The sequence below is a fragment of the Sphaeramia orbicularis genome, chromosome 3, assembly GCF_902148855.1.
Source record: "Sphaeramia orbicularis chromosome 3, fSphaOr1.1, whole genome shotgun sequence".
NCBI classification, from domain to species: Eukaryota; Metazoa; Chordata; class Actinopteri; order Kurtiformes; family Apogonidae; genus Sphaeramia; species Sphaeramia orbicularis.
In genome coordinates this window covers 7,898,123-8,042,301 of record NC_043959.1, presented here as the reverse complement: position 1 = coordinate 8,042,301, position 144,179 = coordinate 7,898,123, and the positions used below count along the sequence as shown (strand labels likewise).

General features: G+C 38.2%; 3 protein-coding genes across 13 annotated transcripts in view; 1 reads left to right on the top strand and 2 right to left on the bottom strand.

Moving 5' to 3' along the window:
• LOC115417102 (circadian-associated transcriptional repressor-like) overlaps positions 1-23,661 on the top strand; it is a 30,316-nt gene extending 6,655 nt beyond the window's left edge. Inside the window, exons 4-6 of the mRNA XM_030131083.1 lie at positions 6,187-6,265; positions 20,890-20,998; positions 21,784-23,661. Coding sequence (XP_029986943.1) covers positions 6,187-6,265; positions 20,890-20,998; positions 21,784-22,170 — 575 coding nt within the window. The 3' untranslated portion in view covers positions 22,171-23,661. The remainder of the gene's footprint in view (positions 1-6,186; positions 6,266-20,889; positions 20,999-21,783) is intronic.
• A 4,280-nt stretch (positions 23,662-27,941) lies between these two features.
• Positions 27,942-120,726, bottom strand: herc1 (HECT and RLD domain containing E3 ubiquitin protein ligase family member 1). 11 transcript variants are annotated; one of them, XM_030161557.1, is made up of 79 exons: positions 120,408-120,726; positions 115,396-116,369; positions 114,430-114,525; positions 114,140-114,334; positions 111,668-111,979; positions 111,257-111,353; positions 110,636-110,779; positions 110,231-110,358; positions 109,910-110,054; positions 108,242-108,413; positions 106,676-106,810; positions 106,342-106,507; positions 105,735-105,860; positions 102,874-103,095; positions 100,706-100,858; positions 100,054-100,186; positions 99,677-99,868; positions 98,940-99,167; positions 98,303-98,476; positions 96,764-96,878; positions 96,524-96,644; positions 96,147-96,318; positions 94,991-95,342; positions 93,987-94,107; positions 93,811-93,862; positions 91,650-91,921; positions 91,019-91,234; positions 90,752-90,872; positions 88,420-88,657; positions 88,129-88,301; positions 87,874-88,029; positions 87,211-87,317; positions 85,971-86,081; positions 82,805-82,975; positions 82,486-82,725; positions 80,503-80,586; positions 79,435-79,994; positions 77,851-78,466; positions 75,950-76,223; positions 73,665-73,875; positions 73,381-73,547; positions 72,038-72,154; positions 71,137-71,392; positions 70,696-70,817; positions 70,368-70,600; positions 68,728-68,996; positions 68,462-68,514; positions 68,164-68,364; positions 67,657-67,831; positions 66,874-67,141; positions 65,967-66,180; positions 64,580-64,839; positions 64,363-64,490; positions 63,453-63,589; positions 62,746-62,946; positions 61,452-61,582; positions 61,117-61,334; positions 59,596-59,716; positions 59,017-59,163; positions 58,680-58,781; positions 58,406-58,579; positions 56,891-57,190; positions 56,704-56,769; positions 56,438-56,563; positions 53,807-53,945; positions 52,531-52,712; positions 52,176-52,331; positions 51,847-51,969; positions 51,632-51,734; positions 51,285-51,454; positions 49,134-49,272; positions 46,036-46,205; positions 44,671-44,840; positions 43,571-43,736; positions 43,406-43,482; positions 41,078-41,330; positions 36,484-36,636; positions 34,086-34,391; positions 27,942-28,660 (listed from the first exon to the last, which is right to left on the bottom strand). In XM_030161557.1, the coding sequence occupies exons 2-79, from the start codon at positions 116,341-116,343 to the stop codon at positions 28,475-28,477; spliced, it is 14,928 nt and encodes a 4,975-aa protein (XP_030017417.1). In that variant the 5' UTR covers positions 116,344-116,369; positions 120,408-120,726; the 3' UTR covers positions 27,942-28,474. The 11 variants fall into 11 exon arrangements, with proteins under 11 accessions (XP_030017417.1, XP_030017465.1, XP_030017461.1 ...); XM_030161605.1 differs by having other exon boundaries at positions 64,580-64,788; XM_030161601.1 differs by having other exon boundaries at positions 68,773-68,996.
• Positions 120,727-127,739: 7,013 nt separating this feature from the next.
• Positions 127,740-141,258, bottom strand: dapk2a (death-associated protein kinase 2a). The gene is made up of 9 exons (XM_030161734.1): positions 141,134-141,258; positions 140,817-140,932; positions 136,061-136,282; positions 134,918-135,056; positions 132,115-132,244; positions 131,962-132,037; positions 131,705-131,857; positions 131,565-131,610; positions 127,740-128,656 (listed from the first exon to the last, which is right to left on the bottom strand). The coding sequence occupies exons 2-9, from the start codon at positions 140,876-140,878 to the stop codon at positions 128,000-128,002; spliced, it is 1,485 nt and encodes a 494-aa protein (XP_030017594.1). The 5' UTR covers positions 140,879-140,932; positions 141,134-141,258; the 3' UTR covers positions 127,740-127,999.
• Positions 141,259-144,179: the final 2,921 nt, after the last annotated feature.

Sequence of the window (144,179 nt, the reverse complement as noted above, 5' to 3'; positions counted from 1 at the left end):
GCATCACACGCCTAAACATAGACACTTGAATGTAGAACGGCAGGGTTATAATTCTGAACAGACCTGAGAATATTTTTGACCTGCAGTGATGTCAGCTGATTGATCAGCCTGTGTGTTGGTGAATGGACACACTGATTTATCACAGGAACATCAGTATGAGCCAGATGACTGACGTCGACTGTCAGCAGATAAACTGACACCACCAGTGGCAGTGGCCAGTGTGTGTCTGCTGTGTTATATAAAAGCTTGTTGTATACATTTGTGTGTTTGACTCTGTTCTCTTACAAACATGGTGAAACAAGCCTGAAAGGCTCCATCATATTTAAGTTATTTTTAATGAAGATCCCTTTGTTTCGTTGGTACAAAATGGGGAACAAATAACAACAATAACTTTATTTTATTAGTCTTCTGTATACTCATTGGCCTTGAATTTACATCTACATTTGTATACAATTTGAAGAAAATATAGTCATGCAGTAAAAAAAATATTAAAAATAGAACCAGTTCTATCCCAAAGCTAAAATTTTGTGCACAACATCTTGAAACATTTATGAAGACATGGTAAAAATTTCCAAATTTTCATTAACTGGCCACATGGTAATTTGGGTGCTCAAATAAAGAGTATTTCTGTGAAAAATTGAAATCGACCCATTTTATTCATTGCTTCATAGAAACACTTTTCATTGAAATGTCGTCTTTTTTCAGTATATTGTTGCATCTTGACCATAAGAATCCATGCAAAAAAAATATTAGGTCTCTGCATTCATCCATTATGGCACAGTGCAAGCCTGAAGAGAGAGGACATTTGGAAGAATTAGCCTTTTCACCTGATTTCAAAGCCTCATGAACCAAACATGAAGGCACCTACAATTATTTTGATGCAAAATATGGTCTTTTCAGGGGGATTTCACCCAGGACAGTAAGTTTCAGCAGTGTGGCTTGAATACATAAGGAGATATAGCTCCTCAAAGTTGGCCAAAAAGCAAATTTGCAGAATTAAAAAAAAAAACATTTATTTTCAAAGGGCTGTATCTCCTAAACTATTACAGATATGACATTAAAATTTTGGATGTGTTCGTTTATCTGGTAGGTGAACAAGTGTGAATTTTTTCAGAATTTTCTGAGCGAGTCATGTGGGGACCATTGGTTGAATTGCCATGGAATGACCCACCTGCTGTGTTCATTTTTTTAAATTGACTGAAACAAATACATTTGGTCCCTAAAAACAGGACAGAGGGGCTAAAAATTCAAACCAGATGTAGACTAATGTTAAGAAGCAGGTTTGGAAGCACTTTGGGTCTATTTTAAACATAAATATTTGCTGAGATAAAAGAGAAACTGTTTTTCAGTGTCATACCAGACATTCCAGTTAATATTTATACCTAATGCACCACCTTTTCATTATATGTAGCTGTGATATTATTCAGAAAATTATTTCAATTATGGAAACAAAATGCTCAGAAAGTGCCTGTGCATTTATAAAGTATAGCCTACGTACTAGTCGGTATATATGTTAAACAATAATGTGTAATGTTTGCCTGATTTGTTTAGTGATTAAAGGACCTTTCTCTACATACATCTTGGTTTGTTTGAAGTGACTGCATCTGAATGTCCAGAACAGACCACTAAATCAGACTCACTGAATATTACCGCGCTTAAACAAAAAAGGATCAAAGGCCTCACGAATCATTTAACATCCTTTTAAAACTGCTTCAGAGATGAAAGACCGCATCAAAGCAGTCGATTGTGCTCGGATAGAAGCTTAAGACCAGCTGTCCTGCACACAAAAGATATAGGCTCATTTTGGTGCTGAAGTTGTAAATTAAACCGACCATGTTTTTCTGTACTTTACAGAGATTCTGTTTCTATTCAGTGTTTCACGTTGAAACACAGTAGTGGGTATCCATGAAGTTTCATAATTATTCATCTCCTCTCCACGCTGTTAAAACATCACAGAAGTGTAGGGTTTTGCATTTGACATTGCTGACATCTCTTTTGTTTTCACATCTCTTCTCATGTTTGCATGTTACCACCACATGGAGATGAGTGGAATAATGTCACTAGCAACATTTCCTGTTTCCAGGTCTTTTCTGTTCATTTCTGTGTATTCAGTCGCCTGCAGTACTGTGTCTGTGAATCCATAAAATAATGTACATCCATTTACATGTGATGAGGAAGTGGATGAAGCTGATAAGTGAAGATACAATTCTCAAATGAATCAGAAAACACTAAGTTTGATACTAACCAGTGTTACACCTCACATTGACTAACTAACATTAGTCCCACTGCATCTGCCAAACCAGATCTTTATTGATTATCCTGAAATAGAATAAGGCTGTTATTATACAGGGGTTCCATAAAGTCTCTTTACAATTTAACAAATGTATTACAAAAGCAAATGAATAGACAAACCTGTGGAAATTATTACAAAATGAGAAGTAGATATTGAAGGTTTTTGCCTCATTTAATCCCCTCTATATGGACACCATTAGTTGTACAAAGCACATCCAGACGCTACTGGATTAGTTTCCATGTTGGCTGTATCATAGCCTCATCAGTGATCTTTTACTTCAGGTCGTTGACGTCCTGTATCTTTGTTCGATACACAATATCTTTTACATAACCCCATAGAAAGAAATCCAGGTCAGTGGTATCTGGTGAAGGAGGTGTCCAGAGGATTGGAGCATCCCTTCCAAATCCACCGATTTGGAAATGTTTGATTTAGGAACCCACCAACATGCAGTCCCCAATGTGGTGGTACACCATCTACCTGGAACATGATAGTTGGTTGAAGGTCATCCAGTTGTGATGACACATATTCAGTCAAAAGGTCAAGGTAAACACGCAAAATGGACCAATGATTGGATTGTACATGATCCCACAATGTAATTAAAAACTTTGATAACCACTGAGTACATAGACCTAATCTGAATAACATGTCTTATCAATTGCTTTTGTAATTATTTTTTTTTAAATTGTAAAGAGACTTTGTGGACACCCATACATAAATATTTATGTAATAAGGGTTTTACACATCTTCATTTTTCATATTTCATTTTCCTTTTTATTTGTTTGTCTAGTTCAGGGGAAGGTAAATGAAGTAAAAATGTATTTAGCTTGATTCCATTTAGGGGAGGGGCACAGCTGAGTGGTGTACCGCTGTGAACAGAATCGGAGCTTCATAAAGCTCTGTCATTATTTTAAATAAGTGAATTTAGCCCCTTCTGACCCTTGACTCATGTCAGACTTTATAAGTGGTTTAATAAAAGTGTGTATTAGTGTTCACACCTCCACCCCTAGTAAAACAACCCCCTAATGGTGTTAACACTAAGGCTGCACACCTCAGACATTCAAAGTAAAGCACAAAAATACAGATGCACTCCAGGGTGGTATGTCCTGTCTCATTGTTTATCGCAACACAGATATGTGTAATGTAGGAACAACAGTTTATTACCACATATCCTGTCCTCTTTAATCTGTCAGAAAGCTAACACTGCATTACCTAAATCTGTCCATAAATGTTAACTAAATGAACCAGGCTTGCACATTAAGCTTAGTAGCTGAAATAGCTGAAAAGGAACTAAAACAAGTTCCCTGAAACATAGAATATGTACATATGTAATAAAAACGTACATATAACATTCACTAAACCTGGTGGATGAAGGGATCTGAGGAGTTTAAGGACAGGAGGCAGATTTCAAACGTTTACTAGCGTCATTTACAGTAACTTTCTTATTTTTTACTCCTAAGTGAAAATTTTAAGCACTGCGTATTATGATTTACATGTGGCTGTGTATTTGTTTTGGCCCTGTTGCTACAGATAAACTCTTAGTGGTTTAGATGACTAATTTTATTACAATAGATATGTTGATGTCTCCTCCAGATAAAATGTTCAAATTAGAAGTGAGTCAAAGTTATTGGCTGCATCTAAAACAAGATGTTGTACATCAACAGAGAAATTAGACAATGTGCAGGAAATGCAGTGACATTCTCTTATCAGGGTTTTTGTCATTTAGGTTTAAATAAATATTTTCATTTATATGTTTTACACAGATGTACTGGATTAAAATGACACAATGAGGACAGTTACTTACCAAGAAGGGAAATACATGAAACGATTAATGTATTTTATTATACTTTAAACACTAGCACTATAAAAACTCATCATTTTTATTCGTTTACCTAGTGCTATGTTACACTTCAGTACATTTTATGTGTCATAAAGTTCTGCCAGATTTGACTCTTTTCATAAGATGTATTCACTGTAATAACTTTTACTCACTGTTGTTTGTGTGAACTTTTTCAGTTGTGTAGAGTAAGTCTGGCTGTTAGAACAAAACTAGACCCTACCCTCTTAAACTCTGCTTCAAAGCTTCATCCCCCAGAAAACACATTTGTGGAGACTCCGGTAGGGGTGGTTTTATCTACTCTTTCAGGTTTTTGATCACATATTTCCATAAAAGTAACAGCAACAGTGAGTACTTATTACTGAGACAAGACAGTAAAAATATACTCGATTCTAAAATAAGACTAAAATCTTGGGAAAAAAAATGGTGTTGAGACCAGCTTTAGAACCAAGACTAATCTCCAGAACTACACCAGTAAATGCAGAGGGTTTGGAGTTCACAGCAGATCCATCAGTACGTGGTCACTAAACTGAATTCTCCATTTTTAAAGACCAATATAATAACAACAGCTTGGAGCTGGAAAAACCTAATATCATCTCTGGTCGTTTCCCTAAAGTACTCTAACTCTGACTATAAAAATACATTATGCATAACTGAAATTATCAGTTAATTAGAACCCAGAAGACTAGTGACTTGAACATCAGGCCATGAAAACCAAACTATATGAATTTAGCATCATTGAACATAACTCGAACTCCAAATTTTAGTCAGTAAAACTGACACTGAAGAGTAAACTGAGTGTAAAAAGTCTGTCTTTACAGATGGTGTTGTCCCTCAACCTCAGTATTCCCAGCTCTGACACCTGATTTTATTGGCACCAAGGTCTTTAAGGACATAAAAAACTTTGTCATTGCAGTTTCCCACAACACATATCAATAGTAAGATGTCCTATTGGTAATTAACCATCATTAATCCATCTGCCTCCACTAAGCACCATGTTAACCCTTTAAGCACCAAAGTAGCAATATTGCGATACTAATGTAACGTAACTGAATGAAACTGACCAACGCTCTAGATTAAGTTACCAAATCTTGTTACTTTACCTCCCACCATTAAATGGCGGACATGTACCCCTTCAATTCTAACATCATTTTAGGGCATGTTTCTATTCAAAGTGAAGAAGAAAATCCAGTTTGAAAAGTGGGTCCTGAGCTGGTTTAGTAAGTAAAGTTCATTTAGTTTTAGTTTGGATAGATAAGGACAGATTTGGCTGCTCTGCTGCTTGGCTAAACAGCTTCTAAAACGTACTGCATTTTACTTTCTACTAATGTTTAAGTTCATTTATCGTAAGGATAATATAACAAAAAAACAAAAACACCAAGAAAACTTCCATATAAATATGTTCAGAGTTCAATTGTACTAAAAGTTATGCAATCCAATACAGCCGCTGCCATGTGACATCACAGTATGCAAATTAGATGAGCTAAATAGAATAAAAAATAAAAAATAGACATAAAATATGAATAGACACAATATTTATGATATTAACACTATGTATTACCTATGAAAACAGTATGTATATCTATTTAAGAGTATGAATATCTATGAACTCAAGTCTATATAAAAATAGTGCATTCATATTTTGATAAAAATTTAATAAATATTCCATTGTTATTGCAGAACAGAAGATTATTGCACGACTTATTGCACATAATTCACATTTTGCAGGGTTATTGCACATTATTGGAAGTGTTTGTGTGAGGATACTTCTTAGTATATTTGGGTTATTTAATTATATTTAGCAAAGTTGTAGATGAATTGAGAGATAGATGATGGAAGTAAAGGAAGAGTGGTTCTAATGATCTTCTGTGTGTTTTTAAGTGACGTGTAGAGCTGCAGTTGTTTGTGTTGTGTTTGTTGTAGCTGAGGCTTCAGAGGTTGGGGCTGATGAGCGCTGCAGAGGTCATAATTGGTAACATGGTTCTACAGTAGGAGCTGAACAGCCACGTGCCTCTGCTCCTCATGCTCAGTGCTGATCTGTCTCCCTTTTCTCCTGCAGGTCTCAGCAGTTTCCAGGAGAGCGTCGCAATGGACCGTATCCAGAGAATAATGGGAGTCCTTCAGAATCCAAACATGGGGTAAATACTTTCAGAATAAATCACTACTGCACGGCCACAAAAGCCCCTGCTCTCTTCTTCCCGTTGTTTTGACCCTTCGCTGTTCCTGGTGATCCTGGTTATGGGTGGATTATTCCCACATGAATGTTACAGTTACACAGAAATAAGTACATTTACTCACTGAGTACGGTACATAAGTTCATCGTAGTGTTTCTACTGCACTGTCCTACATTTATGACAGTTTGGCTGGTCCTCCTGTAGAGCTTCAACCGTGACTAGACAGAAAGTAGAGCAAAAGACCAACCCTGTTAAAGCAGGTAGAGCGGTTTTACACTACTGTTACTTAGGTGATGAATACTTCCACCACCATAGGTCACTACTGATAACTATCGATCATGACAGGAGTTTTTTCTTCCTTTTAAGCCACAGGCTGGAGGTAAACAGGGTTGTTTTCACTCCATCTGTGTGTGACTGTAAGATACATCAGTCTTTATGAAACTTTAGTTTTATATTGACGTAACAAATGTCTGAAACCCTATATTGTTTCTTGCCTGTAGCTTCAGAATTGACAAATTGGTCTTTTGCCATGTAAAGCTATGTTCTTGATACAAAGAGCACCTCCCAGAACCGTTCCAGTGTAAGGACCCTCAGTGGGTGGAACTCCTTTATCTCATACATGTTTATGTGATTGTGTTGTGGAATACTGGGTGAATGCTGTGGCTTTGGTAAACCAACCGAACTGGCTTATAATTGCTGGGGTCGTGAGTAGCATCGTCGTGCGTGCACGCAGGTACAATAGCAACTACTGTTGTACATCACAACATTATAAATCAATAAATCACTTGGCACATACTCTCCCCCCGCTCACGGATTGAGGTCTGTGAATAGGGGTGGGGGGGTGGGGTTGCATATCGTCTGGCACGTCACCCCCACCCCGTGGTTGCAAATTAGTTTTCGGGGGGCAGCAGGTAGTCAATGATAAGGTGAGGAGAGCTCACTTTTACTTTCTCACAGCTTCATCTTCAGAGCTATATAACCCACCATGTCCTCGTCATAGGTCCGTCGTGTTACATTTAGATAAATTTGGGGAGGGGGGCATATCGTCCAGCAGATAGTACCCCCCCACCACCACACACACACACTTTTTATTCCGTTAGTGAGGTGTGGTTCACAAAAGGTTGAGAGACCCTGTCTTAAATAAAAGCTGATTTTTAGTAGCTGAAGTGTTTTGTTTTGTTTTGCTTTGGGTTTTTTTTGTTTTTTTTTTAAATATAAGCAGCTCAGCATTATTATTGTGTAATTTGTGTCACTGATTATCGCTCAGGGTCATAGAACTCAGACTAAAATGTTAACTCTGTACTGATCAGGATGTGTGTTACAATAAAACAACAGAAAAACTTGCAAATGAGTCTCACATTATCACACATACCAAGTTACACTACCTCATTTCCTCAAATAAAAACCTGGAGTCAATTACAAGCCGGGTCTCTAATAATACCCAATGTCAACGCGAACAAATAAAAGGCGGTTCTCAATTACAGGCCTGGTCTGAAATAATACGGATAAACGTCTGTCATGTAATGAGCTGCCAGTTAAGAACAATGTTCACTTCAACAACTTTAATTTAAGACATTCAATAACATCATCCAACTAGTGCCAACACTTTGTTGTATTAGATCACTCACCTGAAGTGTCATTTTCCAGTTTCAGTCACTTCAGGTGTGTGTCCTACTTTTTCAGCGAGACTGTCTTTTGTAGAAACTTTGAAATGCAACAGGAACACGACGACTAGAGACAACAGATTAAATGGATTTTATCCACTGAAATGACAATGAGCTTTTAGTTTATAAAGGTTAGGGAAGTGTTTATGTTGTAGAAAAGCACAATGTAGGACTTTTAACATCACAAAACATGAGTGCATCACTAATTATGTCCATTTCTACTTAGTAAAGAGAGGAAATAAAGGCCTAAGAAACACCAGCCTCCTTCAAATAAAGGCCTGATTCTTTCAACAGCTGAAGTAAATAAACACCTCGGTTAAGGAGATTATTCCGTATATGACAGACTCTGGTGCCATATAAACAGCTCATTGTGGATATTAAGAATTCTACTTTTTTCGAATAGTGCATGTGGAATATGCTGATATTATTCCAGATTTATGAGGATTCTGTGGACATGTATACAGCACATTCAGAATATGAATCACATTAGTGGGTTTTACCACAGCCTCCTGTTTACACTCAGATGGGATTAAGACAAAGATCCTCTCTGACAAAGATAGAAGCTCAGAAGAAAAAGCCACATTTGTGGCTGGAAGTCGAAAACACCTCGTTTTAAACATTATGAAAGGGGATATCAGTGGGTTTTTGGATGTGAACAAATACTGAAAAGCCTTTTCAAGACGTAGTTTGAGTGAATGACAGAAGGAGGCTGAGTTCACACCAGGACCTTCTTTAACCCATAAAAACCCAGTGGTACTTTTGTGGCAGTTCCAAAATATTATTTTCCTCTATATTTAAGTCTTCTTAATTTATCACTATTTATTATAACATTATCCTCTTCATTTTGCATTTTTTTTCAGTGTAAATCAGGTATTTTCCTATATTTAATTTACTGATCATATAGATGTTCATAAAAGCTCAGATAAAATTTGGGGGTTAAAAATCAGAAATGGAGAAAACTGAAGAAAAACCGGCATTTGCAGTGAAATCAATCATTAACTGAACATAAACCCAGTGTGTCCATCCACTGTCATTGATCCAACTCCATGGGTTTTACTGGTGAATCAATGTTGTAGAAGATGATGATGTTCCCACGTTCACTCCTCTGAACGCCTCTGAACATCCAAATGGGTCATATCTGATGACCATGAAAAGATGACAAACTGTATTTTACACCAATTATTTACATGTAGTGATAGTTTTAGGGGTTCAGACATTATTAAATATTTTAGATCGGTAGATGGTTTTGGTCGTCGGTGGCTTTTTGGGTCTTTATGGGTTAAATGAACTATATGAAGAGCAGGATTAGTCCATATCCATGTAAAGAGCTTACTGGCAAGTTTGATGTTTATCAGAATGTGAGCAAAAAGCCGAATATTTAGTTCTTGTACATGTCATCTTTGATAACATCGTGGTAACTTCTTGCTACATTAGCCATTAGCTCATAGAACTGAAACGTACACAAATTGTGTGACTAGAATAACTCACCAACAACCACAATGATCTTTATGACACGTGATAATTCACTCAGTGAATATGTAAATGTAATTAATTACATTTTGATGTATCCAGCTTAAGAATGAACAAAAATGGCATGCTAAAAACGTTGACAGCGTCACTAGAGGTTTTTTCAACAAATTTGTAATTGTGAGATCCAAGATTAGTTCTGTAAGGTTTCCATCTAAAATGTGGTCTCACTGGTGATTAAGCCTTTATGTGTAAGTAACATATGGATTTATGCTATTTCTTTTCTTTTTTATTGTGTATGTTTTTATTGTATCCTATGGACCTAGTTTTTTGTGTCCGTAATAAAGCTTGAATGTAAGAACATAACCAAACAATACCTCCTGTGATGGATTCATCAAACTTCAAAACTAATCACCGTTTATAGAATAATTACCAAAGTGAAACAATTAAATGAATAATAATTGTAGACATCTATGACATGATACAGTGGACCTTCAACTCTTATCTACAGAACATCCTCAGATATTAGGCTTTCAGAAGATGTTCAGAGGACAGTTCATGCTGGTGTTAATCTCTCATAGAAGCGTAAAAACAATCTTGTATCTGTACTGGTTTAACAAAGTGGTCAGTTTGTTTTGACTCAGTTGTCAATAACTTGATTTACTAATGTAAAACTTTATTGTGTTCAGTGATTTTTTTGTTCTTTCTCACGTCATATTTTCTTCCTGGACTTTGTGCGACCTCCAGTAACGTCGCACAGTTGAAATATGACTTGGACTTCAAACAGGCTGAATACACAAATGTTACACAAGTGTTTCCATCTGGCAGCAAATATCATTTTAAGAGCTCAGTGTAATCTGTGATGCCAGATGGGTGGAGCTTGTATTGTGAAAAAAGCGCACAATGAGCACTGTGAAGTGTGCTCAACAATCACAGGAAGGCTTTCTAAGGTCAGTTTGATACAATTTGTAGTGATTTACAACCTACTTGACTCTATCAAAGCTTTACACACTCAGTTTGCTTCACAGTTTACTCAGATCTCCAGGGAGACGTAAAACCTCAACTGGAGCTTGTAAGATCTGAAATTTAATTAACCTCCTCACATTCCCTTTAATGTTTCTGACTAATTTCATTTAGTTTTTTCACATATAAATGCCCACACTTTAACTACAGTATGTGCTTCACTACTGTGAAATGGCAATATTAGTCCATTTGTGTGTTCGGAAATTAGAAATAAAAGGCCTGACTCTGACTTCAGATAGAGGTCTGGCACCCTCTGTACTGGAGGTCAATAAAAGTCCTGGACACTAGTTAAGGAAATACTATATTACAGTTCTTCTCCACTGGTTTGGTTCATTTCTGGAAACAGAATTTATATTCTCAAAATAACATGGACAAACCTCCAAACACCTGGCAATTGTTCGCAACAGAATTGAATTTCTCATTCATTTCATCAAATTGTAAATGTCTTAGTGTGTGTCTCAATGTCTCAGTAGATTTATGCAAATGATTAAGTCCAGTTTGTGTACATTCAGCACAATTCTCAAGTGAATAGATTTTGTTGATCTAAACTGATTGTTCATTCTCAGTCTAATGGTAGTTCTCTCCAAAATATATCAGCATCTTTTTATTGTATAAGTCATCAAATGCAAAATAGTCTGTTCAGTTGTCAAAATTAGTCAAGAAAATAATACGACAGTGGCCTGGAGAGGGAGGTTGAGGACAGTGACCAGTGAAGAAATGTTAGTTGAAAAAGTTTCATTTACAGCACTGTAGGCTACATATAATTTTCCTTGTTTTTTTGTTTATGTGTTTATTACAGTATATTGTGCTGTATTTTTTTTTACTCTAATGTATGTAAGTTACTTTATGTGTGTGTGAATTGAAATGGTTAAAGTTTCCTTGCTAGCATGAGTGCAATGTGTGATGTCAAATCTACTCTTACGGTAAAATCCTGTTTTTTGTTTTTTTTTTCAGTTTTATACACAACTAGTGCGTTGACCTATGGGAATCCACAGGTTCTAGATGTGGTGATTTTTATGCTGTTGTGTATTTGTGCATGCTGTACCACATTTGTCCAGCAGTCACCGCCAAAGTGTTCTGGTCATAGCAACATGACTGTAAGGCTGTTGTATTCCAAAATTACTAATATCTCCCAAAATATTGGTCCTACCAACTTGCCGTTTTTACTAGTCTTTTCTTTGACCAAAAATACGTAAGTATGATAAACCGCAGCAGTCAGCTCTTTCCAGATTTTGTGTGAATTCCCAGACACACATACACGCACACAGAGGCCACTTGGCTTTTATGTATAGATTGTATTCTCTTAGCAGGACAAAAGAAACTAGTGCTGTAACCATTGTCAATGAAGGACTGGGCTCAGACTGAGAGGTGAACATGAGGGACATTTCAGTGTTCCTCTGCCATAGTGACCAATCATCTAAACATTTGGACTGGCTGTGCTTACACAACGCCAAAGGGACGATGCATTTTGGGGGCACTGAATATTTATATGAGAAAGGAATTGAGTTTTGACACGAGTGAACCGTTTTGGGACAGATATGAGCTTTTGTAGGTGAACCATTGTGTTGTGCTGAACCATCCAGGTTATTTTGGCAAAAGCAACACGAGTCTGGTCTGTTTCAAGAAATGAGCCAAAGCAATTGAGAAGGATCTTTGCCTTTTTGGTGGCACTGACTAATTATATGGGAAAGGAATTTAGTTTGACGTTCGAGTGAACAGTTTTGGGAGAGATATGAGCTTTTGTAGGTGATATGGGGTGTTGTGCTGAACTGTAAGACTGTTTTGCCAAATGATCTGACAGTTTGGAGAATGCAATTTCTGTTTCGAGAAATAAGCCAAACCAATGGAGAAAAACTGTAATATGTGCTGGAACATAATGACAAATGATAATTTACCACTGGATAAGTTGATTTATTATATTGGTGTTCAGCATCATGTTAGCCAACCTAACTTAAAAACTATTTGTGTTCAAAGTGTTTCAAGACTGACTTGTCCTTAAACAGTATATGTTTATCAGTCATGTGACACAAACTGTTTTATCTAAGGGGCCATGAGCTACTGTGAAGGCGCTTAGTCTGGCGTCGTCTTCATTAGCGATCTTCACCGACAAAACTACTTGTTGAATTCATTTCAAATTTTATATGTAGCTGATATATGCAGGCAGTGTCTATAAAGTCTGTCTACAGTTTTGAGAAATTTTGATTTTTAAATTTCTGATTCATTTTTGAAACCTTAAAAATCTGCCTTTACTTATAATGGTCCATATTTTGATGGCTTATAAAATGGAAATGTTTAGAAATATCAATACAGTTACTATTGAGCACTGATAGGCAGTCATATATGGGCTTTAATTTATTTGTTGAGTTATCCTCTGGTGACAGTACCACCCACTTCTATCTCTAGATCCCCTAACCCTCTATCTCCTGCATCCAGACCACAGGACTGTAACAGAGCGGCAGAACCTGACAACCACACAAATTCAAGTTATTGATCCTTATAGAACATGCCAGTGACATTCAGGGCCATCGGTCCGATTTTTAACTGTTTCACTCATTCTCATGTACATTACCATTATCAGTAAAATGTTCTTTTGTGTTGTATTTTCGGTGGAACTGGAAAAAAACTGTGTTAAAGGTTCAGGATCTAAGATTCGGGGGCTCTTTTGTTCTGTCATTGGCAAATATTTGAATTAAATGACTTGCAGTTGTCCAAGTCAGTGATCACAGCCTTATGTAGTGAAAATCCATTCACTTTCTTCCAAGTTTTTCAGTGCTTCTGTACTCCCAGGACAAAACAGACTCCAACACAAACTTCACATAAGTCCACAGGAACATACTCAATCTTTCCCCCATAAGCACTATGAAGCGTTCTGCACTAGGATTCCCAAAAGCTAAACTAGGTCAAACATGATTTAATCTGTTGGGATCTGAGTTTTCTTTCACTGCAGACTCTAAAAAGGTTCAGTGTTGGCTGATGTTGGAGCGGTCAGACAGACAGCCTCATGTATTTTAGCTGAAGTTATAGTGAAGTCGTTCTACAAGAATTTACTGCTGCGATAACAAACTGTTGGTCTGGCGCGCTGGCTGACCCCCTTTTCTCCAACAAAAACCCACTCATACAGCACATGCAACTTGTACGTTTGACATGTGGCCGGTGAGATGAACAGTTGTGTTTAAAGCAGCGTGTTTGTGGCGGACCACACGTGGAGCTCCATAGCGTAGGTGGTGTCGAGTGTGCCCCAGTAACGTCAGATTCAACACACATACGTCCTGTTGTGTGGCCAAAGCGCTGCAGTCGTCCACTGCCAGGACAAATTGGAGACTTTTTTAGGCTCCAGTGTTTCCAGTTTGGCAGAATGAGTCCATACAGGCAGTAAAACATGGCAGCAAATCCTGAGATGTTGGCAGTCGGAGGTTGTAAAAGCAATGCTAGCTGAGAGATTTCCAGTAATAAAATCGACTCTGCTTGTAAAACAAGAATTATCTGCCTGTACTATAAAAACATATTTAATGCCAACGTCTGTTTTCTAACGAACCCTCACCTGTTTTTCAATCTTAGTTCACCTTTTGTTGCTTACATTGTAATCCAAACACCCTGCTTTGATATGTGTAGTTTTCCATGGATTGAATTCTCCAATATTTTAACCCTGTATAGGTCACTCATACAAATATTCTGAAATTCAAAATTCCAACCTTAGTGTGTTGTTGGAGGACATAACAAGACTTTATTGCTTTTGTGACTTTTTTCCAAATTTTTTATTGTCATGTACACAATCAAGGTCAATGAAGTTACCATATTTGGTTCCTTGCCCGTAAGTGGCAAAAAAATTTTAAAAAATCCAAGATGTATATATATAATAAATACAAGGAAAACAAATGTAATGGGAAAGGAACATGTATTTTAGAACATTACAACAACATTTCTAGACCAATATAAATGATGGCACCTGTCCACATCCATATTCTCCCTTTGAACATCATTCCTTACATTAGTACTATTACTTTATGGTACCTAAACAAAGCAGGTACACTCACAGTTCATGCAGAGATGGACCTTAAAGACCCTGTAGACCACATTGGACCTGAGATTGCAGACTCACTGTCCTCACTGGAACTGTTGCTGTCACTGTCTTGTAATGTGTGCAGAAATTAGTCACTTGCCCGATAACTTGTTTGCATCTCTGTATTTTTGCATCTCAACAAAATATTTTATTGTCTGTCAAGCTGCTGATTATTAAAGTGTCCATGAGTCCTCAGAGTCTTAAAAGGTTTTAAGTAATAATATTTGGTCAATTGAAAGCTCACTAATCTGAGTTTTAGGCGTTAAAATGTCTTAATGTGACATATGACAGGCCTTAAAAATGATTTGGTGTTGATGCTTAGGTGGAGCTTGAACAACTGTGGGTACGAAGGCAGAAATGGAACGTATGAAGCTGTTGAAAAAAGCAATCAGTGAAAACTTGCCATCACGCACAGTAGTTCTGTATTCACATCAGAAAGATTGCTAAAGCCCAGCCCTGGGGTTATGACAGGAATTGGACCTGAAAAATATCAGTTATTGGAGCTACCATGTTGCTTCTGTGTTAACCCTTTAATGGTTAATGGTTAACCCAGTTAATCCTAAAATGGTTCACCTGGGCTTTGTTTTTGTTTTTTTCTTTTTTTTTGACCATAAAATGTTTAGAAAATATGCTCTGAATGAGTCCATTTGCCCTTTTTTCCAGAGCACTTTTTTTCCCAGATCTTTCAAAATCTAGCAGTCATTTCCAATTTACTGCATGTTATAATTCTGCTAAAACAGCTTGCTTACCAGCTTCTAGTACAGGTGTGATTGAAATTACCATAATGACCCAATAAAGCCTGTAAAGTGCAACATCTCAGGTTTCAGAAACTGTTGGAATTTTTTAAATTGAACAAACAGTGAAAGAGTTCCAGCCATCCAAACTGCATACACCAGCAAATGTTTGAAGAATTAGAGAGGCAGTCCCCTGAACATTGTGTCTTCGTTGTACCTTAACGTCTACTCGAAGAAAACCAAACAAACACACATTTGTAAAAATCATCTGTCGGCTTCTTCTTAATTGCTTCGCCACCGCTGACAGCTGTGTTTTCATTTTGTCCACCATGTGAGATTCTCTTAAAGCCTTTAAATCTTATGTAGTAGACATTTTTAAAGAATAAAAAAAAATCTAGCTTTTTTCACAATGGCATAATGGAGAAAATAGAGTTAATAAAGAATTTAAAATAGTTTCTAGTCTTATAAGTGGACACATTCACTAGTATAGATTATTAGATTATTCCACTTATCATTCAAGACCTATTACTCTGTAAAATATTTTTTCCTCAAATTAAATATTTAATTTATTTTTTTAAGATTTAGTATGAAATGTCAGCAACAATTTTTTGGGGAATTTTTAAATCAAATCCAAAATAAAATGTATTGCTTATGATTCAATTTCATGTTCATTATCATTCATTTTAATTTTATCATTTCTATCATCAGTCCACTCGACATTTTGTTATATATTTGTAAAAAACTATAAAATGAGATCTGAATATTATTCATTAACCAGTGTAGACATGTTTAGTGAAGCTCTACTGGAATGCATCACACTGTACAGATGTTTATATTTATCACTGAACCGTGTGTGTGTGTGTGTGTGAGACGTCAAAGTGTGTGTGTTGAAGTACTTGAGTCTGAACTCCATCTCCAGGCTGGGAGCAGTGGGCGGAGCCTGTGTGAGCGCTCCAGGGCTTTACTGCTTTATTTTTATCCTGTGAATGAAACGAGGGCCTTCCCCCGCTGCCACGTGTGGGCTGCACTGTGTGTGTGTGTGTGTGTGTGTGTGTGATGTGTGTGTGTATGTGTGTGTGTGTGTGAGTGCAGCGTCACGGCAGCTCGTCACAGTCACATTTCTCATGTGGAACTGAACATGCTCTGCTTATCTACGTCATGTGACCCCACGTATGTGCTCACGGATCACAGATGCCAGACGGTCAGGAATGCCGCTGCACGCTGATGAGCCCCTCTCAGGCTTTTTATTTATTCAGGCTTTGTGCTGTTTTATGTTGTCCACCAATCAGATCAAGGCAGAGTGCCGAATGTGTTGGCAGAAGCTTTCTGAGGCTTATGTAATGGCCATTGGCGAGACATCCCTAAGCCATCTGAGCTGCAGGGCGGCTCAACCTGACGACTAGACGAAAACTGTGGAACAGTGGAAAAGTCGCAGACACTGTGGTCAGCAGGTGTTTGACCCCCAGGCAACATCTGGAACACATGGTACCACCTGGTCCTATCAGCCGCTCAAGAAAAAAATGGAAACCAGTCTGTATTTTTCAGGGGTCGGGGGTGTGTGTGGAGAGGAAAAATATCCCAGTAGTGACGACTAGAAGGTTTCAACAGTCAGATCCACGCATGAAGTTCCATCTAGATCAAGGGTAGAGCTGCACAATAATATCGTTTGAGCATTGTTATCGCAACGTATGTGTGTGCAACAGTCACATCACACGTCCTGCAATGTAGGAGGCAACATGTTCTCATCTAACTTCAACCTGGGTACCTGACACACTGCACGCAGCGATCTGCATATTTATTTATTTATTTATTTCAAACATGCAAATAAACAAAATAAAACAAATTGAAGCAAATTAAGACAAAAACAAAATAACATTTAAATGAACAGAATCTTTCTTCAAGCACATACAAGTCTGAATTTTGCATGGTCGAAAAGGAGTAGGAAGAAGTATAAACTTATTTAATCCTACCCCTCAAGTGCTTTTACACCTTTATCACTAACCTAATACATGAATCAAACAATACAATTTTCCTAAATTTGGCATCGGACCACAACAAATACATAATGCAGTAGTTGAATTTTACACAACAAAATGTTCATGGCAGTACAGTCATACAAACAGACTCAACAATTCAACAATTGGAGTGAGTCGCTGGTAACAATATTGCAAAATGAGCAATGAACAAGAGAAAATCACCAGAAACTAAGACTTGGCACCAAAAAGAAAAGCAACGTCAGTTATCTTGAATTATTTCATCTACAATAAGGATGGTACTGCAACACGTATTCTGCATCGACAGTGTCTTCCGCCTGTTGCCACAACGAGAGGAAACACAACTAATTAGTTTGACCGTTTACGTCAGCGCCACACAGCTATTATATCCTCCCGAATATTTTTTCATATCACAATGTACAGGGTGGGGAAGCAAAATTTACAATGAACATTTAGTTGTTTTTTCTCAGCAGGCACTACGTCAATTGTTTTGAAACCAAACATATATTGATGTCATAATCATACCTAACACTATTATCCATGCCTTTTCAGAAACTTTTGCCCATATGAGTAATCAGGAAAGCAAACGTCAAAGAGTGTGTGATTTGCTGAATGCACTCGTCACACCAAAGGAGATTTCAAAAATAGCTGGAGTGTCCATAAAGACTGTTTATAATGTAAAGAAGAGAATGACTATGAGCAAAACTATTACGAGAAAGTCTGGAAGATACTATTAAAGAAGAATGCAATACAATGCAAAGAACGCTTTGCAATAATGTAAAGCGCTTTGGGTGTCTAGAAAGGCGCTATATAAATCCAATCCATTATTATTATTATTAAGAATGGGAGAAGTTGTCACCCGAATATTTGAGGAACACTTGCGCAAGTTTCAGGAAGTGTGTGAAGGCAGTTATTGAGAAAGAAGGAGGACACATAGAATAAAAACATTTTCTATTATGTCAATTTTCTTGTGGCAAATAAATTCTCATGACTTTCAATAAACTAATTGGTCATACACTGTCTTTCAATCCCTGCCTCAAAATATTGTAAATTTTGCTTCCCCACCCTGTATATCGCATGGTTAAAAAAATCGTAATGTCATTTTTTTCCAATATCATGCAGCCATAATCAGAGGCGTCAAACTCACATACAGCCCAATTTGATCTGAAATGGGCCTGCCCAGTAAAGTAATATCACAATGACCTATAAATAATAACTATATATTTTTCTTGTTTTAGTGGAAGGTGCAATTTTAACTGTTCTGCCTCAATTTCTCATTTACACATGTGCGTTACAATGTGCAGATCACCGTGGATCTACAAATGCACAAAACATTTTGCAACAGGCAGAATATTGACAAAGTTAAACTTACTTTTCGTAGGAAATTTCAGGTTGTTCGTGGTTTAGATTATTTGCATTTTTTTGTGAAAGGATTGTGTGTAAATGTAAACATTTTCATCATGTCGTTAAGATACCTACAGAAAAACAACGCACTTTGTCCTTTGCTGCCCTTCTGGCTCAACACGCAATCCTTTTTAGGTGGAGGGATGCTTTCCCTCCCACTCACGCACAGTGGTTAGAAGACATTATGTCCTGCTTAAGACTGGAGAAAATTAGATACTCACTACAGCAATCAAATGGGAAATTCCAGAAAGTGTGGGGTCCCTTCCTAAAAACCTTCCAGACCCTGTAAATGCTTGACTTTTAGGTGCAGTTTAACAGTGCTGCTTACTCTGTACTTACTCCTAGCACAGGTTTCTGTCGTGATAGTGATCCTTTATTATTTCTAGTGCACCGGCAATGACTGAGGAGGGATTATTTTATGTACAGTTTGTTGTTTGCTCTGTTTTGCTTCTTTTTTTTTTTTTTTTCTATGGTGCTAGCTGCGTTTATTTTACACCCATGCTTACTTAAGATTTCTTTAATGACCATTCAGCACTGCACTTGTATTATATTGAGAAAACTTCAATAAACAGATCTTGATCAAAAAAAAATTTCCATCATGTAATTGTATTTTTTTCTCCCTAAAACTAAGATAAAACTTGGAGTTGTCATCATTTATAGGTTATTATGCTATTTTACTGGTCTGAGCCACTCGAGGTCAAATTGGGCTGTATGTGACCCCTGAACTAAAATTAAATTTACACTCTTGACTTAATATCTTCAGTGTAATTTTTTCACCTCAAAAATTCATCCCACGGGCTGGATTGGACCCTTTGGTGGGCCGGTTTTGGCCCATGGACCGCATGTTTCACACCCTTGAGCTACATGAACCTAATGCAGCAGGTTTATGTGTGCGATGACTGGTGCACAAAAATATTTCTTGGGCCGATGACATGCACAGTAATAAGAGGTGGGTGGAACCACTGTCATATCACCAAGAGACAAAAGGGACAAAAATAAGTTTGTTTGTTTTTTTTTCCCTGGATTCACTCCAGTTTTTGTTTTATTGTGAACATCTCATAAGCGTTCTGGTCCATCTTTCAATGTTTCCCCCGTTAATCAGATCTGAGGTCAAACAGAAGGTTGACATCTACTGTGTCAGGTTTTGATTGACAGGTCGGTATGACAGCTCGCTTCCTGAGTCACACTTTTAGAGTTTCGCTTATATCATTTTTACCTGAACGACAGCTCTACTGTGGTTAGTAGGTTTCACTTAATGAAATTGTTATGCAATACTTAATTAAGTTTACGGTTTTACCACATCGGTAAGGTGGCATTAGCTCACCCATGAGTCTTTGAATTCCTGCTGCTCCTTTTGTCCAAATATGGTCACCTCCATTCCAAATAGCCAACATGGTTTCGAAACAGCAGTTCAGAAAGCAATGGGTGAAGCCCCAGTTCCTCTGTCTATTTATTATATACAGTCACCCACTCATTTTTGGACTGCCTGTTTATGTTTCGGAAGTTGTCATCTTGGATTTTTGGAACCTGAAGTGATCGTATTTGGACAAAGGTAGCAGATCTGGAGGAATACAAGGAGTAATGTGTGAGCTAATGCTAAGTGACTAAAACGGCAAATGTAATTAAACATCTGAATAACAAAATCAGTTGGTGGTCTTCTTAGTGTAACATTAACCACAGATACTGTTGATTTTCTAGTCACTGTTTTATTCAATGAACAGAAGCTCTGAGAATCTGACTCAGTAGGTGAACAGGCTGTCAATCAAAGCTTTATGTTTGCCCTAAATTCCTAAATTCTGATGAACAGAGGAATGATTTAAAGACACACCACCACAACGCTTATCACAGGGTCTAAGTGAGTTGGACCAGGCTCACCTCTGGAAAAAATGGTGCCTTGAACGAAAAGAAAATGAATTAATGTTGTTGTTTTTTTTTTATCCAACACCTACTGGACGTCAGTGGTATTCCACTTTAACATACTGCACTGGCTTCCACTATTTGTATTTGAAAATGTGAATTAATTTTTTTGCCCCATTTTCTGTATTTCCACAAACTTCTTGACTTTAAGTTAGATCCGTTTCATCTGATGACCTTTATGATCAAAACTTATCAATAAGGTGTCTTTTTATGGAAGGGTTAGCCATGGTGATGTTACATATTTGGATTTTTTGCTAAGGTATGATATCCTGATTATCACTGCCAGCTTCATTGACCTGTTTTTTCTTCTGTTTTTTCTCCTCAGTGGACGATTTCTCAGCATTATTCTGAAAATTGAAGAAATGCTACAGAGTTGGTTCCCTCATATAAAACCAGACCCAACAGACGACAGCACTCCAGCAAAGAAGCAAAAGGTAAATCTGTCAGATGCAGGAATTAGCATTTAAGAATGTCTGTTGTGTTGAGTGAGACAGTCTGAAAGCAGAGGAATGGCAGACAGCGATCAGATTATGTAACAGAGCTGGAAGAGGACAGTGAAGGTATTAATACACTGTGTTTTTATTGGGCTGAGGAGCAGGTTACTGATGCCAACAGACTGTTGGACAAGAACAGCACCAGTCAAAGAATGAGGGGAAAGCATGAATACAGGAATGTGTTCGCTGCCTGAGGAATTTAAAAAAAAACACATGGAAAAAAGCCAGGCAGTTCCACAGAAAACAACTCAGATTTATTTCTCTTAGATTTATAAGATGACTTTGATTTATTGAGTAAGAACAAAGTTCAAAACAAAGGCAAAAATATCACTAATTCAAACCAATACAAATCAGCTGTTTGTGTCTTTTCTGTCTCTAAAGGCCAGAGCATTTGTTCACGTTCCACTATCAAACAAAAAGTCTGTGAACATTCTATGTTCTTCAGTCAGTTCAGCGTCTGCTGAATCCACATTAATGTTTGTCATAAAGATGAGTTCACATCCATCAAGAGCAGAGGGAGAGGAAGTGGTGATTGTCCTACTTCAGCTCTGTTCAATGTTTTACTCCCCTTTGAATTCTGCAGTTAGTGTTTATTGTTTGAGTCAGTCAGTGACAGGACCAGGATGTGTCCACGGTGGATGGTGTCCACGGTGGATGGTGTTCACAGTGGGTGTGTCCACAGTGGATGGTGTCTGATGGACCTTGTGTGCTGTGTTTTCTCGTAGATGCATCCTTGCGGTGCGTCCCCTCCCCCCTCCTCTCTGGTGTCTCAGTGCTCCTCAGAAGACGAGCCCATCCGTTCGTCCTCGTCCTTGTCCACTCGTCTCCGGTGGTTCCACATGTCACCCATCTGTTCCCTGAAAACTCTGGAGTCCACGCCGGCCCCGCCCCCCTCCTGCAGCCAGGAGCTGACCCAGGACAACGCCGTGTCCTCCAGCACCGACTCCCACAGCGGGCTGACACAACGCCATGCCTCTAACAGTCATGTGACCGCGCTGCCCCTGCCCTTTAAGATCAGGTCTCCCTGTCTGGAGAGACTCCTGCAGGCCAAGGAGAGCATCATCACCCCGAGGACTGTGGGAAACAGAGGCGGGCCCAGCTGGCTGTCTTAGCCGCCTGCAGGACTGCGTTTGACACTGTACTGATGTGGGTCAGACCCGGTGAGACCGGATCTACTCAGACCCTGTGTGGCTTCCACAGAGCCGCTCCAGGCTCCAGGCCTTAACGCATGTTTCCAACGTCTTCTCCAGTTTTTTACACGAGCAGCTGAGGTGCACTTTGCTCTGAGTCAGTGAAGGTCAGGAGGAGGCGTGGCTTTGACTCTGACATCACCACTGACTGACGGGGACGTTTTCTTTTAGAATGTTGACGTGGAGTTGTTGCAAATTATGGAAGCAAATCTGTCTCACTAGGCTTTGAAACGTATACCCTCAGTATGTAGCATTTAAAACATCTCAGACAGACGAGGCCTAAATTCTATATGTACGTGACTCGTGTATCGATGTTACATCAGTATTTTCTGAGGCTGTTTGGATTCAGAAAAATCCATTAATTTATTCGCTGTAATGATCATTTATATTTGGTTGCCTCCTGATGATGTCCTATTGCATTTATGAAGCCAAAATAACATTTAATGTTACTTTTGTTTCATGAGAATCAAATGACGTTATGCGAACATACGTCACTAAACATGATGTGAATAAGGGCGTTATTGTTTGTCATCGACTGAACTCTTAGTTAAATTCTCTATGTCTAGTCCAATATATATTTTTGGAGCTTTTATTTTGAAAGGTAAAGGTGGAAGTAGTGGAGCTTTAATGCGTCTATAATGGTTTTGTTTGACTGATGCTCAGCAGCAGAAAATACATACATACTGTACTGTAGATTTTAAATATTTGACAAATTTTATTTTTGCATTGAACTTGTGGAAACACTTTACTGTAAAGGTACAGTTTCAATGCAAAAATCCAACCGAACCCCGGTGAGACAATGACACAGATTCCCTTCCATACAGGTGGACTGTGTGAGTTGGACAGATTTCAGCTTCCAATGAGTCCAAAGGTTGTGACGTCACAGACAGACAGGACCGTACTGAGGTGTGTGAATACGTAGCTCCTCTGAAAACATGGACATGGCTGTAAAACATGAATGAGTGCACATTACGGTTGGTTTGAAAACTATGGAAGCCTCTTTCCACCACATGAAAAAATCCTGTAAATCAAAATATTTGATTGAATCTTTGAACATCCACTTCAAACAAATATCTCATTATTTAAAGAAGTGAAGTCATTGTTTTACAGGATCTTTTTTGCGTCATCGTGGCCGGAAGTTGCTTCTACAGACCCAGCACTTCGACTGTTACCTTGATCTGCTTCTCTTTAGGTTTTGAAGGAGTCCTCTACCTCATACTAACGTCACAGATGAATCACCTCAACATCAGGTTTCATTCCTCAAAACTCATGAATTTTACAGAAGCTGACGAACGCAGCCATTTTAGGCCTCACACCCTATCAACAAAATCTACAAATCAGCTTTAATCTGACCTTCAACTCATTATTATTTAAGTTTTTAAATAATCTGCTTATCATTTTCTTGATTGTATCTAAACTGATGTAACCACTTTGTCAGTTTACTGATTTAACAAAGAGGTTTAATCCATTTTCCATCTTCAGAAGATTCTCCTGAGTTGGTGCAAACTGCCCACATCCACAAAACATTAAAAAACATTTAAGTCTGAAAGTGTTACATATGTATTATCCTTTATGTATCAAAACCCAGCACGAACTTATATACTTAAAGCCAAAAGTCCAGTTTTATGTCGTTCTTAGCTCACCAGCTGATCAGACAATGAGTTACTGTGAAGGCGACGTGTCCGACGTCATCTTCATTAGCAATTTCATCAAACAAAACTACCTGTCGGGTTCATTTAAAAATTTTTTTGCAGCTTCTTTGGTACAATGTCTGCAAAGTTTGTTGAATTTTAAGAAATTTTCAATTTTTGAAACACTAAAAATTAGCCTTTACTTATAATGGGCCGTATTTTGATGGTTTATAAGATGTAAATGGTTAGAGATATAAATATAGTTCCTATTGAGCACTGATAGAAGTCATATATGGACTTTCATTTAATTAGTTGAGTTCTCCTCCAGTGAAAGCACCACCCATTTTTACTGGGAGATTGATCTCCTGCTTAAAGGCTACAGGACTCTAAAAGCAGCAGAACCTGACAACCTCACAAATTCAACTTACCATACTTTCTGGGCTAAAGCGCACCGGAATATAAGCCGCAGGTGTTCATGTTGTGACATGAGATATTTACACAGAAAGATGGTAAACAGAAAGATTATTTAAATATTTATTTCCATACCTTAACTGCTTTTTTCCAAACTGTGCCTGTAACACATCAGTAAAACCCCAGGAACAGGCTGGTTCAAAAACTCAGAAAAGTCATTGATCTGTATCATCATCTTCCTTCTGCTCATTGAAACCACTGCAGTCATCGTCTTCAGTGTTCTTCAGTTGAACAGCCTCAAAGACTCCGTCACACACCTTCTACGTCTCTCCTCCGTTGTTGCTCAATGGCACTTCCATGCTGCAGCTCTATTTCCTTCTTAGACAGACACGTCGATTGCTTTTAACTTAAAAGCTGCACAATACGCATTTCTTCATGTGTTTTCCATGATGAGGGTTTGTGCATGACACGCAAAATGATTGTTAAAAGTTCAGATTAAAACTTCTCCTCTTCATCACTTCTTCCACCTGTCTGTCTCACTTTTGCGCTTCCTGCTAGAGCGCCCCCTGGTGGCCATTAGCCCATAGAAATCTATACTCGAGCTGCATCGCTGTATAAGCCGCAGGGTTCAGAAAAAGTAGCGGCTTATAGTCTGGAAAGTACGGTATTGATTATTAATAGAACATGCTGGTGAGATACAGGGAGATTGGTCATATTTTTGCCTTTTCATCGCAGCTCACGACAAAACTAAATATTTGGTTGTGATGTTCTTTACAAGTCCGCACAAGATTAGTCCAAAACGATGAGACTATGTTCACTGTTATCATCCACAACAGAATTCCTGACCAAAAATGATGAATTACACAAATGTTCAAAAGTAGAAACGTGTAAGCGGTGCAGAATCCAACCCCCACTGAAAGTAGCTGGACATTACTTTATATTCACTGTTTATTGTATGAGAAATTAGTTTTTGTTTTCAGTGGATTAGGGTTAGCTTGTTTCATGTGTTTGTTTAATGTTCAGTTTCTATTATTCAGTGACCTCTACTGGTGAGGTTGCAGATTTCATTCTCTCTCTCCTCGACGGTGGCCACTCATTGAAGTCAACATTTGTTTTGTCTGTTTTTGTTTTTTAATTAAGGTCCACACTTACACTTATAGACAGAAATGCACGTTCACACCAGGTGTAAAATGGATAAAAAAAGAAGCGTTAGTCCGTTCAGGGCTGCAGGGACAACATGGCAGACTCCATCCTGTTGACCAAAACGACTGATTTTTTAAAGGTAATTAAACACTAATGAAAACATAATTGTGAATATTATACAGTATTTATGCTCCAACTTGTGACACATTGAAGTACATAGGTTGTGCGATGGCAGTTTGCACCAATAAACACTTCATATCCGACGAGCTGATGCAACTTTTATTATTTGAAGAAAAACTGAAATGATCCAGTTTACTTGGTGTAATTGCAGCTGTGTTTAAACTATTTGAAGCAGCTGAAGTTGAAACACTGACCACTGGGTTCATTCTGAGGCTGTGAAATGGTTCATCACATTCTCTGTCACGATTTTTGGATGTTGTTCAGGTGCAGTTTCATATTGGACAGAAACGGTTACAGAATGGCTTTATACGGAACTGCAAACTGTGGTTATATTTTCCTCTCGACTACATTGTGTTGACTGTGGGAGCTGATGAAAAACCTGAACCTCCTGTTTCTAAACGTAGGATGTAGTTAAAGGGATGTGTCCTACTTGATGTTAATCAGTTCTAGTCAGAGCTGCAATGACTGAGCAGTTATTCTCATCAGTCTGACTTTCAGACTGGGACTATTTTCTGGTTTCTTTTCCCCTATGACAGTGAACCCGTCTACATACACACCCATACTCCGATCATTATCCGATTTCTGGAGTTATCAGATTATTCAAGTGATCATGGAAACAGGACAGGCTTTATCTGATAATGGCCGAAATCACACACGTTGATTTCTCCCAAGACTCTGATGTCTTCAAACATGTATACAGGTTAATCCAGTGGTTTTTAACCTTGGGGTTGGGACCCCATGTGGGGTTGCCTGGAATTCAAATGGGGTCGTCTGAAATTTCTAGTAATTGATTAAAAGAACAAAAAAAATTACTAATAAAAAATGTTTTAATTCAATATATATGTCATAATTAAAACACCACACACTTTTCCTAATATAAATTAAAAAAGCTGCATTATATACATTATATAGCCTAAATGTCGTCTAAAAATGATGTTTACTTGCAACATTGTATAACAAAATATTACATAATCAAAAACAAATTCATTTTAGCAAAAAAATCTTTCCGTTTTGAATGTCTGGGTTCACCACAAATTTGTGACATTAAAATGGGGTCATAAACCAAAAAAGGTTGGGAACCACTGGGTTAATTGGATTTCTTTCATTTTTTTCTACATCTGCGCATGTGTAAAAAAAAAAAAAAGAATTAACTAAATCAATCTATGTAAATGGAAGTTACACAGTGACAATGTGAGCCGAAGGAAAAGGTAAACAATGAAATGAAGGGAAGAACAGCATCAACATGTGACCTATTTTGTAGTCTTATTAGCTCCTCCCACTTTAGGACAGCTAACGCTGACACCGTAGGCATTGCCATGGTCAACAAGACAAGACCAGATGTTTTGAAGTCTACGTCTTATGTTCTAACTTAATGTACATACTCCGAAATAAATCAAATAATGGACTGAAACATATAAACCAGGGTTTTTCAATTATTGCATTTCTGAAATGCAGGAAACGCGTCACATCTGATTACAGCAGTTATCGGATTACTCCATTTTTGGATTTTTGTGGTCATGTAAACAGGCTCAGTGAAATGTCTCGGTTGGTCAATAATCCAAATATATTCAGGAAAAGAGGTCGTATTTGGCTTTGGGAAACATTTACCTTTTTCTGACCTTTTTAATCATCCCTCCAGGAATTCACCACAATTATTGAGCGACCTTGAAGAACCCACACAAACACTGAGCCTGAGGTCACAAAACTGGCTTGTTCCAAAACCAAGATGGAGACATTTATTTTTAATTTTGTCACGGGTACTGAAAAGAATGGTACTTTATTCTCCTTAGAATTTAAAAAGCTAAATAAAATCATTCACATTTATTTTTTTTGCAAATTTCACTGCAAAAAAAAAAAAAGGAATTTTCACCACAATTTAAAAAAAAAACGTGCTGCTAATTGGGCATTTTAAGCTGCAGAAATCCTAAAAAAAAAAAAAAAAGCCTGTGGGGATTGTTTTACATATAGAAAACAATCAACCAATTAATTGACAGTGAAAATACTGGTCAGCTGCAGCTCTAACTCTTCAGTGTGTGGCTCTGTGGCCTGGTTAACATAAAGGACGTTCAGTCACATTCATTATATTTTCATTCTAAACCAAGAGGAAACTCCAACTTCTCTGTCCGCTGTGTTCAGCTCAGCCCCGTGGAGCTTTTTCCTTTCTGTACAGTTTGTTTTCCACAGTTTCACCTTTACTCCCCCCAAACAATGGCCTTTGTGATATTTTGTACTTCTGAAATAAATGTGATGTCTGCTTTCTGAGAGGAAGCGTTCGACTCTGTCCTTTCTTCTTCCCTTTTAAAGAGCACACACCTCAGCATAGACACATGAATTGTGCAGCATTTATTATTGTTGTTGTTTGTATGCTTTGGGAAACTCGGCATAGGCAATGAAAACAATAAATATGGATATTATGCAAAACATTTTCCTAATGAAGCATTTTACACAATGTACATTTTTTTTTTTTTTTTTTAAACCCACACGCCTCAGCTTCAATATTCTATACACGTTTTTCAAACAAATAAACATACCTCCATGCAGAAACCCTGAAAATGGGATGTGGAGTCATGAAAAAAAAAGCACTAAATGCACTTCTCATGTGGATTGTTGTGTCTTTAAAAACTGCTAATAAACCACCAGGAGAAATGAAAACGCTGAATGTGTTCTGTTTCCGAGTACATAAAATGATGTAAAAAGTGGCCTGTCTGCTGACATTTCCTTCGTCTGATGCGGTGACGACGGTGCATCTGTTTTTGTGTTTTGTTTGTGTGTGAGGCGTTCAGGTGCGACGGTCCGTGTCCGTTTATCTCAGGACTCCATCGTTTTTCTTTACGGTGTGCGTGGGTGTGGAGCCGTCCGTGTCAGTAGTCCGTGTCGGAGCCCTCTGCGTTGTCCACGTTGCGAGACAGCATGTAGTTGTCCATGTCGATGGAGCGGCAGTTGTTGATGGCGTAGCGCAGCCTCTCGGCCATCACGGCCTGGCTGGAGTACGGAGGCAGACGCAGCTGGAAGAAGCAGGTCTGGGAGGTTGGCAGGCTGTCGTACGGCTGCAGGAGGACACAGGACACCCGTTAGTCTGACTGAAAACAAATGGATGCTTAACGTGTATCTGAACTGGTCATTCTTAAAGGGGTCATATTTAGGGCTGTGTATTGGCAAGAACCTGGCGATACAATACAAATCACAATACTAGGATCACGATACGATACATTATGATATATCATGATACTGTTAAAAAGGCAATTTTTTGTTTGTTTCTTTTTAAAAAAATGATTATTTCCTGGAAGAATTGAATTACACCACAAATCTGCACAAATACTAAACACATTTTTATTTGATCGGAACTGGATCTAATGCTATATCACAAAATGTTCCTGTGTTAAAACTGAAATTATGTTTTACAGACATTACAGTTTAAGATTCTGTTGAAATGTTCATATTCTATTAGTTCATAACTAACATCGGAACAGTATTTTAGTTCAGTCCCAACAAAGGAACTACCATCTGCCTCTCAGACAGTAAAAAGTACTTTTAGGATGCTTCAATTAACCACTATTTGATAAAACACTGTTAATAAGATATAAACAATAAAGAAAACAAAAAAAAACAAAAATGAACCTCCGCCATATCTGCATTTGAATAAATACCTAAAAATATCGATACAGTACTTTTTAATATCGATGCAGTATTATGAAATGAAATATCACGATATATTGCAGAACCGATATTTTCTAACAGCCCTGGTCATATTTTGCTAAACCCCCTTTTATTAGTCTTTGGTTCATTTATTTGTGTATTTGGACCCTAATAGTTCATAAAGTTTGAATTTGAACCCTCCAGGTGCTGCAAAGCTATCTTTATATTCATTTTGGCAAAAATTGAGTGGATTTCTACAACCTGTTTTAATTCCTTCTTAATTTGTTATGTTTTATAACTAGTTATGTCACAACATTTGCACATATAAGGTCAAGACTTCCGACAAAGACTTCTCCGAGTACAACATAATTGTTTATCAGCAGCAGCGGTTGTAGTAAAAACTGAAAACAAGTCCATACTTCAAACCGATTACCTAGAATGTTCAGTTGTTGGTTGTATTAATGAACACAAGTGGCTGAATGGGACAGAGCAGTACAGTCAACAACCTGGAAGGGGGTGGGGTCATGTGCATTTAAAGGGCCAGCACTCAAAACCACCTTTTTTCGAATCATTCCTTAGAAATAGGTTTGAAGATGGACCTGTGGAGTTTAATTAATGAAGAATTCAGACCCAAACAGAGCATTTACAGTTCATGTAGACCAGAGGGAAATGTTTTAAAATGAAGAATTCCAATTAAAAAAGCAAAATATTACTCCTTTAAGACACTGATTGTTTTATGTTTTACTTATAATCAAGAGAGGCGCAAATTCAGTTAAAAAAAAAAAAAAAATACCATAAATGCACCACACTGGACCTTTTTACAGGGTTCCTACAGGTTTCTTGCCTTTTTAAGACTAGTTAGAACATAATTTAATGCCCATTTCACAGCCATATTGGCAAAAATGTGTGACTCCTACAGTTTAGGAAAGTGTAAATATTTACTCCAACACCTTGATTCCCACTGTTCCGAGTCATTTCTCACCGGGGGGCTGCAAAGTTAGCGATAACTGGTTCTTAATTTTAATATAAATTGTCGGGTTGGAACAGAGTAGACTAACGTTACTTTCTTTGTCGCTTGGACATTTAACAGACACATTTAAACACAATACAGCGAACAAGTTTATGGCAGCATAACTTAAGACCTTCCATATCAAATTTAATACCTTAAACACTTTTTAAAGCAGAGGTATCAAACATGTGGCCTGGGGACCAAATGCGGCCCTCCAAAGGTTCCAATCTGGCCAGTGGGATGAATTTGCAAAGTGGAAAAATTCCACAGTCAAGGCTGTTGAACTCATTATAGTTCAGGTTCCACAGACAGAACAATATGATCTACAGTGAAATAACAGCATAATAACCTACAAAAAATGATGGCTCCATATTTTCTCCTCAGTTTGATGTGAAAAAAATATTACACTATGCCTATAAATAATGTCAACTTAACATATTTTTCTTTGTTTTAGTGCAAAAATAACATTGAATTATGAAAATATTTACATTTACACACAATCCTGTAACAATAAAATGTGAATAACCTGAACAAATATAAACAACCTGAAATGTCTAAAGAAAATTAAGCACAATTTTAACAATTTTTTGCTTGTTACTAAGTGTTTAGTGTCTTTGTAGATCCGATCCATAATGCACATGTAGAAATAAGCAGCTCAGGCATAATATTGTTAAAATTGTGCTTATTTTTCTTAAGAAATTTCAGTTTTTTGCATCTTTTGTGTTTGGATAGTTTATAAAAGTAAGTGTTTTCATAATTTAATGTTTTTTTTGCACTAAAACAAAGACAAACATTTGGAGTTGTCATTATTTACAGGTTATTATGCTATTATTTGACTGGTCCGACCCACTTGAGATCAGAATTGACTGAATGTGGCCCCTGAAAGAAAATGAGTTTGAGACCTCTGTTTTAAAGGTATCAAATGCAGTTTTGTAAATTCAAGACTTTTTAAGACTCCGCAGGATCCCTGTTTTATTATGTGGATTACAGGCAGAGGCAGAACCTATGGGGAGCAACCATTACCAGCCAGAAGTGACGTACCCATCTATGTTGATTCCAGGTGATCAACTGCGAGTAAACCAGCAGCAGTCAGTGAGCCAGACTGAGTGGAAAACACATGTTCATGCAACTGTAAGCTTTATACTCCACCATTGTCCTAGAGACGTGACCCAGAACTGGCCGATAATGTGTCACCTTAGACTGGACAAACCAATGAGTCTGTATTGTCACTACCAGTGCTGGAACAGCCCGTGAAGGAGGAAACATGTTTCTGACCATGACTGACTGACAGATCAGAGATTTAGTACTGACATGAACTTGACAATGGGCTAAAATGTAAGTTACTGCCAGTATTATATGTGATCTTCTGAAATAGTTAGCAATGAAAGTTCACTACAGGTACCCTATAAGTACAGAGAAAAGAGGAGGCGGCGTGCACAGTAAACGGTTCACTATGGAAAACAGACTATGTTCAGTCAAAACACTTAAACACACCAGATGGTAGACGGACAGTCGACAGTAAAATCGACCTAAAGTCACATCTTCATGTGTATTTGAATCAGTTACATTAAAAACCACAGCATATTTACAGCTCCAGTGCAGGATGGTTTCTTGGTGTCGTTGGGCATAAATTCCATATTTTCCTTTCAGTGTAATGTAACTGAAGTGGTCTGAGAGGAAACTAGACATCTGCTCCTGCTTTTGACTGTTTACAGGCTGTTGAAACTCTACCCTGTAATACTGGTTAATCATTGGTGTTTTCAAAGAGTTAAGGTGGTTAAATATGTCATTAACAGCTTTAATTATGGATCGGTTGCTGTTTAGATTCCGTCACGTGTTGTTCTCACTGATTCAACACAGAAACAACAAGGCAACTATTTTGTGTTTTTCCACAGTGGCATAAAACAGCATTTGATCATCCATCTGTCTTTATATACAGTCTTTTGTTTTGGACTGAGAGGAGAGAGCTGCCTTTTTACCCTCGGCCACATGCAGGGTATTGTCATCAGTTGGTCGTTTGTACGTCCATCCATGTATGTTCAAATATTTTGAAATGCACCAGTGGTTTTTAACCTGGGGGGGGGGGGGGGGTGCAGCAGATAGTCAACAACAATGATAAAGTGAGGGGAGCTCAGTTTTACTTTCTCACAGCTTCATCAACGTCCTCCACATGCAGGTCCATCGTGTTACTTGTACAATTATGTAATGAGGTCTGGATTGAGGTCTGTGAGTGGGGGGCGGGCGTGGGCGCGGGGCATCCAGCACATCGTCCGTCTGTCTGTATGTGCAAAAACTTTGGCGTGGACTGAAGGCCGAGGGTTTTCAAATGCATGCATGTTATGTTTACTCTTTTAACGCCAACCCATAAACAACATAACACTGTCTCATGCTGCTGTGAAAAAAGATGGAGCCTAAATGTCATGTTTTCTGTCATGAGTCGCAGAGTCTGAGACGTTGAAGCTTTACAGATTTTCCAAAGCTTTGAAACAGAACCGAGAAAAGAACGGTTTCCTCCCAGAGTACCTCAACTACAGTACGGTGAAAGGATAAATCATCTACTTTCATCAGATCTCCCATTAAGCTTTAAGAAAATATTAATGTTTATATCTCAAATCATCATGAACAGGATGTAGATGTAGCCATGATGTGTCCCAGTAATTTTGTCCATATAGTTTATAAACATCAATATTTCCTTAAAGTTTAATGAGAGATTTTTCTTCCTAAGTGAGATGTGAAGAAAGTAGATGGTTAGTTGTGGTAGAAAATAATTATTTACAGTCGGAGTACGAAAAATATTTAATAAATTTAGAGGAAGAACATTTAAAATCAAAGTTAATGACAAAATCAATGTTAAGAAAAATTAAGTAAAAAAAACATTTCTGAGGCATTATGGAAGCAAAGATAACAAGTGGTGCCAGGCACAAAAAACCCCGCCCCTCGCACATATTGTAGCTTATTTTGGCATCGATCCAGCTGATCATCATGTCTATGTGTGTGCTGATGTCAGCATATCAATTGCCTCTATATATGTGCCAAGTTTGAAGTAAATTGAGACAAAATTGAGGTTTTTATAGACGTTTGAAATTTTGCTCATTATAAATGGCATAAGAAAAAAAAGACGTAAAAAGTTCATGAAAAATTGGAACGTGGACTTACTTTTCCCAAAATGTAACCACGTCAATTCTGGGTCACTGGTAATCTATAAATCCAATTTGGTATGAATTCAACCAGTAGTTTTACTGCTACAGACATGTGAAATTTCGCCCATTATAAGCAAATGGGAGGGTAGGAGAGGGGTTACAAATTTATAAAAATGTGAACTTTGACCTACTTTTCCCAAAATATAATCAGATCTATTCTGGGTCACTGGCAATCTATAAACCCAATTTAGTATGAATTCAACTAATAGTTTTGCTGCTAGAGTGTTAACGAACAAACAAACAAACCGAACCAAAAAAAATACCTCTTGCCGCCCCTTCAGGGGGCAGGGTAACAATTTAAACCAAACTAACCAATGCAGTGTAATGATATTTATCCCAATATTAAACTATATTATGACATTAGTCGTTATTGTTTGTATCCCAGACCCGTTAGAAAAGAAACACCTGAATTCAACATGTCCCAATACTTTTGTCCATATAGTGTATGTAGGAGTGCAACATTTATGGAATTGTGTGGAATTTGCAGAAACATTGTTTGGGACGATTTCACTGATATTCAGCATCACCACTGAAATAAAAATCACTAATAACTTTGTGATGTCACTGCTGAAGCTCTAATAAAACTAGAATATGAAGCCGTACTCCTGTTCCTCTAAGTGCACTTACCCTGTCCACCTTCATAATCTGAAACCTCTGGGAGATGTCGGCAGTGTTGGCAGGCAGCCGGGAGCGTCCGGACACGAAGCGCATGAAGAGGACTCGCTCCTCGTTGGAGAACTCCTCCAGAGTCTGCCAGAACCACTGCACCAGGGAGTGCTGCTCGTCCACCTCCCGGTAGCGCACCACCTTTTTCAACACGTCGCAGCAGATCTCAGGCATCCCGCACACCATCTGCTCCAGCTGCTTCGCCGTTAGCAGAGACAGCAGCGGAACTGGAACGATCCACGACATGCCTTCACGCACCGCCGCCACCTGAAGATGACCAGCAGGACGAGCAGTCAGATCAAACACTGTCATCATTAATGTTTTTAACCCATAAACATTCAGAGCTACTTTTGTAGAGAATAGATATATATTATTACTATTGATCCCAATCTGGGAAAGTGCAGAGCAGCAACAGCATTAGACACAGAAAAAATAGAACATGAGTAAACTAGAAGTACAAACAGAACTGGGTAAGAAAGCAGGAAAATTTAAAAAGTAAGGTGCAATAATAAACTGTAATGTGCAGGTAAAATGTAATTTTCCAGTAGGATGGAGGTGCATAAATAACAGTAAAGTGTATAATAGAAATAGGTTTAAGACCAGGTTTAAACATCAGCCAGAGGGGAGTTTATTGTAAAGAGTCAGAATATTTAAAAAGCATCACATGTCACATGACGGTAAATGTGACTACTCAGCTTTCCCTAAGTGACACAATTTATTATATTATCCACTGTATTTTATGTTCAGGTTTTTTTTCAGTGTAAATCATGCATTTTCCTATATTTAATTCACTGATCATGTAGATGTTCATAAAAGCTCAGAGTAAATTCAATGGTTATTATATCAAAACAATGAAAACAGAAGAAAAAAGTGATTTTTTTCAGCATAATCCATCATTAACTGAACATAAAGCAAGTGTCTCCATCCACTGTCATTGATCCAATTCCATGGATTTTAATAATAATAATAATAATAATAATAATAATAATAATAATAATGGATTAGATTTCTATAGTGCTTTTTTGGCCACTCAAAGCGCTTTACATTACTGACCCAATATTCAATCGCTCTCACACTCCCCCTCTGGTGGTGGTAAACTACACCTGTATCCACAGCTGCCCTGGGGCAGACTGATAGAAACGTGGCTGCCAATTTGTGCCTACAGCCCCTCCGACCACCACCATTCATACACATTCATACACCAGTGTGAGTGGCACTGGAGGCAAGGAGCATGAAGTGTCTTGTCCAAGGACACAACAGACTAGAGCTGAAACGATGAATCGACTCAAAGTGATTCAAAAAAAATCATTCAACCACAAATCTCCTGAATCAAAGCTTTGTTTCCTTCATTTCTCTGCTGTTAAACATTGGTTCCACTGTTGTGTTTCACACGGACGCTTATTGTGATGCACAAAGAAGCTTCAATTCAGGAAAAGTGCAATAGAATATTTCCCTTCAATCAACTCAAGTCGATTAATTGAATTGGGAATTTTTGCATTTGTTTCAAGCACCTAATCGATTAATCATTTCAGCTCTACAACAGACTGACTAGGACAGAGAGGTATTTGAACAGCTAACCCTTCAGTTATTGGACAACCCACTCTACCACCTGAGCCATGGCCGCCCCAACTGGCTTTTACTAGTGAATCAATGTTGTAGAAGATGACGGTGTTTCCATGTTCACTACAGAGCCTATGAACGTCCAAATGGGTCATATCTGATGACCATGAAAAGATGACAAACTGTATTTTACACCAATTATTTACATATCGATAGGATTAGTGGATCAATTGATATTAAACAGTTTCGATTAGTAGATACTTTTGGTCGATGCCGATTGTTTGGGCCTTTATGGGTGAACAATCTGACATTACATTAAAATTAATACTTAAATGTTTTCTAATAGAACAAATAAGTACAGATTGACACTAACAAATGAAACAGCTTGTACTATGAAAATACGTTTTGCTGGAATTATTTGTGTTGTGATCGACCCAAAACCTTGACAAATACACCTGTAAGCCTAAAATGAGAACACACTGGGTATTTTCTTTCCATCTATGCCAGTGAATGTTCTGTAAAATGCACGTCCACCCTCGTCTACCTTATCTAACTGACTGTACATAAGAGCATATGAAACTGCAGGCAGTGTTACACTGAATTCATCGCTGTAAAAGCTGCTGCTTCTGTGTGCCAGGAGGGATCAGGTGAGCTTTGTTACCCCGAAATTTGAGAGCAGTGAAATGACTGTTGGACTCTCATATCACTTCTGCATCTCCTCTCAGTAACACTCAGAAGAGCCCCGATCTCAAAGGTAAAAGTCTGAGCAGAAACAGAAATGCGTTGAGGACAGTCTTACTTGTCGATCGATTTCATGCAGCCTGTACTCAATAGCTCTCTCCACGTATTCCTTCCTGTTGGAGAACGTCAGAGGGATGCTGTTTCCTCCTGGAATGATTGGCACCATCTTCCCATCTGCACTCTGCCCGACGAACGAATCCAGAGGAATCATCTGAAAATCACACAATCAGCAATCAATATGAAACAAAGCCTTACCAATTCCACACAACCAACTTGCTCTTGCTATTTTTTGCCACGAACATCTCACTCTCCTTAGCAAACGCCATTTTGTACTGGTGTGTGGAGGCCAAAGACTGTGGAGACCACTCTCACAGTTAGGAGGAGGAGCCTATGGTAGCCCGGAGACATGAGAGAGATGAAATTTGATTTGATGATTACCCGTTTTTAAACATAATTTCTTTTTCTTTTAAATCATCCAATTTTGATTTAAAATCGATTCACCATGCAGCCCTACTTCAGTGTGTTACAGTTCATGTTCAATATCCAAAATCTCTTGTTGATGTACATTCTGAGTACCTTATTTAATAAAAACCTGTCAAACTTCAATTCCTCTCTTTGTCTTTCTCTGTTATTCTATCCTGATTTGACACCGAAAACACACGATAAAGCAAAACAATTAAAGAAAAGGAACAAAAGCACATACTCACAGCAGCAGAATTTAGGGGGAGGAGCAACAGCTGAAATTCTCCAAGCTAACACCACTGCTAATTTACCATAAACACTGACCACAGCCTTACTTAGCATGCTAGCTTACAGCCCACTAGACACTGGGTCTTATAATACAAATATCAGTTAACGTCATTAAATATCTGCAGAATAACTCCATAACTACAAGTCACCAACATGTCTCTCACTAAACATTCACCACTTGTATGTGTCTTGAACTGGGAAATTAGCTGTAAGGACAAAGATGTTCTTTTCTACGGTTGAGGTGGACATTTAAAGTAAGTGCTGATGGGGACATTTGCCTTTACATATCCACCCTCAGGTGGCTTTTCCTGGAAGTCCAGGTTGTGTCAGTTCTACATTGATGCTGAATGGTCCCACCCAAAAGAAAAGGCCACATTTCTGGTTGGAAGAAGGAACACACCTACTTCTAAACATTATTAAAGACTTTAACAGCATCAATTTTTGGATAAGTGTGAATATTGCAGTGTTGACCTTTTTTTGAAGATGGGTGAAGAAAAAGGAAACATTGAAAACTGCTTCAATATGAAGAAACAAAAAGGTTCCATGCAGCTCAAACCATTACTCTATAATTTAACATATTTGGGGCATCATTAATCATTGGCTATTAACTAATAAATAAACATCATCAGTTTTAATTAACAATTATATGGTTTGAATGTTTTTAGGGGGAAAAAAATCTTTTCTCTGCTTCCATTTTCTTGAATTTGAATATTTTGTAACATATTTCCATTTTTTTTTTTCTTTTTTTTAATCACAAACTGATTTATCATTAAACTGAGGACAAACAAAACATCTGATGATATGTTGGTTTTGGGAACCTGTAATCAATGTTTTTGAGCATTTTCTTCGATCAAACAAGTAACCAGTGAATCAATAAAATAATCAAAAGATTAACTGACAATGAATGTAATGATTGGTTTTAGACCTAATTCTTATGTTTCACTCTTTTCAATGTGTGGCTCCAGGCTGAGGTGAACATGAAGGATGTTCACACTCAGTATATTTTTATTTTAAAGCCGGTGTGAAATGAAACAAACCCAGAGGCAACTCCTTCCAACATGTTCAGCTCCCACCTGTAGAGACCTGCCATATACAGCTATGTAAACAGACTATCACCAAAAATAAGGCATAAAACATTACACAAAACTTGTTGGTGAAGGTTTTACATTTTCATGAAATTACATTGTGTTCCAATAACAACTAAAGCAGAGGTTGATTGATTTATTCACAGATCACTATATATATTACAGTGTAAGTGTTTTGACAGCTCGCCTGGCTGGTCGTATCCCTCTTGTCAAACAGAAAAGTAGAAAAGGCAGACAAGGCGATTCTGTGCTTCTCCCACACTCTGTCCTTTCATGCCAAAGCAGCAGATGCAGCCCCTTCCTCTCCTCCCTCTCCCCGACTGACAGAGCTTGGCCATGGCAGTGTTGTGGTTCCAAACCCCCTCGTCTCCCCTCCACAAGGCCGGGATCGGGGCCAAGTCTCCGCCCGGCAGGATATGCTGCATCAACAGCGGCCCTGGCGTTCCTGCGGCCCAGGGCTTTACAGTCTAGGGGTTGTATAAGGTTGTTTGGACAGGCCAGGAGCTCTGGGATATGTGAGCTTTCTGCAGCCTATCTGTGGTTTAGGGTGGGGTTGGAGGGCTGTGTGGTCTGTGTCAGATGGGTGTATGGGTAATGGATGAAGCCACAGACGTGCTGAGGTTTTTATCAGAGCTGGAGAGGAACAGTGTATGTTAAACACAAGAGCCCACGGCCCCCCTATAATGTTCACAATGTTTGGATCTGGAAGCAGCTTTCCAGATGGGTTTAAGACTGGACTTAATTTGACTTTTAAATTCTTTTAATGCAAAACAGTTTAAACAGTATAAAGACTATTATTTCAGGCTTACAAGTTTAGAACAAAAGACCCATCCTAAACAAAATGTTCTAAATCTGTGCAAAAATACATATTTTGGGTTCAACCCCCAAGTTCTGCTCCTTGGAGATGGGTTATTGTCGCTCTTACAACAGCCAAACGAATACTAGTTGGTGTAAAACACATCTATCCGTAGACTATCACAACCACACCATACTCATGAGAGACTGAATTACTGTCAGATAAAAAGTCCAGATACACAAACTCAACTACAGCTGCACTTAAAAGGCTACAATGGCAAATGAGTTTATGACGCAGGTGTGATGCAGTTCATGCTTTAACTGTGTCAATACTAAGCCAGTTGGTGTTGGTAAATGTCATTGAACACCTCTCATTATTCCACAAATACTGTATGTTACTTTGGGCTCCAAAAAAACAAAACAAAATCAACAAGGTGAAGGCCAAAACACAAGGTTTCAAAACAGTAGATTACAAACTAATGGGTGATGTCCCAGTTGGTTGGTCCAGTTTTATACTGTCTATGATCCAACCCAAGGCTAGCGAGACCTTTGTTTCCATGGTAACAAGCTGGGACACCTGCAAACCAGTGCCACTAAAAAAACCTGTGGTTTCATCATTTATTGTGGAGCAAAGACAAGATGGAGTTTTAGCAAAAAAAGCACTAATGAGATAATACTTTTGTTATATGATTGAGGAATGAAGTATGGCAATGAACTCTACCACTTAACAAGCAACAAGTAATTCCTAATTTTTTAAATTTGAAGTTAGTCTATTTTACAGAATTCAAAGCACCAAGTTCAGATTGTGAAGCTTATTAAGACCTCCAGCTGAAGTCTGTGCTGTGTGAACCTCATTTCATTAATGTTTAGCTCTGTCAGCTGTAAACAAGTCTAAACTACACAAGTATCATCATTGTCAGCGGTTGTGGTGTGTGACGTCTAGTGGACTTTGTTTTGGTTTCGTCCTAGTTCAGTGTGACTGTGGGAATAAAAACAGACTGCTGAGGCTGTGAGCTGCTGGTTAGTATTTCAGCAGAACGTGTGATTCTAATGAATCAAATGTTCACATGGTCGAGGAGAGCAAAACATGCCCGTGCTGCCAAAACAATGATCAGCCATCCTGTGAGGCTTTGGTCACTAAGACATTAATGTTGACTTTGTACATGTGCTGTTGTGCTGTATGACTGAGCTGCAGCCTAAATACAGTGTACAGTACATTTAAGGTCAGGGCCAAGTGAGGATATGGAGGGGCGTTGGCTCTGTACAATTACTATTTATGGCTGAGTCCTATGGAAGAACACTACAGCCGCTGGATGGAAAAACTAGGTCATGCAAGTCAAAGTATTGAGTTAGTATCTCATTATTTTCAGTTATTTTGCACAAGAAAGTATTTCTTCAAGCTGTGTTTGTGAGTATAAATACATAAATTAACTAGCAACAAATCGAGACCAAATCAAAACACAAAACCAAAAAACTAAATGACAAAACGTGGTTGGTTTTGCTGCCATGAATTGAGTATCATAATGATTTTAGCCTTATTTTATTACACAATTTCCTGGTGACTGACATCAAAGTAGTACCGACTTTTTTGAACGTCAAATATTTTTCCACAGTGACACATTTTTTTCTGTATTTGTTATCATATGCATTAGGTTGATGTATTAAAAGGGAGGGTAATGTCACAGCCATATGAACTACAGGAACAGCAATTAATGTATTAATAAATCAGTCATTTGGAAAAAATAAATAATTTTTTCAAGCAAACTGTCAGATTACAGCTTTTCCCATGTGAAACGCTGTCATATAAGGCCTAAGAAATAATGCAGTTGTGAAATTTCCTGAAAGATTAAAGCAGAAACTTTGAAGATGTTGCACTAAGCTCTTTTGAATGTTTAAGGAACAATTTTTGGGTATTTTAAAGATTTACAGAAAACAGTTGGCAAATAAGGTGATGATGGAAGTAATCGTCAGCTGCTACATAATTTAATGTCAAAAGAAAATTACTCCAAATCCTTGTCTCACCTCGTGGAAGTTGTCCTCAGTGATGCCACTGTCTTCGATGTACAGAATGCTTTTGAGCGTCTGCACGTACAGCAGGTCCACCTCCTCCAGATCCTCCAACATCAGGGGGATGCAGCACAGCTGTTTCCACACCAGGGGGGCCAAGTGGAGGTCCAGGGGTTTCTTGGTGCGAATGGCCACGCCCATCAGGATGCCCAGGAACTTGAACTGGAGCATGTGTTCATCCAGGCATGCGGATGGGTTCAGGAGGAACCTAGAGGATAAAAGAAGGCAGTGGACAGTGTTGACCAGTGTTATGTACATACACTGTACACACACACTACAAAACATAGACACATTACACATACACATTATAAATGATACAACCAGTCAAAGAAAAAACACACTCACTCTGTCCCAGTCCCACAGCATGAGCCTTAAACGAAGCTCATGATCAGTGTGCCCAACTTCACAAGTCTTAAAATAAATAAATACACTTTATTGCCAAAAGTATTCGCTCACCCATCCAAAATAATCAGAATCAGGTGTTCCAATCACTTCCATGGCCACAGGTGTATAAAATCAAGCACCTAGGCATGCAGACTGCTTTTATAAACATTTGTGACAGAATGGGTCGCTCTCAGGAGCTCAGTGAATTCCAGCGTGGAACTGTGATAGGATGCCACCTGTTCAACAAATCCAGTCATGAAATTTCCTCGCGCCTAAATATTCCACAGTCGACTGTCAGCTGTATTATAAGAAAGTGGAAGTGTTTGGGAACGACAGCAACTCAGCCACGAAGTGGTAGGCCACGTAAACTGACGGAGCGGGGTCAGTGGGTGCTGAGGCGCATAGTACGAAGAGGTCGCTAACTTTCTGCAGAGTCAATCGCTACAGACCTCCAAACTTCATGTGGCCTTCAGATTAGCTCAAGAACAGTGCGTAGAGAGCTTCATGGAATGGGTTTCCATTGCCGAGCAGCTGCATCCAAGCCATACATCACCAAGTGCAATGCAAAGCACCAGATGCAGTGGTGTAAAGCACGCCGCCACTGGACTGTAGAGCAGTGGAGGCGCCTCCTCTGGAATGACGAATCGTGCTTCTCCATCTGGCAATCTGATGGACGGGTCTGAGTTTGGCGGTCGCCAGGAGAACGATACTTGTCGGACCGCATTGTGCCAAGTGTAAAGTTTGGTGGAGGGGGGATTATGGTGTGGGGTTGTTTTTCAGGAGCTGGGCTTAGCCCCTTAGTTCCAGTGAAAGGAACTGTGAATGCTTCAGTGTACCAAGACATTTTGGACAATTCCTATGCTCCCAACTTTGTGGGAACAGTTTGGAGTGGGCCCCTTCCTCTTCCAACATGACTGTGCACCAGTGCACAAAGCAAGGTCCATAAAGACATGGATGACAGAGTCTGGTGTGGATGAACTGGACTGACCTGCACAGAGTCCTGACCTCAACCGGACAGAACACCTTTGGGATGAATTAGAGCGGAGACTGAGAGCCAGGCCTTCTGTCCAACATCAGTGTGTGACCTCACAAATGCGCTTCAGAAGAATGGTCAAAAATTCCCATGAACACACTCCTAAACCTTGTGGACAGCCTTCCCAGAAGAGTTGAAGCTGTTATAGCTGCAAAGGGTGGACCGACGTCATATTGAACCCCATAGACTAGGAATGGGATGTCACTTAAATTCATATGCGAGTCAAGGCAGGTGAGCAAATACTTTTGGCAATATAGTGTCATTCCAATAATGTGGAGAATAGAATTTTAACGTCTGTTTCAGTCGTGGTATTTGAGTGTTGATTTTCAAAGACTGAAACATCCTGGGATCTTTTGCAATGTGTACTTGATCTATATTTAAAAGACATGTAAGATAAATCTGGTAAGTTGCCCATCAGCAACTCGTACATAAACATAGCCAGTGGTGTTCTTTTTTAACAGCCAATGATGGCCACCCCACTTCCTCATACAGTAAACTACAATGTGTTTCACAGATATCCCCAGAATAATAGAACGCAACCGGACGCATAAGTTTGAACACAGGAGAATGAAGATGAATTATGATACTAAGGTTAGCATAACAAAGAGGATAACATTATCGACAGGTGAACAACTGAACAAATCTTAATAGTCAATAAACAACAGACTTCTCTGAAACTGAGTATGCTGTTGGAACAAAACCTACTGTAAAGTACAGTACATAAACTGACAAAACACAGTTCACAGATCTGGTCAGTTTTAAGAGATCGTTACTCTGTTGGAGATTATTTTATGCTATAATGAGTCTTACAGAGCAAAAGACAGCATTCAGCACAGACTCCGATCGTGTCTTGAAGTTTTCCTTACCTGTCTCTGTTGTAGCCGACCTCAGCTGTGGCGTTTGGGGAGGGAATGAGCAGATCTACCACTCCAGTCTCCAGCTCCTACAAACACATTTACAAGTAAGATTATAGACACCAGAACACATTTTGTAAACTTCTGACTTTCTTGTAAGGTTGTGAGTATCCATACCTGACACATCTCTGTAATTGTATCATCAAAGACGCCCCCTGCATCGTCGGCCCCCTCCCCCACCAGTTTGACTTTCCAGGCTCTTGAGGGAAGCCGCAGATCTGAGGCATTCAGTTTAACGACCTGACGGGCAATCTGCACAAAGATTGGTTTACACTTCCGTCCCCTGAAATGAGTCCAAAAGGAACAAAAGAGGAACAGGTCATTAAACCATCAGAACACACTAAGGCTAATGCGATCAGCTAATAGAAGCCAGTTTTATAGGGAATAACTTTCAATTAAAACACATCTGATTCTGAACATTGTTGCCCTTCTGCCTTTAAATCACCTTTCTTTCATATTATAGTCACAGCTACACCCCTGATGGGGTATTTCTTCCTACGCAGTGTTGTGTTAATAATGTTATTTTACCCATATCCAATTAGTAATATTGAACGTGTATCAGTGTTGACTGATGAAACTCTAAATAAAATATTAACAAGTGGTGCCAGGCACAACAAACCCTGCCCCTCACACATATTTTACCCATTATAAGTAAATGGGAAGTTTTAAAAAATTCATAAAAAATTTGAACTTTGACCTACTGTTCCCAAAATTAAATGAGATCCATTCTGGGTCACTGGCAATCTATAAAGTCAATTTGGTATAAATTCAACCAAGACTTTTGCTGCTACAGCATTGTGAAATTCCACCCCTTATAAATAAGTGGGGGAAAAAAAAGACTTGAAAAGATTATAAAAAATTTAAACTTTGACCTACTTTTCTCAAAATGTAATGAGATCTATTCTGGATCACTGGCAATCTATAAACCAAATTTGGTATGAATTCACCCAATAGTTTTGCTGCTAGTGTGTTAACAAACAAACAAACCAACCAAACTAAAAACAATACACCTTGCGTCCCCTTCAGCGGGTGGGGTAAATACATTACGATAAGGTATAAGATATGTGATGAGAATTTTTAGATTTTTAGTGGAGTAATGTTACAAAATCTCACAATACCTGACAAGAATGTGACATACATTGGTCATCTGAAGCTGACTTATCGCTGTAGTACAGGTTTGAGTAAGAGTTTACAGATACTCCGAACAGAGTACTGACCGAGTGGAGATCCGTTTGACGGTGATCTGGGGGCCGTAGTTCTTGCCCTGTACCATGGTCTTTCCTATGGAACGCACCATGGGTAACGTGTAAACTCTGGGAGCCAACAGGGGCCTTAACTGTCCCTGAACGATCCCCCATGTGCCAGCATTGTAGTGGGATGTACAGCTCTGCAAAGAAACAACAGCATTTACAATAATAGTAATAATAATCTATAGTGCTTTTCAAGGCACCCAAAGCACTTTACATTATTGATTCATTATTCATTCGCTCTCACATTCTCACTCTGGTGGTGGTTAACTAAACAGCCACAGCTGCCCTGGGGAAGGCTGACGGAAGCGTGGCTGCCAGTTCACGCCTAACAGCCCCTCTGACCACCACCAAACATTCATAGGCATTCATACACCAGTGTGAATGACACTGGAGGCAAGGAAGTGTCTTGCCCAAGGACACAACGGCACATGAGTAGGACAAACATTTGAACCACCAACCCTTCAGCTACTGGACTACCCGCTCTACCTCCTGAGCCATGAACCAATCATACAGAGTTTTACAGCAAGGATGATTACAGTCACTGATGATCAACCCGGTTATGCCTGATATTTGATTGATGAGAAAGAGCATTTATTTTCTGATCATTCTTATCTAGAATCTCTACAGTTCAATGTGGAAACTGACAATAGATAATGAACTGTATAACTGATTTAACAGTTTCAGTTTGTTGTAAATGTATAACACAGACCACCCAATTGTGGTTATGAGTTCCTTGAATACAATAATCTATTACGAGCCCTTTAAAAATACATATTCAGACCTAGTTGAAACTTAAAGTTAGTTTAATTACTTTAATAAATAAAGCAATAGACATAAAAGAAGATATCTTCCCATGAGACAGACTTCAGTTGGATTTTCGTGCGTTTATGTTTATTTTGTCCTCAAGACTTAACACCGGCTTTATCTGAAGTTTTATATTTTTACATGAAATAAAGTTTCATTGTGTAACATCTTCAGAAAGTAAAGACAACCCCTGACCCCTGAGCTTTGGAAAAGACACCGTAAAACACTGTGACGTTTGATGGGGCTTTATGTTGTACACACAGCTGTTTTAAAGGTTCCATATTTATTTTAGAAACAGGTCGTTAGCCTCTAAGCATAATTGCCTAAGTCATACTTTTGGTCAACTTGTGATATCTATGTAACTTTACTCTCCTAACACCACTGCTTCATTTTATGTAGATATTACAATTTGGCCACAAATATGACTGACAATTATGTTATGAGGCTAACGAGGTGCTTCATCCGAATACTGAATGTGTAGTGGTTTTATCTTTTATCTGTAACATAAGACGAGTGTGAGTGCGTTACCTGGTTGTTGGGGCTGAGGTTGAGCAGTCTCCAGGAGGAGTACATGAGATCGGAGAAGTGGTAGAGGAGGCGGAGGCGGGCCCTCACGGCCTCGATGCTCACCTCTTTGAGGCCGTTGTACTGAGGAGGTACTGCTACAGGGAGACCGAGCTGCAGAGGAACAGATGAACCTGTGGATGAGGAGGAGGCAGAGGAAGAGGGGGAGGCACGGTGAGACCATGAGGAGAATGAGGAGGGAAGAAGAGAAGCACCATTAGAAACAGAAGGTGAGGCAAAGTGAGACAGAGATGTGAAAAATGTAAGAAAAAAAAAATGATTTTTTTGGGTTGAAGCACCAATTATCTAAAAAATGTTGGGTTTTAATATCAGTATATAGAGACATACCCAAGATGGACTGAGTCAAATTGATAACCACCATCTACAGATCTTGATAAAAGTAAAGTCCATCAAAGATGCTGCCTTCAGAATCCTTGCAGCTCCAAAAAGAACTGAGACAGCAGCAGACTAGGGTTTATTTATTTCCCAATGAGACAAACTCTTCAGATGCTGTAAGGTTTATGTGACTTTTTATTTTGAAGTGGATGAATGTGCCTCAAACTGTTGTTAATCCCATGATTTCATATTTGTTTATTACTGGTTAAATGAAAATGATTCACAAATAAATGAAATTAAAAGACAGTTAACACAGAAAAATCAAAATGTTGTCCGTAACAATGATTCATAATTACTTGACTGTCATTATTCGAGCTGACTGTGATCATGGGTGTGTAATAATTAGAATGGTTTCTATCCAGCTGAACATAAGTGAAAACATCTCTTCTAAAGCTCTAACATTTGTGCTTTTATCTGTAATGTAACAAGAGTGAAGTGTGTTAATGTCTTCTTGCCCATTTATAATGTAAATCTAAAACTAAGAATAGAAAGGAAAATTTGTCTACTGGTAATGACAATGAAATTAAACACATTTAGCCGGTCTACCTATGCTTTAAAAAAATGGATGAACAGTGGGGCAAAAAAGTATTTAGTCAGCCACTGATTTTGCAAGTTCTCCTACTTAGAAAGATGAGAGAGGTCTATAATTTTCATCAGAGGTACACTTCAACTATGAGAGACAAAATGAGAAAAAAAAAATCCAGGAAATCACATTGTAGGATTTTTAAAGAATTTATTTGTAAATTATGGTGGAAAATAGGTGTTTGATCAATAACAAAAGTTCAACTCAATACTTTGTAACATAACCTTTGTTGGCAATGACAGAGGTCAAACATTTCCTGTAAGTCTTCACCAGGTTTGCACACACTGTAGCTGGTATTTTGGCCCATTCTTCCATGCAGATCTCCTCTAGAGCAGTGATGTTTTGGGGCTGTCGGTGGGCAACATGGACTTTCAACTTCCTCCACAAATTTTGTATGGGGTTGAGGTCTGGAGACTGGCTAGGCCACTCCAGGACCTTGAAATGCTTTTTACGGAGCCACTCCTTTGTTGCCCGAGCGGTGTGTTTGGGATCATTGTCATGCTGGAAGACCCAGCCACGTTCCATCTTCAATGCTCTCACTGATGAAGGAGGTTTTGGCTTAAAATCTCACGATACATGGCCCCGTTCATTCTTCTCTCAACACAGATCAGTCGTCCCTTCCCCTTTGCAGAAAAACAGCCCCAAAGCATGAGGTTTCCACTCCCATGCTTCACAGAAGGTATGGTGTTCTTGGGATCCAACTCAGCATTCTTCTTCCTCCAAACACGATGAGTTGAGTTTTTACCAAAAAGTTCTATTTTGGTTTCATTTGACCCCATGATATTCTCCCAATCCTCTTCTGGATCATCCATATGCTCTCTGGCAAGCTTCAGAGGGGCCTGGACATGTACTGGCTTAAGCAGGGGGACATGCCTGGTGCTGCAGGATTTGAGTCCCTCTCGGCATAGTGTCGTTACTGATGGTAGACTTTGTTACTTGGGTCCCAGCTCTCTGCAGGTCATTCATCAGGTCTCTCCGTGTAGTTCTGGGATTTTTGCTCACCGTTCTCATGATCATTTTGACCCTACAGGATGAGATCTTGCGTGGGGCCCCAGATCGAGGGAGATTATCAATGGTCTTGTATGTCTTCCATTTTCTTACAATTGCTCCCACAGTTGATTTATTCACACCAACCTGCTTGCCTATTGTAGATTCACTCTTCCCAGCCTGGTGCAGGTCTACAATTTTCTTCCTGGTGTCCATCGACAGCTCTTTGGTCTTGGCCATGGTTGAGTTTGGAGTCTGACTGTTTGAGGCTGTGGACAGGTGTCTTTTATACAGATAACGAGTTCAAACAGGTGCCATTAATACAGGTAACAAGTGGAGGACAGAAGAGCTTCTTAAAGAAGAAGTTACAGGTCTGTAAGAGCCAGAAATCTTGCTCGTTTGTGGGTGACCAAATACTTATTTTCCACCATAATTTACAAATAAATTCTTTAAAAATCCTACAATGTGATTTCCTGGATGTTTTTTTCTCATTTTGTCTCTCATAGTTGACGTTTACCTCTGATGAAAATTACAGACCTCTCTCATCTTTCTAAGTAGGAGAACTTGCAAAATCAGTGGCTGACGAAATACTTTTTTGTCCCAGTGTATGTGGTAATGTCTGGTGTAAAAACAGCATTAAAGGGATAGAATGACATTGGTATCAGAACAAATTAAACCACCAAAACAATAAAACTGAAAAGAAATTGATAGTGTAGAAAAAATGTAGTATGATGTAAAAAAAACCAAAAAAAAACACATCTAGTTATTTTTAAGGACTAAATGTCATGTATTATTGTTTTAAAATCATGGAAACAACCAAAAGCACATTTTTATAAGTGCTGTATCTAAACAAAATGTTATGTTTGGCAGCTATTATTCCTTGGAATGAAACCACAGGCAGCTCTTTATTCATGACACATAAACCTCCTGTTGATACAGACCAAACAGATGTAGAGCTTTATCTCACAACAACGTGCTTTTACTACACGTTCCAGCAGCACTGTAGGATATCTGACCCCCCAGGATAAAGTGTCTGCCCATCAGACAGTGCAGGGGGCATTAAGTTGCATGTTGGAGGGGTTTGTGTTGCTCTGACCTGGAGCTCGTGGTGGCACACAAGGAGCCGTCCACGCCGCGCTGTGGCAGCGTCCGGCGGAGATCTGGTGGATGTTTTTACCCTGCAGCGCCGTCACCAGTGTAGGTTCCCTCACGTGGTTAGTGTGGCCTAGACCCAGCTGCAAAAACACAGTTTAGACAAATTCACCTTGAGATAATCAATACCATTATCACCAAAATTCAACATGAAATAACCACAAAAGGCAGTACACAAATTTGTACAGAATCTACTCAAAACCAGAACAGGAAGATCATGAATATAGTCCTTCTTTCTTCACATTGGTAATTTATGCCATTTTATGATTTTTATAGTTCAGACTATTTATTCTATTTTTAAGAAAAGAAAATGTTCAATAATCTTTACAGTTAAAGCACACCAAATGTGTGTATTTACATTGTAAACAGTTCAGATACAAAGATTTATCAATGCATCCGAATCTATGATAATGAAAACACACTTCTACAACGCAAGGATTTAATGGGTTTATCATATATACATATCTTGGAGTTTGGTTGAATAAAAAAAAGTAATTCTAATACAGTATCTGTGGTGGACACTTATAACTGCTGTTACATAGACTGGGCTGCACAAACAAGATCATTTCTACATGTGATAATCGCACGAAACTTTACAGCTACCTTAAAAATAACATGCTGTGCACTTTTAATCCCCCTCGGCCAAATAAAGTGTAAGATTCTGTTGAAAGTTACTGCCCTATAATTTAGATTAGATTGTCTTTGTGTAAAACTTATTACATACATATTTATATTTGAAAGTACTCAGATATTATAACTACACAAGGCCATTTGACCTTGAAAAAGTAGGTCAAGGTCATCTATTTTCAAAGGCTTCTGCTCCATGCCAAGATGCATCCACAGTATAAATGTGGTGCAGATATCCCAATGCATTCTTCAGATAATGCAGACAGACGGACAGGCAGACAGACGACAAAACGTTTACAATACCCCTCGGCTGAGGGGTAAAAACTTAACGTTAGATTAACTAGCTACCTTTTCAGCTTCCTAATAAACAATGTAACTTTTGTTTCCAGGTTTTCTCTTTATACTCATTTTGTCCAGTATTTGGTCCTCTATTAATCTGAAACACTTGAGAAAATTAGATTTGGATTTAGATTAGATTTAATTTTTAAAACTGCTGGCAATTAAGAAAATAACCAACTTCTCAAAAGAAAATGATGGGAGTTGTGTTTCTTTTTACTTTGCCATATAGTTTCACATAATAGAAATCACAGGTCTCTGCCAAACCTTCATTAGTAGATTGACTAGTTAACAAACAACGGAACATTTTCGGAAGGAATACAGAGCAGCCAACATTCCCTTTACTAATCAGGTCCAATTCATTTTTTATTTACAGGTTACTTTATTTTACTTCAACATCAAACATCTATCTCCATACTGATAAATTTCTTTCATTTCACTTTACAGCAATAAACCTAGATTTATGAAACAAATTGGTTAAGTTCTTCTCAAATTTACTTGGATATTTATTCACTGTAGTTTTGTTAAATAAAACTGAAATTATATTTACCTTAATGCAACCCAATCTAAGTGAATAACTGAAGTACAAAAAGGGTTCATGATAAAATCTGCAGGTCAATCCATACTAAAAACAAACTTGGGAAATGGTGAAATGAAAAAAATTCCATCATAAAATAAAGTTTGCTGTACAGTATATCCTGGCATACAGTGTTAGGTTTCTGTCTTCTGCTACAGTCCTCGCCGGTGTTAATATTTAACAAGCATCAATGCCAGTATCCATTTATTTAGGTCAGTTACACAACCATAAGTAGCATGTTGTTAATTTTCTGAGCAGATGACACATGACTCATGATAACCAACAGTCAGCTCACTGGCTGCCAAATTTCAGCTCTCTCCCTTTTTCATCTGAAGAAATACTATGACTTTTGATTTCTTCACACCAAAGATATTTTACAGATCAGCCCCAACATGTTCAAATCAAAAAACAGAGACAGGCGCTTAAAGCATTGGATTACTGGTGTTGTTGCTGAGCAGATGCAGGCTGAAGGGCATGAATACCATTTAGTGCCAGAGTCAACACACACAGTTCACTGAGGGGCTCAGGGGGCTTCAGCATATGTCAGTGGGTTACCTGTCCCTCGGAGTTACTGCCCCAGGTGTAAACGTCTCCAGTGGAAGACAGCACCAAAGAGTGTTCAGCTCCCACAGCGACATCCTGGATGTGGACCCCTGACAGAGCCGGCACCTGCTGGGGCCGGTTGTGGTTCCGGGCGCGGCCCTCTGGTAGGCCAATTAAACGATCTGAAATCACAAAGGGAAAGAATGAGATGGACAAACTGAAAACCAAATAAAATAACTGTACATGACATGAAAGGCTGTTCAATAATCTGTTTATAGAATCACATTTACAAAATTCAGATATATGTCCCTTTCATAAGTGATGTTGGAGGAGGGGATCAAAATAAAAAAACTTCTTACCTTGGCCAAAAGTGAAAACTTTGCCGTCTTTGGTTAAAGCCACAGAGAACTGTGTTCCACAGGCCACTTTTTTGATGCCAATTCCACATAGAACGTCCACTTTCTAATAATTCAATATAAATAAAATATAATAAATAGTAAATAAATCTAGGTTAACCAATAAATCAATAAATCACAGGTTATATCAGATTATATATGGGTGGAAAACATTATACCTGAGGTGAGGACTTGGCTGTGGAGTTTCCAAGGCCTAGTTTTCCATAGTCTCCATCCCCAAAAGCCCAAACCATCATACCATCAGCTGAGACGACTAATGTGTGGTTCAAACCACAAGCCACCTGCAGAGAAAACATTTCAGCATCAGCTCTGTCAAAACACGTCTTAGGAATAATGTCAAGACAAAAATGCTTCTGTGGCAGTCCTGTCTATGTGGGTTCAGTAAGTAGGTACTTAATCATACTCATGCTAACTTAAATACTTGCATGTCAGATTTTTTACAGTTGCTTTTTTTGTGTGAGTGTGCTTTTGTTTTTTTTTGTCTTACCTGACCGACTTGATAGCCCTCCAGAGCAGTGACCTTTTCTGGTAGCTTCTTGTTGGAAGTGTTTCCTAGACCAAGTCTGCCATAATCACCATTTCCAAATGTGAAAAGCTTCCCATCAGCTGTTACAACCGCTGAATGTTTGAACCCACATGACATCTACAGGGAAGAGTGTTTTAAAAGTTTGTAAAAATCAGTACCAACAATCATAATGACTGTACTATTTGTAACAAATGGACCAAGTAGGTACAAAACTCTATCACTAGTTCTCTTTACACTAATTGGTGCAGTACTGAGACAACTATATTCCCAGTATATCACTGTTCCTGTGCACACTGTGGACATATATTCTTCTAACCTGAACAACTTCCTCTCCCTGCAATGCTTCAATCTGTCTGGGTCGACGCTGGCGGTCACTGTTTCCATGGCCCAGCTTTCCATAGTCTCCATCCCCCCAGCTGAACACCTCGCCACTCTCCGTCAGAGCCATGGAGTGACCATCACTGCCACATGACGTCACCAGCTGAGTCACAACAAAACCTGAACAAGAGACAGACGACCATGGTCAGCTTTCCAAGTAATCAGTCATTAACATAAACTATGGTTAAAGTCATGTACAGTAACCAGTCTTATATGTCATTTAAATGAGAATCCTGCATTCTTGGATTAAAGAAACATACTGTCTTCTGTTTTTAAGATATTTAGAGAAAACTGATTTCTTGTGCATGTTAAGGTTTCTAATTTTTCTTTCAGAAGTACAGTGTGGGAAAAAGCCTGCAGAGAAGGAAAGTAAAAGTAGAGTGAGTGAATGAACACGATGTTTTGTCTATCATTTTGAACTATAGAGGTCTAAATATGTCTGTTTACATTTCTGAGGATTTGTGAGATCTGTAAGGGAAAACCACACTCTGCTTCTCTGTGACCACAAGTCCTAACAGTTGGGAAAATAACAAAAACACTGATTTAAGACCAGGACCTACAGATTAAGTTAAGTAAGGCGTGGGTTCAAAGTGTGTTTGTTTGTGGGGAAAACTGAAAAAAAATATTTGAAATATAGATCTTTTGAAAGTACAATCATACTGTACATGCAATATACACTGACTGGTCAATCAATCAATCAATAAAACAGTCCCAGGTGAAATATTTTGTTGGATCACCTTCAGCTTTCCTCACTTAACAAATGTGTAACATTCACCATGACATTCTGTCACTGGTGAATGTTACACATTTGTGACTGTGAAGCCAGTCTTCAAAAAATTTATATAAACCCACTGTGTCCATTTAGTCCACACTCCTATGCAGAAAGTTCTATGAAATTCAGGCACAGAGGCATCTCTTTATAAAAGTGTGTCCATCCTGTCATACACCACATTATCCCTAGAAACATGGTTTGGTCCACATTCTCTCACACAGAGTGAGCCAAAATGGCATATTTTATAGAGACGAGTCTGTAAACACAACCATTTTCTCATAGTCTGTTTCCTTTTTCCATATTTATCCAGACTTGAAAATTAAATTCCAGACTTCTCCATATTGTATAGGACATTTTCTATACATAAGTAATGCGGCCATTTAAGCACTGGACATCTGATTTCAATATTTTACAGTAAAAATGATAAATGCTGCAATGCCACCTTGAAGCGCTGAGATGACAGTGAGGACGTGCAGGTCGTCAGAGTTGCCCTGTCCCAGGCGGCCGTAGCTGCCTTCTCCACAAGCCAACACCGTCCCATTAGGCTGAATGACAAAGGTACAGTTCTGTCCACACACCACCTGCAGGGAGACACCAACAAAACGTAACAGGCACATTTCAAAGGGCAGGAAGACAAGCACCTGATCCTTATATCAGTATGTCTAGCAGCTCAAACACACAGTATGCAGTCCAAAAGTAACTTTAACAGAGACAGAAACAGAGATGAACAGAAAAAATATCAAAGTCTTTGCACTATATTAATGCTTTTCCCAAAAAGGTAACATCCACAAGCTGAGATTCTCTTAAATAAACATCTTTGTCTGTACATCTTTGTGTTGAGCAGGATCACAGTTGGTGTACTACACTAAATACTAAATTCTAATGAGAAAAGCTGGGACTATGGCTAAAGTGTGTGCACTTTTTCCTAGTTTATCGGTGATAATAAAATATCCTTTTTAATAATCGTTTAACCCATTAAGCCCTGGGCCATTTGTTTCCAGTCAGAATCAGTTCAATGTAACAAAACATTAGATAAGCCGATAGCAGCAGTTAAATTCATTTAAAACCTAGTTATGATCAGAAAACAGTAAAAGTAAGATACAATTCATCATCATCGCTTCATAATACAGCCTTTATTTTTGTTCTTCTTTGGCTCGTTCTTTGAGTTTTAGCGGTACAGAAATAATACTGTTGGTTCTGCTTAGTGTTAGTTTAACTGTGCTAAGATTGTCTCTCTGCTGTTCTAGGAAATTATCCATGACATATGCTGGTCTCAGACCGTTAGCTTGTTTTCTATATTTGCTCATTCGATTGCTTCTTCCATTCTAATGTCCATAACGTGGTTTTATTGAGCTTTTAGCTAATGTTCTTCTGGTTGTGTGAATGTACAGGATCATGTGTATATTGCTACAAGTGACACATGAAATGGCTTAAAAGGTTAAAGTTATAAAGAAGATAATATTCTTGATACATTTTAGAAAGTAGGGCAACACAATTTTGGCTAAAAATAAAATCCTGATTTTTTTCCTCTAAAACTTGATTTTCGATTTATATTTTTGGGTAAAACTACAAAAGACAACAGAAGTCAGCATGCCATTGTCGTGAGCATCCCGCAATGCAAGGCGCTGCTCCCTACCTCAAATCTGTGATTTGAATCCCCCCAAATTCTGTGATGGGCCCACAGAAGTTATACCAATATAAGTCAGTGACATGCATCAGTCATGCATGTGTGCATCTTATAAAATGAGTGATCGCCATGTGGTTATATTTAAATTAGGGGATCCGTGCGTGGACCACTGCTTACATTGGTATCACTACTGTGGGCCCATCACAGGTTTAAGGTACGTGGTCATTACACAGACTTCTGTGAAAGAATGCTCTCACAGATAGGAAGAGGAGCCTACGGTAGCCCGAAGGCCCAGAGGCACGAAAGAGGTGAAATTGATTTGACTATTTCCTTTTTTAAAAAATAGTCCTAATTAAAAAATCCAATTTTGATTTAAAATTGATTAACCGTGCACTCTGTCAAACTCAGACCACTGAATGTCACTTTCACCAAGTCAAGTCAAAGCTGATAAAACATTGCGTCTGCTGATTGATGCCATTTAAAAGCTTTCAAGTAATTAATCCTTTATGTTTAATCTCTGGGTGTCATTAAATCCAATATGTTAGACATAATCACCCAAATACATATGAAACCATTTTCCATAAGTTAAGTAGATACAGATGTATTTCATTACATGCCAACCTTTCTTTGACCGACTGAGTGTTTGATGTTTGAAATGACCACGATCAAACCAAAAAGGCTAAAATATCCACTCAGGACCTCATGACTCATAACTGTTTCCTGCAGAAAACTGTTGATTCTATAGCCACCAAAATTCCCACCATTGTGCAATTTGAGCTTGAAAAAAATGTGTGTAACATCATTTGATCCTTGTAATGTCTGAAAATAACCTTACAATTATTTAGCAAAGCAAATTTTGTTAGTGTCAGAATTTCTATCTTCTGCTTATACTTACTTACATATAGAGACCAAATGGTGTGATCCATGGTGTCTCATGGCCTGTTTTTGTTAATTATGTGAATTTCATCAAACATTTGCACTTGTATAAGCTGTCAAGTGCTGTGAAATTATGAAATAGTGCTGGCTGTGAGAGGAACAGTCTGGTGACTTTCTTAAACATGAGACATTAAGTTCCACTTCTGCCATGTGTGAGATCCTTCATATTAAATCCAGCCTTTAGACATGTTTAAGGCTGTGTCATTAAAACCTCACACCACTACGATACTTAAGTCAGCAACTCTGAGTCTTGTCTAAATACAGTGGCAACATGTTTTTTTCAGAAAATGGAAATATACTCAGTATTGCAGTGACCCGTCTATGCAAGACAGATACTAAATTCATCAGATTTAGTAAATTCATTAGCTTTCCCTGACAGATACGCTGAACTCAGATGAACTCTTGCTTGCAGACATGATGTGACTGGATATGTTCACAGGCAACAAGCTGCCTGTTTTACTAAGCACTGATTACAGACATTAGCCTCTGTTTTAAGTGGTATTTCTGTACCTGTTGTGCCTGAGAAAAGGAAGGTGCAGTGGTTGGCACTAGGATGTTTCTGCCAGCCTCTGCTAACTGGCCATGGCGCCCAGCTCCCCACAAATATACATCACACTTCCCTCCAAGATGCCAGTCCTACAAAAAGACACCCAAGTACATGATACTTTTTAAATACTAAGTCCAAAGTCTGTTAAAACAATAAATATTACCTTACATTATTGAATAATAATACTGTCAAGACATTTTCTCTCAGACTCAGTGAAAATCTCAATTACCTCTGGTCTAGATGTGGCCCAGGACATGATCTGTTCATCCATCCCAGATGCCCATTTACTGTTATCCTAGAAAAATAGGGCACAGACACTGTTTATTATGCTTTCCATAGGTGTGTATTATATTCTAAATTACAGTTTTAACTGTACATGCAACTACATATGTTGAGGTCCTCCTGTCTGGCCTCACCATGAGCAGAGCCATCTCATCTTTGGGCACAGGCTCCAGATCTGGAACAGAGAAAGACTCAGGGAAGGTCGCTCCTCGTGCTAGAGCCTCAGCCGCCTTCACTGTGGTGGAAAAACAGTCCAACCAGGCCCACTCACTGATGCTCCACACAGCTGTGCCAGAGTCTATAGGGCAGTGTCGGAGGTGAGGAGGCACTGGGGGGTGACACAGGAGGTGGTCCAGGTGCAGACCCACAGCCAGGGAGGCCAAACACTGCATGTACGGGCTGTGGACGAGCTGTTCCCCACAGACCACGTGGGGCTGGAGGATTAGAAGGGATATGTCAGTGAGAAATGGAAAATCCATCATAGAGTTGAAATACAAAGTTCACTACCCTCAAAATATGACTTAAAACCCACTCTGGGAGTTTTCACCTTTACTTTTAGGTATACTCCTTTTTTTTAATCTTTCTTACTTTTTCTACTTTTTAAAAGCTGATGGAACATTTGACAGTTAACGTAATCCTTATTAAATTTGTTATTAATAATGACTTGTCTTTTTCTGTTCATTTAATGCCACTGCAATATATGAACCTAATGACAGTTCACAGATTCACCCAATGAAGAATAAGATTGCTTGCCATTGAACTAAATGAAAAATAAACAGAACATTTCTGTTGGCGTTTTCAGTGTCTTTATAACCCAAGGGATTTCCACTGAAATACTGCTGAAGTTAGTTAAGCGCCACAAGATGAACAGTTTCGAGCACTAATTTTTCATTAAATTCTCAAGTCACAGGCTCCAACTTAAATATCCATAGAAATTACAAACATCAAATGACAATAATCAAAATAAACTATATATAATTGCCAAATATTCAGATGAATATTACAAGTTTAACATCTCCAGATGTAGCACTAATTTTCCACTCAGGTACCATTAAATCACAGCAGGAAAATGAAGTGCAATGACATGACATCGTTAAAAGATTGCCAGTCAATCTCAAATGGAGGAAAATGATGTGGAAATAGTGATTTCTAACCATTAAACAAAATGAACAAAGTCAGCTCAAATAATTGCAATCCCACATGGTAGACAGCATTTTACTGTTTTAGTTCATTAGTGATTGTTCATTCATCGTGTCTTGCTCTTGCCCTCTTCCACTCTTCTGTCAGTATATGGCTACTTTTGGCTCCAAAACGTAAACAGAGCAACAGCCAAAATGAAAACTTGAGGGTTCAAAATGGCAGTTAACAAACCAGTGAGTAATGTCATAGTGTTTTTTTCTTTTTTTTGTACAACATAAGGTTTCTGCTCTTTCTCCTGATGAGCTAGGGTTGAAACATGAGGACAAAAGGCCAAAACCCACAGAAAAGTTTGAATAAAATAAATAAATAAAAATAAAATAAATCCCTCTGTGCATGTGGAATTATTGTCTTTTGTACATCGATGTAATAATGTCTTTGTACATCGATGATATTAGAGTCCAACATTTGGACAGTTTAATGATGCTAGGTGTTATTAAGTATCCGTTCACCTTCTCATAGGCGTACTGCTCCTGCAGCATGACAGGCAGTCTCTCCAGGAAGGCCCTCATGCAGGGCGCCATATTGAGACCAACTACTCCCTGCTTCTTCAGAGCTGTGCGACATGTGGCTAGCACATGATTGGATGACATGAATTCTTTGGAGCAGTTCACCACCAGCACATCCTGAACATGAAGCAGACCAAAGAGAAAATACATGTTCATTCTCTTTCAGTGATGAAGCAGGAGTTGTGAAAAAAACTGCAAACTGGAACACAAGTCCTACCTTAGACCTGTTGGAGCAGACAGCTACACCCACATCTGGGATCCAGACTATGTTCTGGATTGCCCCTGAACCAGCTACTACTGTCTGGAGAACCGAGCCATCCTGTCAGCGAACACACACAAACAGGATATATGACACAAGTGGAAAGGCATTCAGCGTCACTGTATACAGAAATATGTCTGTCCATAAGCAGCAACCACAGTTTCACAATTTGTTCATCTGATTCACACATAAATCATGTCATCTGAGTGACATATATCCACAGTGCTCTTATGCTACTGTGTGGGTGTTGTGTAAGTGCATTTTTGGTGTCAATCTGTGAGAGGATATTCTTTACCCGCAGGGACCAGATGTTCATGAGACCTCCTACTCCTCCAGATGCCAGAGCCAGACCATCAGGGCTGAAGGCCAGTGTTCTGACTGGGGTGATGTGGCCCTTCAGCTGGAAAACACACATCGCTCCATCTTCTGACCACTGGGAAGACTGCAACACAACCACCAGGGTCAAAAGTAAGTGATAGTGATTGTCAGGAGTTTGATCCTTTTACTTGACTGATAGTTTTTATTACTGATAATAGTTTTTAAATCACTGAATCATATTTTTTTTTTAACTTGACACATAGTTTTTATGTTGATACTTATTTTATCTTGTATATATAGTGTCTGTTTTATTTATTGCTGCCTCCTGAGCCAATTGCATCTAAATTTCATTTTTAGGTGTAAATCTGAAATGACAAATAAAGTTGGTCTGTGTCTATAATAGAGAGCAGCACTGTCATAAAACTACCACAACTTTAATTTTTTGCATTTATAAATTTTTGTTAAATCTCGATGTTTCTTGGTTCATCAAATAGTAAAAAAAAAAAAAAAAAAATTCAAAGGAAAAATGCATGTGTATAAAAACATTTAAATGTACCACATATTTTAGTTTTGCGTCATTCTCCCACCATCCTTCTGAGTCATAAGGACATGATTCTGGGAAGTTAGAGATGTCCTGAGGAACAGTCCAGACTGAAACCAGACCATTCTGGCAGCATCTGAAAAACACATGAAAATCTGTAACTATACAATACAACCTTTATTTCAAATTAGCAAAAAATGTGTGTTGGCTTCATCTGCTCATTTTTTCTTCCTTTTGTAAAAAGATTGGAGGGCACATTTCCAAGTGTCACTTCATCTGAAAAAACTTTAAGAAATATTGCACACAATCTCACTGCAAGAATGTAAATACTTCTATCTGCCTTTTCAAATGACTTGGTGGACTTAATGATGGTGATGACCTCAGAAAACTTGAGGATATTTAATAACATTCAGCTCTGGCACAAAGCTGAATTTGACTGTAGAGCTGTTTGTCACGAATTTTACCCATTTGAGAAAGTTCTTTTGTGTTTGTCATAAGCTCAGTTTGGTGCTTTAACATAGTACCAGTTTTAGTCTGTATCTGTCATTCAAATGTGTGACACTGACCAATCTACAGTACAATTAAAGTCAATATGAGGCTGAAAACACAAAAAAAACAGCAATTTCATCCATCAAAACTCATTTGATTGTTCCCAGATATGTATGTTCTAATAATAAAATCAGAGGACTAGAATCAATGACTGACCCATCCCCGTTACTCATTTCAGTGACACCATTTTACTCCTCTATGGAAAAAATCATGTTCTAGCATCAACATGGTTGCATTTAAAGAAGTATATGAGAATTTTAATTTTTATTTCTCCTGTAAACAGTTGACTAGAAATACAAAATGGAATATTTTATCTACAGGGTGGGGAAGCAAAATTTACAATATTTTGAGGCAGGGATTGAAAGACAGTGTATGACCAATTAGTTTATTGAAAGTCATGAGAATTTATTTGCTACAAGAAAATTTACATAATAGGAAATGTTTTTATTCTATGTGTCCTCCTTCTTTCTCAATAACTGTCTTCACACGCTTCCTGAAACTTGCGCAAGTGTTCCTCAAATATTCGGGTGACAACTTCTCCCATTCTTCTTTAATAGTATCTTCCAGACTTTCTCGTAATAGTTTTGCTCATAGTCATTCTCTTCTTTATATTATAAATCGTCTTTATGGACACTCCAACTATTTTTGAAATCTCCTTTGGTGTGACGAGTGCATTCAGCAAATCACACACTCTTTGAAGTTTGCTTTCCTGATTACTCATATGGACAAAAGTTTCTGAAAAGGTATGGATAATAGTGTTAGGTATGATTATGACATCAATATATGTTTGGTTTCAAAACAACTGATGTAGTGCCTGCTGAGAAAAAACAACTAAATGTTCATTGTAAATTTTGCTTCCCCACCCTGTATGTGACAGGACTCAGAAATGATGATCACACAACTATGTCTGTTTTTAAATCCAAACTATATTTCCAAAGTGGTCACAACCATAATATTGGAGCAGTGTAGTATTATGAAATAACCTACATGGCAAGCATGCTGAGTGTCTTGGGCCCACGTCCAGGTAGGTTGCACCAGGCCACACCGTTAACTAGTGACGGGTGTCTAAGGCTCTGCAGGCAGCGCCAGCCAGAGCCCAAGTCACACTGGGAGTAAGGACTGGCCCACAGCTTCACAGTCTCCTCTTTGGCACAGGTCAGTAAAATCTGACCAGTAGGACTCCACTTCATACTGGTGATTGACTCCTGGGGAAAAAAACATTTGTCTTATCTTATAATCTGGTTTATTTTATCTGCAGTGAGATATCTAATCAAAGGCTGATAAAATAGAAGACATTTTTAATTTTTGTTGTACTACTTTACCTTATGTGCATCAATGACCACAATAGCTCCTTTTTCTAAGGGCTCTTTGGATCCTATCAGCAGTTTGCCATCTGCATAGCCAACAGCAAAAGGCTTGTCTTCACTGTACCAGGCTATATGCATCACTGCCACTGGGGGAATGAGAAATTCAACATCACTTTTGCTGTCTCGTGCAGAACTGACCCTTCCCAAAAAAAAAAAAAAACACAATCCAATCTAAATTATCCACCATAACTACACCCTGTCAAACACTCAGATTAGTGTGAAATAGTGATCAAGTCTTGAAGCTGTTATCTTTAAAGGTTAGAGGTGGGCGTTTTCGCTTTTCTGAAGCCAAAATCTAACAGGAAAGATGATGGAAAAATTGACTTATAACTGAATCTATTGAAGTTACTTATTATATGGAGACTTATTGAGAATTTTAGATGTTTATTAGTCACCACAGACACATAAAACATAAAACCAGGAAATAATATGTTGTGTGTATCTTAGTTTGATTATGTCTGAAAACTACTTCATTGTTTTACAAAATTGTAATCCTTGGTCAGTATAATATATAATAATATCAAATGCTTATAATAATAATTCTGAAATCACAGAGACAAGTAGAGAGCTGCATTCGTAATATATTGCCATTACAACTGTGTTACAGGCTGGCTAATTTTTGAAAGTATCTTAGTATGAAGTTTTGTTTTGATTATAATTGAAAAGGCCAAAGAGTAGAACGGCAGTAAGTGTAACAACAGTAACTAATAGGGGTGGGACATACAGGGGTTGGACAAAATAATGGAAACACCTTCACCTCAAGATGATAATGCCCCAATCCATACAGCTAGAACTGTTAAAGAATGGCATGAGGAACATTCTAATGAAGTTGAGCATCTCGTATGGCCGGCACAGTCCCCAGACCTCAACATTATTGAGCATTTATGGTCAGTTTTAGAGATTCAAGTAAGATGTCGATTTCCACCGCCATCGTCTCTAAAAGAGTTGGAGGGTATTCTAACTGAAGAATGGCTTAAAATTCCTTTGGAAACAATTCACAAGTTGTATGAATCAATACCTCGGAGAATTGAGGCTGTAATTGCCGCAAAAGGCGGACCTACACCATATTAAATTATATTTTGTTGATTTTTTTAGGTGTTTCCATTATTTTGTCCAACCCCTGTAGTTGAAGGTCAGTTGTCAATAACATGTAAAACCCAGACAAAATGAGAGCAGATATGTAAATAAAAGTCAAAAAAGTATAACAATCATTGATTTGTCAATCTAAAAAACAGCAAACTTTTCATACCATCTTTCCTGTAGCAGTGCTCCAGCTCAGTTCGATGCATACTGGACGAATCCAGAACTTCAATGAGGCCCAGGGAACCATCCATTCGTCCCACCAGCAGCATGTCTTTAGGCTCGCCACACCACAAAGACTCTGCCTCCTCCTTAGGCCATGCCAATGCAGACACCCAGTGAGGCTGCACGTCCAAAAGACCCTTACCCCCTAAATGAAGGGAAAAAAGACCAGAGGTAAAACAGATCTGTCATGTCATTTTATTACACTTTAAATGTGTTTTTATAGACATAAGTGGATTGAGAGCTAAAATGATGGTCTATGAAGTCATGAGATGGTCATGCCCAGTAAGTTGAGGAAAAAAAAACAAACAAAAAACCTTACATTGCAAGACAAAAACAATGTGTTGAAGCTAAAAGGAATGTGATTATGGAATTTCATTCTTGAGGAGAATGGAAGTGGCCAGGGACAGATGGTGCATGCTTCAGGGTGTGTGGTGGGAGGCAGGAAATGATGACTGGACTTCATCCAGTCCCAGGCAGATTTATTTTTAATGGAGGCTATAAAATCTTAATATTCTCTCATTCATACACTGAGGGCCTCACACACCAGTACTAAACAATACAATATATTTTATACTCCAACAGCTCAAATGTACCTCAACATTAACAGATAATAAAAAGTGTAGAGCCAAGTGAAGCTTGAAATAACTTTACCATTGACTTGCCAGATGTTGACCATTTTCTCCATAGCGGAGGCCAGGTATTTTCCAGTCACACTCCAGGCCAGAGGAGACATGCAAGGATCACTGGGGGATCCCAAGCCTGACATTGCCTCCTCTGAAGAACCATCACTAATGAGAGGAAAGAGAAGGAAAAAATAAACATTAATGAGATGCACAACATGTGATTGGACAAATCATGTTGTATCTGTTGAAAAACACTGAAAATCTGTCTAGGAGTACAGTTTTATGATTCCAAAGCAAGGAAACAATGATTAGACACACTATAGTTCCTCAAATAAAAACCAGCAGTCAAATAAAAGCTGGGTGTCCAGTAGGGGAGACCCTGGGGAGTGGATGTGCATGTCAGTAAAACATAATAGACATTTCTACCAAAACATCAACAACTACAAACTGAAATTGAAGCCAACACAGAAGTATTTTGAAGTGCGCAAGATTGGGTATGTAGTTAAAAAAAAGACAAAACTATTTTTTCCAGATCTGATGATGGAGGTCACTATGGAGGTAGGTATCTCAGTTATTTTTCACTTGTGGAGAGAGCTGCACATGTGCAAGGCTGATCAAATACTTCAGAAAATGGCAGTGGGTAAAGGTATATATGGGCTGAAGTCCAAGTATCTCAATTCTCAGGGAAAAATGCTGAGCAGAACGCAGTAACTTTAACAGAGCAAATGGGAGCAGATCAAAGCAAGGCCTTTTACTAACATTATACATATGTTATTAGCATTCTCAATCATAGGGCTAGTAATACAAGCCAGTCTCATATAAAGGACTGTTCCCTGAAGCAGTTAATGTAAATGCTGAGGGCACTATCTAAGAAAATAGTTTTTAAAGGTGCATAAATATCAAACATGGAGTGTCTGAGTATTGTGATGAAGCCTTACTCCTTGTTGAAGATACAGGTTTGCTGGAGGGTGTACTGGTTTTTGGTTACATTCCACACTCTGACTGTCCCGTCATTGCCACTGGTTGCCAGCAGGCCTTTCTTACTGCACCAACCGCATGTGATGACCTGCATCAACAAGAAATATTTAACAGAAAGGAAGACACATACTTCTATTACAAAAATACAAAAAGGACAGCAAGCCCACAGTAGCTCACCCTGCTCTGATGGGCTTCCAGCTTGATGAAGGAGCACTTCCGCAGGTCCCCCGCCATGTCGGCGAAAGTCTGCGGTCGGTTCTGGTTGTTGTCGCGGTCGTGGGCAGCAAGAGTGCGGACCAGCTGCTGGGCAGCCCACTGGCGGTGCTGTGAGGAAAGCCTAGATGATAGGCAGCAAGCCGCCAGAGCGTTGGCCAACTCCAGAGGGCCTACAGCGGAAGGATTATGGGAAGGATGGGCATATAAATGCGCAATTAGACCTGCTCGACATGGAACACAAGGTGACAAGGTTGCCCGGTGAGTGAAGGAAAAGAGACAGATGAAAAAGACAAACAGTGCCAAACTGGCATGAGCACGAACCATGAAAACATGAATTAGACATGGTAATCATCATGAAATGAGTTACATGAATGCCAGCAAATATTTATCACAAACAAAACCTCAATGAAACAGTAGCTGGGTTTCCATTACCCTCAGAAATGCACAAAATGTAAATTGTGCAAAAGAAAACTGGTAATGGAAACACTGAAATGTCGCAAAAACTGTCAAAGATCACAAAAAAGTTTTTATGCTCTCATGAGCGTAGAACTATAGTGTAAAAGTGTAATGGAAACACATTTTGCACATTTTCACACATCTGTGCACGGTGGTTTTGCTCAGGCCAAACGTCTCATTTATTTCCCTGTACTCAGAACAGGTGGTTCTAGTTTGTATCGGACAACAGCCACTCGATTTTGTGTAGGAACTGCTTCCCAAGGGCATGACAAGTCTGGTACCACGAGAGGTTCAATAACATCACAGTTCACTGAACATTGCCCGGGTCATTTGGAAATTCTGGATCCATAACTCGTTGGTGAATTCCTGATGTACAGTTCTCTCCCAGAAATCCATTCTGCGTGGTGGCTGCCATAAATAAGGACTTTGCCTTTGGACGATTATACGTTCTCTTCTTCTTTTGTTAAGACAGTCACTGCAATAGCAGTAGATGAACCGACACTATAGTGCTAACACCATGGAGGTTTGACAGGAAACTTAGTGCGTCCATCTTCCTTAAACAAGTGTCTTGCGAGAACTATACAGTATTTTAGGAGAATTGCAACATGTCGTGAGAATTATAACATGTCATGAGACAGGACTGTACTAGAATTACACATCAGAAACCAAACACTCTTCAATGGAAATACCTACAAGTAGCACTTTGTCGAAATTGTAGAAATATCACTTATATTTTACGGAAAACTGTAATGGAACCCCAGCTACTTAACTTGTTGAAACACCTGAAATCTCCATTATCTCATTGAACACAATCATGCTCCAAAAAAATAAAAAATAAACAAAACACATCAAATCAAATGAATCTATGTCCTACTGATCCAGGTTTACAAACCTCTTTTCTCCATATCAGCCTTGTCGTAAGCTGGCCTGAGCCTGGCTCCTTTATCTGCCAGAAGGGCCACCAGAGCCTGAGTGACCACGAAATTTGGCGAGGTGACAAGTTTATTCTCCTCAGCGACACCACGCAGGAAGCTGGGTAGGAACTTCCTCTGGATGGGGTCATCCACTGTGGTCAGGTTCATACCTGTAGCTGCAGAGATCAGGTTCTGTGAAAGGGAAAACAAGACAAGTCGTTGTGAGTTCAAGTTTTCATGAGGTTCACTGTAGAAAAAACCTGATATTTGAGAACAGGAGGGAGGGAGGGTCCTGAATAATCAATAAATGAATAATATGTTCATGCAAAATGAACTATCCAAAATTAGACCCAGTTCATCAGTTTAAATAAAGACTACAAATGTTCCACTGTGTGGATAACTGCAGACAGACAATGCTTTACTTTATTTTGACTTTGTTTTAAAACACTGTATTTATTATTACATCAATATAAAAAACAGTAAAAGATTCTAAGGCTTGGAATGAGTTAAACCTCAGGTACAGAACAAATAAATATAATTTAACAGAAGATGAATAAAAATCCTTCTGGGATCAAAGGAGTTGATAATATTCAATTATCAACCTCACTGATAACTGATGTTAATTGCTTTGCTCTCAGTAACCTGGCCTGTACTCTCTCACACAGTAGTGAACATTTTGGCTATGCTGGCATTTTGGCCCTGCTTGTCTAATCAATTTCTACATATATTAATCTAAATTTCCAGAACAGGGTCAATAGTATGGAAACACAAATATCATTCCATGGTTTCCTTTTACTGTTCCAGACAGAAATTACAAAAATCCAAATCCCTAAAGTACAGAAATCCCACAATGTGGATGAAGATGAATCGGCTAACATTACATACCTGAGTGCAGAGCTGCACTAGTAGCTTTGCAGCGTTGGGACTGTTGGAGGCCAAGCAGCCCACTGCTGTGCTGAGGTAAGCCAGACAGGAGATGGGTTTGCTGGCCTTGGCAGCCCCACGAGGCCTCTCAGCATGGCCAGAGCCTGACGTAGGACTTGTGGAAAGACCTGCTCGACCGGCTGCAGCCAGACACATCAATCTGACCAGAGTCCTGATGTCAGTCAGGCCCAGAGACTCGAGTCCTGCAGCGAGACTGCAACTAGAGCCACTGTGTGAGGGGAGACAGAGGGGGGACGAGAGAAATCAAAAAGAAAAGTGAGTGTGTTAGTTAAACAGAAAAGGTGGATTTTCTCATCCACGTTTGATACAATGCTGTAAAGTATCTGTACATCTATTGGGTTGTTCTATTAAATGCAGAACATTTAATGTGTTCAGTCAAAACTCTATCATTATAGATGAAAAAACAACAGTTTATTGTTTAGTATCAGTTTAACAGACTCGTGTTTTAAAGTTTCTTTGGAAATCCATCACAAATAAAGAAAACAACAGAAGAGTAAATGATAAATGTAAGGATCGTTGGCTGCCTTTTCATCTTATCAGCATTAAGAAAAGTTAAAGAAGCAGAAAAAAATTATTTAGTTCTCTGTACTCCACAAAGGATACATTAAGTCCTTAAACTAGAATATTTACTTGACTGTTTCTCAATATATGAACTGACATCGTCAGTCTATTAATACACCTTAAAACTGTGGCCATAGTTAGTTTTGGATTTGTTGAGATTACCTGACAGACAGCAGTGACAGTGCTCTCATCACCATGGTCCGGGCCAGCAGAACCTGGGCAGCAGCTGTGACCCTCCTGAGGGCCATCACTCGGTCATGGGGGTTCTGCAGGGCTGCTGCCTGCTCCCCGAGGGTCACCCTGCCCGATGAGCTCTTATCCACTGACGTCTGACAGCCTAAACACACACAGCCACACAGTTGTATTACACATGCCACAGAACATAGGGTTCAATCTGTGAAGGTTTCTGGGTTCTGTGAGGGTGTCAGAGAGTGTCGGCTTCAAGTGACAAGTGATGGATTCAGTGATATAAAACTAATTTGCACAGATCTATTTCACTGCATCTATATCCTTTTATTTATGTACCCAAATTAAAACACATGGGTGATGAAAGTAACAGTTTAAGGACCACATATGAAGAAGTGTGATTTTACGCAGGTACTTGTAATCAAATCTAGATGTTACTTAATATCAGGATAATATCAGGTCATGAATGAAGCTCCTCCTCACCTATCTGCAGCAGTGTCTCCTCCATACTGTTTGTGGCCGTCACCATGGCTACTGAGGCACCCAGTGGGTCACTGTCAGGGAACTGGACGGCTTCTGGTACTATCCGGCGTTCGCTCAAACCCAACGGACCGGCCAGAAGCTCAAATTCTTCCTCACCTGTGAGCTTCTCATCTTCATCAACATCCAGCATGTCCCAGTCCTCTGTCGTCGGGACACAAACACAAAATATGACATGTCTCTGAAATACAAACCTACAGTTGAGACTAAATGGTATAAAGTACAGCTGATTTTACATTACCTTCATAAACACTGTCCTGCTTTCCCAGGAGATCTGGAGCCTGTCCCTTATACCTGATAACATACCATGGATATAGTGACATCAGCAGACACTGATAGTTTTGTTTCATTTTATTTCAATTCCTTTTTCAAAAATGCAAGCAAATAAGCCAAGATTTAAAATTGTTTCTGTGCATAAATATATTATACTACCATCATAAATCCTCCATATATATGATGGGGGCTTGACTACAGCAAATAAATGTTCACTGTTTTAGGCATGTGTACCTCTCTACTATGGGGACCTTGGCCTTGCTTTTAATGGCTAAGTACTTCTCTCTGCATCCTCCACATAGCAGGTAATACGGGTTTCCACTGCCACACTCTCCTCCAAACCAGCCGTCCACGTAGGAGCCGTTGCTGCGGTAACCCTGGCGGTTGGCACTGCGTCCACAGCCTGGATGACTCTTCTTCATGTGCTGGTTGAAGTTTGCCACATTGGCCTCACATAACTCGCACACCACCACTTCATCCCGATCGTCAGTCTCACATACATGCTGTAAGGTGTGGTACACACATTCACATACATGGAGACAAACATTTCATGTGGCACACAGCACAACAGGGGGATAAACAGCACAACACAGGACACATTTGTTAGGATTCAAAACAACAGAAATCACCCATGCAACATAAGCAGTTAGAAAGATGAATCAATGACAGCCTCCCTAAAATGAGTCCAACAGCCAGCTCTCATCATATTATTTCATTATTATCCCCCCAAGTTTTAATTCACTGCATTCCTTTCATGCCAGTTAGTTATAGTTTCTGAACACATAATGTGCTTCATTCTGTGTTTCATACATCCGTCTAAAGGCCTTTACACACCTGATGAATACATAACATCAAAACGGAAAAAAAGGTGAAATAGACGCCAACGAATATCGCATTAAAATTATTATTACCATTGCCAATGCAAGTTTGCAAGTTGCATCAAATCTGGATATATTCATGCAAGCCTGTTTGTCAGAGATACACTTTATGAACAAAAGTACTTGGACACGTTGAATTCAGGAGTTGCTTTTCAAACAGGGGTCTGGGCTACAAAACCATAACAAATGTCATAATATTGTTTCATATTGCGATAAATATCATTGCATTGGTTAGTTTTGTTTAAATTGCTATCTTTGCTTCCAAAATGCCTCAGAGATGGTTTTACTTAATTTCTCTCATCACTGATTTTGTTGGGCTTTTTTTTTTACTAGGATTAAATGTTCTACCTCTGTAGCCATGTGTCCCAATATTTTTGTCCACCTAGTTTATAAATATCAATGGGAGACTTTTCTTCCCAAGTGAGATGTGAAGAAAGTAGGAGGTAGAACATTTAAAACCATAGGCATGGATAATAAAACAACAAAATCAATGTTGAGAGAAATTAAGTAAAAACCCTCTTTGAGGCATTTTGGAAGCAAAGATAACAATTTAAACAAAATTAACCAATGCAAAGCAATGATATTTATCATAATATAAAACTACACTATGACATTAGTCATCATTGTTTTGTATCCCAGACCCATTAGAAAAGAAACACCTGAATTCAACGTGTCCCAATACTATTGTCCAAATTGTGTATAAGCACAGCCTCATCGCCAGCCTGTCTTTCTAACATCTTCTGTTCCTTCAGGTGCAGTTTTCAGGTAAAACCACAAACACTGCAACTTGGATCTGATTCATCTGACATTAATGTTACACAAGCTCACGACCACATAAAAAAAAAAAAAAAAAAAAATCCCACGGTGTGTAAAGACCTTAAAAATGCTGGATTTCATCGTGCACATGGATTTAGTGTGCGTGAAAAGTAATGTAGGGTAGGTTAAGAGCAGAATGGTGATGGCAGCTCTCTAGCCATAGCATAAAGTCACACACACCCATGTTGGCCAGTCCAGTACCTCCGGGATCCACATTCCCAGAATGTCAGTGTCGCTGGCGAGATCCTGGCCAAACATGGCCTCCATTGTCTCCTCATCCAGGTCCATTTCCAACTCTTCATCAAGGTTGAAGTCATACAGAGCACCTGGGTCCTGCTGCTGCTGCTGCTGGAGGGATGACACTTCCCGTCGTGACTGGCTGTGATGGGCCTGCACTGAGCGGTACAGTCCAGCTTTAAAGAAGAGGGAGTTGATGAAGTGGATTAGTTAAAAGTTGGCCTGAAGAGAAAGAAGTGTAAAGAAATAGAATGACATGCAATATTCTCACCAGCACGGGCCAATAAAGTGCGGGCAGCCAGGTCAAAGCGGTGTTTCCTGCCGACTGCAGAGCGACCTCTGAGTGGTGCGCCACTTGAGGCAGATGCACTGTCCTGCTCTAGACCCTCAGGACTACAAAATACATGCGTACAACCTTTTAATAGATGGTTTTAACTAATTATCTGCTGTTTGCTAGTTGGTGTAAGGAACTGTCATCAAGTTGTGTGAGCTTAAGTGCTGAATAATCACATTGTCTATACCTAACCACTGGATAGGGATTAATGAGTTTGTGTATAACTGAAAAGGTCAAATATGTTTCTAGCAATTAAATTTCTTCGCCTCGTGGTGTAATTACATGATTATTCAGTCAAATAGATTACTAGCTATTACTAGGAGTTTTTGTTTTCATCAGTTTTCATTTTGGAAAACACTTGTGATAAATCTGAAGTACCTTTCGCTAAAGCCTTCTTCCATCTCAGAAGCATCTGCACTGGCGATGTCTCCAGGAGAGCACAGGTAAGAGCTCCTGTCCTGAGACTTGCCTCCTCCAGAGGCTGTTGCTCCTGGACAGGTTGAGTCTGATCCATCTCCACTGACGCTGCTGCCTCTGGGGTGAGGCTCGTCATGTTCGTCCTCTGTACCAGGATGCTCAATCATCCACATGGCCAGCACAGTGATGTTCTGAGCATCAGCTTCTCCTCGAGCACCTGGGAATAAACAGCAGAAATACAAAGACTCCTTTAATACGACACACAATTTATGTACAACTCATTGACATTTTGTATACAAATTTAATTCTCACAGACTAATGAAGAAGCATACAGAAAATATCATCACTTCACTGTATCCTATTACATATTTATGTGTCATTTTGTCATACCATGTGTATAAATTCTTGAGACACAGCCACAAATTTGTTTGACAGTGCCCTCTGACAAACAAATCAAGTTCAGTTTGTTCAATTTTTTGCCAAATTTGAAGAAAATGGGTTCCTGAGATGGCCCATTCATAAGAGTAAGATGACCTTTGACTTTCTGGATGTGGATATGGTCGCACCATCATTTTTATCCATTACATATTTGTGCCACATTTCCTCTTAACTGGCAAATACATTCATACGCTATGGCCAAAAATGTGTTTTGGGAGGAAACAGTGACCTTTGACCACCATAGTCTAATCATATCATCCTTGATCTCATCTGTTTTAAGTTTTTTTTAGGTCACTGACAATGATAACGTACCTGTCTGCATCTCTCATCTCTTATTTGTTCTTATCAGTGAAGTAGTTTGTATCAGTGGGTTTCAAAGATGCGCTATAAACACAGGTATTCTTATTCAGGTAGTTTTACTGACCAGTGGCTTCCAGAGCTTTGGTGATCTGCCGCAGGGAGAAGCCCATTTCCAGCAGAGGCACAGCGATGGCAGGTGGAGGGGGAGATGTGGACAGTCTGCTGCTGGGGTCTGATAGTGCTGACAGAGCAAACAATCACCACCATTAGAAGAAAACCTTCATGATGCATGACATTCATGTTTGAACATGACACAAGTGCTGTGTTTGAAATCATACTAGACACTACATAAGGTATGAAAACTATATTCACAGTGCAGTATTGCATGTGTAAAAATGAATGTAGTGTACTATAGACTTACAGGACCTCAAGGCTTATGATCATGGAAACAACTATGAGGCAAAATATTATTTGTAACTGTTTGACACACAACATTGCATGCATTGGTTGCTACTTAGTGTTAGCGTACTAATAGTTCTTTTCAAGAAGAATGTGCTGTTTTTATTTTATTTTATATTTTTAGCTACAAATCCTAATGTGCAATTAAGCTGTAGAACTTGATAAAGTCATATTGCCATTTTGGTGGGCAATATTGCGATTTATGATTTGAATCTGCTTGCTTGGTCATTGTACAAAATTCACAGATTACTCATTTTGAAATATATGTTTTTTCAACTTAAATATACAAATTGAAATGGGAAAAAATGTAGATGCATTTCCCATTTTTTACACAGTACAGTGCTTCTCCCTGTAGCATCACTGAGTCCAAAACATCACTCTGTAACTAAGTTGGTATTTTTGCTCCACTTTCTCTAATTAAATCACTCCAAATCCCCCTAAATGTGACACAAATGAGTGTCCAGCCCTACTTTGTATGGGAAAAAAACCCCAAACAAAACCACTGAAAATTTGTAGTTTTACATCCATACACTTGTAGTCAATCATCTTAAACAAAACACTGAATTTACTAAGATTTACATTTATAATCAATGAATAAAGAACTGTGGACAAAACACCAAAGTAGTAAAATATTAAAATTAAATGGAATAATGCACGTAGAATGCTACTTGCTAGCTGTCAGCAGGTAAAATTCACAATGCATAATAGTTTTTAGAAGGCAATGCAGACTGCTTCAACACATATGGAGATTTTTTTCCCCAAACCACCATGACGTACAATTATTTTTGACATACTGAGTTTTCAGATATACCACATACTATCAACTACTTTTGGCATGTATACCATTCTAAAACACAGCCCAAGAGTACACATATTAGGGGATATAAGCTTTGCATGCACTGCTGTTACCATTCAAAATATTACATCAATAATCCCCTTCTCAGATTATAGCACAAGCTTTTCTCCAAACCAACAACATTTACTTATAGGGTGATCTGGTGTACTTACAGGTACCTGTTCGGTTTTGTGGTCGGGTGGGCTGTGAGTCAGGAGAGGTGAGGCTCTGCCTGCGGCCCACTTCATCTGATGGAGACGTCGGCAGAGATGAAACAGGAGGAGTCTGGGCTCGACGTGTTGGAACCAGGGTGGTGGTTGGGTAGCTGGAGAACATTTGCCTGTCACAATGAAGCAACACATTTAAAAAAAAAAAAATCCAATTAATACATCAATGAAAAATACGGGTTATCTTCACCACTAGTTGACTCACAATATGGTCAACCATTTGTTCTGACCTGAGGAGGCTGAGTGGCATGACTCCTGGAGACTCTGAGGCAGGCACAGTCTCTGTGTCTGTGACAGGCGTGGTAGCAGTGGTGGTGTCCTCCAGGGATGAGCTCATGAAGGAGGTGGTGCTGGAGGCTGATGGGCTGGTGGTGACTGGGGTTTGTGCCAACTGCTCACCCTCTGTACCTTCACACTCACCCTCTGGTTCACTTCTCACTCCTAAAAAAATAGAAAGCAGTAAATTATTGGCCAGAGAGCAGGAAAAAATTGTGTCTGTCATTTTCCCCAAATTCCAACAGAAAAGAAGAAAAGTCAAAATAACAAAATGCAGCACCTTTTTTTTTTTCTTAAACACAATCAAAATGAATAATGGAGAACTTCTCAAATCAATATTTGACAGAATAATCCTGATTTTTCAATCACCACTTCTACGCGTTTTGGGATGCTTTCCATCACATTGCAGTTGACTGTTATTTCAGGAAAAAATGGTGCCGTTTGATTTTGTATGATGCACTGTAACAGTCCATCTTCCTCTGTTCCCATATGAACCCTGTTCATAGATGTGAATTTAACAAACTTTGAACCCAGCCTTGAACTTTGAGTTTCTAAATCCTTAGATATGAAACTTAGGGTTTGTTCCAGAGCAGATAATATAGTTGAGTCTAATCAGAAAACGTAAACTCTGAGTAACGCACATGCCTGGTGAATCTCTTGTCAAAGGATCTAAGTGATGATGATGATGATGATGGTTCATCAAACGGCAGAGCTGCCATGTGTGGAAATGGATGTACATGTTGGCAAAATTTTGTCTAAATGTAGCTGCTGCAAAAAAGAACTTAGTCTAGTTTACAAATATACAAATATATATTGATATTAATAAGTTGTTTAACACTGGACCGCCACACTCTGTGTGGAGTTTGCATGTTCTCCCCGTGTCTGTGTGGGTTCTCTCCAGGTACTCTGGCTTCCTCCCACAATCCAAAGACATGTACTGATACATTAATTGGTTAATCTAAATTGCCCATAGGTGTGAATGTGAGAGTTATTGTTTGTCTCTATATGTCAGCCCTGCAATGAACTGGTGCAATGTCCAGGGTGTACCCCGCCTTCACCCGAAGTAGCTGGGATAGGCTCCAAGCGACCCCCATGACCTTAGTGAGGATAAAGCGGGTTCAGATAATGAATGAATGAATGAACATTGGACCTCCATTCCTATTTTGCTATGGATTTTAAAGTACTTTATAACTCGATAAGAACCAAATGTAGGATCCACAAAAAAATATCACTAAAGGCCCAGACTCATGAAACTACATGATGCAACATGATTTCAATAATTTGCACTTAAAACAGGATCTTAAAGCTGAAGACTGAAAGAAGAAATTCAGTGGATAATCCATGACCTCCTTCAGATAACATGAGGGAGGAAACAGAAACTCAAAGTTTGTTGAAGAAAATCTGCCAGAGGAGGTTAGGTTCACAAAGCAAGTTACCAAAATAAACAACTAAGTTACGTAAGTTAAACTGAACTCCCTTTGTGGAACCAAAAACCTTGAGTTTCCCTTAATAACAAGTTCAGATTTTACACTAAACCCACTTCTTGGACAAGGGCCCTGGTCACATTCCAGAGGTTTTCAGTGAGGTTCATGTAGAGTGGTTGTTTATTCAAGAGCTGCATATTTACAGTTAAAAGCAGTTTGCTGGGAAGTTTCACCAGATACAAATAAAATGATAAAAGAACATTACTATTTTTAACACCATTATTAATATTATTATTGTTATTATTATTACACAGGTAATAGACAGTTAGAAATGAGTGGCAACACATTCAATAACACAGCTTCTAACCCCAACCCTGGTAAAGGCAGGTGTGAAGTAAATGGTTCACATTGTTAAAAAGTGAATACGTGAAATATGTCATCTGCCACTTCATCAACTAGAACCATCACACAGCTACTTTAATAAGTAGTTAAAGTAAAATAAAAATAGAACATATTGCTAATTGTGCAGGTATTTGTTTGCCATTCCCCTGACAGTAAGTAATACATTTGTACTAAAACAAATATGTGAAGGTAATTTTAGCTCCACGACACCCTGAGAAGTTGTGTTTGCAATGACACAACACCTGCATCTTATTTTATATGTATTTTTTGTTGATGCACAGCAGTCAAGCTATACAGTGCCCCTCCATATATTTATCAGTGAGGGTAGCCACAGAGACCCCACATGCATTCTCTGATGATGTCGGTTATCACCTCCTTCTATCTAAATAGAGTCAGTCTGTCTTTATTCTCACCAGGCTTAGTCTTTCCTCCACAGGGCTCCTCCAACAGCCCACTGACCACTAACTTGTAGATCATGGCCTGTGCTCTCTCCAGATCTGCCAGGCCCAAGGCACGCTTGATGGGGGAGCGCATCACTGCCCGCTTCACCATATGGCGCATGAGAAACTGCAGGGCTGCCCGCATCTCCACCTCCTCCTGGCACACTGGTGAGGTGGCGACTGTGCTTCCACTGGTGCCGGCATTTAGATCAGCATTGTGCCCGCTGGCCGCTGTGTCCGGTAACACCTTAATGTTAGAAGAAAGAATAAGATTTGAACACATCTGACCTTATAGGGGCTTGATATATGAACTAGATTTCACTCACACCATTATTATTTAATTGACCTTTCATTAAGTCACTCCCAAGGCTGACCACTTTAAAACCCTACACTACCAGCCGTACCTGCACGAGAAAACAAAGGAACATACCAAAATGTTATTTTCTGAATAGATAATCTGCTTCATTCTGTGTTTCATACATCTGTCTAAAGGCCTTTACACACCTGACAAATAAATATCAAAATGAAACAAAAAGGTGAAAAAGGTGAAATGCACGCCGACGAATATCGCATTACATCTATTACTACCAGTGCCAATACAAGTTTGCAAGTTGTGTCAAATCTGAATATATTCATGCAAGCCTGTTCATCAGAAATGGAAACAGAGCCTCATCGCCAGCCTGTTTTTCTACCATCTTTGTTCCTTCAGGTCTTTATGAAACCTGAGTTTGACAGCAGTTATCTTTAATGTTTAGAGGGAGATGTCATGTCTTCATAGGAGTGAAAGAATAAAGAACAGACATATCTGACAGGGTGTGAAGATGCACAGACATGATCATATCAGAAACCAATGTTTACACTAAAGTTACAAAAACACTTTCAATCTTTGAGTCAATCTAAATCTTCAGAAAGAAGTTAAAAGACAGTCAACTGAACATATGTTGCCAATTCTGCACGGCGTCTCAACTGTTGGGTCAGAGTTGCATCAACTCACATGGAAATTGCACTTTTTATCAGAGTGAGTAATGTGAGTCATATGTCTCTGGTGTGCACAGGAAAACAGTATGCCTATTGCCCAACTGCAAAGAAACAATGTAGATTGCATCAACAAATTTGAAATCCAAAATTAAAGGACATTTCATACAGGGTGCTTGCTCTTCATCCAAATAAAAATTCCAGACTTTTTCAAAACTGCTATTTTTTTCCCAAGACCTTAACTTTATGCACTTTTACACTTGTGTGCCTACTTTTTTGGTTGAGATTGTACCTGTTGTGTGTAGTAGGAAAGTTCACTTTAATAAATGTATGAATGAATCAATGCATAATTTGCAGTAAATTATGTTTTACTGACAGAAACATTTTCAAAACCTATGAAAATCATAAAAGTCAAGTCACACAAACAAGTTTCACTAGAATCATTCCAGTACCGACCAGTTTGTGAAATTATATTCCGTTTTTTAGATGCTTTCCTCATGTATTTCTTATCTTACAAGATTATGTGCCTTTGAACAAAAACTAAAATCTGAGAATATGAGACTACATTATTAAGACTTTCACACAAAATTCCAGACTTTTCAAGGTCTGAAAAACAGCGTTTCAAAATTCCATACTTTTTAAGACTTTCAAGACCTACACAAGCATCCTGTTAACATGTTTGAGAGTAAAATTACTGTCCAAATACAAGAATTACTGTATATTTGGCATCAGCAGGAAGAAGTTAGCAAAGGGCCAAGAGATGTTAATTACTTCCCTTACATTATGAATAAAAAGATAGTCTTGAAGTGAAAAGCAGTGGGTTTTATCTCTTAAGAATGTCCTCACACAACTGATTATAAAAGTTCAACTACATGGGTAAGACTAGCCAGCTGCAGTACCTTTGGTATGAGAAGCAGCTCAGCGTACTTGCTGCAGCTGAGCAGAGCGCTGAGGGCCTTCATGGCTCCCAGGTAGAGGTATGACAGCTGCACTGCGTGGATCTCAGACTGGGTGGTGGAGGAGGAGGAGGGACAGGACTCGTGATTACGGGAGCCGTGCTCATGGCCCTTCTTCCTGATCCCCTCAGCAGGATTTTGAGACGCTGCACTGAACAGAGGCTCGCCCCCAACCACAGAGGAGATTTCATTCTCTGACTTGGAGTTGGGCGCTGCATGTGCTTTGACCTCATCCAGACTGTGGGAAACGCGTAGGTCAGATGTGACATTCTGACCAGATGAACCATCCTTTGGTTCACTCCGGCTGTGTCCATCAGTCTCTGCCTTTTCTTCAGCGTTGGTGGGCTCATGACCCGTAGAGGCTGCATTGCGGTGCTTCTTGTCGTGGCGTCGTGCGCTGAGTTTTGCAGCGGTGTCCTCATGGATGCTGGTTAGGTAGGTCAGATCTAACAGTAGCGAAGCAGTCAGGCCACGGAAACGGGCCACATCAAAGGGCAGCGGCTCGCAGGGTTCCAGGTTGTATAATGGAGTGTCACTAGGCGACCAGAAAGTTGGGAAGCTTTAATCGAAGTGAATGGAGAGTGAAAAGAGACAAGGGAAGGAAACACAAAGTGAGGGAAAGGGCAGGAGAGAGAAGGCACAGCATGCATGATACGGACAAAAAAAAAAAACAAAGTGTATGCAGGTCTGGTATAAATCATGCAGCTTGAATTACTGGATCATGCAAATGAATGGATTAATGATAATGCAAAAAGATGAGGTTGTATTAAGATGGTAAAGTAAAAGTAAAGATAAGTAAAAACGGAAAAGTGTGGAATGAAAGTGAAAGAAAATAATGAAGTGCTTAAAAACTAAAAGGTTTATAAAGAGTGTCAGAAGAATGTGAATACAGGCAGCAAAGACATATTCATAAAACACATTAATTTCTATTCATGCTATTCAACTGTGGTCAGTACAGTGGCAAAGGATGGCAGAGCTTGCAACTAATTTTTAAGGTCATTATTAAAAGATCAAGTGTTAATTATTTAAAATCTTGAGATAATCTTGTGTTTGTGGATTAATTATTTCAGTATTTCAGGAGAATAATCAGGAAAACAAAGCTGTTGTGTCATGATCTCAAAAAACTAAATCAAAGCCAAAAGCTTGTTCTGTTATATTAAGATAACAAAATGATCACAACCAAATAAGCTTTTTAATTTTCAGGTATTTAAATAATTAACTCATAATGCTCAGGTAACAGCATTTAAAAAGTAAATTGCATGCATTGCCATTATTGGCCATAGCATATTATAATTATAATAAGTATTAATTAGAAAAATCATGCACAGCAGTGCTGTTAGAAGACTAATATTTTAAAATATTTAAATAAAAAAGGTTTTAACAGATTTCAGAGAACTGTAGCACAGTGTTTACCTGAACAGCAGTGACAAAATAATTTATGTTACCAGTAAATACCACATATAATAATGTACACAAAATGAAAAAAATGACTAAAAGTGGCCACACCCAAATGTTTTGACCCAGTACCTGATGGTGATCTCTGCCTCATCCCACTGCACCTTGGCTGAAGTGCTGCCCTCCTTCACCACCCCCAGCAGCGTAGCATGTCGACCTGTCTGCTTGTGCACACATCGGCCACCGACACGAAGACCAGCATCTGCTCCCCCAATCACAGCCAACACAGGCCACACCTCTGTGCACAGTGTCCTCAGGTGGTGCTCCGACAGCTCCCCGAGGCCGTGCTGCCGCCCATGGCGACCCCTCTCCTCCTCTGGTCTCGTGGGTGCTTCTTGACTGTCTTTCTGAGCGTCATGCTCTTCACGACTCTGCACCGAGCGACTCTTTTTCAGCCTCTGACCTCCACTGCTGCCAGAAGCACTCGCCGAATCTTTAAAGCAGGGCTTGATCTTGTGAAGCCGCTCAGTCATGGTCTTGTTGATTCGGTGGGTCCAGTGGTCAGTGCGATGTAAGATGCGGATCAGCTGTGTGGTGGCCTCGGCCAGGACTGTGGCCATGGGGCTGCAGACTGGGTCACCAGGTAAAAGGTCTCGAGGTGTGCCCCGCATCTGCATATCACAAATCTTAACCTGGAGACACAGTTCAAAGATAAGCGCAGTACAAACTAATGTGTATAGCCACATTTCCACAGCAGAGAACTGACTTCCAGTGGCTTTATTTTATCAAAAAGCATCGCTTCAGCACAGCATGAAGAAATCAGAAGACAGAACAATGATGTCCAGGCCATATTGAGCATTTATGTATGCTTGCACATAAAAATTTAATGTAAAAACTGATGTTGCATTTTCATACATCTGCAAACTAGCTCGGTAATGCTGTTATCAATGTAAATTTTGATTTTAGAATTTCCATAGTTAGAAAAATGGAGAGAGAAGATGTGGAAATGGTCTTTAAGTACCAGTGTAACACTTGAGCTTTAGAACCAGGTAATTAAACATAAAACTATCTTTTATTAAGGACATGTCATGATAATGGTAAGACATCGCATTTCCTACAAATAAATCAAACAGTTTGTTGAACTGAATGAGTAAGCAGAGGCAAAATAAATTCTTGCCGCTCTTTAACAGTGTTTCTTACCTTCTCTCCAGGGTTGCTGCTGTAAAACATTACACAGGGATAAAGCTCTGTGGCATCCACATCCTCAAATGCCAACTTTGGCTCCTGTAAGATAAGAAAATTAGATAATATAATAAAAATAAGACTTCTCACCACTACCTTTTACTTTTCAAGCCCGATTTCATGTCCATACTAGAAATTATGATTGATGTCAGTCCCTGAATTGTTTGCATTGATAATAAACATTAACATTTAAGTCAATGCTGATAAGTACATAGACATAGAAGTGAATTTGTGACGACAGAACAACATTGTGTTTTGTTCCGCAAAAAATATTATACTAAAAGAAACCCATTATTTGCATTCGTTATTTCTATATTCACTTAACTATATATCTATATTCACTTTACTCTGAACAAGCAGCCACATGTAAGGTTAATTAACGTAATATTAAATGCTTAAATTAGACAAGCTGACATATCTAATGGTAAGTTAACAATTAAAATTATGTTACTGTTCATATTAGGTTGATGACTTACATACGCCACTGGTCACACATTATTTTAAAATAGTTCAATATGAAATTTTACCAAAAAATTTGCTCTCTACTGGACTACTATGTTGCAAAGTGGCACCTAAATGATGAAAATTATACACTACGGCAGATATCCTGCTGTTTTACCGTTATTATTTGTCCTGTAAGTTATACTCAATGTGTTCACCATCTTTCCCATAAAGCTGATAGGACAGCACAAAAAAATCAATAGCCTCATTGCATATTTGCCTAAGTCATATTTTTGGCCAAATTGTGATATGTGCATAAAATAAATCAGCAGTGTTAGGGGGAGTAAAATTACGTAGATACCACAATTTGGTCAAAAATATGACTTAGGCTATTATGCTATGACGCTAACGAAAAGACAGAATGCTCTGAATTTAAACATGTAGTGAGAAATATTTGAAATAAGACAAATGGGTCCAATCAAGTGAAAGTGAACATCAACATGAAAAAGTAAATTTGCACATACCATTTATCAAGTGGGCTCATTTTTTAGCTAAAGATCTCTAATTTATGGAACTGTTATCCTTCCTAAAATAGCACTTGTAGAAAAAAAGTTACAACCGATTTTATGGACTGTACATTTTACATTATAGCCATAGCTCAAATTGGATGCTAAAACTGCATCTAAAAAATCTGAAAATGTATTCAATCTATTGACTATATAGATGATTGTCAAGTTTCAAGCATTAGATTTTTATTATTTTGTGAATATTATTGATATTTATGAGTTTGAACATTGAACATTTGTGAGTTGCTTAAAAGGCCCTGTCCACGTTACCACAAAAATACCAATTTTTAATTTTCAAGTTACTTATAATTCAGATATTTGAGTGAAACTTTCAGAAAGCAATGATCTTTTGATATGGTAAAGAGTCATCCGCATGTTACTATGGCAGCCTGTCCACATGTTACCACGGCAGCCTGTCCACGTTACCACATTCTCATGTCAATAAAACAGAGACTTTTCAATATTTTACTCCAAAATATATTTTCAGCATAGTTGAACATAATATCTAAAAGGTTTTGTCCTACTTGATATCAATTTCTGTCAAGAACCGCATGTTTTGAATGTTTGCGTAAAGCTTAAAAAATTGATGTCCGTTTCAAGTCCACGTGTTACCAAGCAGTAATTTGACATTTTTCACCTAAAAATTTTATCTCTCCAATTTTGTTATACATAATGTTAAAGTGCTTATAAATACCTACTCAAATATGTATAATACATGCATATAAGTTACTCTGATTACATGACAGAGACTGCTGAACACCAAATGTGTCCACATGTTACTGTTTGATTGGACCGAAATACAAAAGTCAACTAAGCATACCTGGTCATTTTTATTTTAGAAACTTCAATGCACAAATGTTACACATTTTACTTGTAAATATTCCAAACTTTGCCGTATAGTGACAAGGAGCACCGGCCTTACTCAGTTTCTCACCTCTCCATTCTTGCCAAATGAGATGGTTCTGGCCTCCATGTCCAGGACACAGGTGATGAAGTCTCCCTGTGTAAAGCTGCTGAGTGTCAGTGTTTGTTCTCCATTGTGATAAAGGTTGCCACTGTACGCCCGATAGAGCCACATGTCTGACGTGGTGCGGTGGTTGAAGTCGTGCACTGGCCATCGTGAAACTCCAACGCATGTTCCCTCATTGCCTCGGTTCTCCTTCACAATGTAAAACTACAAGACAAATGAGACAGACAATCTTAATCTCTGCACTGTTTGTATTGCTGTTTTCAAAGGTTTACTAGTGCTTCACCTTCCACTGGTAGCAGCCAGAGGAGATTCCAGTTGAGGCCAGGCCATAGCCTTTTCCCCCACTGCCATGTGTCAACCCCTGGCCATTTTCAACCACACAGCACTGAGCCTTCTCTGGGTCAAAGGACACTTCCTGGATTGGAAGATTTTCATCCTCCTCCTCTGCCTCTCCCTGTTGGTTAAAGACATTGTCAATCACACAAATAAAGGAATATGCGACTATAATACATATAATATATGTCGAGGCCCAAAACGGAATCTGGCCCGATTCAGAATCGGGCCGGCCCAGAATGGAATTCTATTCTAGGCCGGCCTAGAATGGAATCCTGCTGCTATAATGTTATTTTTATACCATGTTTAATGCAAATGATCTAAATTATTACAAAAATCAATACATGGAATTTGCAAATATGTGAAAAAAAAATGAAACAAACATTTTAATTGTAAACTATAATACACTTTATTTACAAATAGAACCTAGTGGTACTCCCCACCAATATATGGTGCAGTGAAATCGACTGAAATTGACAATAGTTACTCAAGGTATGTAAGACTGAAAATGTAAAATTATGACAAATTATGGAATTATGGATCATTTGCATTAAACATGGCATAAAAATAACATTATAGCAGCAGGATTCCATTCTAGGCCGGCCTAGAATAGAATTCCATTCTGGGCCGGCCCAATTCTGAATCGGGCCAGATTCCATTTTGGGCCTCGACATATATAATAAGTAGTCAGTGTATAATAATGGATTAGATTTCTATAGCACTTTTCACAGCACCCAAAGCTCTTTACATTATTGATCCATTATTCACTCTCACATTCACACTCTGGTGGTGATAAACTACATTTGTAGCTACAGGCTACATCAGGCTGATGGAAGTGTAGCTGCCAATTCGCAGCAAACAGCCTCTCCAACCACTACCAAACATTCATACACCAGTGTAAGAGGCAAGGCGGGTGCAGTGTCTTGCCCAAGGACACAATGGCACATGACTGGGACAGAGCGGAATTCGAACAGTTCAGTTATTGGACGACACACTCTACTTCCTGAGCCATGGCCACCCCACATATAATGGTATTAATGACAGTGGTTGCACACCTGGGTCATTTCATGGCAATTGGCAATGGTCCCCACATGACCCCCTCAGAAAATTCTGAAAAAAATTCACACTTGTTCACCTACCAGATAAACGAACACATCCAAAATTTTAATGTCATATCTGTAATAGTTTAGGAGATACAGCCCTTTGAAAATTAATGTTTTTTTTAACTTTTGCAAATTTGCTTTTCGGCCAACTTTGAGGAGCTATATCTCCTTAGGTATTCAAGCCACACTGCTGAAACTTACTGTCTGGGGTGAAATCCCCCTGAAAAGACCATATTTTGCATCAAAATAATTGTAGGTGCCTTCATGTTTTGTCCATGGAGCCTTGAAATCAGGCGAAAAGGCTAATTCTTCAAAATGTCCTCTCTCTTCAGGCTTGCACTGTGCCATAATGGATGAATGCAGAGACCTAATTTTTTTGCATGGATTCTTATGGTCAAGATGCAACAATATACTGAAAAAAGACTACATTTCAATGAAAAGTGTTTCTGTGAGGCAATGAATAAAATGGGTCGATTTCAATTTTTCACAGAAATACTCTTTATTTGAGCACCCAAATTACCATGTGGCCAGTTAATGAAAATTTGGAAATTTTTACCATGTCTTCATATATGTTTCAAGATGTTGTGCACAAAATTTTAGCTTTGGGATAGAACTGGTTCTATTTTTAATATTTTTTTTATTGCATGACTATATTTTCTTCAAATTGTATACAAACATAGGTGTAAATGGCATTTTTAACCGTATAATGGCATTGATTATTATAATACTGCTATAATAATGCTTGAGATATTTGAACTAGGGTGTAGAACTGCATGATGGTTCAGAAAGAATAATTATAAATTTCCCAAAACTGGCTGAGGTTGATGACTGTAGTAGAGATTTCTCAGAAATTGGATGGAGCTGGTCAGTTGACTCAATTTCACCAGGGTCAATGACATAAATGTAGCTAAGATTTCCCAAAATCACCAATTTTCAGAAAGCCTGTTTGTCTTGATAATGTATTTCTGTGACATTCATCCTTTAAGATCAATCCAACAACACATTTTTCCTCCATGATGAATAAGTTTGTTCAGAATTATGAATAGAATTCCCAAAATTAGGCTGGCCAGCATCATAAAAATTCTGGGAAATCTTAGCTAATCTTAGGTGAAACTGAGTCAACTGACCAGCTCCATCCAATTTCTGAGAAGTCTCTACTACAGGCATCAACCTGAGCCAGTTCTGGGAAATCTATAATTGTTCTATCTGAACCATCAATATCTCAAGTATTATCATAACTTGTGCAATAATCAATGCCGTTATACGGTTAAAAATGCCATTTACACCTAAGTTTGCACACAATTTGAAGAAAATATAGTCATGCAGTAAAAAAAATATTAAAAATAGAACCAGTTCTATCCCAAAGCTAAAATTTTGTGCACAACATCTTGAAACATATATGAAGACATGGTAAAAATTTCCAAATTTTCATTAACTGGCCACATGGTAATTTGGATGCTCAAATAAAGAGTATTTCTGTGAAAAATTGAAATCGACCCATTTTATTCATTGCCTCACAGAAACACGTTTCATTGAAATGTAGTCTTTTTTCAGTATATTGTTGCATCTTGACCATAAGAATCCATGCAAAAAAATTAGGTCTCTACATTCATCCATTATGGCACAGTGCAAGCCTGAAGCGAGAGGACATTTTGAAGAATTAGCTTTTTCGCCTGATTTCAAGGCCTCATGGACAAAACATGAAGGCACCTACAATTATTTTGATGCAAAATATGGTCTTTTCAGGGGGAATCACCCCAGTAAGACAGTAAGTTTCAGCAGTGTGGCTTGAATACCTAAGGAGATATAGCTCCTCAAAGTTGGCCAAAAAGCAAATTTGCAAAAGTTAAAAAAAACATTAATTTTCAAAGGGCTGTATCTTCTGAACTATTACAGATATGACATTAAAATTTTGGATGTGTTCGTTTATCTGGTAGGTGTGAATTTTTTCAGAATTTTCTGAGGGGGGCATGCTTTCTTGAAAAATGGTTGATTTGGGATGGAATGACCCACCTGTAATTTGAGTTCTTGAACTTTTTCTTTAATCTGGATCGAGTGCTTGGCTTGAGCAACTGGAGCTTCCCACATGCAGTCAGACAGTAGAGAGAACAGGCGCTCCACGACCTATAAGAAGACAAATACATTAGCTGATGGAGCCTGTTAATGAGGACCTGTACAGAGATGAGTGAGGACACTATCACACATAATGCATTTTTTAAATGGACTTTTAGACTTTGCAGGAGTAAAACTTCCCCAGAACCAAAATCTAGACAAAAGCAGACTGAACTTTGGACAAACAAAAAGAAATCATTGTTTCACCCGTTTTACTTTTAGATAATTTGGTATTTTGGGACCAATTAATGAAATTATGGCAGCTATAACCAGAAGAAGAAAAAATGAACAGTTGTAACTAAGGGGGCGAGGAGGACACAAAGTTTTTAATAGAAAGAAAGTCTACCAAAGCCAACTTGAAAAAATACATACAAATGACAAAATGACAAAAGGTCATGCATTTGGGAAAATCAAAGTACTGAGTTATAATTTTGTACTTTTCATTAGCTTTAAATTTAAAAGTCTTTAGGTTTGGTTTTTGATTTCCACATAGTTTTAGTTTACAACTACATAAGTAGTTGGATTCTGAAAAACTGAGTAGTTGGTTTATTTTAATTTTTATAACATTTGGTGTTAGTTTTTGTTTTTCCAGCTGTTATTTGAAAAGATTCAATCTACAGAAGCTGAAAATGGTAGGTTGAAAGAATGTATAATATTTAATATGGCCCAGAAATCCATAGTTCATTAAAAGGTTAGATATTGTGTAAAGCCATTTTATTTTAGTGCAACGTGACTGGTAACATTAGAATGAAACCAAAATAAAGCTGAACTGAGTTGTTGCGGTTTTATTAATTTTAGTTCTTCGATTGTGCTGATTTTTATTCAACTAAATAATTTTTTCACTTCTAGTTTTACACTTTTTGTTTACTATAATAAAGCTGCTTGAGATTTACAGTGAAGTTGGTCATGCTAGTATAGTATTAGTATGAAGGCCATGCTACAGGAATATAGTATTACAGTATTAAAGACCATAACCACAGTAAAATACTAGGGGCAAAATAAATCTATTAATTTTATATTCAAACAGAAAGTCTACAAACCAATCAATGTTAAGTATGGGGAAGAAGAGCCATCAAACTTGATGTATAAGATGTTATAAAACAAAACCATGAACCTGGGTTCGGACTTGGGTGTATAATACCTGTGTCATCTGGTCATCCTCCATGTTTGCTTCACAGGCGGGCAAGACAGCTTCCAAAACATGGAGTGCTAGAAGGCGAGTTCTTAAGTTTCCCACCAGAGGGACACCTAAAACACCACCACATGTAAGGTCTCATCTGTGTTTGCACTTGACAAAGTAATGCACATTTACAGCACAGGAAAAAATGATGAGACCACTCCAAACTTCCAGATCTGAGCTATTCATTGAAAAGTCCCAAGTGTGATTCAGAGGAAGACAGATGATAGTATTTCAAACAAAGCTAAACTGCTGCATTTGTGCAACAGGTATGATGTAGCATAAAACAGCTAACAGCAATGAGACAGAATGGTGGAGAGCACAAGACACATTAAATCTGCAATTTAGCATAAGGTTTAATCTACCAAACACTGATTTCTGAACTCCTTCTGAGTTGAAATGTAAGAAAATGTTTAAAAATGAATGTGTTGCTCAAGGTCTGAAAATATTGCATTTCTTATTTTAACAGTTGTAATTTTCTGCAAAGTAACAATATTTTTACCAGGGAGAAATCTTGTCTGAATTTTCTAGAATGAACAAAAGCTGTTTTCAGTCAAAACACATAAATGTAAATTTTAACTATAGTCTCATAATTTTTCCTGAGCTGTATTTGGATTGTGTTGGTACCTGAGCAGCATTTTTGTGCAGCAACATTGAGCAGCACTTCAGTCCATTTTGGGGAGGCCATCTTGGACTGGATGGCTTTGGAGGACACCACTCTCCGTAGGAAGACTAAGAAGTCCCCAAGATGCAACTCTGCTGTGTGCTGTTTTCGCAGTAAAGCTAAAACAAACAAAAAAAACCCAACAATTAAGAAAATTCTTACAGTGCTCTCACAATTTGTGTTTATTCATTCATCATACATCTACGTTGAATTCTCACCTCTGAAGTCCTTCTTTTCCGAGTCAGCCCCATCTTCATGTTTCTTGTCTTCTTGGTCTTTCCCAACAGAGAGGAGACTAACTCCTGCCTGAGACAGCAGGTTCTTTAGCTGACTGCAGAGTAAGTCCAGGAGTGACTGGACAACTTTGGGACTCAGCTTGTCAGCATATGTTCTGTAACACCGAAGAAAAACACAGCTGCTGTTTCAATCTTGTTTGTAGTTGTTTGGGTTTCCAGGGAACAAATACCAGGTCTTATTCTCTAGATTTTAACCTCCATAATGTCTCTTACCCGGTGCTAATGGCTAGAATCTGCAGCAGTCGTGTAGAGGCCACTTTAAGGGCTGTACTGAGCTGGGACACTCCAGGTTTCTGCAGCAACTGGAGGGGCTGACCCAGCATGGTCTCTGTGCCACATAGCTGGGACAGCACGTTGAGCAGTCCACTAGAGATGGCCAGGGACACATCCACTGGCTGGTAGCGAACACTGAGGGCAAACACAGTCACCAGCAGGAGACGCTGCTGGGCTTCTATGATGGAGAGGAAAACAATAAGAAATCAGACATTCAACAAAACCATTAGCTCCTTGTATTACATCATTTTTGTCACCCATAATCAGAATTTAAATTTCAAGAATGTTTATTGTCATTATGTGTACACAACAAAATTTAGATAGGTAGTTCTCGGCTAAATTTAAATACTAGATAAAACATAAAACACACTATAAGAGTATGTACACCCTGCATAAAAAAGAAATTTAAAAACTGTGTAAAGTGCAATGCAATATATGTACAATATTATGTGTAAATGAATAGCTGCAGAAAAGTAGAAAGTGCAGCTCAGTACAAGTCACAGTTTCAATCTGCAGTAGTGAATCAGAATCTGAATATTTGAATGATCCCTGCGTAATATTGGGTGAAAAAAAGCACTGTAGGGCACAGATGATAAATTCCAATATACAATCAAACCTGCGTTTTTGGCTTTAAATAAACATTATTTTAAAATGTTACATTGTTTGCTAGATAAGTTAAAGGTAGGGTGGGAGATCCTGGAAGAACGGTTAGAGCGAGCTACATTTTGAAAATACACAATTCAACAGTCCAAACCCCTTTCTTCAGACTTCCCCCGAAGCCACGCCTCCAGAGTACCAGAACACACAATGCTTGTTCCCAAGGGTTCACGAGCACTGCACAGCATCAATTCGCTCGCTTTTTATTTTTGTGCCAGAGCATTTAAAGGTCCCGTATTATGCTATTTTCCAGTCACGTCATATAGGTCTCAGAAGCCCAAAAACATAGTATTTAAGTTTGTTTGCCCCAAAATCATCCTTTTTTCGGAGTTTCAGCGGTCGAAAAAGTCACTCTCACCAGCCCTCCTAAGAACAGGCTGTTTCTGGGCCTGCTTCCGGGTATGCAAATGAACGCATCTGTCCACGCCCACTCCCCCTCCCCTCTCTGGGAGAGAACGCGGCTAACGCTAGCGGTACTACGCGCTAATGTTGACTGTGAAGCCCCTCTCTCGTCGACAATACACGTCTCAGACAGAACGTCTTTCCAGACACTGGCTTTCTTTGCCTTGAGGCGTGATTGAGCCCCGACGGAAAACGGCGGTGTTGTGTCGGGTTCGTGGACCTGACACGGAAAGACGCCTGCCGCCACTAATGCAGGCAGCTGCTAACAAGCTTGATGCTAACTATACTGATGCCAACCACAAAAGGCCCGTGTTCAAAGTAGTTCTGTTGAATGTCTCTTGATATTATCAGCTCTTGCATGTTAACGGGGACGCAAACGTTAGCAGCAGTAACCGAGCTATGTTAGCTGCCATGCTAACGTTAGACGTACACATCAACAACCACCAGCTTATCCGTAATGTAGGGTTATGCAGTAAAGATACAAAAAAATGAGAAGAACTTACATCTCCCACACTTGTACTTGGGTCACGAAGCGTTGGTACTGCGTCCTTCTTGATTCTGAGTCTTTGTGCTAAGCCGGAGCTGTATGGGCCCATGTTCGAAAAACACTCATCCGTGAAATGCCGGGCACACACATACAGGCGTTTGGGAATGTTGTTTGGTACATGACCATCACAGATAGAATCCAGCCACTTTTTACGGAGAGGCTCGGAAGTGGGGAGCAAAAATAAACTATCGTGTTGGTGTGTGCAGCCAACAACACCACAACTTGCGTGTCTCGCCTTCGCCATGTTTGTTGTCCAAGAGGTAATTTGCCAGGGCGGGGCTCGCTTTGCCAGGGTGGGGGCACAGTCAGGGGGAGGAGTTAAATCCGCTTATGTCGTCATAAGCGGACCCAACTCAAACTCGGCCGTTTGAGCAGGCATTTTCACTAAATGTGGTGTAGCAAGGCAGGAGGAAACAGACAGTTTTCAAATTCGAAACTCATAATGAGGCTACTGCAACACACACTACTATAAGAAAACTTTCACAAAGTGAGATTTGCATAATACGGGACCTTTAATTAATTGGTTGCAATCGGGGTGTGAAGGGGATTTTAAGCAATATAGTAAGAAATGCTCCAGGAAAACATCTCCTACCCCACCTTTAACAGGTATTAGTATTAAGTTAGTTAATATCTACCAGCCTGGATGTATACAGTGGCCCTTCTTACCTATGTGGTGTTTGTTTGCTTGCAGTGCTCTTTCCAATGTGACTGACAGCTGCTGGTAAATCTTATGAACAGCAGTTTGGATTTCCACCTGAAGGCTTCTCTTGGCTGCTTTTATGCCATCCTGTAAAAAAAAAAAAAAAAAAAAAAAAACCCACAAAGGATAAAATAGCCAAATAGGGTTAGTGTTGGCACATACAATTTGAATGACAGTATACTGGAAAAGTATGACATGAAAGCGTGGCTCATGGGTATAAAGCAGATACAAACTTGGTAGTGATGCAGCTGGACACTCTCTCTCTTCAGCCCTCCGGTGCCCACGGTACCGAGACCAAAACAACCAGCCAGGAACTGCAACCTGACGGAGGTGAGCAGGGATGAGGACTGGAATGCACTGCTGGACCGATCTGCATTTCCAGGCTGACTGCCCTTCTCCTCCATCCCAGAGATCAGCACTACGATCTGATGGAGCGCCTCCAACCGCAGCTGGAGATACAACATATGCCAGTTCAGTTCAGCCATTAGAAAGATAAAATATGGGCAATTCAGCTGCAGCACAAAAACCAGACTGGTTTAAGGGGTTTAGCACATCTGTTAAACAGGTCATTGTCACTGCCTGACCTGTATGAAAGAAAATTAAACAAAAAAAACCAAAACAAAACAAAACAAAAACAAAGTGAAACATTATGCGTTTGATTTCTGTCAAAGAATATAATGTTTTAGCTGTTAATTTTTCCATAATTTGCAACAAGATGAGATCAGTATTAGTTAGACATAGTTTTACCATAAGTTCATCCCCTGGTATTGTGATAAACTATCAAATATGACAATAATAGTGAGACTTCATGGTTTGAGTATAATTGCAGTCTGATACTCAAAAATCCCTGAAACCAGCTCTCACCTCTGCTCTGCTCTGCTGCTGTTCCATTGCTAGAATGGTTGCCTGTGGGCTAGTGGACATGCTTTCTTCGGGTTCCCTGAAGGCGGGAGCTAGACCCACATCACCACTGATGAAGCTGACCATGTTGTCAATGAGGGCATGAATCCCCAGTGAGCGGCTCAAATCAAGATCTGACTCCTCATAGGAATAAGCTGAGCTGTAGCTCCGCTGGCGACTGAGTTTGGCCCGGAACCAAGACTCAGCCAGAGAGTCCGGTGAGCTGTGAAGAAGGCCTACAGAAGGGAGGAGGAAATGGAGAAGAGCCTTTCAGATGCATAAATTCAAAGTACCTCTCCCTTAATGGATGTGCCATGTTGCTGTTAAGAACTTAAGAGCTGTGCAGCGCAATGCATTATTCTTCTCCAAAGGTTTGTAAATGATTCAATGCTGATTCTTCATGCTAGCACAAGCCTTCCTCAGCCATTGTAAATTCATCTCTATGTGCATTATTTCCACAATCAACTAAGGTACAAAATGCTAAAACTGAGAAGTGAAATGGTAACAAGGATCTGCGTTTTACAGAACAAGAGAACCCAGTGAAGTTTGGTTCTGATAAGGGCTGCATGATATTGAAAAAATGTACAGTGTGGTATTTGTTTGAATGAACATATTGCACTATGGAATGAGAATCAGTAATTAGATATCTTTGGTCAAGTTGCAATTCCCTTCCATGTCTGTCCAGACTCATACCATGTGTACTCAATACATTAAGAAGATATTAAGTGTATTATTTGGTGAAATGGGTGTTTCACCATAGTGACATGTAGTGAATTATTTCTGTGCTGTCTTCACTTACAGACTGTTTAAACAGGAGGATGTTTTGGACCTGCATGTGTTTGTGTAACATGTTTTTAAGTCTTAATGAGTGAAACAAGTTCAGATTGTCTCACAGCAGAATCTTTGTCAACTGCTGGCTGTCATCTGACAAGGAGTAAACTTGATTAACTTTGCGGGCCTCCCCTGTTTACAATATGAAACACGGATGTCAGTCACAAGAAAAAGTCCTGTGTTTCTAGAAAACCTCGGCTTAGGTTATGATTATTATTATTATTATTATTATTATTATTATAAGGATTAGTATTAGTATTATTATAGTACAGTAGTAGTACTGTACTTAAATAATTTATTATTTGCTTTTTTGATGTTATTAGTTTTTAATACACCCTGGCTATACCTGTGCTTTGTGATTTTTCTTAGGTATCCGAAAATAATGAAAATCCTGGGAAGCAAACTAAGGATAGTATTTACTATGGTCTACTTGTCTCACATATCTGAGGTTTATTTTGCATATTTGTATATACTCTCTATATCATGATAGTTATTTGTAACAAAATGTGTAATGTGTATACCTATAGTGAGACATTACTTCAGGTGATCATTTAACACTCGATATTAATGGATTGTGGGTATTATTTAAGATGGAGACTGTGTTTTGACAGATGTCTGAAAACATGCAAATGTGTTTGAAATATCACAGCTTGAATAAATCCTTAAAAATTAGGAGATACACTGGTGTGTGGATTTTGTGTCAATCCTCGTAGATGCCATTTTATCCAATACTCAGCAGACAGCACTAGAAGAATACATGTTGCTTTTGTTTATCCTCCACTACTTCACATGTACACATCATGATGATGAAGTTGAAACAATATATCGTGCAGCCCCAGTGCTCTTTCATCAAATCTCTTGTTTACAAATCCAAATCGTCACGAGAAACGTCATCAAGAAACACAGATTTGAAGCAGAAGAATAAACTGTTATTCATACATTCGACACACCTGTATGTCTTGATTCCTTTGCTTTCTTTATGGACTAGCATACTACACAGAAACGGAAATGGAAGTGTGCAAAATCAAAACAAAGTCCCCATTATGACAAATGAATGGTAGGCATCACAGTCATGGAGATATGCGCTAACAATAGGAAGAAACATGCCATCGTTTACTTGCTTGGAGCTCCTCTTGTGTTTGGGGCTCAACTGCCCCAAAAGAAGCAAATAAACTATTCATATAAACAGAATCAAAAGACAGAAAGACAAGAACTTCATATGACACATGACAACGGCACAAGGAGACCATCCATACTCGCAATATGAGGCTGATTTTATGCAACTTATCTTTACCTCTCTTTTTGTGAGAGAATGCCAAATCCAGGTCAACATTTCTTCTACCACTCTGAAAAAGGAAACACACAGAAAACTCAATTTTAGCTCTTAAATCATGACTTAACTGTTGGCTTTTGGAATCTAGATCATAAATAGAGAACATTCCAGTATAATAAGAGAGGTGTCGGTTTTACCAGAGTGTAGCCCTCTTCATCTGACTCAGGCTGGGAGAGGTCAGACTCGCTTCTGGACTTCATCAGTCTGTAGCTGGGGCTGCTCTGCACTGAACGACTCTCTGCACTCAGACTCTCACTCCTACATACAAAGCAAGCAGCACAGGTTTTACTCAAAAAGAAATTATATGATATTCTATGCATTATTGAATAAGCTGCTTGTGACCAATTGTAATGGGGCCTCATCAAGCAGCTGCAAGTGTAGAAGCAAAAACACAACGTGCTGTGCACTTGTAATCCCCCTCAGCCAAATATAGTGTAAGATTCTGTTGAAAGTTACTGCCCTATATTTTAAATTAGATTGTCTTTGTGTAAAACTTATTACATACTTCTTTTTATTTGAAAGACAACTGCATAAGGCCATTTGACCTTGAAAAAGTAGGTCATGGTCACCTATTTTCAGTAGGCTTCTGCTCCATCCCAAGATGCATCCACCGTATTAATTTGGTGCATATATATCAATGCATTCTTCGGATAATGTGATTATGTCATTGAATGGACAGAGAAATGGACAGATGACAAAATGATTACAATACCCCTCGGCCAGAAGTAAAAACTACTACGTACTATTTGCTATGATAAATTTTTACTTTTGCGATTTGAAACAATGAATCAAGCTTGGAAGTTAGCTAATGCTAAGTAGCCAATGTCACCAGAAATTCCTTGAGACTTATATGTAAAAGCACAATGAAAAAGCATAAGGTTTTCCACTGTGAAAAACCCAGTGGTCAGAGATTAAAGAAGAACATTATCAAATGTGTCCAGAAAGGTCATTTTACACAATTTAATTAGTTGAATTTATGAAACAAAGACTGTGTTGTGAAATAATTGGTACAGTGCTAGACTTAGGCCATAGAGCGAACCTCTGAAGGAATACTTGGAGGAATTTTTTTCCACTACTAATGAGAGAGTTCAGTGTATTGTTTCCTCATTGAGAGCAGTGTTAAGATGACCTATGATCTCACCTCGTCATGAAGCTCAAACATTCCTGTGTTCCTGTAGCAGACTGGGTCTGGCTGTCCTCATGGTTCTGCTTGGTCAGTTCTCCCAGAACAGGACTGACCCCAAGAACCAGCAGAGCACAGCGGTGAATCACAGAGTTACAGGCTGCTGTATACAGGTCTTGACCCTCTGGAAGACCAGTGCTGACCCTCCTCCCTTCCTGAGACAAAATGCTGTCATCTTCTCCTCCTCCACCACCGCCACCTCCTCCAGTCCTGGACAAGGATCCGGAGCCCAGTCCGGTGCTGCTGCTAGCCCGCTCTCTTCCTCGACTGCGAGCTACCTCCCGCGCTGAGAGGAAACATTGAAAGATTTCTGTATTGTGCAATATGCACAGTCACACAAAACAAAACACACACAAGATGCAGGGTTAGAGCACAAACAGCAGCTAAATAATGCACCACTGACATTTACTACAATACAAAGCCAAAACCAAAGGCCATGCGAATGAAACACAAAAACAGACCATTAAAGGAAAATGAGAAAAAAATATATACAATACAGTTAAACTACTGAAATTGTAACTATTTTTACATAAAACATATTATGTTAATCATGACATGCTTTGATGTAACAATGTTAGGAGGAGTGGCTGTTCAAGCTCCCCATCATGTATGACTAATATGTATGACATCAATGTATGTGTGACTACAGTATTTTACAGAAAGCATTAAATCCCTGGTAGTTTCCAGCATTAATGTAACCAGGCTAGTGAGTGTATTTTAATCTGTGATTCTTTACAGTCTGTCAGCACTAAGTCATCTGTTAAAACTTTAAGAATTTGCTTTTCTCATGTTACAGCCACTGTGGAAACAAAATCAGTTAAAACTACGTGGCCATGAAGTTATCCTGGTTAGATACAGACATTTTGTGTCATATGATATTAGGCAGTCCAACGACTACTAGTAGCAATAAATACTGACAAGGCATCTGCGATACTGATTCATATCTTAAATGTATGGTTGATGCCATAAAAAGTACTGAGGTCCTGTACCCAGCCCTAATTAAAACAGATAAATCTGAAGGAATTGAAAACTGTCTTTCACTGAGACTGCCACTGACACACATACACAACACATGTACAACACATGTACAAGTCCATGCCAATCATACACTTACTCCCTGCTGTCATGACTTCATGTTCCCTGTCTTCCTCCTCATCATCTTGTTCCTGATGGCCCTCCTCTCTTTCTCGATCTGCCCTCTCTTCTAGTTCAGCCTCCTCATCGATGGTGCGTGTGAATGAGTGCTCCTGAGGGTCCATGTCCAGAGAATCCTGATTGTCTGAAATCTGTTGAAAGAGTATTTGCAAAAACCTTTCTTTAATAATCATTTCCTTAAAGAAAAGGCATCACTACAGAAAGGAAACACATTGAAAATGTTCAAAAAGTAATCTGAAAGACCAATGAACCATATGGTCATTTGTCAATTATTACAGAAATCATTAAAAGTTGAATCCGTGTTGTACTGTGTATATGTGTTTTTCATATCCTTACCCTCCTCTCTCGTGAAGAGGATCGTGTCTGGATGAAATCCATATTCTTACAGGCCAGCAAGCGATTCCGTACTTTGTAAACATTGCGATAGACCTCTGCTAGTGATTTAGATGGCTGGTATCTGATGGGAAAATACACAGACAAACGTAACTCTTATCATGTTTAATGTAGGTTAGTACCAGAGAACAACATGAAACCACTAAATACATATTAATTATTATTACACATCTGGCACAGTACCTTCCTTCTCCGCAGGCTTGTCCTAGTAGACCTGTGTGCTTTAGTAATGCTGCCAAAACAAACCTGGACACCGTGTCCAACAGGGACTCATTACTGAGAGATGCATTGTCCCAGTCTAAAATAGGATACAAAGTAGAGTTAGGACAGTTGCAGTTTTATTTCAAGACTACTTTGAGTAGAATAAAGATAATGGAATTAACTGAAGCCCATTCAAACTTGAAACTTTTTGCCAAGAGCCCTTCTGCAACACTGTGAAAAAACTTTTTTTTTTTCATTACACAAGATCATTTCCAATGCAACAGCCCTGAGCAGTTAACTGCCTGCTTTCCAGGCTTTTTTGTAGCTTGAAAAAATTTGAAGCATGTCAAAATACAAATGAGGAGGTGTTGATAAAATGCAAGGAGCATAAAAAACAAGAGGGTTGAGAAATCCGAGTCATCTATGGGTGCTTCGACAGAAAACCCAGGGGGCTTTCAATCTTTAAAATAACCTATATCTAATCACAAAATGTATTACATATTACCCATAAAACCCAGAATGTATTGGTGATAATGATTTCAATGAATAATAAACCCTACTGACAGAAGGATATGGCCATAAAAAATAAAAGGCAAGTCAATAAACACCAAGAGAAGTATTAAGACCAATTAAGGCAATTAAAATACAGCACAACAGATTCAGCTTAAGCACAAACAGCCAGAAATAACATATGATGAAATGAGAAACTAAAATTACCCTTCAGACACAACTGATTCAATACTTTTCTTGACGTAAGGAAATTGATGCTGTGAACCTGTGAAAAGTCATGAGATCTCCTCTGGTGACTATGAGCTGATTTGTTGTTAAAATAGGTCACCTTGCTTTCTAAAAGTCTACTTTCTAAAACTAGTAAACACTGATTGGTGATTTCATAAGCTGGGTTTCAGGGAGTCAAGACAAGATGAAACAGTATAGACCCGTGTAGTTTTTCTCTGCCATGTCCTAAAAATGGCTTTGTCTCAGTGAGCCTGTTTGCATGACAATAAATGCCCGATAACTCAGAGTAATCAGATAATTGTAACAATAAGATCTAATGCGTTTACATGGACTTAAGAAATGCGATAACTGAAAACCCCAGGTTTAGATGCTCCATCCAACAGATTTCTTTTAGAGTACTACGTTACATATGTAGTGATGGTAGACTTAAACTTACTGTTATTGTCTTCTGCTCACGTTTGACTATGTAACTTCCAGTTTCAATGACTTTAATTGTGTTTACACATTTGCAGACATAAAAGAATGAAATAAATCAGATTAACCTGTAGACATGCAGGAAGACATCGGAGTATTGGGGAGAAATCCAGGTGTGTTAATCTGATCTCTCATAATCAGTTTACTGCTGTTATCTGATCAAACAGATCAGATTACCCTGTTTACATGTCACTTGAATAATCTTATAACTGCAGATATGGGATAATGATCGGAGTATTGGTGTGCATGTAAACCGGCTCACTGTCTTTGCTCTGAACTGGCCTTTATCTGTGCAGTTTGAAGACAGACCTTTGCTGATGGCATAATCCTGAATGTTGATCCAGAGGCTGTTTGCAGGTTCTTTAGAGGAGCCCAAAGCCAGATCTACCAGGACGCTCAAGTCTGGACGCAATGTGCAATCAAAGGGCTTCTGCTCTTCATTACCAGACAGAGCTGCCTCCAATAATGAGCTGATGCAGGTGTCTGAAGGATACACAAGAGAGAATGAACATTCATCAGCTCTGCAGGCTACAGGGCAAACAACAAATGGATAGGCAAATTAAAAGACACAAGGAGAAACTCATTCATCTTAAGAATGCAGTAGAAATATTGGCCAAGAACCTTGAGTTCAAGACTTTGCCTTTAAACCACATGCAAAGTACATGACTCAAATTTCTTTTAATTATGGAAGGGGATTGTAAATGTGCACTGAACGTCAAGATTGATCGAAATGGAAGCCAAGACCTTTCCAGCAGTCACACTAACAAAGTTTTTTTTTTTTTACTTTATACAGGAGTTAGGTCTTTGTGAAGGAGAACAACTCAGTTTACCTGTTATTCAACTATGCATAAGATAGTTTCAAGTTTAGATTTCTACTTTATTTCTCTGGGACTTCACTGTCAAAACATAAAAAATGTAAGTGCAATATTATCATTATCATTCTCACCTAGCTGGGGGATGTCCATCTCTAAGCCATTACTGAAGAGGGGGGTTTTGAGCCAGTAGGCAGTATCCTGTTCCTCTAGTGAGGTGGGGGCTCCCTGCAACATCCCCCCAAGGCAACGGCCAACAAGCAGAGCCACAGTCCTCTCCAAGTCCACAAGCCACACCCAGGACATTGCTGGCTGTGGCAGTGACATGCCTGAAGCTGGCTCAGCAAAGTCTGACGTACCTGCTGAGTTACACAGAGGTTAAATATATAAAAGAAAACAAGCAGATCACACATTAATTCTGTGGTCTATAATATAAGGTTTTTCAAAGTTAAGCTCAACTGTATTGAACCACTATCAGAGACCTGCAACATGACAGAGCAAATCCATGTAACACTTTACCACACAAAATAACATCAGCTTATCACTATACTAGTTATTGGGCTGGTACTTTGACTAAACTCTACATTAGTCACTGACAAATGACTGCTAATTAACAGCCCCTATTTTTTAAGAGGTTAACCACTCTACTTTGCTAGTGCTAATTTATAGTACCTGTGGATTGAGGATTAACGGATAACTGGATAATCCAGCCAAAATTGTTACAGGATAGACCATTTAGATAAGATAAAGATGTACTTTAAGTTCTTTGACAGGCATATTTAAGAGAGAACTTGCACAAAACTGATGCAATGAGTCATTGGTTTCTTAAAATCCTGAACTCCCTCTGAATGCCTCCTCGTTACATACTTACCGTGAAGAGGCCACTGCAGCTCCTGGTCCTCCAGAGGGGATGCTGCAGGCAGCAGTCTGTTAAGACGATCTAGAGGGGGTAAAAGGTCCAGCAGGTGGCTCAGCAGAGGCCGGGCCACTGACACAGGAAGCAGCAGCAAAGAGTTGATGATTTGACACAGCATACTGCCTGCTGCTGACACGTAGATCACATCTGGGAACGACAGAAATATAAACAATGATGATGCTTTTACAATGTTACTGAAAACGCAAATCCTGGGGTTAACTAGAACATGCCTTCAGATCACTTAAAGCAATTTCAACTTAACCTAGGATTCAGAGAAGGTTTGTCATAAACAGAGTTAAATAGAGCCTAGAGAATTAAAAGGGGTGGGTCACCTTGCAGCTTCTCTCGGATGCTGCCATTCCAAGAACTCTCTTTAATCAATGTGGCTGAGCGGGAGAAAATATCTGTGGCATGAGGCAGCAAGAGCTGCAGATGTTTGTGGAGCAGAGCCACGCTGCTGGAGTTCTGTAGAGAAACACAATTTATTATGTTTTCATACACCAAAAACAACAACACAAAAGGAAGTGACTGACATAAAGAAAAAATGGAACCAGAACTCACATCATGACATTAATATTTGAAATCACAATACATAAAAATCTATGGCCAATGACATGCTATTCATTTTGTAAAGACATGAACCACAGCCAAAAAATTACAAAACAGAAATTTGTACATCGGGGAGAGGGTATTTTAAAGCAATTTACACTCTTTAAAAAAGACTATGTGAGTTCTGAATTTAACTCATCAAACTGTACATCATTGATCACCTTTTAAGTCAGCGTGGTGCAAAATTCTGACAAGTCAAAAACTGAGACATACAATCACATTAGTGTCACAAGATGGCAACAGTAACAGTAACAGTAACATCATCATCATCATCATCATCACCCTAATGTAACTACTTCAGAGTATGTTACCTCTGGTAAACAGAGTAGATGTATCTAACAGGCTGTATGTAAACACAGGCCTGTGTGTACATACCTCAGTGACAGAGTTAATGTGGCAGTATGCTAACAGCTGCTTTTGCAGAGAGCAGAGGAGCTGATGGAGGTGAGCTGGCTGGCTGCTGTCAGAAGACGACATGCCTTGCTGCAGTTTATCGCTGTTCTTCTCTAGTTCCCCAAATGCTTGATCCTGCAAAACACACACAAATCAGATATTAACAAAAACAGCTAATTGTGTAATCCTTACTTCACCTTGTGTCTTTTGATTCAATTCACAAAGTGAGTTCAAAGACCCCATTTTTAAATTTGTAGCATTCTTTAGTACAAGCAAAGGGAAAGGGTCATTCCAATGTGTTTTTATAATAAATGATATTTAGCAAACCTATACTTGTGCATACTGGCAAAAAAATTTATAAAAATGAATAAATAAACAAATGAATAAATGATAAAAACAAATAAATAACTACGGAACCAGTGGAGGAGATAACAATCCAAGAAAAAAAAGGATTCAAATCTATGAGAAATTTAGAGGAAATAACTTGAATATTTTCTGTGATAATTGTTATACATTTGGAGAACAAAAAATAAAATCCTGAGATTAAAATGGTCAGATAGGGCAGCCATGGCTCAGATGGTAGAGCGGGTTGTCCAATAACTGAAGGGCTGGCAGTTCCAATCCCGCTCTGTCATAGTCATATGCTGTTGTGTCCTTGGGCAAGACACTTCACTCTCCTTGCCTCCAGCGCTGCTACTCACACTGGTGTATGAATGCGTGTGAATGTTCAGTGGTGGCAGGCGCAGATTGGCGGCCACGCTTCCGTCAGTCTGCCCCAGGGCAGCTGTGGTTACAAATGTAGTTTACCACCACCAGAGTGTGAATGTGTGAGTGAATGAAAAATGGATCCACTGTACGCGCTTTGAGTATGCGTTCATAGAAAAGCGCTACATAAATCTAATTCATTATTATTATTAACTTTAGAAAAAATACATTCTGAAAAATGAAAAACAAAACACTAAACTGAATGACGTTTTGAGGTGATAGCTTTATACATCAACAACAATGCAAAACAGTAGATCAATTAAAATTTTTCTTTTCTTTTCCAAGTTTAATAAGCAAAAAACTAAGAGGAGCTTACCAATACCCCTGCCCTGCTGCACAACACTTTGCCCCTCCTGCTAACTGATACCCTGCCTAGTCAGGGGATAATTTTGAATTGTAAATTAAAGATAATTATAAACTAGATTAAACTAAATAACTGCCCTTTTAGGGTAGTTCAGTCAAACAAAGACAAAACTTATTCTGCCTTTAAATTAGTCTTAACTTTAAATCTGATCACACTTTATTTGCAGAATCGGGGAATAGTCTTCGAGAAATAGGTTGGACAAAAATCTGAGATGGACGGATGAAATTCCTGGTATTACTATATACCTACTACTATTATAACTATACATGCTTATATATAAAATCTTTAAAAATAATCTAGTTCTTTCTAATAAATTTAGCACTTTAACTTCAGAGGATATCCAAGTTTTTTCTCACACATGTGAATTGCTTCAAACACTCATTTAGACCACGGTATTTCACACCAGTATTTGCAGTTTTAGTTACATTATGTGCTTTAACCTCACTGATTTTTTCCTTGTGTAATGACGTCAAGCAGGAAAAACACAGGACAGGGAAATTAATTTGAAGAAATGATTCAAACATATACAGCTTTGTAGTGTAGTCATCATTCATTGTTCAGGACCGTATAATGATACCCACTGCCTGTGTGTGTGTGTGTGTGTATGTGTGTGTGCGTGCGGGTGTGTGAGTTACAATCAATAAAATGGAGCCTTAGGAGAATGCGACACAGGAACAAGCTACTGCTGTGCCAGGAAAAAGGCAGCAGGTGATAATAACAGAGGATTATACATGAGTCATGCTCTGCCTCAGGCACTTGAACACTGAAGAGTGAGGGGAATGGAAACACTTCATGTTGATTTTCACTGATGGCTTGTTTCCTGAGTCATGTCTGCCTTTTGTCAGTTTGAAAACAGACCATAATGATACACAAAATGATGCCTTATTTATTGAATAATACAGAAAGAGAATTCAATAAAAGCAAACTGTGCTCCCTAACAGAACCATAGCAGAACAGCACATCTCAAATACTGGTTGTATCTGTTGTACAGAATTGTGAAAATGAAGAACAATCTACTTACTGTGTAAAAGCCCAGGTTCCTGAGCAGGGTCTTCATAAGGATCTCAGCTAGGTGAGTGTCAGGATGGCTGGCTGGGCTACTGTAGTTGGGATCTGGGGAAGCTGTAAATCCTGGACCAGAAGAAAGGACTTCAGGTCCATCAGCAGGAGAGCTGTATCCAAGGAGTGAGGCCACATGGGTGTGGTCCTGTAGACTGGTCAGGATAATGTCTAGCTGCATCCTCTGTGGATCAGAAACATATTGCTAGTTTCAACTGACAACATTTGAAAAACACAACTCTTTTCAAACTGCTAAGTGGTACTTTACAAACTCTTTTTTTCAATGTTAGATTATGGTGATGTTTTGTATATGAATGCCTCAGCCAAATGTTTACAGTGATTAAATACCGTTTACCATTGTGCACTACACTTTTTTACTGGTTGTAATTGCCTCACTCATCACTGTGGACTATATGCTAAAGCTGAGTGTCCGTCTTTGAATTCACAAAGGTTGACCTATTAGTTAAGCTTAACCTACAAAGCTCTTCTAGGTATGGCACCGTCATACCTACCCTCATTTCTCCAAAAATCAATCAGTCAATATTCTTTACGGTTCTGTAATCTATATTATTTGAATGTACCCAGAATTAGAACTGAATTGGGGAAGTGACCTTTTAGCTCTGCCTGGAATACACTTCAAGTGGAGCAGAAAATGGCAGAACTCATGTCATTTCAAGCTTTTCGCTCCGTCTTACGGACAAGACAGCAAGAGTCAATCAGACAATGCCTGTGTTAATAATAATATTATTGTTTGTTTTAATGTATTGTTACTACCTGTCTGTAAAACCTGTTTTCTTTCATGGCGTGTGCTGCTGACCTCTTGGCCAGGTCACCCTTATAAAGGAGATCTCGATCTCAATGGGATTCTATCTGGTTAAATGAAGGTCTAATAGAAAAAAAAAACTACTGTAAAGCAGTAGTAAACACTAAAACATCTTTTTTGAGTACTAAACTGAATAACATGACTTAACTGAGATGAAACACATCATGGAGTCAACCTTTACAATAACTCTACCTCATGAAATAAAAAAAAAAAAAGAAACAATGTAGATTAACCCAGCCCTTGCCCATAGGTAGTTGAGATAAGCTTCAGCAACCCAGCGACCCTCTTGAGGATAAAGTGGTTCAGAAGATAACTGACTGACTGACAATGTAGATTAAATATCATCTATTCAGAGCTGCCAACCCAACCTTATTCATAGTGACGTTTTATGTTGTTTGTGCTCTGACCAGACAATACAAGCACAGCAATAGTCACAAGATACCCATTCCAAGTTCACTAATAAAAGAATTTAGGTCAGTATGAAGACGGTCATTAAATCTGTCAGATTCAGCTAACACTAATCTCCACCATCCGGTTTCCGTTTTATGAAAACCACTTCAGGCAACAGGGATGAAAATGAAAGTTGCTTTTTTTTTAAATTCACTGCTCTTACATCAGTACATTTATATTCGGTTTCGGAAGTTGCTTAATTGAGGCAACTGGTATTAGGGTACTATTAAAATACAACTTCAGTGATCAACAAAGAGGGACATCATTTTACTGGGTGTCCACCCCAAAACTATTCTCCCCTGCTCTCATGCAGTTACCATTCTCTGACATACAGCATCAACTTAAACGTTTCCAGTAAATTTATGCTATGGTGTTGTCAACAATTTCTCCTTCTGCATCATAATTTGCAAGGTTTGTGCATGTTCATGTGTTTGCATGTAGTTTGTGTTGGAGCTTGTGTTGTTCTGGGATCATTCGTAATTTAAACAACTCTTTACTAAGCTACCATTAGCTAGTGATGCACACTGTTACCACTGTAGCGGAACAGAACAGCAGCATTTAATCTAGAATTTTCAAACAACACCATTAAAAATTTCTCTTTAAATCATTCACAAAGACTAATTCCTGAAAGTGCATTTCAACATCTGCAATTGTTGAAATGTTCTACAGGTATTTTAAGCTATGCTGCCAAACAGGCTTCCAAAAAACACAAGACTATGGTCAGAGTTCTTACAGGTTTCTACAAGTTAAATTTAAGACTTTTTAAGACTATATAGAAAAGAATTTAATGCCTATTTCATGGCCATACTGGCAAAAATCTGTGACTCCTAGAATTTTGGAAAATGTATTTCTTTATTACATGCCTTGATTCCCACCAATCCAAGTCATTCCTCACCGGGGGCTGTAAAATATGCGGTAATTGGTTCCTAATTTCAGTATAACTTGTCAGGTTGGGACAGGTGGACCTGAGCAGAATAAGGTTAATTTCTTTGCAGCTTGGACACTCCCCAGACACATTTAGACACAATACAGTGAACAAGTTTATGGCAACATAAATTAAGACCTACCATATCAAATTTAATACCTTTTAAATATTTTTTTTAAGGTATTAAATGCAGATTTGTAAATTTAAGAGTTTTTAAGACCCCGCAAGAACCCTGTATGGTATGGACTAACATGACTTCCTGTGTTTGAAATGTATGGTTACAAATGGGACCATGGTAAAGGAAAGTACATATATATCTATCAAAAAATCTTCTTACAATTTCAAAATTAGTTACCTGACCTTCTCTGAAAATGAGATTTAATTTTTCATTATAAAAGTGTGCATGCTAGTTTCTGACTGTTGAATCATTTCAGCATCTCCGGGCCTGTGGCGAAATCCGTTAAAAAAAAAAATCTCCCATAAAAGGAAATCTTGATGCATTTGTCTGTTACTTTCAAAACAAATGCACAACCTATAATTTATTTATGATGGGTTGCTTTAGAACCGGTGTATTAAAGTGCCATGTTTAAAGCAAGAGAGCAGTGCGTGAGGCACTAGAGAATACCTGTCCTTTGGAGAGACTCTCCCATCTGTCAGGACCCTGTGGCAGCAGAGAGTGGAGCAGCTCCATCCTCTCTCTCAGTGGAGGCAGCAGCATGGTGGCTCCCACAGACAGAGTCTCAATCACAGCCTAAAGGGACAAACAAACACCCACATATTGTCAGTGCTTAATGTACTGTGACAGTAGCCTAACGACTCACAACACCAACAATAAAACAATAACAAAAAACCTGCTGAAAAAAGCAACATTATTATTATTATTATTATCATTATTATTATTATTATTAGCATCAGCATTATAGATTGGAATTATATAGTGCTTTTCTAAGTACTCAAAGTGCTTCACATTTAATCCATTATTCATTCACTCCACTGTCACACACTGTTGGCACTAAGCTACAAGTGTGTGACAGAGGACAACCACCAAATGTTCATTCACGTTTATGCACCAGTGTGAGTGACACTGGTCTACTACCTACAATATTGTGCATGTACATTTTTCTTTTTTTTTTAAGTGACTGAACTTGATTTTTCTCTTATTTCAGTATCAGTAGTTACGGATATGCTGTTGAGTAAAGAATAACTTCAGTGATCAGCTTTGTTGTTCATACCTCTTGAATCTCATCTGGTACAGAGGAGTCCATCAGTCTGAAGAGCAGGTTCCTGAGGGGCCTGGCCTGCCGACCCAAAATACTGGTGGCAACGCCTCCCGCTAAAGCCAGAGCCAGATGATTGGACAAAAGCCGAAGGCACAACTTGAGGAAGTTATGATGTTCCCTGTAAATGCATTCAAAAAAGCAGTCCTTGCGCTTTAATATAATTTTATGTGCAAAGAAAAAAATATGTATAGAATTCAGAATGGTGTATTTTCTTATTTCTTCATCTATGGTGATGTATATGACTGTCACGACCATTAATATTAGAAGTTAGGTTCATGGTTGTTACCTGGATGAGGGGAAGGGAAGAGGCGGAACTTCACTATTGATGCCATCACAGTAACGCTCAAGGAAGGAGCGCAAATGGGAGAAGGTGCTTTCTTCTAAGTCAACACAGTAGGGTCGATGCCAAGCCACCACTTGCCTAAAGCAGAGAAGTTATAAAATTTAAATAACATCTTAGTACAAAATTTGCTAAAGAAGACCACTGTAGACTGCTGTGGATCAACCATTAGAACCAACCAATAGACCTAGAAAAACTAATTTTATTAGTTTTAGTTCCCACATTATTTTGACATTAATGGGGTTTAGGTGGTATCACGGGTAACTACATCTGAATCAAAGCTATTAATTAAAAATAGGACCAATGGCCCTGTAGCTTACCAGCCAAATTAAAAACTTTGGGAAATGTATCCAGATACCATTTATTATCATCCAATTATGTGTATTTATTATATTACAGAAATGGCCCATGTTTTGGTCATATTCCAATCAGATCTGTAAAAAATTCAAATTCCAACTTGATATCATTGATACTTGCTGATTTATTGGATCAATCCACTTCCTATCTGTTATAATGCGAAAATTTGTCAAAGTCACACCAAATCCAGAATCAGATCCGGATCGAAATAATTTCAATACCTTGTGTTGACATCATCATAAAGAAGCTGTATACCAAGTTTGAAGTCAATCAGAACTGTAGTTTGGGAGAAAAAGATGATTGAAATTTTTTCCCCATAAGAGCCCATGTTAAATTTTCTGTAAGTTCCCGGATCCAGAAGAAGATCCTGATCAGCATGTGGCCATTATGTTTTGGTCATCTCCCCATCAGGGCTGTACTGTAGAAATTTACACTTGATATCATTTATATTTACTGAGTTATTGCATCAATCCACTTCCTATCTCTTATAATGGGGAAATTTTTCAGTCACACCAAATCCAGAATCAGATCCAGATCCAAATAATTTCACTAACTTTTGTTGACATCATCATACAGAAGCTGTATACCAAGTTTGAAGTCAATCGGAATTGCAGTTTTCAGAGAAGATGATGATTGAAATTTTTGTAACAGATGACAGATGACAACGACAACACCGGACGCTGCATGACGACAACAGCTTACGGCCTGTTGGCCGGTAAGCTAAAAATGGATATAGTATTGTTTTTAAGATTTGTCTCAGTGTCACAAAACATAAAATTGCAACACTCATGTCCATTTTTTCCTCATACTCCAAAGCTAGAAAGAGAACATCTGCAAGAGCAGCTGTTATGAGTATGATTAGTCACTTATACAAATGTTAAATGACACATAGTCAAATAAACATTGTGTATGTTCAGAACAAAGTAGGAGTTTCACACAACCTTAACCTGTCAGTATGACATATGACATGGATATGGTGCTTCTGTAAAATAATAATGGAAAAACCTGCAGTACATTTCTCATACATTTCAAAACTGGACCTTAGATTTGTGGTATCACACCATCTATTCAATGTAAAAGCTGGAGAGGCTGTGACCTCAGTCCTCTCCTGTATAAAATCCAGGTTACAGTTTGTGTGCTGTATTGTGAGCAGACCTGTCTCTGGGCAGAGCAGTCCAGGCCAGACTGTGAGAGGTACCAGCTGAAATCTGCTGAATGGCCACTCCATCCAGACCCACGACCTTCTTGGGTTTAGTGATTGGCCCTGTGGAATTCCCTTGACCACACTGGCCCATGGAGTTGTTCCCCCATGCATACACTTCATTATCTACAGGATGAGAGAAAAGAGGACAAACAATATGATATAAGATGTGGGCTTTATCATATTTTATTATGCACATTAAGTGGTAGTGAATTATCGGGTTGAAGTTGTACTGCAGTAGGATAAACTATGACCTCCACAAGCTCATGAGGTTAAGTATTACCTAAAACAAATTCAGTCTATTTATTTACTATTACATCATCTAACTTGCAATGTTCCTCTTGCACCTTCAACAAACACAAACTTGTACTCTGTCTGCAAATTAAATACTTTAACATGAAGGACAACAGTGGCTTTACACACTATGGGTAATGTTGTGAAATTAATTTGTAAGTTAGTATATTTTTTGAGATGCTTTTTCAGTACTCTCCAAAAGAACACATATTATACAATGAAAAAGTGATACTTTTGTCTTACGAAAGTGAGGTTTTCTGGGGTTTCTTACTGCAAATAAAGACATCAACTAAACAAGCAGCATAAGCATGATGTCATAACCACTGGTTGCCTCTTAAGCCTGGTTGTCCTTGGTTACGGGGCAGCCACAGTTCCATCTGTATTGCCATGGTAATGCTATGTGACACTTGTCGCAATATACACATTCTGAACATCCATATAACCAGAAGAACATCACTTAACAGCTGGAAAAAAAACAACTGTCGAAAAACAGAACACAATCCAAACAGCAAACAATTAAATGGGTAAATATCGAAAACAAGCTAACAGTCTGAAACCAGCATGTCATGAATAATTTCAATAAAACAAAACATCAATTGCACTTTTCACTTTCCACTAAGATAACACTAAGCAGATCTAATAATACAAGTATTATTTCTCTATTACCAAATCTCAATGAATGCGCCAGATAAGTGCAACAATAAATGTCGCATTATAACATGATGATTACAAATTTTGCATTACCTTGCTGCTTTACGATCATAACTTGATTTTAAATAAATGAAATTTGTAATCCTAATCCATTGTTTTGCGTCATATTGAAATGATTCTGACTGGAAACAAATGCAAAGGGCTTCACAGGTTAAATGAAAAAGGACACAAAAAATATGAAAACAATGATCTTTAGGATGCTGCTGATCAGGACAGTGATGAACTCAATGTCACGTAAATCAAATACTGGAGGAACCATTGTATGTTTTAACTGGACGGTGCACTTAGGTGACCCAGAGGTACTGAGGACACTGAAGCACGCAGATGAGCTCGCACATAAAACCTGCAGCAGCATGTTGAACCTGTTACTAATCAACCCCATAGCTGGTATAAACAGTTTCAATATGAAATAACTGTTTCTGGGTATTTCGCATTTTTATGTTGTTTATTGACTCCCAGTATGTAAAGGCCATTACTGTGTCATACTTACCAATGATCTTTGACCAGATAATATACTTGGGTGAATAAAGTAGCAGCAGTTTATACTTAACCAACAACAGCACAGAGAATAAATGGAGTGAGTAAGAGAGAACACAAAAGATGGAGGAAATATCTACCATGTGACAGAGCCAGGCAGTGACTGTCCCCGATGGAGATATCTACCACTCTGGTGGTGGCCAACTCCTCAATTAGTTTGGGTCTCAGTGCTGTGGCCTCAGAAGATCCACATCCCAGGCAAGCACCACAGCCCCAAGCATACACCTAGAGAAAACATGGAACATATATGAGGATGAACCGCCCTAAGATAAAACTATACTGAGCAGAAGGAGTTACAACATGTCTTTGAAGTGGCCAGCAGCAGAAAATTCTGCTTTGGAATTAATGTTTCAAAATTCCAAATGTACAGTTCTCCCAACAGTGCAAGAATGTCATCCTACCTGTCCAGTAGACGTTAAGGCAAGTGATGACTGGCTTCCTGCACACACTTTCCTGATGAACATTCCTTGCAGGGCTTCCACCAATTTGGGCTTGTAGACCCGATTAGTATCACCATGACCTAGTTTTCCTGCGGTACAACAGATGGGTTTTTCCACAGAGTTATTAATTTACAGTATGCGCTTACACTCATGGTACAAGCTACATATGGTCATATAGTAACACCATAAATTATACACAATAAAAACAGTCATTTTCAAAAAATATATGGAATACAATATAATGGAAAATTATCAAGGACTATATGTGAACACTGTAAAAATGCAAAGTCAAGATTCAAACCTAAATTATTCATTATTTGCAATATTAGAAACAAACTCAGTCAGAATTCAGAGGCTGTCTCGTACCATTGTCTCCTCCACCAAAGGACCACACAGTGCGCCCATCTTTTGACAATGCAATCGTATGGGAGCTACCACAGGACACCTCTCCAACATTGCTGATGTCTTTAACAAGTGTAGGAATGTTTCGACTGTTGCTGTCACCATGTCCTGCAAGTCAAATATTAGGTCAAAAACATTAGGTCAAATAGCAGGATATAGAATGTGTCTATCATTTGGTGCTGTGTATGTATGTAAAAACACTTTTCAGTAAACAAACTTTTACTGAACATACTGAAAAATGCCCTATCCTGAAAAACAATGAAAGTCAAGTTCAGACCATAAATTCACACGATAAACTGCTTAAGAACACTGCAGGCCTGGAACTACTGCATTACTGCTTAATCACAATTATCAATGTTTTAATCATCAAACATTGCAAATAGGAAAAAAATGGCATAGTTGATATTTATTCAATGATTATGCAATGACTATACATAGAAGAAAAGAGTAAAAAGAGGGTATTTACAATGAAAGTATGAAAATATTTTTGGATGCGTCAAATCCCTCAGAAATTGAGCACAAATGTATGACAATGTAAGTGTAATAAAAATATATCTTTTGAAATAAATTAGTTAATTCACTTACCCAATCTTCCGAAATCTCCCTCTCCCCACGTGTACAGCTCTCCATCCTCACTGACTGCGGCACTGTGTCTGTAGCCGGCAGACACACACACCACCACCTGATTGCACAAACAGCAAGACATAAATATAATCACACTGCTTAATGTCAAGATCAATGCAGGATCACACAGACATTGAACATTTTTTTATTCATGAAATGTTGATAAAATATAGAAATATTTATATACAGAGAGAGAATGGCACCAACAACATTTTTTAAACCAATAATATGTTGTTGATTAGACTAATTTCAGTGTGCATTAATAAAGCTGGATTTACTTAGGATAAACTTTATTGATGCAACCCCCTTTTTACATCTTAATGTGTATGAAGCAATATGAATAAAATACCACATGTTACAATGAAACCGTACCTTTCCTTGTAGAGGCCCCTGGATCAGTTTGGGGTACTTTTGAGTCGAGCTGTTCCCATGACCCAGTTTGCCATAATCGCCGTCACCCCAACTGAACACCTCACCCTCAGTAGTGAAGGCCAGTGTATGACCGTCCGAGCCCTTGGATGACGACACCTTCTTGATTGCACGGTGGGGTTCAAAGGTCAGTTTCTTAAGAGTTGATTGATTGTTTGAATCTCCCAGACCCAAACGACCGTAGCTTCCCTTCCCGCAGGCCCGAACAGAACCGTCAGAAGAGATAACAAAAGTGCAGTACTGACCTGCCTCAATCTGCAGAAAAAAAGAGGAAGATATGGTTTAGTGTGCAGTGAAAGTGTCAGGAAAGTGTCTCAGCAGAACACAGTGAAAACTGTGGGCTAACTCAGCAGTCAGCAGTGAGTGGATGGCAAATTTAGGAACATGATATTACATTAGACAAGGAGCTGTCCTGTCAATTTGTGTATTATCCAATGAACAAGTTACAGCTCTACAGCTCTAGGGTGACACTTCTTGAGTCTTCATTGATGTACAATTCATGAATCAAGACACACTCTTCAAGAATATTCATGTTTTGCTTGCTATATACAAGTTGCTTGCTATATGCTGTCAGTGTAGAAAAAGGATAAAGTGATGCAATGCAAATAATATTTTTAATTCAATACATGCAGTCAGTATGATATATTATATAATGATATGATATATTGATTTAAAAATGGTTTTATGGTTTGAAAATAGACCTGACTTTGTTGGGCCAAATGAACAACAAATGGCTGTTCAATTTGATTTAATCACGTTAGTCTTCTTTAAATTAAACACTAAACCAATCATACATGGAAAGATGAACAACAAAATTATGAAAATGAGTATAAAATCTGAAATATTTTGCTTCTGAAATGAGAAAGGATCTCTGACAACATTAAGTGCAGTGCAGCTCCTCATAAAGTGGGACACTGGATCTCACTATTAAGAAATAGTTGGCTCAGTGTGACAGGATTCGACTCGTATTTTGTTGTAGATAGTATGAACGCAGGATATTTCATGTGGCCTAGTTACATATTCATTTCAACAGAATTCCTGGCATTTAGGCTGGAACACATCCAAGAAATAGTTTTTTGTTACCTCCGCCAGGAGGTATTGTGATCACTTTGCTTTGTGTGCGTGCGTGCGTGCACGCGTGTTTGTTTGTTAGCAAGATAACTGAAAAAGTTATGGACGGATTTTCATGAAATTTTCATGAAATGTTGATACTGGCACAAGGAAGAAATGATTAAATTTTGGTGGTTGACTGGGGGGGATCTCTCTTGGCGGAGGTCTGCACTCTCCGGGTGCTTTTCTTGTTATATAATTGTTTTAAATCATTACCAGCCATAAACTGCCTATCTTAACTTTTTTTTTTTTTTTACTTTGTTTACATTTACTTCAAGAACACAATCTATATGAATTGTAGTTTAATGCAGTGTATGTTTTCCCTCAATATTTACAGCCTGTAACTGACCTGTTACCATGCAGCATTGTCATGTACTCTCCTCTCTCATGCACTAACTGATAAATTCTGGGCTGACACTTACCAGTATTTAAGATGACAATTTGCCTCATAGTCAATGCTGAATGGAACTCTTCTTAGTAATAGAATGGCTCCAAAAACAGACTTTCTTAACCATCCCCTTTTTCATGCCCTCAGTGTTTCATCAATACCAGAAATGCAGGTATAATGAGAAACTCACTATCTCTATTCTCATTCGTACTTCATGACTTTACAAATTATAGTCAGCTACAACAAAATCTGAAAAACATTGGTTAGAGAGAATGTATAGAAAGACACTGTTATGGAAAAAAAATACACTGCCAGATCTAGACTGGTGTAAGGTTTTAAAAATGCGCCAACTTTTCAGCCCTCATTGTGAATTTCTGGTATAAACCAATGGCTTAAAAAAAGCTCTTTACAATGTTTATCTATGATCTAGTTAGTTTTCCTGTATTGAGAGTAGTTCTTAGAATATTTATTTCTGATTCTTTTAACTGCACTGAAAGGAGCTGGTGAGAAACAGTTTTTTGTGTATGCAAATGTTCAGTGAAATGAAAATAAATGAATTTGAAACTAAAAAGAGAAAGAGGAGACACAGTCTGCTGTCTGTTCAATCTGTAACAAATTCATCTTATCACACTGCTTTTATCGGCACTTGTAACAGTGTAATTTGAATATGAATGTGTTCTGTCACCAAGTCTATGTGACTGCACTCTTTTAGGTTAAATAAGTATAATTAATGTCTTTGGTGAGAAAAATTTTTTATATGCTTAAAAGTCATCCATCTGTTCACCAAGACCCAGCAAGACACTTTTTTAAAACTCATGACAGGTTCTGTGTTTTCTATTGCCTATTATGAATAGAAGTGAACAGATGTTTCCTCTCTCAGCATACAGAGGAAATGAAGCTGTATGGTGTTCACTTACTGTCTGTGCATCAGCGAAGCTGGGGGCCAGCTTGGGCTGCAGAATCTTCTCCTGTGTGCCCTCTACCAGCTGATGACTGCTGTTACTGCCCCACACATACACCTCACAGGTCTCCGACACCATGGGGGCCTCTCCGGTCTGAATGCTGTCCGGGCTGACACAGGTGCGAGAGTAGTCTGATGCCATTCTGCACACCTGGGAGAAAACAATATAATCAAGGAGCTACATATGATCTGATACAAATCCCTAAATATAGAAGGACACTTCTCAACGGTCTTTTAATGTCTTACTTCTTCAAACAGACAAAGTGCTGCTTCATATAATGAGCACAGTCCGTCAGAGGTGCGTGTTGGTTCCCTCCACTGGCTGCGATCTGCTGAGGAGCCCTGAGATAATCACATACAAAAATCGATAATGAGATCACAAAGGGCTTCATAAAACATCTAACCCATACACATTCACGTTAATATTGCGGTGTCCCAGTGTCCTGACTTTAATGGGGAAACATTCACCACACCTGTGACCAAGCAGAAAAAGCCAACCTTATCTGATTGATTTCAGAGAACTTAATATTTTATATACAGCCATTTCAAGAATGACATGAGGTGAAAGAAAAATGAATGGCATAAAATAACCAAAAGGCTACTGATTTGTATTCTAAATGTCCATAAGTGTTTGGTGAGAAATGCCTTCATACTGTGCAGAAAGTCTACCTTGTATGTTACTTGGTGATGAATTTCTTTCGACATTCAAGTGACGTGACAGTAAGAGGAATATTTTGCTGTAAGTTGAATATTAAAGTGGAAGAAGTCACCTGTTTGTTACCCATTATGGTGATTGAATTTGTCGGTAATGATAGCTAAAAATAAGCAAACCCAACATAAATATAGTATTGATGGCAGTGTGTTTGTAGACTGCCCGTTCCCATCTAGATGGACAATTGCCACACATTTTCTTTCCACACTGAGGCTGCCATTTCTCAAGTTAATGCTAAACTGGGGATTGGGGATGAAGTGACAGTTTTTTGACTACAAATTATGAAGTAAACAAAATTATAGGAAAGCATTATTTGGTGAGTTACAGATATTACCAAGGTAGACAGTACTTTTTCTGCACACATTGCAGATATTCACACATCATGCGAAAGCTGTATTCAGTATTACCCAGTGTATGTTAGCTCTAGTTCTAGCAACAAGCACAGTACCAGCATAAGACACAATGTTCCAAATAATAAAGTTTATTTAGCGTAAACTTACCAAAGAGCGTCTCATCTGCATGAGAATGTTCATGAAACAATCATAGCCGATGAGGCCTTCTTGGTTCTGCAGCACCTGACACTGCTCCATAGTACTGACCACAGCTGAAGCGGCCAAAGCCATCTCAATCCACTCCAGCAGGTAACGCAGCGACCCCCGCTGTGAAGCCAGACCTAGCAGCAACTCTGAGGCGAGCCGCCGCCCCAAAATATCTGCCCCAGAGTTTGGCATGGTCACTCCCTTAAGAAAAGTGGTGACCTGGGCCAAGCAGTCCAGACCCATTGGTGGGATCTTGCTCTCATTGGCCAGAGAGAGGGGCGGCAAGGAGCTAACCACATCGATGGCTGTGTGAATGACATCATTGCACAAGTTTATGCTGCCACCTGGAACACCAGAAGTGGGAGGAGGGGGCATCATCCAGCTCTGCCGCAGCAATGCAAAGAGGAGGCTGAGGCCTGTGCGGACCCCCATCTCAATGAGCGCGTCGGTGCTGGAGCGCGGCCGCTCACTGACAGAGTGCAGGTCTGTGGAGCCAGAGTTGTTCTCTGGTGAGTGCTGCTGCTGCTTGACCTTTCCCTTATCATGGTACTTGTTGGAAAGTGCGTAGAAGATGCGCTGGAGCACCAGCACACGTTTACGCAGGGCAGCAGCGAAAGGAGAGTCAGAGCAGACCATCTTGGCCAAGGCCAGCTGGCTGCTGAGCAGAGCATCAAGGTAGTGTTCCTGCTCATCGCTGGAGAGGGATTCACGCTCAAAGTCTGGCAGCTGGGGACCCTTCAGACAAAGCACTTGCTGTGGGAGCAGCACAGCCTCTTTGTTGGCTAGCAGCTTTGAGTAGAGCACCGAAACTCCCTCCCGTGTGGCTATTGACTCGCTGTCTTCCGTGATCCATGAGCTGTTTAGGTGCTCCAGCCATTTCAGTTTTACCGGGGGGATCATTAAAGCCATGGCATGTCACTCTGGAGCCATCAGTGCTGAAACAAACAGATATCAGATACAATGTTTATATTAAATTTGTGAACAATATTTTTCTCTATTAAGCATCCAAACATCCACCAAGTTAAGGATCAGGGTTACATTTTAGTCATGATTTAAAAGATGTAGTTTAGACTGTGTTTATGCCACAAGCTAAATACTGACACAAGACAATGGATGTTCCCTATCAAATTAAGTCAAATGTATATCCATTTTTAAAGCTGGGTTTTGATCAAATATTTTCATTATAAGTACTGATAGTTATACCTTGGCTTCAATATCAAATCCTTAACAATATTTTTGTATTTTAACAGAATACTAAATCATTTGTTGTATTTTTCAGCATATCAATATTTTTTATAGACACAAAGCAGTTTCACTTTATCAAAAAACCTATTTAAAATAATGGGGTTGAACTTGTTCTGCCTGAGCTTGTTTACCCAGCCTGTCACATTCCCAAATGAAGCAGTTTTATGACAAAAAAAAGAAATACAGTACATTTACTGCTTCTATTTAATTATAAGTGAAGGTTGCCAGTTCATATAATGTAATTAATACTAAAATTTGTAAAGAAGTGTGAAGAATGAGAAGATATTTTTGATACTTAAATACACCCAAGCAATTCCTACCTCCTGGATGAGTGGAAATCCAAAGGAAAAAACTATTTTGAAAATCTTTCTCATTGTTAAACCAGTCAAAAAATATTCCAAATGGGTATATCCAAGTCATATCCTCCTGAGACACAGCAATGCATTTTTGTTCTCTGAAAGGGGCAAGAGTTTCAAAGCTTTACTTAAGAAAACAACAACAAAAACACTGTCCACTGCAAATGTATCTGAAAAACGGCTGCATTATGCTGTTTCCAATCAAGACAACTATTATTTATTAAAATCCCTGTATTTTAACTACACTGCATTTCATTTCTGCAAATACTGTGCAGCGCTAGTGTAGAGACAACCTATGACAGTCATTCTACAAATTGTAGAGTTTGTGTTCTGGTGTTGAACCTGGGGCCCACACTATATCCATTTCTGTGGGTTGATGTTTCTTTGACTACACTACACACCGGTGAATGAGTGCACAAAGGAGACCGACAGACTGTCTTCAAACAAACACATGGATTACCAAACAGACAGGGGATTTGTCATTACAGAGTGTGTAAAGTGAAATGTGAAAATTGATTTTTCAAATGATATAGTAAGTCTATAATTTGCTGAATCATTTGTTAACTTACAGTATGTTACACTGCAATCAGAAAACATGACAGCACTGAACACATGCTTAGTCAGGCTTCATTTAACCATCGTCTGCTCTTCTAGTTGGAAAACATTTAACCTTTGAGGCAAATTGAATATAAATCAAATTAATTTAATGCATATTCTGGAAAGCTAAGGATAATGTATCCATTGCTTTTGGGTAAGCATTGTTTTGATTTTGTCATTCCTATTACCATATTCATAATTATGACTACCAATTCTGATTCAAATAGAACCCTATTTTAGTTTTTCTGTATGCTGTTTGTATTTCAAAGCTGACTGCAATACTTTAGAGTATAGAGTATAGCTTTATTTATTGTCTAAATGTCAAGAGGTTTTGAATTAAAAACAGATTTTTTTGACATACTATGCACAAGGTTTTAAACCTGAGATAGAGATAACAATTATTGATCCAGGGCCAAAATGTTATGTTTGCTTATTGAAAGTTAACAAAACTGTGGCTCCAGTCTCTTTTACTGTACACAATCACACGTGTGTGGCATTTGGCTAAGTATGAATTCAAACTTGGATTTTACAAATCAGTTAATATGCAAACCAAACATCACAAAGTCTACTTCTTCACTCAACAAGTTTCTATCTATGCATTGAAACTTTTGTGAGTCTGACTCATTGTCAGTTGATTCTGTTCCCTAAAGTCAATCTTAATGCTGAAATGTTTCTAGATCAACAGAAATATGTCTGGTTGATTTAGTAAACTTGCTTCACACAACAGACTCTAGATCCTTGCAATGATTAATTGATTATCCTGACTAACCTGATTAGTTGCCAACCATAAAATAAATGACAAACTGTTATGATTTTGTGTTTTAAGTTTTTATGGAAACACACACAATTCTCCAGACTCCAGCTTCTCCCAATTTCTAATATTTTCTAGTTACTTCACTATGTGAGTGAACTGAATATTGTGAAATGTGGACCACATAACACATTTAAGGATGTAATTTTGATGACGAACACTGATAAACATTTTCACCACTTTCTGACATTTCACAGGCTAAACTACTAATCAATTAATCAAGAAAATAATTGACAAATTAATCAACAATGAAAGTAATCATTAGTCGTGGTCCTACCTTAATGAAATACTCCTTATGCCTTATGGTCTTTTTTTTTTTTAAATGTATAACAAGACTGACTTAAATCTGGTACCTTGAATTGTGAACTTGACATGGTGAGAAATTCCATCACTTGAAGAAATCCCATATATAAAATCTATCATAGATTTTATGTAATTAGGGTAAATTCCAGATGGTTATTGGACTGCTGTATTTAACCCCTCTCAGAGCTCACAGCTCTTCCACCTGTCTGTTTTACATCTGAATATTTGCTGAAGCTAGCAGCACACAGTACTGTGAGTGACAAGTTGTTTGCAACAGTCAGACTGTGGGAGGCAATGGCAACAGCACACAGACTTAGTGCTATTTATCTGGTGCATCACATTAACTTTAATACAGATGACATACAATTTGCCCTCAAAACCCAGTGTGGCTTTTTTGCAAATCATTTGCCTGCAATAAACAGTAAACAGCTGCAATGCTGGTCAAAACACACACAATAGTGAGATGACACATTTATACTGAGGGAAATAAATAATTTTTAAAAAGCAAACTACTAGAAATAAACCTGCAGAGAAGAGAGGAAGTAGGTCTTTTGATGTTCCGGAGTACTCAAGCCAAAAGTCATGTATGTTCAGCTGGATTTACCTGCTCTGCCAAACAGAGCAAGTCATTGCAAAAGAAAAAGGGCAGAATAGAATAGAAGATGGCCAAAATTCACCCGTTAAAGATACATAAAGGTCTATTTTCTGATCCATAATCTTTGGAGATGCGGTTTAGTCATTACTTACCTCTAAACCTTCACTACACTAAGCAACACATTAACGTTGTCCTGTTCTGAACATACTTAATGTCTATACCAACATTTTAGACCAATTTTCCTTTTTGGAACTTATTTTTCCCTCCCACACTGACACGCTTTCAGTGTGTTGACAGCTCTGAGGTGTTTTTTTTTTTTTTTTTTAGTTCGCTTAGTAACATTAAAGCTATTAGCTCTTAAGCTAGCTGCGGACTACTTATCTGCAGCAATGGCCCCTTCCTGACATTGGTTTACTTTTGGTTCTGGCTGAGGTAGCTAGAACATAGCATAAATATGTCTAGACAGCTCGTACCATGACAAAGCCGGCAATAAAGCTGAAAACATGTGAAAGCTGAAGTGTTTTCTGTGTATGTGTGATATGACAGATAGCTGCACCACACTGATACTGGTACGTTAATCACTTACAGTTTCACTAAGAGCATTAGCTATATTTTACAGTTGGCAATACATGAGTAGACAAACTAACGTGGATAGTAGGTGCTCTTGCTCATATGCCCAACGTGGGATTAATGTTAAATATATTGTTGGCAGTTTGTTTAGCCACAAACCAGAGAAAACACTTGTCATGTAGCTAATGCTACTGTTTACCTTAGCTAACGTTAGCTTGGTCAGCTAGCTACTTCACGTCACTAACCTAGGCTGAAATATCCAAACACAGGTTACACCCATATGCAGAAGGATGACAGGGGCTGGTGGCTATATTAGTTACATAGTTATACTGGTCATCTTACCTGTTTAAAAAATACCTGCTGTGTATAATGTGAATGTAAGCTATCTTAGCCAGTACTGGCTGCACTGGCTTAACTCTGTGCTGTATCATAGCGTCAGGAATAGTAACTAACGCTAGCTCGTTAGCTACACAAGCTGGAATAAAAGCTTGCTTACCATTAACTGTGAAAGGCCTCCTCTTCTTTGATTTTGTGTTTACACAAGAACCTAACTGTGCTTCATTGCACAAACACGAACAGCGCAGTCACGTTGGCTTTGATAATGCTGATGTGAAAGGAGACAGAGCCATGCATGGATTTCCATGCCTCCACCCGCCTCTCCCGTACCTTCCACTGCAATGAGTCCGGGAGCAGCGTCAGATCAGTCCCAGCCCCTCACCGAGCCCCAGCCCAGGGAGGTGACGTGTGGACTGCTCTGTCGGTTTCTGTCGAATTACTTTCCTGGCTGACTACCTGCCTGTGCACTGTCTGTGTGCCGTGTTGCTCCTACCATGGAGCCCACAGTGGATAATCCACACAGTCATACACGCCCACCAAGACAAAGAGGACCAAACACACAGTGCGTTTCTGCACTGTCAGTGTTTTCAGCAGTGTCCAGTCAGTCCTGCTACCTCACTGTTTAAAGTCACTCATAACATCCAGGGCATGTGTCCCTGAAAGAAGCAAAATGGAACTAAAACACTTCACGTTAACGTAGCTTAAAAAAAAAAAAAAAAAATTCTTCTTCTTCTTCTTCTTCTTCTTCTTCTTCTTCTTCTTCTTTCTATTATTATTATTATTATTGTTATTATTATTATTATTATTATTATTATTATTATTGTTGTTGTTGTTGTTGTTGTTGTTGTTGTTGTTGTTGTAATAGTGATAGTATTTGTGTTGTCTTTGCTGCTTTCCTGTTTTGTATAAAAATAGATTAAGGAGGTGGGTTTTCGCTTTATCTTGGTTATCCAGACACACTAAAGGCCAGTTTAAGTTGCAGTTCCTCCTTTAGTTTTAGAGTCTTATTTTTAGAACAAAAATAATAATTTGTAGTTTTATTCATTAATGTGAAAGTTTGTGTGTGTGTGTTATGTACTGTATATGCATATACCTAGAAATCAATCTAAACCCATCTTCACTGCATTAATATTATTATTTTGATTATTTCCCTATTTTTTTCCTGGACAATGCATTTTCCAAAAGAAGAAAAACATCATCTTCACTTAAGCAAGAGTTGTACAATTAATCACTGTTTACATTTAACCTTTTCATGATGTAGTGTTTGAACTCACAGATGAATTGTTTTTGTGTCGCTGGTGTCAGCCAACATTCAAGGGTAGAACAGTACTGACCCAGTTGGCCACTATGAGACCTCTCTAAAAGTTTCTTTTTTCCCCCAATTTCTTCTCATGTTTGCCTGTTTGGTGTTGCTATGCTTGTACGACTTCCCTTTTATCGCATAAATGTGCCATGTGGTTATTTAAGTGGTTGTTTTTATGCTCAGTGTTATATAGCCTGTGATGTACTTATTATTCATGCTGCATTTTTACATTTATTGGTCTACATTTTTGAGCAATTTTATGCCCATGTCACATGTTTCATGTGCTAAGTCATTCTTCTACAGATCATTTCTTGATTTGTTAATCTGCTGATGACATGTAGGCTACATCTGTTACAACTACACTATTTACTACATAGCCATGGCATGACAGAACAGTATTATATTATGCAATATGGTGTCTGAAATAGAGTTTATACAGAGTTATTGAAGAGTTTGTTGTATACACAAGTATAACAGCATAGATAGATAGATAGATAGATAGATAGATAGATAGATAGATAGATAGATAGATAGATAGATAGATAGATAGATAGATAGATAGATAGATAGATAGATAGATAGATAGATAGATAGATAGATCCTTTGAAAATTTCAATAAAGAATTTAAAAAAAAAAAAAAGAGAGAGAGAGAGAGAGAGAGAGAGAGAGAGGGAGAGAGAGAGAGAGAGAGAGAGAGAGAGAGTAAGATACACAAAATACCCCAAATGTGAGAATCAAATTGAAATGCCAACCAAATGTTTGAAATATATGAAAGGTCTTCTTACAAATGTTATATTGTAAAGATAAAAAAAAAAGTCAAGACAATAAAAAGCCTTGTATCTGTGAAACAAGTTTTATTTTTTCCTGAAAGAAAAATTATCGCAATTGTTGTTCACCAAAAAAGTAATTTCATTATAAGAAAATCTTTTAGACTTTCTATTAATACTATATTCCAGCCAATGCTGAATTAGCTTTAACAAGATTAACCAAGTAACAATGCTTTTATTATGTTGCAGCAGAGGGAAAGTATTGTTTTCCTTATTTTTTAAGAGTCAGACCATTTCTTTCTTTCTTTCTTTCTTTCTTTCTTTCTTTCTTTCTTTCTTTCTTTCTTTCTTTCTTTCTTTCTTTCTTTCTTTCTTTCAGTGGCTAGTGCTTATTCTGTTTTGAAGAGATATAGCCAATCAAAATGTATTATTACTCTTACAGTTTCTTAACATTTAGGGACATTTGACTTTTCTACAGTGTAGTTTGTGTTTTATTCTCACTATAGTTTGTGGCATTATGCTTCCTTCTATTTGATTTATGTACCTTGTTGTTTTCAAGAATTAAGTTTCACAATCAATATTAATAAAGTCACCAATCAGAAGACACTTCACTGGCTAAATAAAACCATTTGGATATAGAAAAGTACAAGTCAGATCCATTCTGCTACTTAAAATGAGCATCCCCTAAATACATATGAGCTCTCAGAATAGTAGTGAGTATCTTCATATGGTCTGGTGCTCTGTTGGTGTAGATTTCAAGAGGTGCGGTTTTTCCTTCGGGGGAGAAGCCTTGGTCATGTTGTGACTGGTCATGGTCACAGATCTGTTCCAGTATATCACTCACTAATCCTCCCAACACTGATGTACTGATGAGCACACCAGGAGTTTGCTGTTTTTGCAAAAAAATATGAGTCTTATTTTGCATGATTAATCAAATTATTCATCTCCAAACAAATCTAAAGACTTCTCTAAATTCCTACACTGTAATGAGTTATTCAGTTGTTATAAAGTAACAGGACACTAGAGCTCATTTATGACATTTTAAAGAACAACCTGCAGCAATCCTAAACTGAAAACTAGAGCCAATCATGTCCACATTAAAGACTTTTGGATAGAGAACTCACTATGTGGCTCATAAGTGCTGATGCACATACAACTCAAGAGATCATTAACAGACTCCTCTAAATGTTCAGACCTGAACCCCATTGAAAGCCTAGTGTCAGAGGAAGTCATCATATAAAGCTGAAATGTTGCATTTTTGCTCCAGGAGTGGCATAAAGCAGCCAACAATATAATGTGAAAGACTAGTGGAGAGCATGACAAGACACAGAACAGCTGAGACTAAGAATCAGGGTTTTTTCACTACTGAATTTTTTTTAACATTTCCTAAATTTAAACAGTGAACATTATTTTCTTTTTGAGATCCAAAAATATTAAATTTTTTTGATATATAAACCAAATGGCATTTCTGCAGATAGGTGCTCTAATTTACAAAGCCTTTATTTGAAATTTGAATGATTTTTTTTTTTTTTGTCAAGAAACACAAATCCTCAAAAGTCAAACCAGTGATGGCTTAATCTATTCCAACCCAATGAGATCTAGTAATTAGAGTACACTAAATATCACAGGAGGTACTGTCCAGTACACAAAGTAAACAGTACTTGTCATTGGTATCCTTGTGTAAACATCAGCTGAAACAGTCAATAACAATGATCAATATGAACTTGACTATAAGTTTCAAGCTACAAGTATTTAATAATTTAGATGTTCAGTAACTGACGCAGTTTCCTTTCAGTCTGCAAGAAATCAATAGCATTTATATTGATTATATATTAAGCTGGGAAAATGTAGAAGCACAACAGTCTGACATACTCATTAAAGACACTTAAAGTACATTACATTAAATAGTGGCAAAACTCATGATATTCTCAACTGCAATGTCAAAGTCCCCGAATATGCCATTTATTGACATTTTTCAGTGTTCTCAGATTAAGTCTGTTTCCTCACTGTAGATGTAGGTATTTTAATAGATGTTTCTGTGTTTATCACCTGGTAAAAGGTTGGAGTTTTTGTTTTGGTTCTACCTTTCCTTAGAAGGCAAATAGGTTTGTTGCCATCAACCATTTTTACAACCCTCACACATCATTGCTTGGTTTATAGGCTGCTTTTTCCACCCCAATAGTACAAAAATGGAACATTTTTATCTAGAACTCTATGTCTGCCTGATTCATTTCTATATTATTTATAATATTTATGATTTATGATGAGCATTTGTTGATTATATTTAACTGTTAATTATTCTTTATTACATTATTCAGTCTTATTCTTATTTATATGACCATGTAAATTGTATGATTCTTGTGTGTAAATATGTATGATTATAACTTTGTCTGAATCTTTATTAACAGAGCTATCTGCCTGTCTGCCTGTGTGTCTTAGCCATCCACGTAAAAGTAATAATTAATCACTCTTTGTAGGTTAATTACAGGTTTAACTGTTCAATAAACACTGCCTGGACAAAAAAAAAGTCCCACATTCAATATTGTGTTGAACCACCTTTAACCTTTATACACTGACATTTGACACATTCACAGTGGAATTGTTTATGCCACACAGTACTAATACATAGTTACAATAAATGTCCTGACAGTTTTCCTTCATAGTTGTGTTAGCCACCTTTTTCATCAGGATTTTGTATTAATGATGGGTAAGTCAAATTTCTACATCAAGTTTTCTCCAGCACAAATATTCTCAGTGCTGTTCAGGTCTGGACTCTATTGTCCGTGTGTGAAAATGACATCTAAAACTCCTGAACCACTCTGTCACACCCATGACCCCCATGATTCCAAGTGTCCAATCGTTGTTTCCTCACAAATTGATGATTGTTAAAGAAATGCAAATCTACTCGCTGTATCATTTAGGGTTAAAGAGCATGTTTCTGGTTGAAACATAATCCCTGCAGTTATTAGCCATTGGAAGGATCTGAACTATTTCCTTTGTTAAATCCAGGAGGGGATTTTCTTTTCTTTTTTGGTCAGGCTGTATTCAAGATTTGTGCTTCACGTTTGTGAGTGTCTCAGCTGATAATTGTCTGTGCACTGATTTCTTTGCAGGGGATTTGTTTGGTTTTCTTTCCCCACAAAATTCCCTATGCTCACTCTTGCATTATACAGCCATTGTTAGCTTAGAAATGGAGCTGTACTGTTATATATTCAATGCTGTATGAGCCACACTAATCTAAAAGTGGTATTTAATTTGGTTAATGCATTAATTGTACAGTTGTCAGTGTTTTGACTGGTTGTTCATGTTAAGTTTAATATTGTGTGATGTAACTGTTATTCATGCTGTATTTTGGCATTTATTGGTTTATACACTGCCTGGCCAAAAAAAAAAGTTGCCATTTGGATTTAACTAAGTAAATAGGTACAAGGCTCCCATTGGATAATTATTGGATGGGCGATTATCTTTCAGCTGTTTAACAAGTTATTCAACCCCAACTGATGCAATGAGTAACCTCTCATTTCTTCAACAACCATGTCAAAACACGCATCCCATAGTAGTGGAAAAGATGGTAGTCTATTTCGGAAAAGGTCAAATCACTGGCATGCATCAAGCAGAGAAAATTCTAAGGAGATTGCAGAAACTACTAAAACTGGGTTAAGAACTGTCCAACACATTATTAAAAACTGGAAGGATAGTGGGGAACCATCGTATTCGAGGAAGAAATGTGGTTGGAAAAAAATCTTGAATGATCGTGATCGACAATCACTTAAACATTTGGTGAAATCAAATCGAAGAAAAACAACAGTAGACAGAGCTCAGGACTATGTTTAATAGTGAAAGTAGGAGCATTTCCACACACACAATGCGAAGGGAACTCAAGGGGTTGAGATGGAAGAGCTGTGTAGCTTTAAGAAAACCACTAATCAGTGAGGCTAACTGGAAAAAAAGGCTTCAATTTTCTAGGGAGCATAAAGATTGGAACAATGGAAGAAGGTCATGTGGTCTGATGAGTCCAGAGTGACCCCGTTCCAGAGTGATGGGCGCATCAGTGTAAGAAGAGAGGCAGATGAAGTGACTACCCATCATGCCTAGTGCCTGCTGTACAAGCCCGTGGGGACAGTGCTATGATCTGGGGTTGCTGCAGTTGGTCAAGTCTAGGTTCAACATTATATGGCCAAAGAATGAGGTCAGCCGACTACCTGAACATACTGACAACCAGGTTATTCCATCAATGGATTTTTTTCTTCCCTGATGGTATGGGCATATTCCAAGATGACAATGTGAGGATCATCAGGTTCAAATTGTGAAAGAGTGGTTCAGAGAGCATGAGACATCATTTTCACACATGGATTGGCCACCAGAGAGTCCAGACCTGAACCCCATTGAGAATCTTTGGGGACATGCTGGAGAAGGCTTTATGGTCAGTGGTCAGACTCTCCCATCATCAATACAAGATCTTGTTGAAAAATGTGTGCAATACTGGATGGAAATAAATCTTGTGACATTGCAGAAGCTTACTGAAACAATTCTGCAGTGAATGCATGCTGTAATCAAAGCTAAAGGTAAACCAACAAAATATTGGAGTCTGTGACCTTTTTTTTGGTTGCGACTATCTTTTGGCCAGGTAGTGTATCTTATCACATGTTTGTGTGCTGAGTCATTCATTAACAGATCTGTACAATAAATGTTTCTGCTGATGATAATATAGGCTACACCTCTTACTATTTCATATCAACTACATCCTGTAGCGTGTTCAATTTGTTGTCTCTTTGAAGAACATTTTCTAAAGAGTTATGCAAGACTTTTATGTAGAATGAAGAACTGTATAACAGCAATACTTAGGCCCAATCCCAATTCATCCCTTGGTACTCCCCCTTACCCCTACCCCTCCATTTTGCATATTCACATGAAGGGGTAGGGGTGTCCCGATACTCGACGAGTAGGAGGGGAAGGGCTTGGCCCTTGAAATGAAGATTTTTCAGCGCCACACTACAAACGGAGAGGTATGAGAAATCTCCCAAAATTCTGCTCAAATCATTGGCAAGATGGAGGTAAACACTGCAAAAAAGTGAAGTGTGATGAAAGAAACACACAAATGTCCGTATTTTCTTCATAAACAACTTAATCATTTGATTGACCTTTCAATGTTGTTTCATCTTTCTGCGGTTTGCAGTTGATAGCTGCAAAAAGATGATCAAAGCCCATGGAACAGAGATGGTTACAGCTGCTGATGGTATCATGAATACTTTCGGAAACAAAGTTGTTGCATCTGTTTATGGTGGCATCGATGACTGCTGCTGCTGCTGCTGCTGATGTAACAGGTCTGGAAGGGTTGTCTCATTTCACAGGGGAATGTTTCAACCTCGACCCCCTGCAACTCCGTTTCAAGGGGTAGCACCAAGCGCAAGGGCAAAGGGGGAGGGCCAAGGGGGGAATTGGGATTGGGTCTTACTTTAGGAAAAAACCAGTAATCTCAACCAAAAACAGACAAGATGCCAACTTTGTGCAATTACAAGAGCAGATACAGATGATATACACTGAAACTTTAAATGAATAAAAATGAATATCCTTTCCAGCATGAACAGTGTAAATTTTTATTGCAAACATGAAAGATTTTGTACCAAAAAACATCATCCCCCTGTTACAGCCTTTTTTGGACAAATGTGCATCATTTTGAGCTTATCTTTGCTGTCCAGTTTCAGAGAAGTCCAGATTGATCCCGGACAACAGCTCTCCTCCACAGGAGCGGTTCAGCAGCTCTTTCAGGGCCTCATTCACGTCATTGTTGAAGACAGTGGAGAAACTGCAGTTGGGATAACCTCCACCTCCTCCATCCATGGGAAATGAACCCACCACCTCGTGCACCCATTTCAGCTCATTGCTAAGCTCCAGACGTAGAGCATCAAAGTGGTTCTGTCTCTCCTGGTACTGACCGCTGATGGTGTCGAGGCTGCAGCTGAAAGCCTGCATGTCATCCTGCAGGCTCCTCTTCAAGGCCTCCACTTTACGAAACTCGTAGCGGATTTGTGAGAGCTCGTGGCGCACTTCTTCACTCTCTTCCTTGTACCAGGCCTCTTTTTCATTGTATATAGAGACCATGGCATCAATATCTTCCTGCAAAGAGTCATGAGCGGCTGCCAGGCTAATGAAAGAGCTCTCCATCTGGTCAATGTCCTCCACCACCTGGGCAAAGCGCTCAAAGTTTACATAGGTATTGTTGGGTGGCATGCTGGAGTGGGACTTGATCGTGTACTCCCTCAGACGCTTGGTCTTCAGCTGGCGCCGCTCTCGTTTCTTTGGCTCCTGGGCTTTATTTTCCTCCTTGTGTTCATTGGACTTAAAAATTTAGAGAGGACATTGTTATAAAGTGTTAATAAAAAAGTTGGATGAATGCATTCATCTGCAGTGGACATGCAGTTATGTTAGGTGGCATGGTTATTTAGGAAAACTAACAAAAAAATAACTTTTTTAACTCGTTAGGCACCAGAGATTATATATATATATATATATATATATATATATATATATATATATATATATATATATATATATATATATATATATATATGTGTGTATATAAAATTTTAATATCAAGATTTTAAAAAGCTGTGTGTTTCACTCAGTTATGTTGATGTTGCAATATTGTGACTTGATGATACAGTGTTTTCTCAACCTTGGGGTCAGGACCCCACGTGGGGTCGCCTGGAATTCAAATGGGGTCGCCTGAAATTTATAGTCATTGATAAAAATAAAAAATAAATAAAAACTTACTAATAAAAAATATATGGTGAGTTGAGAGAGACAATCGCAATCCACAAAGACATGACAAACTGTGAAGCTGAAACTGCAGCACTGTGGTTCTGTTTATCTTTCGAACGTTCATCGTGGTGAGTTTCAGATGCTGCAGTTCTTTCATAATTCATAGTTTGAGCTATTGTTTGTTCAGTTTTAATTGTCAGCCTTGTAAATCCAAGTTGGACTGACTGTACATATTCTGACCAAGTAAAATAAAATTCTCACTTTGTGCAGTAATCTACACCTGGCTTTTCTGCCTCCATCCATAATAATATACATTATGTAGACTAAATGTCATCTAAAATTAACATTTATTTGCAACATAGTATAGCAAAATATTACATGATCAAAAACAAATTAATTTTAGCAAAAAAAATGTCTCCATTTTGAATCTCTGGAGTCGCCAGAAATTTGCGATGTTAAAAGACATGCAAAGTTGTATTGCTGTTAATATAAGAGGGTGAGCTTTTAGTTTGACCAAAACATAGTGTTTTATTTTAAAAGATTAGGAGTAAGCCTATAAAACAATGTTACAGAGTATACATTATTACACCAATATTTGTGCTGACCAATAAATGTTATTTTTATTTTATTTTTATGATACATCCACTTGGAGCATGTGAAAATGTGATCAGTGCAGTTCAGACTAGTCATCAAATAGTCTATATCCATGTTTCCAGCTACTGCTGACTGTGAAGTTAGTTACAGTAACAGTGAACAAGGTTATTACACAAAAAGAAAGGCATAAAACAACTGGTCTATTGATCATTTGATAAAAACAAATGACTTTCAGATGTCTGAAACTAATGACTTACCACTCAAACTCAATTCACAACTTACATAACAGTGAGTCATTCATTTGCCTTTTTTGCATCAACAAAGAGTGCATAAACTATTTATCCTCTATTACTAGACATTTGACATTTTGTGATGTTTCAGCCTGAATTCAAGAATTAACAATTAATGTAAGGTTCCCTCTAAGATCCAGTAATAATATATAGGGGCTCTTTTCCCTCAGGCATATTTTCAAGATGTGTGACATTACTAAACATTGGAAAAAGTAACAAATGAGTCCCCCACCCTCTGCTGATGAATGCTACTGCTACACCATTAAAGGTTGGGATGTTGTTATTTTAAAACAGACGACAGATTTACTACTTTGCGAGGCAGTTTGCCATAGAGTATTTTGATACTGTCCTAAGGAGCAACCAAGGTGAGAAGTGGTCAGAAGTTAAACATGTTTTTAATGTGCTAAAGCAACTTATAGAAAATATAATCCAAACATATAAAGAATAACTACTGTATATGAGAGGAAGTCTGTAAACGTCTCCATTTACCCAACATGCTTTGATTATAATGCAACCTTGTAGTTTGGTGGTAACACTGAGCCATGTTGACCTCCAAACACCCTGCTCTTCATAAAAAATTGAATATATTGCTCATTCAAGCTGCTCAATCAAGACCACAAGATTTGGACAAAGTTTACATTGTCTGAACTATGGAGGTAATTTCCTGCCAAAACCAAAGAAGCAAAACATGTATTTTCTGACATTGTACTTGTCACAGGCGACAGTTTTCTTCCATTTACATTATTGTTATCTTCTATTTTTTTTTTTTTTTTTTTTACATATTGCTGCTCTTGTCTTCTGTTTCTTATGAATGTTAATATTGTCATCGCTGTGACATTGTAAATTTGTGCAGGACAAATAAGAGATTAGCATATTTTATGATGTAAGTCAAATGATGGTGGTACCAATATTATTTTATTTTTGAAAGGTCACAAACACGGAAATGTGAATAAGGCAGTTTTCCATGAACAGATTTGAGGGAATAAACAACTCTGTATTAGTTTTGTCATAAGGTAGAGTTTTAAGGTAAGTTACACATGAAAGAAAATAGAAGTAAAAGCGCATTCTGTAGGAGGTTGCTTCTAAAACATCTGTGATGATGAGACAAAGGAATAATTTAGTTTTGTCATCAATACACAGTATCTGCTGTAATACTAGAGTTAAATCTTTCCTAGAACAGAACTGATTTAACACCTCAAGGAGGGAAATATTCTTTTTAACAGAATTCAGTTGCTCTTTTATAACTTGTTTCCAATGGGAAATTAATTTGATTATATAATATCTCAAATTAAACTTAAAAGAGTCTATTATGTGGCACAGCTGATTTTGTGTTTTGTTTTGTTTTTTTTGTCTTTGCAGAATGTTTTGTAGTTGTACAACCTGCTATATTTGCTTCTGAAGTTTCATGTATTAGATTTATTACTGTATTATATTTGGACAAATAATCTTTAGTTTGTTGAACAACTTTTGTGTTTGCACCACATTGTTTGTAAGTGTCAGTTAGAATCACAAGGAACTTGTACAACATGTTTTAAATGATTAGTTTTTGCAGGAAATGACCTCCATATTGACTCAAACCTAAAATAGAAGTTTCACTATACCTTGATCCATGGGTGATTCAGAGCATCTTGAATTGTTAATCTTTTCCTGTAGGACAAAAATTGAACACATTATGTTTTAATTTTCATTTACAAAATATAATGCATCAGTTATTGTAATGACACAAATATCTCTGTCTTACTTCTTATCCCTCTCCAGTAACTGACTGATGAATTTCTTGGCCAGTTCACTGGTGTGACAGAAAAACTCCTCATCAAAGTCATAATTTATAGCTGAAATGTTCCTCAGTGTGTCCTGCTTGGTTTCCCCAAGAAAAGGGGAAGCGCCACTCAGTCTGGAAGAAAATAATGAGCACTTTATCCATTTGTTTAAAAAGAACAAGTATTATCATATTTAAAATACTGCGTTTAGGTGACATGTACTTCATGGTTCTCTTACAGGATGTAGGTGATGACACCGATGCTCCACATGTCTGCTTCTAATCCAAGTGGCTCGTAGTTGACGATCTCTGGTGCTAAAGAAGCAAACGGATGGCACATTAAATGATCACAGAAAAAAATCAATAAATGCATAGAAAAAGGAGCAACTCACCTACAAACTCAGGTGTTCCAAAGATGTTTTTAAATTCAACTCCAGCTTCAATCTTGTGAGCCAGACCAAAATCAATGAGTTTTATTCTTGGTAAAGGCACATTCTTGTCCAAAAGCATTATGTTTTCAGGCTGTAGAACAGAGAGAGGCTTTTACTGAGTAAATGTTCCACAAACATAGAGCAAAATATTAAAATGGTGACTAGAGTGAAAATCACCTTAATGGTCATAACTGAACAAAATATGTATAATTAAATTGAAACTCAATATTTTTGGAAAAACAGCTCCACCTATAGGATCAAATCACATTGGTGCATTTGTGGCTCTTGTTCAAAGATATTGGATGAAACCAAAGCTGAGGTCGGACATTCACATACACCTTGGTGAACTTTCAGAATGACACCCACATTTGTTTTTTTTATTCTGTGAATTTGTGAATTTGAGTGTATTCTCAGAGGTTTGAAGGTTTCCATACACTGTTTCATGTTGTATTTTTAGGTTCAATGTATAAGATTGTGAGGGACCTAACCACAGAAAAGGAATAAAATATTTGTAATAGTTCTAGTGCAATTTTTATTAATTTATTAATTTATTTATCATAAATATTATATCATATTTATATTTATATACATGTCCAGGGTGTACCCTGCTTTCGCCAATAAGTAGCTGGGATAGGCTCCAACGACCCCCCCGACCCTTGTGAGGATAAAACGGGTTCAGAACATGAATGAATATATATATATATATATATATATATATATATATATATATATATATATATATATATATATATATATATATGTGTGTGTGTATGTGTGTACATATATATATATATATATATATATATATATATATATATATATATATATATGTATATATATATGTATGTGTATGTGTGTGTATATATATATATATATATTCATTCATTCATTCATTTTCTGAACCCGCTTTATCCTCACTAGGGTCACGGGGGTCGCTTGGAGCCTATCCCAGCTACATAGGGGCGAAGGCAGGGTACACTCTGGACAAGTCGCCAGTTCATCGCAGGGCTGAACATATATATATATATATATATATATATATATATATATATATATATATATATATATATATATATATATATATATGTATGTATATATATATATATATATATATATACATATATATATATACACACACACACACACACATATATATATATATATATATATATATATATATATATATATATATATGTATATATAATTGTCATAGTTTTCCTTACTGTTTCAATACCTGAAAATAACAATTGCACACCTTAATAACATGGTGCTATACACAGGCTGAATTACAGTTAAATAGAAAAATACCTCAAATGGATTTTTTTTTTCATTTATAACACAAACATTTTATAGTTCCATCAAAATACAATGATCATCATTGTGAAGTTGAAAACATCTTACCATGGTAAATTTAATCTTTCAGCCTCAAATGCATTCTATTGTAATTCTGTGAAAAATATTCTCTATACAAATGTCAAAATATAACGTAAAGGTGAAGAATCAATTGTGTTATACAGAGAAAATAATAAATGCTTCATTGTCAGTAGTACAATACGGTCCTGTGACTGTAATCTTACCTATTGTACCTGAACCATGTTCTGCATGGTTCAGAAAAACAAGAGCTGTCAAGTTGTTTGTCATCGATCTGACCTCATGATGAACCAGGACACCACTGTGTGCACATTTGTTGATGTATAGTTGTGTGAATAACTAAAGTTGTTATGAGACACACACAAAAACAAAAGTTGACTAGTACGTACAAAGTGTCTGTTTGTAATTTAAATAATGTATATCCACATCACAGAGGTTTTCTGCTAAGAGAGTGAACCCCTTAACCCCTGATGTGCCTGTGGTGAGCATTCTGTAAGTATGATTTATTTAAATATTCCTGCAAATTCAACCGTTTGCTCCACAGGAAAAATGTCAAAACGTGCTGAGAAAATAGACCTTGTTCATTTCATAGATATCTGAGCATGCTCAGTGCACCCGCTGCTGCCTGTGTAATGGGGGCAAAACACAGAGCAGTGAGTGAGACCGACTCGCTATAAAAATAGACAGTTTGGGCTTTTTTTTTTTACACTGTGTTCCTTGTTGTTTTTTGTTTTTACTGTTGTTTGCAGTGTTGATTGTGGATTTTCCTTTATTTTCTTTACTGTGTTTTTACTGATTTTTAACTGTGCGACTGCTTTACAGAGTTCAACCAGGTGCAAAAAATCAGCTGGACTAATTTAGGAAAAAAAGCCATAAAACAAACTGGACCAAAATTCAAATCCTTGTTGTTGTTCAGTGTGTTCCAGTTCACAGTTCATGTTCAACATCCTGAATCTCTTATTCATGCACATTCTGAGTGCCTTATTTAGGAAACACCTGTCAAACTTAAACTCCTCTCTTGTCTTTTTCTGGTATTTCACCCTGTTTTGACCCTAAAACACACAGTAAAACAAAACCACTGACGAAAAAGAACACAAGCACATACTCACAGCAGCTTTTGTAACAATGAAACAGATGACAATTCATAGCAGCCGTTTCACTGAAATAATGTCTCAGGAGTTAAAGAAAAAAAGACACACAATGCTGAATCATTCTGCAAAATAAACTCAAGCTTTTGTTGTACTGACAAAATCATTCATTCATTCATTCATTCATGCATCCATTCATTCACTCATTCATTCATCTTCTGAACCACCATCCTCTGACAAAATGTTCACTGGGGAAAATGTGGCTGCTGTCTTTCATATTGAATGTGATTAAAATGAGGACAAACCTTGAGGTCAAAATGGGCTATTTTCCTGGCGTGGAGGTAGTTCACTCCCTCAAGGATTTGCTTAATGAACTGAGTTGCCTCTTCCTCACTAAGAGACTCCTTCTGGGCCAGGAAGTCAAACAGCTCTCCTCCAGAGACCCTGCATATCAGACATTTATCACAGAGCTGACAGATGCTTCACATGAGTGCAGTGTTATAGTTAAACATAAAATGCACACCAACACTGTACATCTAATGGTAGGGTATAAAAACAGACATGGACTAATTCAAATTAGATTGTCAATGTTATATCTATGGCAGCATATATCCCAAGAAAAAAACTGTCTGATCTTCTAATACAGTGATTCTCAACTGACGGGTCATGACCCAAAAGTGGGTCACAAACCTGTTTTCGGTGGATCACGGGCCTTTGCCTGAGCAAAACATAGTATTAAGAAACACTAGTTGCACTTAATTCATTGAATTCATTTTGCATTAATACATCGAGTGTGTTAAAAATTGGCTGTTACTTGAGATGTCCTGATTGTTATGTCAGCTTAAATAAGTGACTGAATGCACTTTAATTTTTAACTGAGAGCACTTTTTGGTTTTGGTTCAAATGTACCTCATTTAGTGTTAAAGGGAATATTTCCATATTTAGCATCACCACCTGCTGGTCAGTTTGGTTTATCATTAAACTTGTCTCCTGTGTTTCTGTTCTGTGATATTCTGTACTATCTCAGGTTCAAAACACACCATATTTTTATTAAATAAATGTGAGAAGTTGTTACCAAAAAAATGTGGTAATATTTTCTCTGAGAAAAAAAATACATGTTTGCAAGAATAAATCTCCTACTTTTCTCTCAAGATTAAATAATGAATTAATTTAAAAGGAAAACACTAAACAAAAAAACCCCTGTAATTACAGTAAATATGTACAATAAAAGTGTCACTGTTTAAAGAGCAAAGGAATGATTATTTGTACCAAAAACATTAAAAACAAAACAGTGAACAAGCTAAACTAAACCATTACCACCATTGTTTTTGAACCTTACCTAATAATAAGATATATAATATGTAATTAATGTAATAAGCCCGTGTGTTTGTTCAACAGAATATTTGCAGGTTAATGTATGTGTTCAGTTGTGTTAGTGTGTCCCTCACAGCTCCAGGATGAGCACAACATCAGTGCGGTTCTCATAGACGTCGTGCAGCGTGACGATGTTGGGGTGTTGAATCTGCTGCAGGATGTCCACTTCCCTCTCTATTTCCTCTCGGCGTACTCCTCGAGAACTCGCCATGCTCTGCCTCTTCTTGATGAACTTGGCAGCGAACTCTAGACCTGTACTTTTCTCTTGGCATTGCTTTACGATAGCAAACTGTCCACTGAAACACAAAAGACAACTCCACTTGCTCTGATGTTCGGGTTTGACAGTACATGTTGATGTGCGTGGGGGGGGGGGGGGGGGGGGTGACATGCAGCAAATAGTCTCAGGTCAGAATTGAACCTAGCCTTGCAATAGGCAAATGTGGGATGAGCCCTCAGTTTTAACCCAATCCATGTCTAGGATGTAATTTTACAAAGGAACTATGACTTGAATCAAGCTTTAACTAAAAATCTTGACAGGAATTATATATAAATACATTTTTAACAGTTTAAAAGGGTTGTGTTTTGTATTGATTTTGCAAATATCAACAGCAGGGGGAAAATGTAAACTAGAATGTATCCATGGCTACCAAAACCACCAATGAATTAACCCTATGTATTTAAACTGAAAAATGTTTAAAGCTCACTGTTCCCACACATTTGTATTATGTATTATTGTATTTCTATCAAGTTTTCTCCTTCAAGAGAAAGAGATAGTCTGTCAAAATAACATGGTGTCTTATCATCTATGGTTTACATTATTAGCTCTCTATTTAGATAGAAAATAGCTACAGTAAAACCACAAATCAACTCTGTTTTCTGTATGGTTTGATCTGTTTGGAATCACCGAACAAGGTCAGAACTGTCACAATTTAGTGTGAACCATGGATCAACAAACAGTGAACTTAGCAAAGATAATAACATCATATAATACCTTTATACCTTCATAAGACTCATGATCAAACTCACCCATGTAGAAGAAACACTGCCATTTTTTAATGATTGTCACTTTGTTTGACTCTTAATGTTGTCTCTTAACAGTTCTCATGCCATGGGAGACTGACAGACTGACTCACAACTCCCTCTAGTGGTCATACACAGTGACAGTAACGTGGGCTCATAGTTGTGAATACTGTCAGTTCATATCTGCTACAGATAGATAGATAGATAGATAGATAGATAGATAGATAGATAGATAGATAGATAGATAGATAGATAGATAGATAGATAGATAGATAGATAGATAGATAGATAGATAGATAGATAGATAGATAGATAGATAGATAGATAGATAGATAGATTTACTTTATTAATCCCCAAGGGGAAATTCAAAATACAAAATGCAGTCACCACTCCACAGAAACAGTCATCCACATTAACATTTAATAAATAAATAAATGCAGAGTATAAGTAGCTAAGAATGAGAATAAGAATATGAACTCTTATTTCTGAACAGTTCCCTTACACTTTTATATCATTTATGAAAAAAAAAACAAAACAGAGATACCACATATGCATACAACACACAGCTTCTTTAAATAAAGCTATTAAACTTTTTTTTGTGACAACATAACAGACCCAAATATAAGTTTGGTTCAACTTGACACTTTCGTATCAGTGTTTAAATTACAGTACATACTGGACACAGATTGGACTAAAACTAGGGCATCATGGGATCTCTTGAGAGTGGAGGGGTTTAGGAGTGCAGACACTAAAGCACAACACTCTGAGCTCTTGGCGTGACAAGAACTTGTTGAATGTCACTCCATATTTCTTACTCTGTGGTGTTCTGCCACTTGTAAATTTCTCTTTACACTTAACTGTTGTGATGTAACAAAGAATCCGCATGTTAAATTTTAAATTGGGTCAAAAGAAACATTGATAAGTGAACTCCCCATTAGACCGACTGATATTCCTACTGGGAGCTATACCTAAGGAGATGTTTAGTTCAGATCAAAGACACATGTTACAGATACTTTGATCGCTAAGAAAATGATAACTGTCAACTGGAAGGATCCAAAACCACCGACTGTAACTGAGTGGGTACAGAGACTGAAAAGGGTCAACACTATGGAGCGAATGACCACAAGTCGACAACTAAAGATGGACACTTTTGAACAAAGATGGACTGTATAACTCAGGATTTGGGTGACTGATGAAGCAATGGGAGCTATTACAAGATTTTTATGTCTCTCTATGTCTGATATTGTACTGCTGTAATTGTCTTTGGTAAAAATAAATATTTATTTTTCATGTGATTTCCCTTCATGCTATTCCTATTGTATTCTGTTTACTTGTGCTTTAATTCTTAGGGTCCTATGTCAGAGAATGTTTTGTTTTGTGGAAAAATAAAAATATCTAAATAAAGAATAAGAAAAAAAAAAAAAAAAAAAAAAGAAACCTTGATGAATGTAAAACCTGCATGAATAACTCTTTTCTATGCGCATTTTGATGAATGTCTATACAGGGTGTATCAACAAAAAAAAAAACTATACATTTTGAAAAATTACCCCCAGTTCTGCATTTGATAACTTTTGGAATTTTCTTTTATGGATGTCGGTAGGTAGGGGATTGGTGGATATTTGTCCAAATTTACAGACCCAGGTTTTCATGCATGAGTGAGCAGGGGCAAGTTGTGCAATCCACGTTAAAACTGGTTTGCGCGAAGAAGCGGTGGGATTTAAATCCAATCAAAGGTTATGGGAGGGGACAATGGGCATCCATCTTGTTTTCCACAAAATTGCCAGGTTACAGCATTAACACTTTGGCCACCATGTCAATTTCATTTCTTTACCCATGGCAGCTGTTCCTGCCTTTCAAAGTTAATTCAACTTGTTTAGGCCTGAAAATGTAACTGAGGACAGGCCAAGTTAGGGTGAGGGTTAGGGTTAACCTTTGATTGGATTTAAATCCCATCGCTACTTCGCGCAAACCAGTTTTATTTTGTATTGCGCAATTTGCCCCTGCTCACTCATGCATGAAAACCTGGGTCTGTAAATTTGGACAAATATCCACCAATCCCCTACCTACCAATGCCCATAAAAGAAAATTCCAAAAAATATCAAATGCGGAACTGGGGGTAATTTTTTAAAATGTATAGTTTTTTTTTTTTTATACACCCTGTAGAATGGATGGACAGCGATGGTTTGGTGATTAAAACTGTACAAAATGTGCTGAACTCCGATGGTAATTCAGCCCTGTCACTCCAGTTTCCCTAGCAGTGGTCACCTCGCCCTATATATAGCACGGCACAAATAGTGCAGCAAACTGTGTCACATCAGAAACATCACAGACACTCACACTCAGAATACAATCAAATATGACATACAGATGTTTGGGTCTGATCAGTTTAACAAACCAAAGCCAAACCAGGATCAAGTCTGATTTTTATATGTTTTGTGAGTGCGTCGCTGCATTGGTTTCTCTCCTGCTGGATAGTTTGTAAGCCAACACTTGACTTCCTCCTCTGTGGCCCGTCTGAGAGTAGATATAACTCCGGCTAAAGATAGAAGACCGTTTTAAAAAGCCACTTGACGTGCACCTACCAGTTGTCAGATCTGACAACACAACAACACAACAGAAATAAAATAAATGGTGTTCTTTGTTATTTGTGGAACACAGTTTCTGAGTATTGAATGATTTATATAAACATTTCAATATAACTTGAATGTGTGTGTTTGTAACAGGAAGGGTACATGAAAACGACTCAGGCCTGTTACATTTCACATTATAACTACAGACAGAGGTGGCAAAAGTCTGAACTCCAGTAGAAGTACAGATCATAGCGCAAAGCAAAGACTGTGATAAAGGTACTGTTCAACTTCTTTACTGCAGGAAAAGTGAAAAAGTACAGGGTCTGAATAGTACTCAACGTGTATAATTACCTACAGTATGTATGAGTTCAATTCACTGAGATTGATGATTGAACAATGATTCAAAATAAAATCTATAATTTTCCTCAAAGCTCAAGTAAAAAAACTGAATTAAAACATAAGAAGGAGAAAGTTCAGATACTTGTGTTAAAATACAGGGGTGAAAGTTTGTAAATGTAAACAGAAAAAATATTTTGTTGTTATTTACCACATCTGCCTGCACCATGATTCTGTATAAATTCAATATTTTGACAGCACATAACAATAACTGCATTGGATTATGTGTAATATTGCTGATTACTGTTTGTCTTTACTGTGTAAACTAATGTCGACAGAAACAGTGCTTACATGCTCATTTACTGTATGTAAATATTACTGATGTATAGGCTTGACTCAGTGCTAATAATTATGTAGGGTGAATTGTCCTCATGTGGGACACTTAAGCTTTACATAAAATTACATTACCATGTTGTCTTAACATTGTAATACACAACAGAAGTCCGAAATACAAAAAATGTCCCAGATTAGGGCAATCCACCCTATTAACCAAGGCTATGTTCTCTGATATAACGTTATCGTTCCAAGTAGGGTTTGGTCATGACTTTCAATGCCAAAAAACGAAAACATGACCTATTTCTTTAGATATTATAAACATGTCTAAAATTTCCACAATGAGATTCCTCGTAAAAAATAAAATAAAATAAAATAAAATACGGTGAAGTATAACCTTTTTTGTAAGTGATCACATTGATTACATTTAAATGTTAACAAACTTAAATTTATGAGAAAAATTGCAAAAAAAAAAAAAAAAAAAAGTATTTTTTACCATCTGAATAATCTGCAAGGTTGGAGCCAAACAATATGCATATAAAAATAAATAAATAAACATGCTTGTACTTACCTTCCCAACTCTTCACCAATTTCGTAGAAATCCTCCACTCTCTGTTGCTTGAAAACAGCCATGGCTGCAGCTTTCACTGATGTTTGTTACTGTGAACCCGCTGAATCCCTTTTCATCTGCAGCAGTTTCCATAAGTTTTTGCAGCACATACGACATAGTGGATACAAAGAATGACAATGCATGGTGGGGTTTGTATGGATTTTATAAATGTCATTGATGTTCTATGTAAACACTGGACCGAATAAATAAATAATACATTTCATCCGTCATGCAGCGATAACAATACTGAACATGAGACTTCTCTTCCGTCTTCTTACCGTGTTAAAATATGTTTCTGTCCCGTTTGGGAACAGTCAGTCCAGTCCTGCGTGTCCACTCCACGAAACACGAGGTGTCCACTGGATCCAAAACAGCAGCGGAGCAGACCCACGTACAGTGTATATACATATACACACACATAAACAGAAGTTCATTCCCAGAACTACAGCTGTAATGCATAGCAGCATTGAAAGTTAAACAGCTTTACCTTCAGAGTGTGTCTTAAACACTGTCTTTTACCACAGGTGCTGCTGAAAACACGACATAAACTGCTTCTACTTCTATTTTCTTCATTCACACTGTTTCTTACTTTGCATTAAACCAAATTTAGATTCAGATGAATGAGTTTATTGTATTTACTCTAAGACGAATTGAAGACTGAAATATCCTCATTCAGAATCCACTCTCATTTGTAATAGAACGTGCCTGTCTACTTTACCCGTGACAAAACTAAAGTGACTTTGCGCATTTGTGGACGGGCTTCTGCTGCGCCAGTGTCATGGCTGCGCACTGTTCTGTCTGCGCCACCTGTTCATGGACACCTGTCGTCTCACTGAGCCAACAGGCATGAAGACCCAGTTGTTATTTTGGTTTTTCTTTTGTTTTTGGACTTTTATGTGTTGGCACAGAGGTTTGACTTCAACTGTAACCTACTGATTTAAGTAGTGGATTACTGTGGGTCTTATGTTGGATCCCAACGTGATCTGGACTGCACAGTTTGGCTTAAGTTTCAACCAGGATGTTCCAGATAGGAAAAGTCACAATAATGCTGTCAAACTGCTGTATACCCCAAGAAGTTTTTGCAGTGTTACACTTTCCATATTTTACAGCCACACACTCTCCATTATAAATTAATCGAATATATATTTGTCAAACATGGTTTTGTTCTAATAAAGATAAAGATAATATTTGCTTCCAGCAAATAATACAATTCTACTTAAAACACTAATTTGGCCTGAGGGATTCTGATCTCATCAAGTAAACCATAATTTTTTTTTTCTTGTATAAAAAATACATTAACAACTTCAGCTGTATGTCATGTGGCAGGGTTCTCAGACTTTTTGTCACCTTTGGACCCATTAGAACAGTGGTTCTCAAACGTTTTACAGTGGAATACCCCCTGAAATATACTTTTTTTTTTTTTTTTAATCCAAGTACCCCCAACTCTCAGTTCAGCATTTTTGATTGAAAAAAAAAAAAAAAGGCAAAATTTGTCCCTGTGCCAAAGGTGTCTGTTTATATTTTCAAAACTTTGTAAATGAACAACATATGTAATATACTGTATAAAAAAAAATTTAAAAATTAAAGTTAATTTTATGTGCAAAATATAAACTGAAAAGTGCCGTCTATCATTGAAAAGAGAAAAAAAGGTCATCAATTAATTAATGAACCTTTCATCAACAAAAAATAATTACTTAGCTACTCAAATAAACTCATTTAGAATAATATAAAATAGAAATGTTCTTAAAATGTTACCTAAGCTTAAACGAGATGATTGACACTAAAACTATTAAATCAATGTATTTATTGTGTTTTATATTTCAGTATTAATTCTCATTATTTATTTTGTATGATTTTGAATGGTGGTCTGGCTGCCTTCTTGCACTGAACAAATGCTTTGCCAAGGGGAACTTCATAAAGTATATAAGGCTCCCCTTAATATTCCACTGTCTTTATTTTGGGTTTTGTTGAGCCACATCTTGATATGGGGCTCAACAGAAAGAAACAGAGGGGAAGAGAAGAAAGGGGGAAGAGAGAAGGAGAAAATGAAGGGGGGTGGGGAGTGGGGTGGCAAAGGCCCTTAGCAACAACAATAACCACAATGATAATCACAATGATAACAATAACCAGAACAAGCACTGAGTAAACTGGGCAAAAGTAAAAAAATAAAATTGAAATTAAATAAAAGAATAAAATAAAAAAACACGAACAAAATACCACAACCACCAATGGTGAAGCTAAGTTAGCTTTATCAGTACTAGTAAAAAAAAAAAAAAAAAAAAAAAAAACTTTGCTCAAGACAGCATTTACAGCATTTATATTTTTCAAGTATCTGATGTTAAAAGCTCTCAAGTTAGGAACAGTACAAGACTGGCACAGTTCTAACACACTCAGACATTTAAAATGACTTAATAAACCAAGCAAACAGCAGTAAGAACGATTCATCGGACCCTGCAGCAAGTGATTCATGACAGATTGACATGTTGTTTCACAAATGAGTTTGTACTGGCTCTAAACTAATGTCGGTGTGAGTAATAGACACAAAGGGCCTCCATCTGTAATATACTTCCGCGGGACAGAGCACTATTTTGTAATAACTTATTTCATGACCCCCTGACTATGGGTTGCAGACACCTGTCATAAGACCCCACTTTGAGAGCAATGTAATTATATGAATGTAATATTTGAGAAATAAGTACTTATATTCTGACTGACATTTGCATTGGTATGAATGGAGAAGAAACGATTACAGTGATTATGTGGACATGGACACTTTTTTAGATTGTTTTCATTCACTACTTAGAGGGCCTTTTGATAATTCCAGATTTGCCAGGTTAATTATATTTCTGTTTATCTGACTTGTCAGTTAAATTGGGTCTGTAAAGTAAGAAATTCAGTCAGTGTCCCACACTGCAAAAATCAAAATGTTATCAAGTGTATTTTTCTCATTTCTAGTCAAAATATCTCATCACACTTAAAATAAGACATAGTCACCTAAGGAGTAACTTCTCAGTGAGATATAAAAACTTATTTTTAGACAATAGATCTTGAAAATCTTATTTAAAGAAATCTTACCAAGTTCATTTCCACTAACTGCATTGGCATATTTTTTTTTTTTTTTTGCTTAATTCAAGATTTTTTTTGTTGTTGTTTAATTCTAGCAAAAAAAAAAAAAAAAAAATCTGTCAATGAAACAAGTGAAAATGATCTTGGTAAGATTTTTTTAAAATACGATTTTCAAGATCTATTGTCTAAAAATAACTTCTTGTATCTCACTGAAAAGTTACTCTTTAGGTGATTATGTCTTATTTTAAGTGTGATGAG

Bases quoted from the DNA above. Each gene is read 5' to 3' on its own strand.
- herc1 (XM_030161557.1), bottom strand. From the start codon at position 116,343: ATGGCTTTAATGATCCCCCCGGTAAAACTGAAATGGCTGGAGCACCTA. The intron at 62,947-63,452 runs GTAAAGTTATTT...CCCTTCATTTAG, and splicing joins CAACATCTGGCAAGTCAATG to GGGGTAAGGGTCTTTTGGAC. The intron at 34,392-36,483 runs GTAAGACTGTCC...GGTCATCTTCAG, and splicing joins TGCATGAAATCGATCGACAA to GTGGCGGCGGTGCGTGAAGG.
- dapk2a (XM_030161734.1), bottom strand. From the start codon at position 140,878: ATGGCTGTTTTCAAGCAACAGAGAGTGGAGGATTTCTACGAAATTGGT. The intron at 136,283-140,816 runs GTAAGTACAAGC...TTTGTGTTTCAG, and splicing joins ATTGGTGAAGAGTTGGGAAG to TGGACAGTTTGCTATCGTAA. The intron at 128,657-131,564 runs GTATAGTGAAAC...TAAATTTTTAAG, and splicing joins TGAATCACCCATGGATCAAG to TCCAATGAACACAAGGAGGA.